At 45.1% G+C, this 105,853-nt stretch overlaps 2 protein-coding genes across 3 annotated transcripts; one reads left to right on the plus strand and one right to left on the minus strand.

The window, feature by feature from the left end:
• Positions 1-11,245: 11,245 nt before the first annotated feature.
• On the minus strand, positions 11,246-102,489 carry LOC122926605. 2 transcript variants are annotated; one of them, XM_044278029.1, is made up of 10 exons: positions 102,449-102,489; positions 90,263-90,395; positions 78,318-78,380; positions 49,678-49,804; positions 41,075-41,115; positions 32,173-32,273; positions 31,281-31,395; positions 29,009-29,058; positions 17,273-17,345; positions 11,246-12,315 (listed from the first exon to the last, which is right to left on the minus strand). In XM_044278029.1, exons 3-10 carry the CDS (start codon positions 78,366-78,368, stop codon positions 12,088-12,090), a joined length of 786 nt encoding a protein of 261 aa, XP_044133964.1. In that variant the 5' UTR covers positions 78,369-78,380; positions 90,263-90,395; positions 102,449-102,489; the 3' UTR covers positions 11,246-12,087. The 2 variants fall into 2 exon arrangements, with proteins under 2 accessions (XP_044133964.1, XP_044133965.1); XM_044278030.1 differs by lacking the exon at positions 17,273-17,345 and having other exon boundaries at positions 12,135-12,315.
• Positions 102,490-103,874: 1,385 nt separating this feature from the next.
• On the plus strand, positions 103,875-105,444 carry LOC122928518 (E3 ubiquitin/ISG15 ligase TRIM25-like). Its single transcript, XM_044281440.1, has one exon. It carries the CDS (start codon positions 103,888-103,890, stop codon positions 105,166-105,168), a length of 1,281 nt encoding a protein of 426 aa, XP_044137375.1. The 5' UTR covers positions 103,875-103,887; the 3' UTR covers positions 105,169-105,444.
• Positions 105,445-105,853: the final 409 nt, after the last annotated feature.

Below are 105,853 nucleotides of genomic sequence, written 5' to 3' on the forward strand. Positions count from 1 at the left end.
CAAGACCTCTCAGGTAGGCACCCCGACCCAGGTGTTTCTTCCCGACCTCTCATCAATGGGGCCCCGTGCGCGTGCTGCAACAGCTTCTGTCCTCTCTGCCAAACAAACCGCCCGACAGTCCTTTGCTACCATTCCATAATACTCACCTTACCTGTCCCCAATTCATAACTCATATTCGCGTTTTACTGACTAATCTGGCAGTAGACCCGTCCTCAATATGCGGGTTCGGAATCGGGTTCCAGCACATATAATCATAAGACTAGGTCGTTGGCGTTCGTCATGTTTCAGCCGCTACATTCCTTGTCCATATACTGAAATGAGTCTTGCTTGTCAGAATTTGGTGTTATGAATAAATGTTTGTAGCGTTCCGATATGATAGGAATTGTTGCTCTTTTTGGCCTCCTTCAGCTATTCCTTCAACGTCGCGGTTCCGGCATAACTCTAACCGCTTTAGCTAGCCAGCAGGTAGGAGTCCTTCTTTCGTGAGTGCCCCGACCACAAGTGTTAAGGCCGATTCATTGGCCTGTATTTGTGGGAGGGGCACGGTTGCCTATATCATGGCACCTCTGCCCCTCCTTCAATGAACGACGTGTCAAACTCTCCCACCCTACCCACCCTCATTCTCAGCTTCACACCAAGGGGATGGCCTCCTTCAGCTATTCCTTCAACGTCGCGGTTCCGGCATAACTCTAACCGCTTTAGCTAGCCAGCAGGTAGGAGTCCTTCTTTCGTGAGTGCCCCGACCACAAATGCAATTCCTCATGCGATTCCCACCCTCACCACTCTGTGATTAAGACACTGTGTTGGCTACTCATGCTGTTGCCACCTCACCACTAGGTCATGGTGGCACTACTTATTTCAGCGTGTAACAGAACAGGTTCTGTGGAAAGTTATGTGGAATCAGCTGACAGTGGTGTAAAATGAGTGTGCTTCTTCTTGACACTAACACTGACCTGTAAGGCTGAGTTCACACTTGTGTTATTTGGTCAGTTTTGGCTCCCTAACTGACCAAATAAGTGAAGTATGAAGTGATTCTAACAGTAACTCCTATCATCTGCGTGTCATACTGATTCACAGTACTGTTTAACTAGCATAATGGGCTCTCTATGCATGTTTCTGCAATGCACAGTGTTTTACACTACTATGCAGGCTCTCAGCATCCAGGAAATAGCTGTTTTTAACAAGATTAGTCACAAATAAATTCAGATCGAGTAGAATCATTTTGGAAAATTTGACGAACCGATCAAATGAAATTTTTGAGAAATTCGCTCATCTCTAATCATCATTAACAAGCGTTCATATATATGCTTGTAACAATGATCTGGCAGTGTAGCATTGCCGCTGATTACTGCCGAACGCTTTCCTCCAAACAATCACCTGCAGAAACCACAGGTGTAATAGGCCCTTACACCAGTAATGACCATTGCTCAGAAACAAAGGAATCAAGATGGGTACTGCAATTGGCATATTGTTATGTGCTATGCATTTTATTGTTTGCTTCTGGCTGGCACTACCAGCAAGGAAAGACTGACAAAGGTTGGCAGGAACAGGGCTAACCACCCTGTCCCTCTTTTCTTGGTAGACGTGGGCTGGTCCTGCTCCCTGCCAAGAGGGCCAGATCCTGTTCAGAGGAGAAGACGCAGCCTGCAGAGCTCCTGCTCCTGTTACAGAGTCTCCAGAGAGAACTACTCCAATTTCCCTCAAGTAATTCCTTAAAGGGGTATTCTTATATTAGACAATGGGGACATGTCACTAGGATATGCCCCCATTGTCTGATAGGTGTGGGTCCCACCTCTGGGTCCTGCATCTACACTGAGAATGGAGCGGGGAAGGTGGTGGCCAGAGGACCCCTGGTTTTCTATGGTCCAGCCACTGCCAAGCCCTCTCCCCATAGGATTGAATGAGAGTGCACGGCCACCGCTCCCATTCATTTCTATGGGGCCAATGGAAATAGCTGAGCCAGAACCCAGCTATTTTCGCCAGCCAAATAGAAATTTATTGAGGGCGGGAATCTTTAGGGGTTCTTTTTCGATGTAGGTGTGGGACTCACACCTATCAGCCAATGGGGGCATATCCTAGCGATAATCCCCCATTGTCTGAGATGGGAATACTCCTTTAAGACTCGAGATTTCAGCATGAACTGCTACCATCAGCAGGGGCTCACTGCACTTGGCCCTTTTTTACTGATGCTGCAGGCGCAGGGCCGGCGTCATAACCCGGCATCCCCGGGCAAGTGCCGGGGCCCAATGCTCCTGGGGAGGCCCACTGAGCTGCTATGAGCACTTCCATCAATACAGATGGGAGCTCTCACTGCTGTCATTTCACTTACGCAGTACCCCTTTGGTGGGCCCTCTGAGCTGCAGAGACTCAGAACACGCCCCCTCTACACAGGACACGCCCCCTCTACACAGGACACATGCTGCCTGAGGAGAGAGACCGCAGGGCTGGAGCAGAGAAGTGTGTAGACAGTCTGTGAGTGAGTCTGCACTGTGACTGTCTCTTATCTGTGGGACAGAAGGGGGGGGGACTCTTCGATCGGCTGCTGCTTCATTCTAACTAGTTGTGTTACTGTTTCATTAAAGGGTTTCTACCTCTTTGATTTCACATAATTAGGTGTCAGACACTAGCGATCCGCTGGTGTCTGCTCTGCCAAACAATCCTGCTATAATAGCTTTTGGGGCAGCCGTTTACCTAAAAAAAGAACTTATATTGATATGCTAATGAGCCTCTAGGTGCTATGGGGGCGTCATTAGCACCTAGAGGATCGGTCTACCTTCACAAGATGCCGCCGCCCAGCGCGTCCCTCCAGCCCGCCCATCTCCTCCGGAATGCGATCAAACGGACACTTCACGCGCATGCGCCGTGCGCAGCTGTATTCGGCGCATGCGCAGTGAATGTCCGACCGCTTCCCTGCTCAGACATCTCCACTACGCCTGCACCGATGGAGCACTATGACGTCATTGGCGCAGGACATTTACTGCGCATGCGCCGAATACAGCCGCGCACGGCGCATGCGCGTGAAGTGTCCGTTTGATCGCATTCCGGAGGAGATGGGCGGGCTGGAGGGACGCGCTGGGCGGCGGCATCTTGTGAAGGTAGACCGATCCTCTAGGTGCTAATGACGCCCCCATAGCACCTAGAGGCTCATTAGCATATCAATATAAGTTCTTTTTTTAGGTAAACGGCTGCCCCAAAAGCTATTATAGCAGGATAGTTTGGCAGAGCAGACACTAGCGGATTGCTAGTGTCTGACACCTAATTATGTGAAACCAAAGTGGTAGAAACCCTTTAAGCAGTTTGTCTCCATGACACCTGCCCCCCCATATCCTGTCCTATCTCATCCTCATGGGGCCCCTGCTGTCTCCTTTCCTCCCTCATGTATCCAGAGCTCCTGTTTCACCCTCCTATCGCCTATTGCTGCCCTGAACAGACCTCCTGCCACTACTTGTTGTATGAATCCCCCTCAGAGCCCCTTCAACCTACTTGCTGTGTCCACCCCTCCTGTCCATCCAGGGCCCCTGTCTCACTCCTCTGCCTCTCATTATGGTGGCATCTGAACAGCATTCACCATAAGGACCTTCTAACGTCACAGGGTCATGTGACTGTGCCCCCACCCTGTACTGTGCCCCCCCACCTCGTACTGTGCCCCTTTATACCCTGCATTGCGCCCTCTTACCACACCCTGTGCAGTGCCCATAGTCATTCCCTGTACTGTGCCCTCTTATACCCTTTTATCCGGTCACTGTATGGTGGTTTTATCATTGTATGGCGGTGTTATCACTATATGGCGGTGGTATCCAATAACTGCATGGCCATAACTGTATCCCCTTCCTGCCCACACCACTTTTTTTAGACCTGGCATGAGCGGGAAAAGATACAGATTGCGGTGCTAAGGACCTTTGCGCCACAATCTGTGTCAGAAATACGCCTAATATAGACGTATTCCTATATAATAAATGACCCCCTAATTGTATTATTATTCGGGGGTAGGGCTAATACATAGGCGTGCGCACGGGGTGTGCCGGGTGTGCCTGGGCACACCCTAATCACACCTCCGTGCTCAGCCTCCTGCACTGCTGCGCTTAAGCCCCGGCTGTCCCGCACAGCCAGAATGACACACATCTTCAGACTGCTCCGCTCCCGTGCTCCCATGCTGCGTGTCACTCACTCTGACGTCACACGCCTGCTCCGCCTTCTTCTTTAGAAAAGTGGGAGGAGTAGGCGCGTGCGGCGTGACGGAGTGAGTGACGTCTCGTTACGCTTCCGCCGGCCTTGTTTGGATGTGTGAGAGCCTGACCAGGACCCAGTGATTGTGGAATACCAGCTGAAGTCTCCCAGTAAGAAGTACAAGTTCACAAGACTTTACATAAGACCCCGGCAGCCTCCACCCCATGTTGGGGGTCACTGTCAGAGACACTGTTATGGGGGGGGGAGAGATCTGTGGATGATGACACATATATAGCACAAGATGCTGCTATATATGTGTCATCCACAGATCCCCCCTGGCCCCACATAACAGTGTCATCCACAGACCACAGATCCCCCTGCATCTGTGTCAGATTCCACAGAGATACCCCCATAACAGTGCAATCCACAGATATCCTCTTAATAGACTGTTAAGGGGATATCTGTGGATGACACTGTTATGGGGGCAACTGTGTGGAATATGATACTGTTATGGGGGATCTGTGTATGACACTGTTATGGGGGGATCTGTGGATGATGCACTGTTAATAACAGTGAGTCATCCACAGATGCCCCCATGACAGTGCCATCCACCAATATCCCCTTAACAGTACGTCATCTACAGATGCCCCCATAACAGTGCATCATCCACAGATGCCCCCATAACCGTGCGTCATCACAGATGCCCCCATAACAGTGCATCATCCACAGATGCCCCCATAACCGTGCGTCATCCACAGATGCCCCCATAACAGTGCGTCATCACAGATGCCCCCATAACAGTGCATCATCCACAGATGCCCCCATAACAGTGCGTCATCCACAGATGCCCCCATAACAGTGTCATCCACAGATCCCCCATAATAGTGTCATCCACTGATGCCTATAATAGTGTCATCCACAGATGCCCCCATAACAGTGTCATCCACAGATCCCCATAACAGAATTATCCACAGATCCCCCATAATAGTGTCATCCACAGATGCCCATAACAGTGCGTCATCCACAGATGCCCATAACAGTGTCACCCACAGATCCCCCATAACAGTGTCATCCACAGATGCCCCTATAACAGTGCGTCATCACAGATGCCCCCATAACAGTGCGTCATCACAGATGCCCCCATAACAGTGCGTCATCCACAGATGCCCCCATAACAGTGCGTCATCCACAGATGCCCCCATAACAGTGTCATCCACAGATCCCCCATAACAGTGTCATCCACTGATGCCTATAATAGTGTCATCCACAGATGCCCATAACAGTGCGTCATCCACAGATGCCCATAACAGTGCATCATCCACAGATGCCCATAACAGTGCGTCATCCACAGATCCCCCCATAACAGTGAGTCATCCACAGATCCCTCAAAACAGTGAGTCATCCACAGATCCCCCATAACAGTGCGCCTGCACACTGAGGAGAGACAGAAAGGAGGGGAAACAATCCGCGGAAGCAAGCAGAGGACGGCACAGCAGACGACTGAATAGCTTCTTTTGTAAGTACATTGTTTTATTTTTTAGTCTTTTATAAAATTCTGGCTTTTGCTTAAAGGGACAGTAAAAAATGTTTGTTTTTTAGCTATGTATTATGCTTTTTGATAATAAGTAAATGTAGTGGTGCTGTAATGTGGACCCCAGGCCTCTCTGATGTCCTGCAGGCTGGGCTGGCGCTGTGGCAGCATACGGTTGGTCAGGCAGCAGAAAGGCTCTGGGGCTGTCATTGTGTGCTCTGGAAATTTTCCCTTCAGAGCCACAGCTATCTCTCTCTCGTACAGTGCAGACTCTGCAAGAGGCATTCCGTTTGCTCTCCGTCCTAATAGAAGTCTATGGGAATCAAAACGGATCCATCTGGTTCCCGTTATGCAAGACAGAAAACAAAGTCCTGTTTTCCGTCTTGCATAAGGGGACCCAGACGGATCGGCTATGCTTTCTCATAAACTTTTATTAGGACAGAGCAAAACAGAATGCCTCTTAAAGGTTTCCGTTTTGCATTCCATCTGGCCATTCCGTTATATTCCGCTTGAAACAGAACCTATAACGAAATGGCATAACGCAGATGTGAACCCACCCTTAGGAATAGATTGTTTCTGAAAACTCAAGCGTACCGAGGAAGAAAGGAAAACTCTTGAAAGCTTGTCTTTTAAGTATTAGTACAATAAAAATTGACACACTGTTATGGAGGATCTGTGGATATAATATATATATATATATATATATATATATATACACACATACATACACACGCGCACGTGCGGCGTGTGTGTTTCTGCTTTAGGGTGCACACACTAATGCAATAGGCTGCGCACGCCTATGGGCTAATATCTTTATAGTATATAGATTCTAGTGTATTATACTGTGCCCTGTATTTCCCAGTAGAAAATGATCCTTGGGAAGCACAGTCCTCACCCCTGACCACCAGGACCAGGTAGCGCTCTGTCAGTACATGCGGCTTCCCCTCTCCACCACGCTGCTCCGCTGTGTACTGGGGCTTATTCTGACACTAGGGCTGGGTTCACATCCCATTTGTGCCATCCATTTAATGTATACCAAAAATGTATGCGTTACAGATGCCTCAGACTGATGCCGTACAGTGGCGTCTGTTCACCATACAGTTCCATGGTAAAAAAACATATACGTTAACGTATGCATTTTTTACTTGACTCTGCAGGATACAAAAACATGGAGTGCTGCACATTTGTATACATCAAACCGATAGGAAAACCGTGATGTGAACACACATTAGGGGGAGGGGGGGCGTACTAAAATTTGCTGTGGGGCCCAATCAATTCTAGCTATATCACTGCACATCTCCTTCTCTCCTCCAGGCCTGGCTCACTGCTGCAGTGGGCCGCCGGAGAGAAGGAGCGCAGGGAGCTGCGGTTAGTGAATGACAGGTATGTGAGGGGGCCACTGGGGGGTCATTCATCACACTGTGAGGGCCCCTTACACAGTATAATGACTCTCCATTTAGCATAATGACCACCAGAGCCCCCATTAAATATAATAACCCCTCGTGCCCCCTCCATACAGTATAACCCCCAGTGTGGGGGCGACTGGGGGTCATTATTCTGAATGGAGGGTCACTGTGGGGTCATTATACTGTAAGGTCTCTTTACATAGTATAATGATCACCAATGACCCTCCATTCAGTATAATGACCCCCAGAGCCCCCTCCATACAGTATTCCCCCAGTGTGGGGGCTACTGGGGGTCATTATTCTGAATGGGGGCGACTGGGGGTTATTATTCTGAATGCAGGGCCACAGGTGGTCATTATACAGTGGGGGGGGGAATTGGGGGTTCATTATACTGTGTGAAGGGCCACTAGTAGTCATTATACTGTGTGAAGGGCCACTAGTAGTCATTATACTTTATAGGGGCCACTGGGGGGTCATTATACCGTGTGGGAGCCACAGGGGGACATGTCAATGTAAAAAAATGCCTCATGGGGGCCCACTGGGATTTATCGCCCAAGGGCCCACATGAACCTGGAGCCGGCCCTGCTGCAGGGTCTACGCAGGTGTTTGGAATTCAATATTTGGTTCCATTCCTTCCATGTCCCTGGTACTGACAATGCAGCCTCTGACGCTCTTTTTCGTTTCCATTAGAAGGAATTCTGGGAAATTTTGCAGGATGTCACACAGATGGGTCATCCATGCCCACCGCACTTTGGGGATTGGTGATGACTGTTTGATATCTCTCGTCAGAGCATCTGTTGCGCTGGATACTTGCACTGGTCACAATTAGGCATGTTCTGAGTGGTGGGCATTAGTAGGCAATATGCAAGTAGACAATTCTGATTCCAACCGTTTGGCTGTAACTCTAAGTTATCTACTGTGGCTCTGTGCATTAGGGATTTCAACGATCTTGGCACTGCACAGACTATCAGGGATTAGTTTTCATTTTTGTTTGCATAGTTGGGTCTATGTTACTGGATGGTTTATTGTCCGCCAAGCCCTTAAAGGTTGGCAAAAAGAGTATACTCGTCCGGGGCGCAGATGTCCAATTTCTTATACCTTTTTGGCGTGTTTAATTCAGACCACTGAGTGTAGTTGCTCTTTTTGCTTTGAAGTGACTCTGTTTCAAGCTGCGTTTTGCTTAGCGTTTTTCAGCATGCTTAGGATAGGTGAACTGGGCCCCCAATGAAGTTTTGCTTTGGCTGCCTGCTACAGTCAGACATGGTGTTAACCAATGGGTTTTCATCCCTAATTCCAAAACAGACACCCTCGTCTAGGGTACTTGGATACTTCTTTATAGCGCGGATGGCCTTGTTACAAATTTTTTGGCTGTGCGTTGGGATGGAGAGTTTTTCTTGTTTCATGCCTCTGATGCAATTTCAGTTCCAGTTGGTTTATAACTGTTAGTCTCGGATTTTGGGTCTTGGGCCAACCACAGAAGCAGCCAGGGTGGATTTGCCAGAATCTGAAGTGCAGTGTATTGGCAGATGGAAATCTGCTTGTTTTGCCACTTATGTCTGTCCTGAACTGTTAATTTGACTACTTTGTTTCCAGAACCTCATCACTCGATGGTTTATTTGTTGGGCCATTCTTATATTGTTTGGGCAGCACAGACAGCAGAATACAGGCCTGGGCTTCCGTAATCTTGATGTGACCGTATGTATTTTGCGGTCCGTGTGCATTTCCGTATCAGCTGGCCCCTAATAGAACAGTACTATTATTGTCCGTAATGCGGATAATAATAGGACATGTTCTATTTTTCTGTGGAACTGAAATATAGCCATACGGAAAGAAAATACGTTTGTGTGCATGAGCCCTTAGCTGGGTGTTTGTGGTCTTCGCTGGTCACAGGTACTGCTGGAGACTGTGGTGTTAGAGCTCATGCACACAAACGTATTTTCTTTCTGTATCCGTTGTGTTTTTTTTTTGCAGACCGCATGCCGAACCATTCATTTAAATGGGTCTGCAAAAAAAATGGAAGTTGCTCCGTGTGCATTCCGTTTCCATATGTCCGTATTTCCGTTACGCAAAAAAATTGAACATGTCCTATTATTATCCTCATTATGGACAAGGATAGTACTATTCTATTAGGGGCAGCTGTTCCGTTCCACAAAATATGGAATGCACACGGACATCATCCGTATTTTTTGAGGATTTGTTTTTTGTGGACCACAAAATACATACAGTCGTGTGCATGAGCCCTTAATGTGTCCAATCCCCAGTAATTCTGTTTATCCACACTGTGGAGTAATGACCTTTGTTTTTTAAAATTGGGTGAGCTTACTACCCTCATCTGGGCTGACCTGGAACAGATACTTAGGTTATTTTCTGAAATTTTAATTGTATGGTCTGCAATAGTACCTTCAGTTGGAGAAGGCATGGAGAATGGTTAACGCACAGATTGCCGATTCGTTCGTTCACACACTGGTGTAGTTGTTCGACACCGGCAGCTGTAAAGTGACAATCGATGACTGATGAGGCCAGGTGGGGTCCATTTAAATGAAATTACACTTGACATATTCTTGTCCGGGTTGCAGGACGGGGTGGAGCAGGCTCTGTTTTTGTTGGCTTGGGTTCGGATCTCCGTGGAGGTTGGTGTGGTAAAAAGTAAAGAATGGAGGGGAAGGCGGACTTGCCCTCTGGAAAACAATGGTTGGCATACTGCTTTATACTCTTCAGCATGTTATTGTTATTTGGTTATCCAGTGAGAGCTTAATAAAGCTGTGACCGACCCTTTAAAGGGGTTTTCGGGGAATTAAGAAAATTAAAATACTTACATATTACTGTATATATTCCCAAATACCTTTCATTAGTTATAATGGCTCGCTTTGTCTAGGGAGCAATCATTGGGAGAAATAAAATGGCCGCCATCCTATAAGTACACACAAAACCTGTCCTAATCACACAGCAGTGCAAGTTACTGTACTTCACAAGACAGAGGTAAAAAGCTGTCATCAACCTCTCAGCTCAACTTGGCAGGGATTGTGATCTTCAGCTGAATCTTTTGTAGGAATGGAGTTCATGAGGAGACATGAAGTACAGAGAGGAGGTAGGGATAATGAGCAGCAGCACTTGTATGCTGTCTCCATTACCACAGCCCTGCATTACTTCAGTCTGTCCTGTCCATCCCCTCTGTACTTCATGTCTCCTCATGGACTCCATTCCTACAGAGATTCAGCTGAAGAGCATATTAAACTGTATTCAGGATAATAATCCCTGAAAAGAAAAGTAGAGAGGAGGATGAGGCAGCTCTCTAGCCCAGTGTTGTGAAGTAACTTGTCTTCCTGTGTGATTTGGACAGGATTTGTGTGTACTAATTGGATGGCGGCCATTTTCTTTCTCCCAATGATTGCTCCCTTGATAAAACAAGCCATTAGAACTAATGAAAGGTATTTGGGAATATATTTATAATAAAGTTATATTTAAGTATTTTCATCTTCTTAATTCCCGGAGAACCCCTTTAATAAGGGAAGCATGTAGTCATTCAAGGTTTTGGAGGGTGTGGTAGTTGTTCTCTGTATGTCAGACACCATAGTGTATAGAGAAGGTATATTTGACTGTATGGGACACTGGTAGGGTGAAAGGGGTTAATTAATTTCTGGCAGCAAGGGTTTTTATGTGATGCAGCCCACAGGGGTGTATGGCTCTCAGTGGTTTATTATGTAATCTTTTAAGGCACAGTGATCAACCCTCATTCCAACAAAAAAGTTAGTTTTCATGCTTCTTCTTTATTGAAGGAAGCAGGAGGACATTCAAGGTTTTGGAGGTTGTGGTAGTTGTTCTCTACAGTCTGTGTTGTCTGAGCTGGATGGAGAAGATGAGGAAAGAGAACATCTACATTAGAGGAGACATTACTGGATGTAATAGGTATGTAGGATGTAATAGGCATTCAACCGTATTTGTGATAGCGTTTTATATAACGGCAATCCAAATATGCCTTTAGTACTGCAGCCAGAGGGTTGAATTGAAAATTAAACATATGCACTAGGGCTTGAGCCCCAAATCTTTTGATACACTAGCAATGGCCATACCTTGACTAGGGTGTAACTACCACTGTATCAGCCACAGCAGTTGCTACAGGACCCGCAGTGTCAGACAGGCCTATTCTGGCACACAAGGAGGAGATATAGGAGTGGAGGATAGATAGCATTACGTGCATTCTCCACTATACACTTCTTTTTAGAAGTGTCAGGCCAGAGTGAATAGGAATGGAAAAACGGAAAAAAAAAAACGGTCGTGTGCAGGAGGCCTAACAGACTTAGGCCCACCCTTTTCTAGATATGTCCCTTGCCTTGACCATGCCTCCATGAGAAGAGTGTGGTAATCTTTGGGGTGGTTCCCCATCTTTTGTTGACACCAATCGAAAGGACAAACGGGATGACATCACCCATGAGGAAGCAGAATGACTCCACTCGTAGGAAGCAGGTCGACTACCCGTGAGAAAAAATGATAATGGGCTCCTTTGTCCGCAAGATCTAGAGTAGCAGTTTTGGGTGTCTCTATGATATGTAGGCCCATTAATGCTATAGTATAAAGTTTTACTATGTCACCCACTGAAGGGATGTTCCAAAATATTTTAATCAGTAACTGAATGGATGCATATGCAAATTAAAGAGGTAATCAAACGTAAAGTGGTTCTCCGCCTAAACCTATATTTAGAAAAATCTATATACTAAAACCAAGTGAGCTGGGGACTTACATGATGTGTTTTTCCCTGAGACCGACTAGTTGTTATGATATGCTCCATAACAACTGGAAATTATTCAAGTCCGAGCTAAGATCTGAAGGGCAGAGTGGGGACAATGAGGCTCAAATTTTTTTCTAGAAATAAATTTAGGTGGAAAACTTCTCAAGCTAGAAAGGTTATATAATGCAACATAAATGACCATATCCCATAATACACATATACACAGTACAATGACACAAAAGAACTTCTCTACAGGGTCATCTTTCAGTAACAGTATTGGACTCTGGTACTACGCTGTCTACAAGGCTCTTATGTTTCTTCACCATCTTTGTACCACGGCCTTGAGATTTTGTGGTAGACCTTTGAGAGTCCATCACTTGAGGTTGATCGCCCTTCTGATAAGAAGGATTCCACAGTATGGCCTCGGCAGCTTTTTCATGGTCTCTCAAGAAGATTGCGTTGTGTCTGGTGTTGGGAATGGTGTTCTGAAAATCACACAGTAACAATATATTATAAATATCATACATAATCATAAAATACAATCAATATAAACAATGATTATACAAATATTCCTTCTGGGATGAGCAGAACATATTTTACTTCAGAGTGAGACTATCCTGAAGTCATTTTCACACTGTGGAAGAATAGCGGCCACTCATGCAATATAGTATTACAGGTCAATCATTCAAGTGGATGGTCGGTCATTTAATCCATGGATGAGCCAGGTCAACGAAAGCTCTTAATGGCTCTTTACTCTGGCGCGTACAGGGTGCACCCGAGCTGAGGACCCACCCATTGATGCCCTAATGAAGAATGTAAAAACAGGCTGTCTCTGTGAGACTCCCATCAGAATTTTGTGTCATAACTATGAAGCAAGTGGTATAATTTTCTCCTGTCAGAGTTTCGATGTCCAGCAGTCTTGTGATATTGAGAGTATAGATGTGATATAATCATGGGATGTTGCTAAATGTGACTATACCTCTGTATCCCATATAATGATGTACTGTAGCAGAGCCAAAAGGAACCGCGATAAGACATGTCAGAGTGTTCTCTTGTGAAAAAAGTCATAGAAAAAGTCAATTAACATTTCTTACCATTGTTTACTTATTATGCTACCCATTCCTTTTAGCTCCGCTACACCTGCAACTATGTACCTGGGGTTCCAATGCATCCATGAAGAAGATGCCCACAGAGGTGTACATAGATATCATAGGATCCGTGTCACGGTGCGGTTCATTGTGACAGTTTTGGCCATGCAGGCTGACTCCTGTGTATGCTGGTTGGTGGGGGCTGCAGGCTGTGTGAACTGTTTCCTGTGTGTCTCCCCATTTCCATATCTTGTGGTTTCTTGTCACCGGTGCCATAAAGGCTGGCTGCATGCACTTTGTGTACTGGCTGTAGGTGTTCCCATCTATGCTGGTTCTGCGATGCGTGCCAGAGGAGGCCAGTCCTGCATCGCTGGATGACCTTTTAAGACTGGGAACGGATGGGCATGTATGATTATACATAGTGTGTGTAATGTATATATGGGGCACAAAGCAAAGCTCCACTGGTAAAAAAATAAAAAGAATATGAGCGCCAGTATACGGCAACACAAAACATTTTTTAAAGAGCTTTTTTTTTTTTTTTTTTTTTTTCTAAAACATTAAAAAAGAACATGTAAACGTGGCCTCTCACGCACTGACCCATATAATAAAGTTAACGTGTTCCTTTTTACTGTACAGTTAACCATATCATGTACCTACTGTATGATGTATGACAAGAGAAGATAACTTTGGTGGAGGATCTCCTTTGGAAATCTTTTTGGTCTTCATCCAGACACAGCTATAAAAGTGCTGGACCACAGAGTCTGAAAAATGGAAATCTCAGTCCTGTGCCCAAGTCCAAGTCAAAGATTCAGTTTGTTTACCCTGCCACTAACTACTGATACCAGATCACAGTGCCCCCAAGGGCTCATTCCCTGTGAGCCCTTCCCCCTTATGGAGCACAGAGAGCCTTTCTGCTGGGAATCGGTAGTTTCCCACTTATGTGTGTATGGGCCAATCTAAAGTTCTATATGCCCTTTAATGTCATCTTGCACTAATCACTGTAATTTCATTTGTCACAGCTGCTAAATTCCTATTACAGGCTGGTAAATGCATTACACACTAACAACAGGCACTACTTGGACTATAGTTCAGATAACCTTTTCAAAGAATAGAGCAGAGAGTTTGCCTGCCATGAGGGAGACAGCCCTTGGGTTCTAAACTATTAGTACCAAAGGATCCATATTATTGAAAGACTGAATAGCCAGAGCAAGATCAGGAACCAAGTAAAGTATCATCATCACACCTGCATAAGTTAACCTGGAACCTACATACATCACCTCACAGAGCCTACTAATTGGGATTTGCAGCTTTATCATCTTTACCAACTTCATGTAGGACAAACTGCTGCTATACTTATTACAAGACTACAATTTACAAGTAAAGTTGCTGTTTGGTTCAACTACTGCATCTCTCATCATTCTACTTCATCTCCTAATTTGCACCTCACGGTGCTGGCGTCACGAACCCAGGGCCAAGCCACCAAAGCACCCTAAGCATACCCGCTACCATCAAGGGCACCTCAACTTCCGTCTGGCTGGTGTTCCCTGCAACAGAGAGTGCCGCAGAGGATTTAGGAAGGTCTTTTCCTCCACTGCACGCCGGCCCAGGGAGCTACAGAAAAGTGAATACAACTACTGCACACATTATCACCACTCTCACCGTGCACTCATTACATCCCTGTGGCCCAGTTGTCGCAAATCTATGAAGGCCCACCTGAGTCACTGACCAGACAATATCAAGACAGTGAGGGAATTTATCAAAGTTTGTAATTTTGTCCTATATTTATAAGTGATGGAGTGGCATCAAGCACTGGAAAGGTTTTCTTTGACTCAAAGGAATCCCCTTTTACCTCTGTGATTGACATAAACTTGAATCTCCTGATGTGCAATTTCAAGTCATCTGCTATCCGCTCTAGGGTACCTGTTCAGTGCCTGACTGGAAACAGCTGCTGACACTACTGGGGGTGACTTACCAGCTGCTTACCCTGCAGTGGAGATAAAACCGACTAGTGTATGTACCATGTCCTCCAGACAGCCCTCGCCAGATCACAGTTATAGCTTTCTTCTGGAATTTATACATACATGTGAGGGGGCAACCTTCATTGCCCTATGGTACTTCTTTGCTTCACCCTTTCTGTTTGTTGCTGCCCCATTAATATTTCCCCACTTGCTGCCCTGCTCTGGTAATTTTCTCTGTATGTCAGTTTTACCCCTTGTGTTGATAATGGCAGGTGGGCTGCTGCACAGGGCAGAACCACTAGACTGTGACCATATGACTGGTTACTAACCGTTACTGGGTCAGCATAGTATACTGGCCGCCAGCTTGCAGGAGGAGAAGTCCTACATGAGCATGGGCCCACCAAGGAGTCAAAGCTGGCATAAGAGCCAATGTTAAGGAGCTGAGTGTTGGGCCATTGGTTGCTGCATAACGAGGGGACAATAAGAGGACATATTAAAAGGAAGAATTGAACGAAGTGCAGGAGTAACCACATCTATTGTCAGAGCGACCTGCTTCAAGTGACAGGACTGTGTATGCAGCACCACAGAGCAGAATCACTGCAAAATGCTAACTGTTATAATATATTGTTGAGTAAGAGCATTCTGATTTACTGTATTTGTACACCTCACAGTATTGTATGGATAAGTCAGGGTTAAGCTCGCACCCCGCATTTAAGTAAATGGGGCCGCACCATGATGCGGGTTACACACAGACAGTAACCGTGTTTTGTGGATCTACTATTCTCAAACCAAATGGTGAATGGACCCTTAATTAACTTCTGCAGATCTAAAGGATAAATATATATCCCTATTTGACAATCACACAACATGATCTGCACCACTGATATACTCGTTATTCATGACTGAAGTCGCTTTATCCTCACATACTCCTATGACCATATGTGTCCTGCCCTAAATACACGCAGGTGTTATGATAATGCATGGTAATAAGTGAGACAAATGATCCAATTAAACATGCTGGGATTACAGCTGATGAGCACAAACCACAAAATGCTGATATCAATTATTTTGTTTATCCTTCCAAATTGGGCCTGGTCAGAGGGACTGAGTGTCTGGGAACCATCCCAAATGTAACCAGCAGAATGTAATAAACATCTTCAGCATCAGAGATTTGTACTATGGACAACATCCCATCACTCCTATTAACCGGATAACATAAGCCTCATTGCCTGGCACCAAACCCCAAATGTTAGTTTGAATTCTTCTGGGGGGCTAAGACTTATGCAGTGAATATGTATAACTTATACCAGCTGTACATATATAATTATATACAGAAGATACCCAGGTTTTACCAGCATGGCCCATATCACTATATACAAGATATATAACTTATACCAGTGTACATATATCATTATATACAGAAGATGCCCAGGTTATACCAGCATGCTCCATATCACTATATACAAGAAGATGTATAACTTATACCAGCTGTACATATATAATTATATACAGAAGATGCCCAGGTTATACCAGCATGCTTCATATCACTATATACAAGAAGATGTATAACTTATAACAGCTGTACATATATAATTATATACAGCAGATGCCCAGGTTATACCAGCATGGCCCATATCACTATATACAAGATATATAACATACCAGCTGTACATATATAATTATATACAGAAGATACCCAGGTTATACCAGCATGCTCCATATCACTATATACAAGATGTATAATGTATACCAGCTGTACATATATAATTATATACAGAAGATACCCAGGTTATACCAGCATGCTCCATATCACTATATACAAGATATATAACTTATACCAGTTGTACATATTTAATTATATACAGAAGATGCCCAGGTTATACCAGCATGCTCCATATCACTATATACAAGAAGATGTATAACTTATACCAGCCGTACATATATTATATACAGAAGATACCCAGGTTATACCAGCATGCTCCATATCACTATATACAAGATGTATAATGTATACCAGCTGTACATATATAATTATATACAGAAGATACCCAGGTTATACCAGCATGCTCCATATCACTATATACAAGATATATAACTTATACCAGTTGTACATATTTAATTATATACAGAAGATGCCCAGGTTATACCAGCATGGCCCATATCACTATATACAAGAAGATGTATAACTTATACCAGCTGTACATATATAATTATTTACAGAAGATGCCAATGTTATACCAGCATACTTTATATCACTATATGGTATCTATACTATATTCACAATACACTATATAATAGGATATATATATATATATATATATATATATATATATATATATATATTAGTTGCTAATTACTAATTTCTTAAAACCTAAAAGACTTGATACTATACTCACTGGCTGATACTGAGACACTGGTCCATCATTTCTTGCAGAGCTTTGTGAAGGTTGTTTGGCTTTTGTTTCATCTCTACATTGTGATAACAATGATAATTTATAATATATATATACACACACACACACACATATAGGGATCTTTTATTGCAAAATAATGGCCATACTAAGGGGAACCACTGCTGATACGAGTGGCTTAAAGGGGTTGTCCATGCTTTATTAAAGCAGTTAAGTCACCTGGGACACTGCTGGCATATTGCTAGGTTATGCCAATCAATGTCAGATAGGTGCAGGTCCCACCTTCTATCTAAAGAATGGGGCCACCAAAAGGGAAAGATAGCACCTCGCATGAATGGCATGCTCTCCATTGCTATGGCTGTTCTTAAAGTAGCTGAGCAAGCACACTCAGCTACCTTTGGAAGTCCCATAGTGGTGAATGAAGTGTGCACCGCACAAGTGTGGCCACCTAACTGTTCACAACTATGGCACTGCCAAAAATAGCTGAGCCAGTGTTCGGCTGTTTTTGGAACTCATAGCAGTTTAAGGGAAACTGTCAGCAGTTTTATACTGCTATGGCCCAACAGCTCCAGTGCATGACAATGAGTCCCCATATTCATGAGCTCATGGCTCTTCCCACCAACCTACCTCTGATTGACAATTTTGTGTTCATATGAATCAGCGGCAGGTAGATGGGTACACCCAGGAGCTCATGAATACAGGGACTTATCTGCATGAGCCCAAGCTGTTTAGCACAAGATTTTAGCAAATTGACTAGGTCAATTTAAGAAAGTGACCCAGTATTTTGCTAAGTATTGTCACTAGTTACTATTGCCTTTAGTTAGGACACCATAAAACTGAAAACAGGTTCCCTTTAATGGAGTGTGGCCATGCACAGCTCCTCTCTGTTCACGTTGGGCTGTCCCTAGAGATAGGAGCAGGTCCCAGCCGTGGGACCCTTACCTATCTGACCCTGGCATCAGAAGCAGACAGCTGTGTCCACTTTGTAATGGATAAAGCTCACCACTACAGGGGTGCTCCTATTAAAGTGAATGGAAGCATCATTGAAGTGACATGCTCAGCCCACTACAATATAGACACAGCTGTCTGCCTTTGGTACTGGAGCTATTGCCGAAGAACGGATCGGCATGGTGCATGGTGTCGGACTCCCACTGGTCAACTACTGATGGCCTATCCTGAGGAAAAGCCTTCAAGTAATAAAAGGTGGACAACCGCTTTAAAAATATAGCATGAAAGGAGTTGTATGTAGGGATGAGCGAACTCGAACTGTATAGTTCGGGTTCGTACCGAATTTTGGGGTGTCCGTGACACGGACCCGAACCCGGACATTTTCGTAAAAGTCCGGGTTCGGGTTCGGTGTTCGTCGCTTTCTTCGCGCTTTTGTGACGCTTTCTTGGCACTTTTTGAAAGGCTGCAAAGCAGCCAATCAACAAGCGTCATACTACTTGCCCCAAGAGGCCATCACAGCCATGCCTACTATTGGCATGGCTGTGATTGGCCAGAGCACCATGTGACCCAGCCTCTATTTAAGCTGGAGTCACATAGCGCCGCCCGTCACTCTGCTCTGATTAGCGTAGGGAGAGGTTGCGGCTGCGACAGTAGGGCGAGATTAGGCAGATTAACTCCTCCAAAGGACTTGATTAACTGATCGATCTGCAGCTGTGGATCATTGAGCTGCTGATCCTCAATTGCTCACTGTTTTTAGGCTGCACAGACCGTTTGTCAGTCACATTTTTCTGGGGTGATCGGCGGCCATTTTGTGTCTTGTGGTGCGCCAGCACAAGCTGCGACCAAGTGCATTTAACCCTCAATGGTGTGGTTGTTTTTTGGCTAAAGCCTACATCAGGGTGAAGCTGTCACACCAAGTGCATTTAACCAGCAATAGTCTGTTCATTTTTTGGCCATATACAAAATCAGGGGCAAGCTGCGCCTGTCACCAAGTGCATTTAACCCTCAATGGTGTGGTTGTTTTTTGGCTAAAGCCTACATCAGGGTGAAGCTGTCACACCAAGTGCATTTAACCAGCAATAGTCTGTTCATTTTTTGGCCATATACTAAATCAGGGGCAAGCTGCGCCTGTCACCAAGTGCATTTAACCCTCAATGGTGTGGTTGTTTTTTGGCTAAAGCCTACATCAGGGTGAAGCTGTCACACCAAGTGCATTTAACCAGCAATAGTCTGTTTATTTTTTGGCCATATCCCAGTCTAATTCTGTCACTAAATCCATACCGGTCACCCAGCGCCTAAATACTAGGCCTCAAATTTATATCCAGCTAAATCTGTCCCTAGTGCTGTAGCTGGGCGAGTTATTTAGTGTCCGTTCAAGCACATTTCTTGTTCTGGGTTGAAATACAATTCCCAATTTAGCAATTTCATAATTTAGTGGTTTCTGCTATATCAGAGCTATTTGAAATCTATCCCTAAAAGGGTATATAATATTCAAGGTGCACATTGGGTCATTCAGAATAACTTCACACACACCCGCTACTGTGTATTTCCAAGTCTAATTCTGTCACTAAACCCATACCTGTCACGCAGCGCCTAAATACTAGGCCTCAAATTTATATCCAGCTAAATCTGTCCCTATTGCTGTAGCTGGGCGAGTTATTTAGTGTCCGTTCAAGCACATTTCTTGTTCTGGGTTGAAATACAATTCCCAATTTAGCAATTTCATAATTTAGTGGTTTCTGCTATATCAGAGCTATTTGAAATCTATCCCTAAAAGGGTATATAATATTCAAGGTGCACATTGGGTCATTCAGAATAACTTCACACACACCCGCTACTGTGTATTTCCAAGTCTAATTCTGGCACTAAACCCATACCTGTCACCCAGCGCCTAAATACTAGGCCTCAAATTTATATCCCGCTAAATCTGTCCTTAGTGCTGTAGCTGGGCGAGTTATTTAGTGTCCGTTCAAGCACATTTCTTGTTCTGGGTTGAAATACAATTCCCAATTTAGCAATTTCATAATTTAGTGGTTTCTGCTATATCAGAGCTATTTGAAATCTATCCCTAAAAGGGTATATAATATTCAAGGTGCACATTGGGTCATTCAGAATAACTTCACACACACCCGCTACTGTGTATTTCCAAGTCTAATTCTGGCACTAAACCCATACCTGTCACCCAGCGCCTAAATACTAGGCCTCAAATTTATATCCCGCTAAATCTGTCCTTAGTGCTGTAGCTGGGCGAGTTATTTAGTGTCCGTTCAAGCACATTTCTTGTTCTGGGTTGAAATACAATTCCCAATTTAGCAATTTCATAATTTAGTGGTTTCTGCTATATCAGAGCTATTTGAAATCTATCCCTAAAAGGGTATATAATATTCAAGGTGCACATTGGGTCATTCAGAATAACTTCACACACACCCGCTACTGTGTATTTCCAAGTCTAATTCTGGCACTAAACCCATACCTGTCACCCAGCGCCTAAATACTAGGCCTCAAATTTATATCCCGCTAAATCTGTCCTTAGTGCTGTAGCTGGGCGAGTTATTTAGTGTCCGTTCAAGCACATTTCTTGTTCTGGGTTGAAATACAATTCCCAATTTAGCAATTTCATAATTTAGTGGTTTCTGCTATATCAGAGCTATTTGAAATCTATCCCTAAAAGGGTATATAATATTCAAGGTGCACATTGGGTCATTCAGAATAACTTCACACACACCCGCTACTGTGTATTTCCAAGTCTAATTCTGGCACTAAACCCATACCTGTCACCCAGCGCCTAAATACTAGGCCTCAAATTTATATCCCGCTAAATCTGTCCTTAGTGCTGTAGCTGGGCGAGTTATTTAGTGTCCGTTCAAGCACATTTCTTGTTCTGGGTTGAAATACAATTCCCAATTTAGCAATTTCATAATTTAGTGGTTTCTGCTATATCAGAGCTATTTGAAATCTATCCCTAAAAGGGTATATAATATTCAAGGTGCACATTGGGTCATTCAGAATAACTTCACACACACCCGCTACTGTGTATTTCCAAGTCTAATTCTGGCACTAAACCCATACCTGTCACCCAGCGCCTAAATACTAGGCCTCAAATTTATATCCCGCTAAATCTGTCCTTAGTGCTGTAGCTGGGCGAGTTATTTAGTGTCCGTTCAAGCACATTTCTTGTTCTGGGTTGAAATACAATTCCCAATTTAGCAATTTCATAATTTAGTGGTTTCTGCTATATCAGAGCTATTTGAAATCTATCCCTAAAAGGGTATATAATATTCAAGGTGCACATAGGGTCATTCAGAATAACTTCACACACACGCTTCTGTGCATTTCCAAGTCTAATTCTGTCACTAAATCCATACCGGTCACCCAGCGCCTAAATACTAGGCCTCAAATTTATATCCAGCTAAATCTGTCCCTAGTGCTGTAGCTGGGCGAGTTATTTAGTGTCCGTTCAAGCACATTTCTTGTTCTGGGTTGAAATACAATTCCCAATTTAGCAATTTCATAATTTAGTGGTTTCTGCTATATCAGAGCTATTTGAAATCTATCCCTAAAAGGGTATATAATATTCAAGGTGCACATAGGGTCATTCAGAATAACTTCACAGACCCGCTACTGTGCATTTCCAAATCTAATTCTGTCACTAAACCCATACCTGTCACCCAGCGCCTAAATACTAGGCCTCAAATTTATATCCCGCTAAATCTCTCGTTACCGCTGTCCTGTTGTGGCTGGGAAAGTTATTTAGTGTCCGTCAAAGCACATTTTTTGTTCTGGGTTGAAATACAATTCCCAATTTAGCAATTTCATAATTTAGTCGTTTCTGCTATATCAGAGCTATTTGAAATCTATCCCTAAAAGGGTAGATCATATTCAAGGTGCACATAGGGTCATTCAGAATAACTTCACACACACGCTTCTGTGCATTTCCAAGTCTAATTCTGTCACTAAATCCATACCGGTCACCCAGCGCCTAAATACTAGGCCTCAAATTTATATCCCGCTGAATTTGAATACAATACATTGGGCCAAATAATATATTTGTTGTTGTGGTGAACCATAACAATGAGAAAAACATCTAGTAAGGGACGCGGACGTGGACATGGTCGTGGTGGTGTTAGTGGACCCTCTGGTGCTGGGAGAGGACGTGGCCGTTCTGCCACATCCACACGTCCTAGTGTACCAACTACCTCAGGTCCCAGTAGCCGCCAGAATTTACAGCGATATATGGTGGGGCCCAATGCCGTTCTAAGGATGGTAAGGCCTGAGCAGGTACAGGCATTAGTCAATTGGGTGGCCGACAGTGGATCCAGCACGTTCACATTATCTCCCACCCAGTCTTCTGCAGAAAGCGCACAGATGGCGCCTGAAAACCAACCCCATCAGTCTGTCACATCACCCCCATGCATACCAGGGAAACTGTCTCAGCCTCAAGTTATGCAGCAGTCTCTTATGCTGTTTGAAGACTCCGCTGGCAGGGTTTCCCAAGGGCATCCACCTAGCCCTTCCCCAGCGGTGAAAGACATAGAATGCACTGACGCACAACCACTTATGTTTCCTGATGATGAGGACATGGGAATACCACCTCAGCATGTCTCTGATGATGACGAAACACAGGTGCCAACTGCTGCGTCTTTCTGCAGTGTGCAGACTGAACAGGAGGTCAGGGATCAAGACTGGGTGGAAGACGATGCAGGGGACGATGAGGTCCTAGACCCCACATGGAATGAAGGTCGTGCCACTGACTTTCACAGTTCGGAGGAAGAGGCAGTGGTGAGACCGAGCCAACAGCGTAGCAAAAGAGGGAGCAGTGGGCAAAAGCAGAACACCCGCCGCCAAGAGACTCCGCCTGCTACTGACCGCCGCCATCTGGGACCGAGCACCCCAAAGGCAGCTTCAAGGAGTTCCCTGGCATGGCACTTCTTCAAACAATGTGCTGACGACAAGACCCGAGTGGTTTGCACGCTGTGCCATCAGAGCCTGAAGCGAGGCATTAACGTTCTGAACCTGAGCACAACCTGCATGACCAGGCACCTGCATGCAAAGCATGAACTGCAGTGGAGTAAACACCTTAAAACCAAGGAAGTCACTCAGGCTCCCCCTGCTACCTCTTCTGCTGCTGCCGCCTCGGCCTATTCTGCTGCTGCCGCCTCGGCCTCTTCCTCCGCCTCTGGAGGAACGTTGGCACCTGCCGCCCAGCAAACAGGGGATGTACCACCAACACCACCACCACCACCTCCGTCACCAAGCGTCTCAACCATGTCACACGCCAGCGTTCAGCTCTCCATCTCACAAACATTTGATAGAAAGCGTAAATTCCCACCTAGCCACCCTCGATCCCTGGCCCTGAATGCCAGCATTTCTAAACTACTGGCCTATGAAATGCTGTCATTTAGGCTGGTGGACACAGACAGCTTCAAACAGCTCATGTCGCTTGCTGTCCCACAGTATGTTGTTCCCAGCCGGCACTACTTCTCCAAGAGAGCCGTGCCTTCCCTGCACAACCAAGTATCCGATAAAATCAAGTGTGCACTGCGCAACGCCATCTGTGGCAAGGTCCACCTAACCACAGATACGTGGACCAGTAAGCACGGCCAGGGACGCTATATCTCCCTAACTGCACACTGGGTAAATGTAGTGGCAGCTGGGCCCCAGGCGGAGAGCTGTTTGGCGCACGTCCTTCCGCCGCCAAGGATCGCAGGGCAACATTCTTTGCCTCCTGTTGCCACCTCCTCCTTCTCGGCTTCCTCCTCCTCTTCTTCCACCTGCTCATCCAGTCAGCCACACACCTTCACCACCAACTTCAGCACAGCCCGGGGTAAACGTCAGCAGGCCATTCTGAAACTCATATGTTTGGGGGACAGGCCCCACACCGCACAGGAGTTGTGGCGGGGTATAGAACAACAGACCGACGAGTGGTTGCTGCCGGTGAGCCTCAAGCCCGGCCTGGTGGTGTGTGATAATGGGCGAAATCTCGTTGCAGCTCTGGGACTAGCCAATTTGACGCACATCCCTTGCTTGGCGCATGTGCTGAATTTGGTGGTGCAGAAGTTCATTCACAACTACCCCGACATGTCAGAGCTGCTGCATAAAGTGCGGGCCGTCTGTTCGCGCTTCCGGCGTTCACATCCTGCTGCTGCTCGCCTGTCTGCGCTACAGCGTAACTTCGGCCTTCCCGCTCACCGCCTCATATGCGACGTGCCCACCAGGTGGAACTCCACCTTGCACATGCTGGACAGACTGTGCGAGCAGCAGCAGGCCATAGTGGAGTTTCAGCTGCAGCACGCACGGGTCAGTCGCACTACAGAACAGCACCACTTCACCACCAATGACTGGGCCTCCATGCGAGACCTGTGTGCCCTGTTGCGCTGTTTCGAGTACTCCACCAACATGGCCAGTGGCGATGACACCGTTATCAGCGTTACAATACCACTTCTATGTCTCCTTGAGAAAACACTTAGGGCGATGATGGAAGAGGAGGTGGCCCAGGAGGAGGAGGAGGAGGAGGAGGAAGAGGGGTCATTTTTAGCACTTTCAGGCCAGTCTCTTCGAAGTGACTCAGAGGGAGGTTTTTGGCAACAGCAGAGGCCAGGTACAAATGTGGCCAGCCAGGGCCCACTACTGGAGGACGAGGAGGACGAGGATGAGGAGGAGGTGGAGGAGGATGAGGATGAAGCATGGTCACAGCGGGGTGGCACCCAACGCAGCTCGGGTCCATCACTGGTGCGTGGCTGGGGGGAAAGGCAGGACGATGACGATACGCCTCCCACAGAGGACAGCTTGTCCTTATCCCTGGGCAGCCTGGCACACATGAGCGACTACATGCTGCAGTGCCTGCGCAACGACAGCAGAGTTGCCCACATTTTAACCTGTGCGGACTACTGGGTTGCCACCCTGCTGGATCCACGCTACAAAGACAATGTGCCCACCTTACTTCCTGCACTGGAGCGTGATAGGAAGATGCGCGAGTACAAGCGCACGTTGGTAGACGCGCTACTGAGAGCATTCCCAAATGTCACAGGGGAACAAGTGGAAGCCCAAGGCCAAGGCAGAGGAGGAGCAAGAGGTCGCCAAGGCAGCTGTGTCACGGCCAGCTCCTCTGAGGGCAGGGTTAGCATGGCAGAGATGTGGAAAACTTTTGTCAACACGCCACAGCTAACTGCACCACCACCTGATACGCAACGTGTTAGCAGGAGGCAACATTTCACTAACATGGTGGAACAGTACGTGTGCACACCCCTCCACGTACTGACTGATGGTTCGGCCCCATTCAACTTCTGGGTCTCTAAATTGTCCACGTGGCCAGAGCTAGCCTTTTATGCCTTGGAGGTGCTGGCCTGCCCGGCAGCCAGCGTTTTGTCTGAACGTGTATTCAGCACGGCAGGGGGCGTCATTACAGACAAACGCAGCCGCCTGTCTACAGCCAATGTGGACAAGCTGACGTTCATAAAAATGAACCAGGCATGGATCCCACAGGACCTGTCCGTCCCTTGTCCAGATTAGACATTAACTACCTCCCCATAACCATATATTATTGGACTCCAGGGCACTTCCTCATTCAATCCTATTTTTATTTTTTTATTTTACCATTATATTGCGATGCTACCCAAAGTTGAATGAACCTCTCCTCTGCCTGTGTGCTAGGCCTAAATATATGCCAATGGACTGTTGCAGTGGTGGCTGACATGAAGCCTGATTCTCTGCTATGACATGCAGACTAATTCTCTGCTGACATGAAGCCAGATTGTCTGTTACGGGACCTCCCTCCTCTGCCTGGGTGCTGGGCCTAAATTTATGACAATGGACTGTTGCAGTGGTGGCTGACGTGAAGCCTCATTCTCTGCTATGACATGCAGACTGATTCTCTGCTGACATGAAGCCAGATTGTCTGTTACGGGACCTCTCTCCTCTGCCTGTGTGCTAGGCCTAAATATATGCCAATGGACTGTTGCAGTGGTGGCTGACGTGAAGCCTGATTCTCTGCTATGACATGCAGACTGATTCTCTGCTGACATGAAGCCAGATCCTCTGTTACGGGACCTCTCTCCTCTGCCTGTGTGTGTGCTGGGCCTAAATATATGCCAATGGACTGTTGCAGTGGTGGCTGACGTGAAGCCTCATTCTCTGCTATGACATGCAGACTAATTCTCTGCTGACATGAAGACAGATTCTCTGTTACGGGACCTCCCTCCTCTGCCTGGGTGCTGGGCCTAAATATATGCCAATGGACTGTTGCAGTGGTGGGTGACGTGAAGCCTCATTCTCTGCTATGACATGCAGACTAATTCTCTGCTGACATGAAGCCAGATTGTCTGTTACGGGACCTCTCTCCTCTGCCTGTGTGTGTGCTGGGCCTAAATATATGCCAATGGACTGTTGCAGTGGTGGCTGACGTGAAGCCTCATTCTCTGCTATGACATGCAGACTAATTCTCTGCTGACATGAAGACAGATTCTCTGTTACGGGACCTCTCTCCTCTGCCTGTGTGTGTGCTGGGCCTAAATATATGCCAATGGACTGTTGCAGTGGTGGCTGACGTGAAGCCTCATTCTCTGCTATGACATGCAGACTAATTCTCTGCTGACATGAAGACAGATTCTCTGTTACGGGACCTCCCTCCTCTGCCTGGGTGCTGGGCCTAAATATATGCCAATGGACTGTTGCAGTGGTGGGTGACGTGAAGCCTGATTCTCTGCTATGACATGCAGACTAATTCTCTGCTGACATGAAGACAGATTCTCTGTTACGGGACCTCTCTCCTCTGCCTGTGTGTGTGCTGGGCCTAAATATATGCCAATGGACTGTTGCAGTGGTGGCTGACGTGAAGCCTCATTCTCTGCTATGACATGCAGACTAATTCTCTGCTGACATGAAGACAGATTCTCTGTTACGGGACCTCCCTCCTCTGCCTGGGTGCTGGGCCTAAATATATGCCAATGGACTGTTGCAGTGGTGGCTGACGTGAAGCCTCATTCTCTGCTATGACATGCAGACTGATTCTCTGCTGACATGAAGCCAGATCGTCTGTTACGGGACCTCTCTGCTCTGCCTGTGTGCTAGGCCTAAATATATGCCAATGGACTGTTGCAGTGGTGGGTGACGTGAAGCCTCATTCTCTGCTATGACATGCAGACTGATTCTCTGCTGTCATGAAGCCAGATTGTCTGTTACGGGACCTCTCTGCTCTGCCTGTGTGCTAGGCCTAAATATATGCCAATGGACTGTTGCAGTGGTGGGTGACGTGAAGCCTCATTCTCTGCTATGACATGCAGACTGATTCTCTGCTGTCATGAAGCCAGATTGTCTGTTACGGGACCTCTCTGCTCTGCCTGTGTGCTAGGCCTAAATATATGCCAATGGACTGTTGCAGTGGTGGGTGACGTGAAGCCTCATTCTCTGCTATGACATGCAGACTGATTCTCTGCTGACATGAAGCCAGATTGTCTGTTACGGGACCTCTCTCCTCTGCCTGTGTGCTAGGCCTAAATATATGCCAATGGACTGTTGCAGTGGTGGCTGACGTGAAGCCTCATTCTCTGCTATGACATGCAGACTAATTCTCTGCTGACATGAAGCCAGATTGTCTGTTACGGGACCTCTCTCCTCTGCCTGGGTGCTGGGCCTAAATTTATGACAATGGACTGTTGCAGTGGTGGCTGACGTGAAGCCTGATTCTCTGCTATGACATGCAGACTGATTCTCTGCTGACATGAAGCCAGATCCTCTGTTACGGGACCTCTCTCCTCTGCCTGTGTGTGTGCTGGGCCTAAATATATGCCAATGGACTGTTGCAGTGGTGGCTGACGTGAAGCCTCATTCTCTGCTATGACATGCAGACTGATTCTCTGCTGACATGAAGCCAGATTCTCTGTTACGGGACCTCTCTCCTCTGCCTGTGTGTGTGCTGGGCCTAAATATATGCCAATGGACTGTTGCAGTGGTGGCTGACGTGAAGCCTCATTCTCTGCTATGACATGCAGACTAATTCTCTGCTGACATGAAGACAGATTCTCTGTTACGGGACCTCCCTCCTCTGCCTGGGTGCTGGGCCTAAATATATGCCAATGGACTGTTGCAGTGGTGGCTGACGTGAAGCCTCATTCTCTGCTATGACATGCAGACTAATTCTCTGCTGACATGAAGACAGATTCTCTGTTACGGGACCTCTCTCCTCTGCCTGGGTGCCGGGGCCTAAATATCTGAGAATGGACTGTTCCAGTGGTGGGTGACGGGAAGCCAGATTCTCTGCTATGGAACCTCTCTCCAATTGATTTTGGTTAATTTTTATTTATTTAATTTTTAATTTAATTCATTTCCCTATCCACATTTGTTTGCAGGGGATTTACCTACATGTTGCTGCCTTTTGCAGCCCTCTAGCTCTTTCCTGGGCTGTTTTACAGCCTTTTTAGTGCCGAAAAGTTCGGGTCCCCATTGACTTCAATGGGGTTCGGGTTCGGGACGAAGTTCGGATCGGGTTCGGATCCCGAACCCGAACATTTCCGGGATGTTCGGCCGAACTTCTCGAACCCGAACATCCAGGTGTTCGCTCAACTCTAGTTGTATGAGATCAGCTATTGTCCATTTGTTGTGTCTGATATGCACTTGAAGGGGACTAAGCTGTAATGAAGTGTGAAGACAAGAGTGTCACTGTTTCTAGGAAAAAGTTAAACAATTGACCTCATACAACCCTAGAGAACCAGTAAAATTAACAAGAAATTTGGGATAATGTATGATATGTATCTTCAATTTGAACACATTTATAATTACCTAAAGGCTATAGCAGCAAAAACTCCAGGAAAATCCAAGAATTCTTCAACCTGCAGCATATAATGAACATATTAATAATGCTATATAGTGCCTTGTAAAAGTATTAACCCCCTTAGTTTTTTTCCATGTTAATTTATATCTTGGAATTAACATGGATTTTAATTTAGAATTTTAAAAATAAATACTGAAATGTTGTAAGATGCATATGTATTCACCCCCTGTTTTTTCATACCACAAATACAGTCTGGTCCAGTCAAGCCAGCTGGACAACTGGGCCACAGACCCTGGGCCATGGTACGAGCCTTCTATGAAAGAGAGGGACACCTAGCTCAGAACCTTCTACTACTAGAAAAGAGACTGGAAAAGCTAGCTCAGTGCATTTCCTGTATTTTTTTGCACTTGAGTTCATCCAGTAAAGAAGGACACTGGTTTACTAAAACCCCTGACTCTCTGGACTTATTTCGCATTGGTGAGCACCACCCTTACAACGTGGCGACACCTCGATGGTGTCCAGGGGACCCAGTGTAGCATTGGGGGCCACCTCAATCCCAGCTACTGCGCAAGCAGCATGTGCCAGACTCCCCAAACACATGGAAGATGGTTCTCTGGTCAGATGAGACAATCATGGTCATCAAGGCTGTGCTTCGCACAAACCTAGCATTTCCCATCACCCTAGGATAACTATTACCACAGTGAAGAATGGTGGTGGCAGGATCATGCTGTGGTACAGACTGGAAAACTGGTCAAGACTGAAGGAATTGTAGATTGAGGTAAATACAGGACAGTTCTCTTTCAGACTGCCAGAGATTCGAGACTGGGCCAGAGGCTCACAATCGAGCAGCACTATGGCTGCTAAAGCTACATTGCAGTGGTTTAAGGGGGAAAATGTAAATGTCTCTAAATGGCCTAGTTAAAGACCAGACTTCAATCCAACTGAGGCATGACTCAAAGACGGCTGTGCTTTGTCTGGAAGAATGGTCAAAAATCCAAGGGGGAGATTTATCAAACTGGTGTAAAGGAAAACTAGCTAATAGGCGCCCATAGTAACCAATCAGATTCCACCTTTCCTAAGGAGTCCTGAAAAATAAAAGATGGAATAAGGTTGCTATGGGCAATTAAGCCAGATTTTCTTTACACCAGTTTTGATACATCCCCTCAGTGTCTAGCTGTGCTAAATAACTTTTGTTAGTTATAATGGCTCATTTTGTCTAGGGAGCAATCATCGGGGGCAATAAAATGGCCGCCCTCCTATTAGTACACACAAAGCCTGTTGTGATCACTCAGCAGGACAAGTTACTTCACAACACTGGGCTAAAGAGCTATTATCTCCAGCTGAATCTCCGTAGGAATGGAGTTCATGAGGAGATGTGAAGTACAGAGAGGAGGTGGGGATGTGGTCGATGGGCAGCAGCACTTGTATGCAGTCTCCATTACTACAGCCCCACATTATTACAGTCTGTCCTGTCAATCCTCTCAGTACTTCATGACTCCTTGTGAAGTTCTTATCAGCTGTATTCAGGATCATAATCCCTGACAAGAAGAGCAGAGAGGAGGATGAGGCAGCTCTTTACCTCAGTGTTATGAAGTAACTCGTCCTGCTCTGTGATTGACAGGTTTTGTGTGTAGTAATAGGATGGTGGCCATTTTATTTCTCCTAATGATTGACCCCTAGACAAAATTTGCCATTATAACTAATGAAAGATAATTAGGAATATATTTATAATAAAGTAATATTTAAGCATTTTAATTTTCTTAGTTCCCAGAGAACTCATTTAAAATGTGGGTGTCCCTAGTACTGCATATCAGCCTTGTTCAGTTTTTCTGCTGATTGGGGACTGCCACAATGTCAAATCCATGCTAACTATACATTGATGACTTATCATAAGGACTGTTTCTGGAAACCACCTTTAAAGGGGGTTCCCCCTTAACAATAAGTAATGACATCTTGCCAAACCTTTGGGATTGCCCACTAGATCTGCTGCATCTCTAGTAAATCACTTTGGGTCTTCCTTTTTTAACACTACCAACACATTCTTAACCAAGTACTGCAACCCAAACCCATTCATATCAGTTGCAATTTTCAGATCAGTGCAAAGCTGGGGGTAGAACTCAGCAAAGAGGTCATTGTGCTTTACCAGCTCTGCAGCTCCTTTGGATGTGCCATCAATAAGTGAAGGCACATCCTAATAAGGTGCCATTACCTATTAAAATGGAAAAGTCCATTTGAAGGGGCAAATTCAAAAAGTTGATTGTATCACACCCTATTTCTAACCTTTCCTTTGGCTTTGGCCCATTCTGCATCGTCATTGTCATCTTTTTGCCCTTGAATTTTGTTTGCATTTTCCTCTCGTTTTTCTCTGCTCTTTCTTTTCTCTTTGGCTGATGAGCTGTGATGTATCAGTATGCAAGGAAGAATAAGAAGCGAGAGTCAGACACAGTTTACAGACTATGGTACAGCTTGACAAGTAGTAAATAGACATGTGGAGGTATTTAATTTTTTTTCCAGTGGAAGCAAAAAAACATAAAAAAAACTGACCTTGTTGTCCATAGCAGTTGAGCTCTGATTGGTTGCTATGGGCAACAAGGCTGGATTTTCTGTTAGGTATGATAAATAAGACCCAATGGAGCAGAGTTACTAAACCTATTGATGACATAATCTTAGACAGGCTGTCTAGAACTGCACCAGATTCATGACAGGGGCCAGTGACGTATTTAGGACTGGACCCCACAGCAATTAGGACTGGACCCCCCCCCCCCCCTCCCTTGGTCCTCTTAAGGCAGACCTCACACTAAACAAAATAGAGAAGAAGATCTGGTTGCGGTGAGTTATACCAGTGCTAGGACTAGGAGAACCATACTCACTGCTCCCTGGGGCCCTGAAAATAAAACCATTTAGTGTACTCCGGTGCCCCTTTCTGACGGAGGGCCCTATAGCAGCTGCTTCCCCTGCTTCCATGGTAAAGACAGAATTATTTAGGCCAGAAATGTTGCACATTAAACTATATCCCATATCCCACAAAGTCACACCCCTTTCCAGATAAGCATCTAGGCATATATGATTTCTCTAAACCTAGATGCACCAAATTGCTTGCTATTTTGGCACAATTTACACCAGAATTTAAGCAATCTGACATTGGTAAATGAAGGCCAATTTCTTTATCTACCAGGAGGTTGTAGAATTTTCTGGTCCGCTTTTGTCTTCTCTGTCATTTAAGCGCATGTCCAGTTTCACTTGTTCTATAAGTTTGGAACAAGAGTCACTTTCCTACAGAAAAATAGAAATCAGAGAATATCTTATTACTATGATGATGCGTGATGTCCATGTGATGCATTATGTTCTTTCATATTATTGAATCAAAGTGACCTGAAAAAAAAACTGTGAAGCATGGAGAGGCATTCGGTTGTATGGCAGATGTGAGGACCATGTACACAAGAGCTATATGCCCTCAAATAAGCAAAGGGTTTATCTAAGGCAGACAGACCCTTTAAGAAGCAGTAGTATTCCAACATCTCCCATAACTAGCCCAGATCTTGCTGATAGGTCCAACAGATCTGTTAACAAAAATGTGTCTTGTTACCTAATATGTTAGACACAGGAGTATATACAGGGAGTGCAGAATTATTAGGCAAGTTGTATTTTTGAGGATTAATTTTATTATTGAACAACAACCATGTTCTCAATGAACCCAAAAAACTCATTAATATCAAAGCTGAATATTTTTGGAAGTAGTTTTTAGTTTGTTTTTAGTTTTAGCTATTTTAGGGGGATATCTGTGTGTGCAGGTGACTATTACTGTACATAATTATTAGGCAACTTAACAAAAAACAAATATATACCCATTTCAATTATTTATTTTTACCAGTGAAACCAATATAACATCTCAACATTCACAAATATACATTTCTGACATTCAAAAACAAAACAAAAACAAATCCAGTGACCAATATAGCCACCTTTCTTTGCAAGGACACTCAAAAGCCTGCCATCCATGGATTCTGTCAGTGTTTTGATCTGTTCACCATCAACATTGCGTGCAGCAGCAACCACAGCCTCCCAGACACTGTTCAGAGAGGTGTACTGTTTTCCCTCCTTGTAAATCTCACATTTGATGATGGACCACAGGTTCTCAATGGGGTTCAGATCAGGTGAACAAGGAGGCCATGTCATTAGATTTTCTTCTTTTATACCCTTTCTTGCCAGCCACGTTGTGGAGTACTTGGACGCGTGTGATGGAGCATTGTCCTGCATGAAAATCATGTTTTTCTTACCTTGCAGACTTCTTCCTGTACCACTGCTTGAAGAAGGTGTCTTCCAGAAACTGGCAGTAGGACTGGGAGTTGAGCTTGACTCCATCCTCAACCCAAAAAGGCCCCACAAGCTCATCTTTGATGATACCAGCCCAAACCAGTACTCCACCTCCACCTTGCTGGCGTCTGAGTCGGACTGGAGCTCTCTGCCCTTTACCAATCCAGCCACGGGCCCATCCATCTGGCCCATCAAGACTCACTCTCATTTCATCAGTCCATAAAACCTTAGAAAAATCAGTCTTGACGTTTCAGCTTGTGTGTCTTGTTCAGTGGTGGTTGTCTTTCAGCCTTTCTTACCTTGGCCATGTCTCTGAGTATTGCACACCTTGTGCTTTTGGGCACTCCAGTGATGTTGCAGCTCTGAAATATGGCCAAACTGGTGGCAAGTGGCATCTTGGCAGCTGCACGCTTGACTTTTCTCAGTTCATGGGCAGTTATTTTGCGCCTTGGTTTTTCCACATGCTTCTTGCGACCCTGTTGACTATTTTGAATGAAACGCTTGATTGTTCGATGATCACGCTTCAGAAGCTTTGCCATTTTAAGAGTGCTGCATCCCTCTGCAAGATATCTCACTATTTTTGACTTTTCTGAGCCTGTCAAGTCCTTCTTTTGACCCATTTTGCCAAAGGAAAGGAAGTTGCCTAATAATTATGCACACCTGATATAGGGTGTTGATGTCATTAGACCACACCCCTTCTCATTACAGAGATGCACATCACCTAATATGCTTAATTGGTAGTAGGCTTTCGAGCCTATACAGCTTGGAGTAAGACAACATGCATAAAGAGGATGATGTGGTCAAAATACTCATTTGCCTAATAATTCTGCACGTAGTGTATGTATACCATAGAGGCAGCCAAGATGACTTCAAGGCCCATGAAGGAAGTTGCCTGAAGTAGTTCCTTTCTTCTTTCCCATGGATATTATAAATTTCCACTCACTTTGCTCTGACCATAGGATCGTTTCCTTTGGTTGATCATCTCTAATAGTACCTGAAACCTTGCTAATGAGGTTGTATGGACTGAAACTGTCTCTGGTTGCTCACCACTGCTTGATCATCTAATTTCATAGTAAGTCTAGACCTTGTTGATGAGTAGAGATGGCCTTGCAGTTCGCCCAGCGGTCATTTTGCAGCAAACTTTGCTCGTTCGCGATTCGCCGAACATGTGAACATATGGCGATTTTCGCCATATTTTTTTGCATAACGCCAAACTTTGACCCATGACACAAGTGGAACAGGACAGCCAATTGAGACGTTTCAGCACATGGACACACCCCCAACCCTATAACAGATCCCGATCTGGTAGCCATTTTACATTATGTGTTTTGCCAGTGTAGAGGGAGAGGTTGCATTTTGGAGCAGGGACAGTTAGGGACACCAAACGCTAGCTAATAGGGCCACAAAAGTGTGATAAGTGTGCTATCGATAGGTGTGATATAGAGGGGTGTGATATACTTATAATATACTTTCTAACATAGAAATTATATTATAATGTATTTGTATTGTGCAGCAGTTGTGTGCGGTTCTGCTGCAATACCGCAGCTAGATAGAGGGACAAACGCTATTGGAGTAACTAATTGCAACAGGTGTGATATACCTGTTGACCCCCCCAAAAAAACTGCTTGAGGACTTGCGATATACCTTCTTTCACAAAATCCTGATTGAGGGGTGCTATATACCTGTTTCTGTCAAATACTGATTGATGAGTGCTATATACCAGTTTACTCCAAATACTGATTGAGGGGTGCTATATGCCTGTTTCCGGCGAATACTGATTGACAAAGTGCCATATACCTTCTTCCACAAAATCCTGATTAAGGGGTGCTATATACCTGTTTCCGCCTAATACTGATTAAGGGGTGCTCTATACCTTTTTCCACAAGTACTGCTCTTCTCTATGGAATTAGGCAGAGGATCATTTAAAAAATAACAGGCAAAGGAAGAAGCAGACCATTCCGCAGGGATGGTAGGGGTCGGGCAGGTGCACCAGGCTGGAGCCTAAGTGTGAAGTTGGAGAAGGCGAGTGCAATAACTTCTAAGGACGCACCAGAGTTGGTTGAGTGGCTCACTCAGCCTTCCGCTACTGTACCCTCCTCATCCTCTGTATTTGCACCCTTCTCACTCTCGGCTGTGTGCACCCTCAAAGACACCACCACCATAGCCCTTCCAATCGAGTCAGAGGAATTATTTTCCCATCCATTCCCAGACCTTACCGATGCACAGCCATTCTTGGCAACGGATGAGGAAGAGGAGGTAGCAACGGCCGCCACCCAGCGGTCTAACGACAGTACCCAGATCAGCCCAAGGAGGGTGGTCCCCGCTGTTGTCGTCTACTCCGAGATCTCTAATGTCAGTGGTGGTGAAGGTGACGATGATGACGTGTCGATGGACGTCACATGAGTGCCCACAAGAGAGGAAGAGGAGGGGAGTTGAGAGGGAGAGATGGAGCAGCAGATAAGGAGCAGGAGGAGAAGCAGGCAGAACTCGCAGTGCACAGGAGGCAAAAAGCAGACTGCAACTGTATCTGGAGCGAGCCATCCACCATACACGGTCGCATTTTGCGCTCCCAGGACGCCGGCACATGACTCCGCAATGTGGGCGTTTTTTAACGTGTCAGCTGCTGACGACCGCCTTAAGGTTGGCACCTGGCCTCCCATCACCGAGCCCAGTGGGAGAAACACCAGTCAGAACCCACAAAGCCACACTCCTGGCGCTCCACGTCCTGCCTCTTCTCCTTCTCATCTCTCCTCCCATTTGTCCTCCACTCCACCTTCCACTGTGCCGTCGTCACGTTCATCTGGCACAGGGCAGGCTTCCGTGGCCCAAATGTTCGAGCATAAAAAAATGATGACGCCGGATAATCCTCTTGCCCAACGGCTGACCGCTGGCTTGTCGGAACTGCTAGACTGCCAACTACTGCCATATAAATTGGTGGACTCGGAGGCCTTTAGAACATTTGTGGACATTGGCACACCGCAGTGGAAGGTCCCCGGAAGGAAATATTTCTCCCAGAAGGGCATCCCTGAACTATATGGCCACGTTCAGCAGCAAGTTAATATATCTCTGGCACACAGTGTCGGTGCCAAAATACATCTGACCACAGACACGTGGTCTAGCAAAGATGGGCATTGAAGGTACATAACTTTTACTGCCCACTGGGTGAACCTTCTGACGGCCGTCAAGCATGTAACCCGTGGCACCCGTGTGGATTTAGTGTTACTGCCACGGATTGCATGCAGGCCTGCCTCTTCTCCTCCTACTCCATCCTCCATACCCTCCTCTGCTGACTCCTCTTTTTCCACTGCTACCACCGCTTCCGCTGCACCCCCAAGCTCCTTAGAACCTATTCGATGTGCCAGGTATGACGCCATGCTGTGCTGCGGCTGTTGTGCCTGGAAGCCAAGAGCCACACCGGTCCTGCACTGCTTTCAGCTCTGCGGTCACAGGCCGATCAGTGGCTAACCCTGCTCAATTTGACAGTTGGTAAAGTGGTGTGCGACAATGGTGGCAATCTGCTGAGCACGCTGAAATGGGGCAAATTGACACACGGGCCGTGCATGGCACACGTCATGAACTTAGTCGTGCAGCGATTCGTTGCCAAATACCCCGGGGTCCAGAACGTCTTGCGGCAGGCCAGGAAAATCTCTGGCCATTTTACAAGAACTTACACGGCCATGGCTCGCCTTGCTGATGTTCAGCAGTGACACCACCTGCTCGTATGACATCTGATTTGTGACTGCCTGATGCAGTCAGCAGAACAGGTTCTGGGGAGCTTGTTGTTTTTTTACCACGCCAGTGGCTGCTCATGAGCGATGCATGCAGACTTCTGCAGCCACTTGATGAGCTCACCGAAATGGTCAATTGCAGTCAGGGCGCCATCAGTGACATCGTTCCTTATGCCTTCCTTCTGGAGCGTGCATTGCATCGTGTCATTGATCAAGCCATCGAGGAGCAGGAGCTGGAAGATGAGAAAGTCGCAATGCTGAATGAATTTCTAGGGGGGGGCTACTTCATCTGAGACAAATCAGCAGTAGTCTGAAGAGGAGTCAGAGGAGGATGGTGCCTGGGGGAAGAAGGAAGAGCAAGAAGAGCAGGCTTTAAAGTTTTCTGGGATCCCTGGTGTTGTCCGTGGATGGGGGGAGGAGACCGAGGGCGACATTCTCCTTGGCGGTGAGCAGGAGCCAGGCAGCTCCACTGCTTCCAATTTAGTGCAAATGGGGGTCTTCATGCTCCAGTGTTTGAAGAGGGACCCCCGTATAAAAATCATAAAGGTGCAAGGACCAGTACTGGGTGGCAACGTACTTAGACCCCCCGGTACAAACACAAAATGGCGGACATGTTACCAGCATAACAGAGGGCTGTCAGAATGCAGCATTTCCAGGCCTTGCTGTGAGAGATGCTGCATTCTGCTGTTGCAGGCGCTGGCAGAGGAATTTCCACCCACAGAGAAACAGTTGCGAGTACCAATCCTACAGCGCATGCAAGAAGAGGACGGTTTGAAGATGTGTTGGTCACTTCGGATATGAGATCATTCTTGCAACCAACTCATCGACAGCCATCCTCCGGAACCAGCCTCAGGGAACGCCTAGACCGACAGGTGTCCAACTACATCGGGTTAACTGCCGATGTGGACACTCTGAGAAACGAGGACCCCTTGACTACTGGGTGTGCAGGCTTGACCTGTGGCCAGAGCTGGCAGAATTTGCCATGGAACTCTTGGCTTGCCCCTCGTCAAGTGTCCTGTTCGAAAGAACCTTCAGCGCAGCAGGGGGGATCGTGACCGATAAGCACACTCGCCTAGCTCACGACAGTGTGGACTACCTCACATTTATAAAAATGTATGAGGCATGGATCTCGGAGAAATTCAACACCTGTGATGACCACGTGTAATTGAATTTCCTCATGCCAGCCTACACACCCATATCCACCACCACCCAGAACAAAGAATGGTCCTTGCCTTATGTATATACAGTCGCATAAAAGGCCTTTTATGTCAGGTAAATGCCTAATTTTTGGGACATGTACTGGCCGACAGTTACATATTTATACTGTGACCGGATAATGTACCTCCAGCCACAGAATCCAAAGTTCTTTGCTGTCAGGTGAATGCCTATTGCCTAATCTTTCGGGCCTGTACTGGCCGACAGTTACATTTTTTATCTCTAGCCACATAATCACACCTCTGTCTCACTCCTCTGCCTCTCATTAGGTGACGTATGAACCGCATTCACCATAAGGGCCTTCTAATGTCACAGGGTCATGTGACTGTGTCCCCCACCCCGTACAGTGCCCCTTACTGTGCCCGTAGTATGCCCCCCACCCCTTACTGTGCCCCTCGCCCCGTACTGTGCCCCCATACTTATACCCTACATTGTGCCCTCTTACCACACCCTGTGCAGTGCCCCTAGTTATTCCCTGTACTGTGCCCTCTTATACCCTTTTATCCCGTCACGGTATGGCGGTGTTATCCGGTCACTGTACAGAGGTGTTATCCGGTGGCATTCAATAACTGGATGGCCATAACTGTATCCCTTGCACTGCCCACGCCATCCCTTTTTAGACCTGGCATGAGCGGGAAAAATATGCAGATTGTGGTGCTAAGGACTTTTGTGCCACAATCTGTGTCTGAAATACTCCTAACAGACGTAATTCTATATAATAAATATATAATAAATTATTGTATTATTATTCGGGGGTAGGGCTAATATCTTTATATTATATAGATTCTAGTGTATTATTCTGTGCCCTGTATTTCCCAGTAGAAAATGATCCTTGGGAAACACAGTCCTCATCCCTGCCCACCAGGACCAGGTTGCGCTCTGTCAGTACATGGCGGCTTCCCCTCTCCGCCACGCTGCTCCGCTGTGTACTAGTGCTTATTCTGACATTAGGGCTGGGTTCACATCTTATTTTTGCCATCTATTTAATGCATACCAAAAATGTATGCGGTAAAAGTATGCCTCAGACTGATGCCGTACAGTGGCGTCCGTTCACCATACAGTTCCATGGTAGAAAAAAAAATTTACGTTAACGTATGCATTTTTTTTATGGACTCTGCAGGATAATAAAAACGTGGAGTGCTGCACATTTGTATACATCAAACCGATAGGAAATACAATTCTTCTAGGCTCCAGCAGGGCACATTTTTTAGAGTTTCTCTTTAAGGGCTCTTTCACATCTGCGTTCTTTTCTTCCGGCATAGAGTTCCGTCGTCGGGGCTCTATGCCGGAAGAATACTGATCAGGATTATCCTAATGCATTCTGAATGGACAGTCCGTCCTTCAGGATGCATCAGGATGTCTTCCGTTCCGGTACGGAACGTTTTTTGGCCGCAGCAAATAGCGCAGCATGCTGCGCTTTTTGCTCCGGCCAAAAATCCGGAACACTTGCCGCAAGGCCGGATCCGGAATGAATGCCCATTGAAAGGCATTCATCCGGATCCGGCCTTAAGCTAAACGTCGTTTCGGCGCATTGCCGGATGCGACGTTTAGCTTTTTCTCAATGGTTACCATGGCTGCCGGACACTAAAGTCCTGGCAGCCAGGGTAAAGTGTAGTGGGGAGCGGGGAGCAGCATACTTACCATCCGTGCGGCTCCCGGGGCGCTCCAGAGTGACGTCAGGGCGCCCCAAGCGCATGGATCACGTGATCGCATGGATCACATGATCCATGCGCATGGGGCGCTCTGACGTCATTCTGGAGCGCCCCGGGAGCCGCACGGACTGTAAGTATACCGCTCCCCCGCTCCCCGCTCCTACTATGGCAACCAGGACTTTAATAGCGTCCTGGGTGCCATAGTAACACTGAAAGCATTTTGAAGACGGATCCGTCTTCAAATGCTTTCAGTACACTTGCGTTATTCCGGATCCGGCGTGTAAATCCGGCAAGTGGAGTACACGCCGGATCCGGACAACGCAAGTGTGAAAGAGGCCTAAGACGCATAAAAATGGCCCCTGATTAAAATACATATTTTTTGTGGGAATTTTTGCCAATGATCCCCCTCTGGTATGTCACTGTCCATGTTGTGGGACTATTTGTGCACTCATAATTTGTATTTTGTGGCTGCAAATATGACCTGAAGGTTTTTCAGGTTCGCCTGCTATTAAAGTCAATGGGCGCAATGCGAACGCGCGGCTCGCGAACATTTGATCGTCAACGAGTGTTCGCGAATCGTTCCGGCCGATGTTCATCCATCACTATTGATGAGCTCCAAAAGATCAAAAGAGATCTAACAACAAGAAGTTGTCTCTGGTTAGCTGATACCTGGGACGCAACAGTGTACATGCCATAGAAAAAGCCAAGGTGACTAGTAAGAAGCCAATAAAGAAAGGGGACAAAAGAAAGCTGTCCTATTCTTCCTCCTAATCTCAACCTGTACAAGGAGCCCTTTACGCAGGGTCTTTCCAAGCAGTCCTCATCATGTTACTGCATTCTTTGTGGGATAAAATATAGAATTTACAAGGAAACAGATTCATACATTTTAGACATTAAAAAGAAACCTCCTCAATTTGTTGATCATATTTGTTTGGTTGTCTGACTTGAACACAGTTTGGCTAATGATCACACTACTTGATTGTGGACAGGGGGACCAATGGAAACTAGCAGAAAGTTCACATGGTCCAAATATAAGCCCATGGTGCAGCTCTTGTAACAAACCCCTGTCCTACATTGTCATTTTTATTCTGCCATAAGTAAATGTGTAACACAAGGAACCCAGAGCAGTAGTACAATTAATCTACATTGTTCTTGCATTACTCACCCGTGTCAGGTCTGATGCCATGGCTTTTTTATCTCTGAGCCCTGAATCAAAGATAGGAAAAAAATAACTGCAGGGGAGGCGATAATTACAGATAAGTCCAAAAACAGAACAAGGCACTTTTACTCATGTTCCTATTAATGAATCACATCCTGGCCACGTAGTAACGTAGCTGGCAAGACTGAAAAGGAACACTCAATATGAGGCTTTTAAGTCACAACCTCATTGCTGAGTTAATACGCTCTCATTGTAGCCTTGAATTAAGGATATTTTTACATCTAATTTCACCCGTAATTGTAGATGTGACTTAGCCAAGAAACAAAAAGTTGTACGTTCTGTTCCAAGCCCTATCATTTAATGATGGGCCAACACTTACATTATCTACAAGGATATAGGGGGAGGGTTAATGACCCAAGTCTTTCTATATATCTTGATGTTCATCGTATATACATTAGATTTTGTTCATTGGTGTCATTTGTGAAAAGCAAGTGTGATATGACTGGTTAAAGATAAAATAATTCACCAGAAGAAAGCAGCCATTTTTTTCTGGACAACCCCTTTATACAAAGCAATATAAAAAAAAATTACTGAATAAAAATAAACTAGCACTCACTGTCTCTTGTAATTGACAGTAGAATAATATGGATTTCGCACCCCGTCGGTAAACAGCATTACCTGCATCTCAGAGGGACAAAAACTGTTAATTGGGTTTCTGAGTCAATGCAGCCAGGTGAGATAAGCTGCCACCATAGGCCTGCTCCCCCCAATCCAAATAATCTTCACTCAGAGCAGAATTTCAAGATTTGTAGTTCAAACAGAAAATATCATGTCACTTACTAATTAATTTTGTTTTGCAAAAATTTGAATCTATTATTATTGTCTCCCAATTAGCGTGGTACAATCAGTCAATGTGGCCATGCTGAGGCAAACATCACTTGTCTTATTTTAATTGCTTGGTTTAATTGGTGGTGCCAAGGTTGATGCTAGAAAAAGCAGAGTGAGCTGAAGGGCATTTGCTCCCCAAAAAAATAAAAAATAAATTAAAGATTTGGAAATCTGCCCTCAAGTCGTCCTCCTCTGTTAAGCCTTATACAGTGAGGAACAGAAGTATTTGAACACCCTGCGATTTTGGTTCTCCGACTTAGAAATCATGGAGGGGTCGGAAATTCACATTGTAGGTGCATTCCCACTCTAAAAGACAGAATAAAAATTTAAAAAATTCAGGAAATCACATTGTATGATTTTTAAAGAATTTATTTGTCTTGCACTGCTGAACATAAAGGGTTTCTACCACTTGCTGTGGACACATTTTGTTTTCAGACACTAGCGATCCGCTAGTGTCTGATGTACCATACAAGCCAAGTATTATATTCCTCCGTTCCGCCGTTTTCTTTAAAAAAGCACTTTTATATTTATGCAAATGAGCCTCTAGGTGCTATGTGGGCATCTTTTCAGCACCTAGAGGCTCCGTCTACCTTCATAAACTGCCGCCCAGCTCCTCGCTCCAGCACGCCCATCTGCTAGTGAAATCGATCCTCCCCCTGCTTCTGGCGTCTGAAATCTCGCGCCTGCGCCGTTCGTCTCTGCATTCGGCGGCATTCGGCGCAGGCGCAGTCAATGTCTGAGCGCTCCCTGCTCAGACATTTCCACTGCGCCTGCGCCGAATGCAGAGACGAACGGCGCAGGCGCGAGATTTCAGACGCCAGAAGCAGGGGGAGGATCGAATTCACTAGGAGATTGGCGTGCTGGAGCGAGGAGCTGGGCGGCAGTTTAGGAAGGTAGACGGAGCCTCTAGGTGCTGGAAAGACGCCCACATAGCACCTAGAGGCTCATTTGCATAAATATAAAAGTGCTTTTTTAAAGAAAACGGCGGAACGGAGGAATATAATACTTGGCTTGTATGGTACATCAGACACTAGCGGATCGCTAGTGTCTGAAAACGAAATGTGTCCACAGCAAGTGGTAGAAACCCTTTAAGTAATTGAACACCTGAGAAAATCGTGATATTCGGGTGCTCGACCGAGCACCCGAGTATAATGGAAGTCAATGGGAGAACCCGAGCATTAAACCAGGTACCCCCTGCTCTGAAGAGGGGAGCGTGCCTGGTTCATAAGAAAATGTCAGAAATTGTTAGTAACACCACCGAAATGGTTCTGTAATCTTGGACTCGCTGGTCGCTGCTGGGAACTATGTTGTCCGAATACTACGCCACTTTTACATAATGACAATAATACGCACAGGTTGGGAATCGGGGCACAAGATCTCAGGTCCCTCTTCAAGCGTGCTTGGCGAGAGGGCCAAATCAATTAATGGCGATAAAAAGAGGTCCTCGGATTATCCGAGTGTGGGATCACTTGTTTGGCCAGACTGTAAATGGTGGGGGGAAGGAGGATCAGGGTGAGGATTGTGTGGACCAGACTCTAGGCTGCTGAGACTGGACTTGGTGGAAGACAGGGTGGTTCTTAACCAACTGGAAACACTATCTGCTGCAATCCAACCAACCTACCTGCTCGCACTGGGCTGACTTCAAGAGTGGTGTCCTGCGCCGCCCTGCAAACTGGGACATGAAGCTAGGTATCTTGGATGATTGTTTTTGTTGTGCTCTGGCAGCAGGCACAGTTTCACCGCGCCCAGGGCCACGGCCTCTGCATGCATCATCAGCATCATGGCCACTTTCCCGTTCCTTAATGCTCGCCTTCTTCATATTAAATGTTATATGCACGCTTGACACACAAAATGTGGCACAGATGTCACAGTTCACAGCAAGCACAGTATATGGAAAAAGTACGTAAAAGTATCGAAGAAGGAAAATAGATTTCACTTATATTTTTACTATCTCTTGTCCTGACACGCTATTGCATCGCAGATGTGACAATTCACTGCAGACACCGTTATAGGCAAAGTGTGGATAAATTATGGAAAAAATATATTTGTTGTAACTAAAATTTTTCCCAATATCTGGCCCTGACACACAGACACTGGCATTAGAGTGGTGGCAGTACTAACCTGCACGTTTATTGGCTGCTTAGCAGCCGCGAAACGTGCAGGGAGAAGACTCGAGCACGGCTCTCGAGCACATGCGGTACTCGGCCGAGTACCGCCATGTGCCGAGCATAGCGATGCTCGAGCCGAACAGGTATTCGGCCGAGCATGCTCATTCAACACTATACAGAAGCCTTGCTTGCAATTACAGAGGTCAAGCGTTTCCTGTAGTTCTTGACCAGGTTTGCACACACTGTAACAGGGATTTTGGCCCACTCCTCCACACAGATCTCCTCTAGATCTGTCAGGTTTCGGGGCTGTCGCTGAGCAACACAGAGTTTCAGCTCCCTCCAAAAATTTTCTATTGGATTTAGGTCTGGAGACTGGCTAGGCCACCCTAAAACCTTGATATGCTTCTTATGGAGCCACTCGTTGGTTATCCTGGCTGTGTGCTTCGGGTCATGTTGGAAGACCCAGTAACGACCCATCTTCAATGCTCTGAATGAGGGAAGGAGGTTGTTGCTCAAAATCTCACAAATAAATGGCCCCATTCTTCCTCTACTTAATACAGTGCAGTCGTCCTGTCCCCTTCGCAGAAAAGCACCCCCAAAGCATGATGTTACCACCCCCATTCTTCACAGTAGGGATGGTGTTCTTAGGATGCAACTCATCCTTCTTTTTCCTCCAAACACGACGAGTAAAGTTTAGACCAAAAAGTTCTACTTTGGTCTCATCTGACCACATGACTTTCTCCCATGCCTCCTCTGGGTCATCCAGATGGTCATTGGCAAACTTCAGATGGGCCTGGACATGTGATGACTTGAGCAGGGGAACTTTCCGTGCAATGCGTGATTTGAAACCATGACGGCGTAGTGTTTTACCGACAGTGACCTTTGAAATTGTGGTCCCAGCTCTCCTCATGTCATTGACCAGCTCCTTCCTTGTAGTTCTGGGCTGATTCCTCACCTTTCTTATCAGTGATACCCCACAAGGTGAGATCTTGCATGGAGCCCCAGTCCGAGGGAGACTGACAGTCGTCTCTCAGAGTGGGAATGCACCTATAATGTGAATTTCAGACCCCTTTATGATTTCTAAGAGGGAGAACTTTCAAAATCGCAGGGTGTTCAAATACTTCTGTTCCTCACTGTATATTATATATCATCTTTTGCACATACTTCCCAACTCTTCTGGAAAAGGACAGGACTTCTGAAGTCCTGGAAGAGTAGGCAAATCTCCTGACAAAGAATATACTCACCTCTGCCCATTCCAGCAGTCCGCTGGCACCCAGGAGCTGCAGTTATGTATTTAAGGCTAGGCTGCTATGAGTCTGCCTTTTTGGGATAATCTGATCCGAGGTCTGTATTTTTTGGATAGTGTGGTCTGGGGTCTGAATTTTGGGGATAATCAGGATTAGGGTCTGTATTTAGAGGGATTGTCCAGTTAAGGTCCTGTATTTTGGGGTTAGTCTAGATTAAGGAAGAATCTGGTCTGGGCCTGTATTAAGGAGTAATGTGGTCTGAGGTCTGTGTTTATTAAGGGAATCTATTCTGGGATCTGTGTCCGTTTACAGGGTCTGTATTCCTTTAAAGTATGATGAAGTGGGTTGTATGCACTTTATGGTATTCAAATGCCATAAGTTTGGGTGTGTCCTATATAAATGTGAGAGACAGAGGTGAGGAAGAATACAGAGATCACTGTCCAGGACCACTGCCAGCAAACGCTTAATCTGTTACCTATCATCTTTCACCACTCCAGATAGCAGGTCCAGGACTACCCTTAGATGTTCACCAGAGCCTGCTGCAAGGCTTGTTTGATTTGGCTGCTAGTCACCCAGGTTAAGCTTGTAGAGTACGGCGGCAACAAATAGGTGCAAGCTCACAGCTGGCAGACCTATCAGAAGCAAAGCCAGAGTCTAAGCCAGGAAAGTCAGTGGGAGCCAAATAAGTAGACAAAGGATTAATCTAGAGACAAGCCAAAGTTCAGTTCACCAGGAGTTCTAAGCACCATTCAAAAGAAGCATAATATATAAACGAAGTAACAGGAGCCAGGGCTCATATGTATCATAGGCAAAGACAAGTTGCAAATGTCAGTCTTAAATTCCCTTCCTAGCTCTGTGATTGGAACCGTATTTGCTCAGCATCCAGGTTCACTTATAAGTCGACAAGCCGTGGCTTGGCTAGTTGACAAGGCAACTCTCCTAGCACAGCTGTGCACTGGATCGTGGCTGGGTAAGTTCCTGAAAGTAAATGGATGGGACATGGCAGAATCTCCCTTATGTTCCTGATCAAAAGTTGGCAAGTATGACAAGAGTTTGACATATACAGGAATTAAGACAGTGGAAACATACTTTCTACTGGTATGTAAATAACTCAAAAAACTTGGCAAGAATTTTTTTTTGTTGCCCAGCAAAGCAAGAAGCAATTGGTTGGTGAGTCCTCTGAATCTCCATGTTATTGTTGAGATATGAAGGTTTCACACACAATAATTGAAAATTCAGGTGGCAAAGGGTGATAACCCTATCTGAGGGAACAAAATGTGTTCAGTCACGAAATTTCAGCATTGAATTAAAATCCAGTCAACTTGACTACTGGTCCAGACTGCATATATTTTGCAGCAGATAATCTTGGAGGACACACACTCCAGGGGCAAACACACTGGGGGAGAGTTATCATAGCCTGGTAAATAGTTTGTGCGCCTTAGCTGAAATCTTTGACACCCCCTGGCATAGAAGATGATAAATGTGGTCGGGCCATCGGCCCTGCTGCCTCCCTGCTCAGCCTCCTTTTTGAGAAAGTGATGAGGCCGGTGGAGAAACGCCACTTGAGTAAAATTCTTTACACAAGTGGTGCTGAAAAAGTCGCAAACAGCAGTCTGCGACTTTTTTCCCACCACAAGTGTGGAGTATCCTAGTGATGAATATGGTCAATAATTTTTAAAGATGCCCACAGTGAAGATTGCAAAATGACCCTACTCCCAAGCAATTTGTTGATAATTGCTAACCCTGGTTAACATCTAACACCCCTGGACACTATAGGGGTCAAAAGCATAATTTATGGAAATTGTAGCTATAATTGAAATCTCTTTCATTTAAATATGTTAAAAATGAAGGGCTCCAAATGCCCTGCTTTCCTTTAGGGCAAGTTCACATGGAGGCATATGTCCACAGAATTTGGCGTGGATTCCACAGCAAAGACTGTGGGGCAGCCGTGTGGAAACCATCTCCCATTATTTTTAATGGGATGCTTCAATGCCATTCATGCGGGCATGGTTTATCTTCCGTAAGCATGAGGAGAAAGGTTGTGTCCCTTCTTGGCATGGTGTTCGCACGGAGAACGCTGGAAACTGTGGCGAGTATCTCCTCACAGTTTAGCCTCATTCAATGACACTAAAACGCTAGCAGGTTACCTGATAACATTCAGTTTGCAGCCACCACTAGGTGGAGCAAAATCCATAGGAATATGATTTCCATTCATCTCTGCAATAGAAGCATAGGCAGTAAGCTCTCCCTAGTGGCACCATAAAGAATTTTATTTTATCATGGTCAGATTGGAGAGGGTGTTTCAAGCACCAGACACCTGCCCTCAGCTGTTGGACCTCTAGGCACGGCCTATAAGCCTGACTGCTCAGTATGCTTTGGGTCTGTGGTCACTTTTAATCAGAGATCTCAGACTTCCATGCCAGGGTTAGTTACTCTATGTGTGATGGTCTATTTGGTGATGTTTCATAAAATAGTTTTCTGATTCATTTTGACTCCCATGTGAGAACGCCTGTGATTAATCATACCGATTTATGCCAAGTGCTTTGTCACAGCCACAGGATTCTTTTATCATTTTTTCTTTAATCATCTGTTGACAAAAACATTTTTCATCTTGAGTTGTTCAACATCCACACAAAGCTGTCCTCGGAGATCTTTATTTGCCACCACATTGCTATTCCACTCAGGGGCTTGGGTTGGCACAGATAATGTTTAAAACATTCATAAATTCTGGTCACAGATAACAATAAAGAAACCAAAGCCAAGCACAAAACAAAAAATTCACCCCCTAAAACACTCAGTTCCTAAAGGGATTGTCTAACCTCAGCAAGTAGCATTTATCATATTATAGAGAAAGTTGAACAAAGCTGTGCTTCCTGTTCCATTCAAAGTCCTAGTTTTAGCATCAAAGGCTTTAGGGAACAGCTGATGTGTCGGAATCAGATATCCAATATTAATAAGCTATTCCGAGCATAGGTCATCAATATTAGCAGCCTGAAAACCCGCTTCAAAGAGCCACAAGAAACAATTTCCTTTCAATTAATAGAGAATGGTGTAAATGGCAAATTTCTAAATAACTTCATATAAAAAAAAAAAAATCTGTCTGCATTCACCTGAAAAAAAGGCGCAGAGAGGAAGTGCAGGTGTGTCAGAGCCAGGTGAGATCCTGAGCCTGATAAAAGAACTGCTTCTACACAGCTTTTGAAGATTATTGGAGCCTCCTGTCTTTCTGTAAGGGCTTATGCACACAAATGTATTTTCTTTCCATGTCCGGTCCGTTTTTTTTTGCGGACCGTATGTGGAACCATTCACTTCAATACTCTGTGTGCATTCCGCTTCCGTATGTCCGTATTTCCGTTCCGCCAAAAAATAGAACATGTCCTATTATTATCTGCATTACAGACAAGGATAGTACTGTTCTATTAAGGGCCAGCTGTTCTGTTCCGCAAAATACGGAATGCACACGGATGTCAACCGTATTTTTTGCGGATCCGTTTTTTGCGGACTGCAAAATACATACGGTCATGTGCATGAGCCCTAAGGGTGATTTATCCCTCCTGATCTATTCTGTGAACTCTGCCACTGAACACAAGCATAGTGGGAAGTAACAGAAAGAACGTTACAGTAGTATAGTGCTGGCAGATTCCACAGAAGGGAAATGTCTCCTGCTTCTCAGAGAAATGCATCTAGCTGTGTAGCTGAAGAGGGGAATAATAGGGCTGAAAAGGGCATAAGGGAAGATCAAAAAAGATCTATTTCTTCAACAGTTATGATTGTACAAAGAAGCACAGCCATTATGTAAACTTTTTTCAAAACTTGCTGCATATGACACACCCACCACTGCTGCATTTGACACACTGAGCATCATTTATTAAGAGCATACTTCCCTTTTGCACTTGCTTTGCTGCCGGAAGACGCGCATAATTTATGATAGGGCCTGCTCTTCGTCATTAGTTAGGTACACCTTTAGTAGTCAGTGCATCTGATGGAAGGACTACTCCCTGACTGGACACCTTTTCAACACCGATATTGCAGGGGCATTTAATAAGTCGCAAAAATGGGGTTGTGCACATTTTTACATCAAAAACTGTTGTAAAAATGTTTGCAAATGACCCCCATTCTGTCTAGCTTTAGCTGACACATTCAGCTCTGCTGTATCCAACACACTTAGCTTTCCTGAATTTGATACAGCTGGCCTTGCTGCATGTGATACGCTAGGTACAGTGTCAGCCAGTAAGTGGCATGTGTAACATGTAGGTAGGTGATAATAGCATGTCTTATGTTAGCAGTGTCTCAAGCTTTTACGCTGGTAGATGATTGAGACGTAAACTGTAACCAACAAAAACATTCCTAAAACTGTTCTCTTTACCTGAGGGATCTGCTTCCTCGGTGGACAGCTTCACAAATGAAATCTTGGCTGGAATTCTGAATATCGGGGACTCACTGTCGAATACATTCATATGTGCAACATGTTCAAAGTGTCCGGCGTGGTGACTCTAAAACAAAAAAAATCAGATTAAAAAAATCCATTAAAAATGACCACCACCCATTAATGGGTCCCTCCTCCTGCACGTAATCATGGCCGCCTGTAGTCATATATGCAGTGTAGCTTATGGTTACTTTCTCCATGACACCTATGTTCCCATGTCAGAAAAAAAAGTCAGGATCGACCACCTTAGGCCTCATGCACACGACCGTTGTGTGCATCCGAGTCCTTTGCGTCATTTTTCACAGTTTAGCGGAGGTCCCATTCATTTCTATGGAGCTGTGGAAAAAAAATGATAGTCCTCCGTTTTTTATCCCCATCCGTGATTCCAGTCCGTCAAAAAAATATAACCTGTCCGATTCTTGTCAGTGGGAAACGAAGGACGGACCCATTCAAGTCAATGGGTCCGTCAAAAAAAACGGATGCACAACTGGTATGACATTCGTGTCCGCGTCCATGTCCGTTTTTTTCTACAAGACCTTGGTGCAATAAAATTACACTTTTCATTAGCTTTCCTTTTTTTTCAGGAAACACAACTGAAGCAAAATCGGACACGGACCACTGAGACCAAATCACTGACAGTGAAAAAATACTGTCGTGTGCATGAGGCCTTATACTGTTTTCTCATCTCTACACAGTAGTCACAGCTAAGATCTGTAATGAGCTCTGCCACTGTTATTCCCATCTCCAGTGTAGGCCCCTTTAAATAAACCTACTGTATATATAAAGGTCATCAATATACTCCAGTCACACCAAGAGATGCGTTATAAATTCTGCTGTTTGCTCCCTAATGTCTATCAGCACTGAATGAATCAGCAGCGTGCTATGCAGCCTTTGGGGGAAATTTTATCAAAACTGGTGTAAGGGAAAACTGGCTTAGTTGCCCATAACAACCAATCAGATTGAACCTTTCAATTTTCTAAGCTCCTTTGGAAAATGAAAGGTGGAATCTGATTGGTTGCTATGGGCAACTAAGCTAGCTTTCTTTTACATAAGTTGATAAATCTCCCCCCAAAATGAGCCAGCAACAGATACTAACAACAAATTTTGAAAGCCGTTTGGATATGACTGGAGACTCAGGCCTCATTCACATTTTCATCTTTCACTGAGCTGTGCTGTCTGCATTTTCTGCGGATAGCACACATACCCATTGATTTTAATGTGTTTTTACACATCAGATTTTTTTTTACTGACCATATGAAAAAAAAAAATCATGGAAGACATGTGCAACTTTGGTCCATGATGCAGATCAAACATACTCTATGGGACCATGAAAATCACAGACACAATACGGATGGCCGTGTTTGGTCCGTTTTTCACTGACCATTGATAGGAGATGCTTTGGAAATTAATTTCCTGCTGAGCTGTGTACTTTGAATACGGATGACACACAGTAGGGCATATTTATCAAGCTTGCCTGTCTTTGGATATAAAATTAGGCGCATTTCATTCTGCTGTTTCTCTTTTGCTGAGTATTTATTAAAAAGTCGCACAGCTGTTTATGAATTAGACAGACGCATTTGCTTTGCCTGTCAGTCTTTTGCCGAGTTTTTCTAAAAAGTCACACAGCACTTCACAAATTAGACGAGGCGCATTGTTATTTGGCCTCATGCACACAACCATTTTTCAGATCCGCATCAGAGCCGCAGTTTTTGCAGCTCGGGTGCAGACCCATTTACTTCAATGGGGCTGCAAAAGATGCGGACAGCACTCCATGCTCTGTTCTGTGGCCCCGCTAAAAAAATAGAACATGTCCTATTCTTGTCCGTTTTGCAGACAAGAATAGGCATTTCTACAATGGGCCACCCGTTCCATTCTGCAAATTGCGGAAAGCACACGGGCGGCTTCCGCTTTTTGCGGATCCACGGTTTGCGGATCGCAAAAAACGGAATGGTCGTGTGCATGAGGCCTTAGTCTGACCTCTGATGGTTGTTTTTCAGGTCGACAGGTTCATATTCACTAAGACTGGTCTATTTAGTATGCATATAAAAAAAAGTTGCAAAATTGCGGAACGGGTGCAGACCCTTTTGCGGACGTGTGAATGGGGCCTTAGACTGTCTTTTTTAGCCGCATTTACTACTGAAATTGCATCTCGTTTGGAGGCTTTTGCGCCTTGTTCAGGGGATTTTCATCTGTTTTCAGTGGTGGACTGGGACTTTTTATTTGTATTAAAAGTCGCATTTTTCATGCGACTTTTCTCCACAAAGATGCAACTTTTTCATACGCACATAAATTAGACCAGTCTAAGTGAATATGAACCTGTCTAACTGAAAAACAACTACCAGAGGTCAGACTAATAACAATATGCCTCGTCTAATTCATCGACGGCTGTGCGAAGAATGAAATACGCCTAATTTTATTGCCAAAAACAGGCGACCTTGATAAATGTGTTTCGTACTGTGTTTTTGACCTGAACCTGGTTTTGGCCTTATAATCACCGATGAAAATCACTCATCAAACACTAACCAAAAACTGACTGAGTGAAAGTAGCCTAATCAGAGTTAATGTAAAGCAAATGTACTTGACATTTCATGCTTTATCCTCTCGAAAGGACCAATTTTCTACAATTCTGTACAGAGCAACCGACGTGAGGCGTTAGGTTTCTTTCATTGCCATCTCGGCTAATTAGGTATTTTGGTCTAAAATAAATGGCCCCTGCCACCCCACCTGGAGAACTAGTTCCATTTGTTAGGACTGCCAAGGACCCCTTCTATTCCATTCACACTGAATTGCCATCAGTCCCAGAAACAGAGCGAAGCATGGCGTTCTCTGAGCTGCCGGTGTCAGGTGACCTTGAAAAGTAATGAAGTTTATTCAGCTTGCTCAAACTCATCCTGCTGACAGCAATTTGTGTACAGATCTTCTGGGGAGCAGCTGAGGCTCTTTTGCCCACAGCGAAGCATCACCTGTGATTTCAGGGTAATGCGGCTAATTGCAGTCGGGCTATAACACGAGTTGATGCACAATAGGTACATCGTGATGCCACTTGCATCTGTGGCACAAGTGTTCCGTCTGATTAGCTGAAGAACATTAACATCATCCTGTGATCCGTCCCTCGGGTGGTAGGAATTGTAGGTTATTTTTTTCTTACAACCTAAAGTTGTTACTGTTTTTACTGCTGTCTATGGGGAGCTACAGCTGCATGAAGTGCTATACATGATAGGTGCAACACTGACATCTAGTGGTCAGAAAGAAAACTGCACTCTAATTTCTAACTAGAACAGACCCATAATATGTACGCCCTGGATATAGAAAATGTATTTTGCTTATGCTAGTGGTTACCTTGAGTTTAGAAAGCAGCACTAAGTTTCATTCAGCAATCGTCATTCTCAGACATCCAGTACTACAGTAGCTCTTAAGCAGGGCAGTAGCTATAGGGGGTGCACGGGTAGCAGTTGCTACCGGGCCCAGGAGCCTGAAGAGGACCAAAAATACCTTGTGACGCATAAGACACCAGTATTATAGAAAGTGAATGCTGGTCAAGTTACAGTTCTGGCTGAAAGGAAGTAGTTAGATCAAGAATTTGGCATGTGGGGGGAGGGGTGCAGTTTAAATTTTTTGCCTCGGGCAGTACGAAGGCAATGTGCTTCCCTGCCCCTGGCCACTAAGCACTGAAGGAAGGGGGCCCCAAGCTGAACTCTTGCACCAGGGCCCATGAGCCATTAGCTACGCCCCTCCTCTCAGGTATCAGCACAGCTTCATCCCTAAACTGTTCCCCCATTCTACAACCCATGAGAGATCTGTTCTCCATTGTGCTGATAATTGTAAGAGGGTTGAAAATAACCCGGGCTCCTCTTACAAAACTATGTGTGTCCTTTATAGTTAACACTGTTACCATGGGTTACCACCATTCAACCCTGGTGCAGCGTAGGGTGGCCACTCAGGCCACCCTCAAAATACAGAGTGTAACCCCCCCCCTGCTCTGCTAAGCCACGCCCTGAACCAGTTAGGCCACGCCCTCCCACTCAGCCGACGGGAATTAAAAAAATTAAGGTATCAACCACAGGTCAGCTGCAGGATAGGGGGAGGGTGACATTCCCCAGCAGCTCATGTAGAGTGGCAAGACCTCCAGTTTTTGGCGGGACAGTCCGGCTTTCAGGGCCTGGACGGATGCAGGGATGTCCATCTTTTCAGTAGCTCATGTTCAGAGCTGTCTGAGCGTGAGCTGCAGCAACCTCACTGAGGCTTCTCTCACTACCAGTGAATCATTAGAGCCAGCGGACATGGCTGACTGAAGGTGAGAGAAGCACCCCGGACTGCCCCCAGCTCACCTTCCCGTCAGAAAGTTGTTCCCTCTCCTCCCCGCATTTTCTTCTGGCCGGTGATAGGGGCGTGGCTTCACTGAGTTGGGGGCTTGGTTTATCCATTTGGGGGCGTGGCCGATGAGGTCCGGCTTTCTGGGGTGAAGCCAGTAGCCGCCCTAAGCTCACGTTCAGACAGCACAGTGTTGCATTTTGAGCATGAGCTGTTCAAAATGAAATCCCTGCGTCCATCCAAGCCCTGCGCTGAGGACAGGGAGTCTGAAAGCCGGACTGTCCAGGGTAAAACCGGACCTCTGGCCACCCTATGCATTGGTCACTCTACCTAGTGTGACTAATATAAGACTAAAGCCTGCATAATAATATCATTGTGTGCAGCTCCACACTGGAAAGTGTCACTTATATTGCATTCATGTATGTCATTAAGGATACGTACAAACCGGATTCCCAAAAAGTTGGGACACTAAACAAATTGTGAATAAAAACTGAATGCAATGATGTGGAGATGGCAAATGTCAATATTTTATTTGTAATAGAACGTAGATGACAGATCAAACGTTTGTTAAAGGAAAAATACGTTGATTCTAATTTTCACGGTGTCAACAGAACCCCAAAAAGTTGGGACAAGTAGCAATAAGAGGCTGGAAAAAGTAAATTTGAGCATAACGAAGAGCTGGAAGACCAATTAACACTAATTAGGTCAATTGGCAACATGATTGGGTATAAAAAGAGCTTCTCAGAGTGGCAGTGCCTCTCAGAAGCCAAGATGGGTAGAGGATCACCAATTCCCACAATGTTGCGCAGAAAGATAGTGGAGCAATATCAGAAAGGTGTTACCCAGCGAAAAATTGCAAAGACTTTGCATCTATCATCATCAACTGTGCATAACATCATCCGAAGATTCAGAGAATCTGGAACAATCTCTGTGCGTAAGGGTCAAGGCCGTAAAACCATACTGGATGCCCGTGATCTCCGGGCCCTTAAACGACACTGCACCACAAACAGGAATGCTACTGTAAAGGAAATCACAGAATGGGCTCAGGAATACTTCCAGAAACCATTGTCAGTGAACACAATCCACCGTGCCATCCGCCGTTGCCAGCTGAAACTCTACAGTGCAAAGAAGAAGCCATTTCTAAGCAAGATCCACAAGCTCAGGCATTTTCACTGGGCCAGGGATCATTTAAAATGGAGTGTGGCAAAATGGAAGACTGTTCTGTGGTCAGACGAGTCACGATTCGAAGTTCTTTTTGGAAATCTGGGACGCCATGTCATCCGGACCAAAGAGGACAAGGACAACCCAAGTTGTTATCAACGCTCAGTTCAGAAGCCTGCATCTCTGATGGTATGGGGTTGCATGAGTGTGTGTGGCATGGGCAGCTTGCATGTCTGGAAAGGCACCATCAATGCAGAAAAATATATTCAGGTTCTAGAACAACATATGCTCCCATCCAGACGTCATCTCTTTCAGGGAAGACCCTGCATTTTTCAACAAGATAATGCCAGACCACATTCTGCATCAATCACAACATCATGGCTGCGTAGGAGAAGGATCCGGGTACTGAAATGGCCAGTCTGCAGTCCAGATCTTTCACCTATAGAGAACATTTGGCGCATCATAAAGAGGAAGGTGCAGCAACGAAGGCCCAAGACGATTGAACAGTTAGAGGCCTGTATTAGACAAGAATGGGAGAGCATTCCTATTTCTAAACTTGAGAAACTGGTCTCCTTGGTCCCCAGACGTCTGCTGAGTGTTGTAAGAAGAAGGGGAGATGCCACACAGTGGTGAAAATGGCCTTGTCCCAACTTTTTGGGGATTTGTTGACACCATGAAATTCTGATTCAACATATTTTTCCCTCAAAATTGTACATTTTCTCAGTTTAAACTTTTGTTCCATGATTTATGTTCTATTCTGAATAAAATATTAGAAGTTGGCACCTCCACATCATTGCATTCAGTTTTTATTCACGATTTGTATAGTGTCCCAACTTTTTTGGAATCCGGTTTGTATATTAGAGGCGTTGATAGATAAGGAGGGACTTTTTATAATATTAGATTGTTTATTAGAGAACAGACCTTGAATTATAGCAAATGTATATATACCCCTGCCTTTTAAAATTGAGGTTCTCAGGAAAATTCATGACTTCTCACCACATCGAGTTAATAGGGCACTTTTAATTGTGGGAGACCTTAATCAGGTCCCAGATGAGAGGATCAATAGATATAGAATGGGTATGAATAAGAGAATAGGCACAGATTGTAGATTTAAAAATATTATATAAGAAACGGACTGGGTAGATATTTGGAGAATCCAGAATGCTAGCACAAAGAAGTTTTCATGTTTTTCAAAAACTCATTGTTTGTCCAAGTATTGTCTCGTATTGATTTGGCATTAGTTAATAAGAAAGCTATACACACAACGTGGGTTATCTGATCACAATCCACTGGTAGTTAAGATTAGGGATGAGAACACGGGGAAAAGTATAAGACCGAATATAAAACTTTGGTGGATAAATATAGTGGGAAGTCATGAAAAGATTCAAGAAGAAATTGCGGAATATTTTTGTAAAAATGAAGGTACGGCAGATGGCAGTATAGTGTGGGATGCCGGTAAGGCCTTCATGAGAGGTATTGTTATGAAATACACTGCTATCTTTGAAAAAAATAAGATCTGCTGGGGAAGCAAGAACAGGAAGTTATTAATCTTGAGAAGGCATATATATAGAAAATCCGACAGAACAAAATTACCAGAAATAGATGGAGTACTTAACTAAGTTTAATGATGATCTGTATCTTTTAGCAGAACAACAAAAACAAAATCATATAAAAGCATATTACATTAAAGGTTATATACCTGGTAAGTATCCTCTATCGTAGCAGCACAAAAAGATACTAACTATATCCAAGGTTTAATAAATAATTCAGGACACATAATTGAGGAACAGGAGGGAAAAAATAACGTATTAAGAGGCTATTATGAAGAATTATTTAAAAGTAGAGTAGAACTGACTAATGAAGAAATAGATAATTTCCTGCAGGGTATAAAGTTGAAAACTATAACACAGCACAAAGAGAAATGTTAGAGGCAGCATATAGGGTACTTATACACTAGTGGCAGGATGGATCCGACAGGCTATTCACCCTGTCGGATCCGTCCTGACGCTATTTCGCCGTGATGCCGGACCGCCGCTCCGTCCCCATTGACTATAATGGGGATGGGGCGGAGCTCCGACGCAGCACGGCAGTTCGCGGTGAGAGGCCGCTGGACTAAAAAGTCGGACATGCAGTACTTTTAGTCCGGCCGCCTTTCGCCGTACACTGCCATGCTGCGCCGGAGCGCCACCCCCATCCCCATTATAGTCAATGGGGACGGAGCGGCGGTCCGGCGGCACGGTGAAATAGCGGCAGGACGGATCCGACAGGGTGAACAGCCTGTCGGATCCGTCATGCCACTAGTATGAAAGTAGCCTTAGTCTGTCAGAAGTTGATAAAATTTGGGTAAACGTAGCTAAAAATAAAGCCCCGGGGTCAGATGGTATTCCCTTCAAGGTATATGACACATATAAAAAAATATTTACCCCAAAATTAATAGATATGTGGTATACATCTTCGGACTCCAAAAAGTTACCAGCTTCTCTTCAGGAAGCGATAATAACTTTAATTTTGAAACCAGGGAAGGACCCCAAATTAATCATACCGCCCGATCTCGCTAATTAACACTGACAACAAAATTTTTGCGAAAATATTAGCTAGCAGACTAAAACCCGTTTTAAATACTCTTATACATGAAGATCAGGTAAAACAACATCTGAAAATAATTTGAGATACTTTCTGAATACCCAGTTAGAACCCCATACAGGAGAGCGCTTAATTTTAACTCTAGACACTTCTAAGGCATTCGATACTATTGAATGGCCTTTACTATTTGCCACACTCAGGGGAATGGGTTTTGGGGACAACTTTATTTGGTGTATCAAACTCTTGTATACAGATATAACTGCAAGAATAATAGTCAATGACGATCTATCTGATACCTTTCAAACTGAAAGAGGGGTTAGACAGGGTTGCCCCCTCTCCCCATTTCTCTTTGCTCTAGCAATGGAACCCCTAGCATCCCTGATAAGATCTAATGATATAATAATTGGATTAGCCTATGGTAATTACAAAGACAAAATCTCACTATACGCAGATGATCTGATGCTCTTTGTATCTCATGCCTCATTACTAGAGTTGAGCGAACACCTGGATGTTCGGGTTCGAGAAGTTCGGCCGAACATCCCGGAAATGTTCGGGTTCGGGATCCGAACCCGATCCGAACTTCGTCCCGAACCCGAACCCCATTGAAGTCAATGGGGACCCGAACTTTTCGGCACTAAAAAGGCTGTAAAACAGCCCAGGAAAGAGCTAGAGGGCTGCAAAAGGCAGCAACATGTAGGTAAATCCCCTGCAAACAAATGTGGATAGGGAAATGAATTAAAATAAAAATTAAATAAATAAAAATTAACCAAAATCAATTGGAGAGAGGTTCCATAGCAGAGAATCTGGCTTCCCGTCACCCACCACTGGAACAGTCCATTCTCAGATATTTAGGCCCCGGCACCCAGGCAGAGGAGAGAGGTCCCGTAACAGAGAATCTGTCTTCATGTCAGCAGAGAATTAGTCTGCATGTCATAGCAGAGAATGAGGCTTCACGTCAGCCACCACTGCAACAGTCCATTGGCATATATTTAGGCCCAGCACACACACAGGCAGAGGAGAGAGGTCCCGTAACAGAGGATCTGGCTTCATGTCAGCAGAGAATCAGTCTGCATGTCATAGCAGAGAATCAGGCTTCACGTCAGCCACCACTGCAACAGTCCATTGTCATAAATTTAGGCCCAGCACCCAGGCAGAGGAGAGAGGTCCCGTAACAGAGAATCTGGCTTCATGTCAGCAGAGAATCAGTCTTCATATCATAGCAGAGAATCAGGCTTCACGTCACCCACCACTGTAAGAGTCAATTTTCATAAATTTAGGCCCAGAACCCAGGCAGAGGAGAAAGGTCCCGTAACAGACAATCTGGCTTCATGTCAGCAGAGAATCAGTCTTCATATCATAGCAGAGAATCAGGCTTCACGTCACCCACCACTGTAAGAGTCAATTTTCATAAATTTAGGCCCAGAACCCAGGCAGAGGAGAAAGGTCCCGTAACAGACAATCTGGCTTCATGTCAGCAGAGAATCAGTCTTCATATCATAGCAGAGAATCAGGCTTCACGTCACCCACCACTGTAAGAGTCAATTTTCATAAATTTAGGCCCAGAACCCAGGCAGAGGAGAAAGGTCCCATAACAGACAATCTGGCTTCATGTCAGCAGAGAATCAGTCTTCATATCATAGCAGAGAATCAGGCTTCACGTCACCCACCACTGTAAGAGTCAATTTTCATAAATTTAGGCCCAGAACCCAGGCAGAGGAGAAAGGTCCCGTAACAGACAATCTGGCTTCATGTCAGCAGAGAATCAGTCTTCATATCATAGCAGAGAATCAGGCTTCACGTCACCCACCACTGTAAGAGTCAATTTTCATAAATTTAGGCCCAGAACCCAGGCAGAGGAGAAAGGTCCCGTAACAGACAATCTGGCTTCATGTCAGCAGAGAATCAGTCTTCATATCATAGCAGAGAATCAGGCTTCACGTCACCCACCACTGCAACAGTCCATTGGCATATATTTAGGCCTAGCACACAGGCAGAGCAGAGAGGTCCCGTAACAGACAATCTGGCTACATGTCAGCAGAGAATGAGTCTGCATGTCATAGCAGAGAATCAGGCTTCACGTCAGCCACCACTGCAACAGTCCATTGTCATAAATTTAGGCCCAGCACCCAGGCAGAGGAGAGAGGTCCCGTAACAGACAATCTGGCTTCATGTCAGCAGAGAATTAGTCTGCATGTCATAGCAGAGAATCAGGCTTCATGTCAGCCACCACTGCAACAGTCCATTGGCATATATTTAGGCCTAGCAAACAGGCAGAGGAGAGGTTCATTCAACTTTGGGTAGCATCGCAATATAATGGTAAAATGAAAATAAAAATAGGATTGAATGAGGAAGTGCCCTGGAGTCCAATAATATATGGTTATGGGGAGGTAGTTAATGTCTAATCTGGACAAGGGACGGACAGGTCCTGTGGGATCCATGCCTGGTTCATTTTTATGAACGTCAGCTTGTCCACATTGGCTGTAGACAGGCGGCTGCGTTTGTCTGTAATGACGCCCCCTGCCGTGCTGAATACACGTTCAGACAAAACGCTGGCTGCCGGGCAGGCCAGCACCTCCAAGGCATAAAAGGCTAGCTCTGGCCACGTGGACAATTTAGAGACCCAGAAGTTGAATGGGGCCGAACCATCAGTCAGTACGTGGAGGGGTGTGCACACGTACTGTTCCACCATGTTAGTGAAATGTTGCCTCCTGCTAACACGTTGCGTATCAGGTGGTGGTGCAGTTAGCTGTGGCGTGTTGACAAAAGTTTTCCACATCTCTGCCATGCTAACCCTGCCCTCAGAGGAGCTGGCCGTGACACAGCTGCCTTGGCGACCTCTTGCTCCTCCTCTGCCTTGGCCTTGGGCTTCCACTTGTTCCCCTGTGACATTTGGGAATGCTCTCAGTAGCGCGTCTACCAACGTGCGCTTGTACTCGCGCATCTTCCTATCACGCTCCAGTGCAGGAAGTAAGGTGGGCACATTGTCTTTGTAGCGTGGATCCAGCAGGGTGGCAACCCAGTAGTCCGCACAGGTTAAAATGTGGGCAACTCTGCTGTCGTTGCGCAGGCACTGCAGCATGTAGTCGCTCATGTGTGCCAGGCTGCCCAGGGATAAGGACAAGCTGTCCTCTGTGGGAGGCGTATCGTCATCGTCCTGCCTTTCCCCCCAGCCACGCACCAGTGATGGACCCGAGCTGCGTTGGGTGCCACCCCGCTGTGACCATGCTTCATCCTCATCCTCCTCCACCTCCTCCTCATCCTCGTCCTCCTCGTCCTCCAGTAGTGGGCCCTGGCTGGCCACATTTGTACCTGGCCTCTGCTGTTGCCAAAAACCTCCCTCTGAGTCACTTCGAAGAGACTGGCCTGAAAGTGCTAAAAATGACCCCTCTTCCTCCTCCTCCTCCTCCTCCTCCTGGGCCACCTCCTCTTCCATCATCGCCCTAAGTGTTTTCTCAAGGAGACATAGAAGTGGTATTGTAACGCTGATAACGGTGTCATCGCCACTGGCCATGTTGGTGGAGTACTCGAAACAGCGCAACAGGGCACACAGGTCTCGCATGGAGGCCCAGTCATTGGTGGTGAAGTGGTGCTGTTCTGTAGTGCGACTGACCCGTGCGTGCTGCAGCTGAAACTCCACTATGGCCTGCTGCTGCTCGCACAGTCTGTCCAGCATGTGCAAGGTGGAGTTCCACCTGGTGGGCACGTCGCATATGAGGCGGTGAGCGGGAAGGCCGAAGTTACGCTGTAGCGCAGACAGGCGAGCAGCAGCAGGATGTGAACGCCGGAAGCGCGAACAGACGGCCCGCACTTTATGCAGCAGCTCTGACATGTCGGGGTAGTTGTGAATGAACTTCTGCACCACCAAATTCAGCACATGCGCCAAGCAAGGGATGTGCGTCAAATTGGCTAGTCCCAGAGCTGCAACGAGATTTCGCCCATTATCACACACCACCAGGCCGGGCTTGAGGCTCACCGGCAGCAACCACTCGTCGGTCTGTTGTTCTATACCCCGCCACAACTCCTGTGCGGTGTGGGGCCTGTCCCCCAAACATATGAGTTTCAGAATGGCCTGCTGACGTTTACCCCGGGCTGTGCTGAAGTTGGTGGTGAAGGTGTGTGGCTGACTGGATGAGCAGGTGGAAGAAGAGGAGGAGGAAGCCGAGAAGGAGGAGGTGGCAACAGGAGGCAAAGAATGTTGCCCTGCGATCCTTGGCGGCGGAAGGACGTGCGCCAAACAGCTCTCCGCCTGGGGCCCAGCTGCCACTACATTTACCCAGTGTGCAGTTAGGGAGATATAGCGTCCCTGGCCGTGCTTACTGGTCCACGTATCTGTGGTTAGGTGGACCTTGCCACAGATGGCGTTGCGCAGTGCACACTTGATTTTATCGGATACTTGGTTGTGCAGGGAAGGCACGGCTCTCTTGGAGAAGTAGTGCCGGCTGGGAACAACATACTGTGGGACAGCAAGCGACATGAGCTGTTTGAAGCTGTCTGTGTCCACCAGCCTAAATGACAGCATTTCATAGGCCAGTAGTTTAGAAATGCTGGCATTCAGGGCCAGGGATCGAGGGTGGCTAGGTGGGAATTTACGCTTTCTATCAAATGTTTGTGAGATGGAGAGCTGAACGCTGGCGTGTGACATGGTTGAGACGCTTGGTGACGGAGGTGGTGGTGGTGGTGTTGGTGGTACATCCCCTGTTTGCTGGGCGGCAGGTGCCAACGTTCCTCCAGAGGCGGAGGAAGAGGCCGAGGCGGCAGCAGCAGAATAGGCCGAGGCGGCAGCAGCAGAAGAGGTAGCAGGGGGAGCCTGAGTGACTTCCTTGGTTTTAAGGTGTTTACTCCACTGCAGTTCATGCTTTGCATGCAGGTGCCTGGTCATGCAGGTTGTGCTCAGGTTCAGAACGTTAATGCCTCGCTTCAGGCTCTGATGGCACAGCGTGCAAACCACTCGGGTCTTGTCGTCAGCACATTGTTTGAAGAAGTGCCATGCCAGGGAACTCCTTGAAGCTGCCTTTGGGGTGCTCGGTCCCAGATGGCGGCGGTCAGTAGCAGGCGGAGTCTCTTGGCGGCGGGTGTTCTGCTTTTGCCCACTGCTCCCTCTTTTGCTACGCTGTTGGCTCGGTCTCACCACTGCCTCTTCCTCCGAACTGTGAAAGTCAGTGGCACGACCTTCATTCCATGTGGGGTCTAGGACCTCATCGTCCCCTGCATCGTCTTCCACCCAGTCTTGATCCCTGACCTCCTGTTCAGTCTGCACACTGCAGAAAGACGCAGCAGTTGGCACCTGTGTTTCGTCATCATCAGAGACATGCTGAGGTGGTATTCCCATGTCCTCATCATCAGGAAACATAAGTGGTTGTGCGTCAGTGCATTCTATGTCTTTCACCGCTGGGGAAGGGCTAGGTGGATGCCCTTGGGAAACCCTGCCAGCGGAGTCTTCAAACAGCATAAGAGACTGCTGCATAACTTGAGGCTGAGACAGTTTCCCTGGTATGCATGGGGGTGATGTGACAGACTGATGGGGTTGGTTTTCAGGCGCCATCTGTGCGCTTTCTGCAGAAGACTGGGTGGGAGATAATGTGAACGTGCTGGATCCACTGTCGGCCACCCAATTGACTAATGCCTGTACCTGCTCAGGCCTTACCATCCTTAGAACGGCATTGGGCCCCACCATATATCGCTGTAAATTCTGGCGGCTACTGGGACCTGAGGTAGTTGGTACACTAGGACGTGTGGATGTGGCAGAACGGCCACGTCCTCTCCCAGCACCAGAGGGTCCACTAACGCCACCACGACCATGTCCACGTCCGCGTCCCTTACTAGATGTTTTTCTCATTGTTATGGTTCACCACAACAACAAATATATTATTTGGCCCAATGTATTGTATTCAAATTCAGCGGGATATAAATTTGAGGCCTAGTATTTAGGCGCTGGGTGACCGGTATGGATTTAGTGACAGAATTAGACTTGGAAATGCACAGAAGCGTGTGTGTGAAGTTATTCTGAATGACCCTATGTGCACCTTCAATATGATCTACCCTTTTAGGGATAGATTTCAAATAGCTCTGATATAGCAGAAACGACTAAATTATGAAATTGCTAAATTGGGAATTGTATTTCAACCCAGAACAAAAAATGTGCTTTGACGGACACTAAATAACTTTCCCAGCCACAACAGGACAGCGGTAACGAGAGATTTAGCGGGATATAAATTTGAGGCCTAGTATTTAGGCGCTGGGTGACAGGTATGGGTTTAGTGACAGAATTAGATTTGGAAATGCACAGTAGCGGGTGTGTGAAGTTATTCTGAATGACCCTATGTGCACCTTGAATATTATATACCCTTTTAGGGATAGATTTCAAATAGCTCTGATATAGCAGAAACCACTAAATTATGAAATTGCTAAATTGGGAATTGTATTTCAACCCAGAACAAGAAATGTGCTTGAACGGACACTAAATAACTCGCCCAGCTACAGCACTAGGGACAGATTTAGCGGGATATAAATTTGAGGCCTAGTATTTAGGCGCTGGGTGACAGGTATGGGTTTAGTGACAGAATTAGACTTGGAAATACACAGTAGCGGGTGTGTGTGAAGTTATTCTGAATGACCCAATGTGCACCTTGAATATTATATACCCTTTTAGGGATAGATTTCAAATAGCTCTGATATAGCAGAAACCACTAAATTATGAAATTGCTAAATTGGGAATTGTATTTCAACCCAGAACAAGAAATGTGCTTGAACGGACACTAAATAACTCGCCCAGCTACAGCACTAGGGACAGATTTAGCGGGATATAAATTTGAGGCCTAGTATTTAGGCGCTGGGTGACAGGTATGGGTTTAGTGACAGAATTAGACTTGGAAATACACAGTAGCGGGTGTGTGTGAAGTTATTCTGAATGACCCAATGTGCACCTTGAATATTATATACCCTTTTAGGGATAGATTTCAAATAGCTCTGATATAGCAGAAACCACTAAATTATGAAATTGCTAAATTGGGAATTGTATTTCAACCCAGAACAAGAAATGTGCTTGAACGGACACTAAATAACTCGCCCAGCTACAGCACTAGGGACAGATTTAGCGGGATATAAATTTGAGGCCTAGTATTTAGGCGCTGGGTGACAGGTATGGGTTTAGTGACAGAATTAGACTTGGAAATACACAGTAGCGGGTGTGTGTGAAGTTATTCTGAATGACCCAATGTGCACCTTGAATATTATATACCCTTTTAGGGATAGATTTCAAATAGCTCTGATATAGCAGAAACCACTAAATTATGAAATTGCTAAATTGGGAATTGTATTTCAACCCAGAACAAGAAATGTGCTTGAACGGACACTAAATAACTCGCCCAGCTACAGCACTAGGGACAGATTTAGCGGGATATAAAATTGAGGCCTAGTATTTAGGCGCTGGGTGACAGGTATGGGTTTAGTGACAGAATTAGACTTGGAAATACACAGTAGCGGGTGTGTGTGAAGTTATTCTGAATGACCCAATGTGCACCTTGAATATTATATACCCTTTTAGGGATAGATTTCAAATAGCTCTGATATAGCAGAAACCACTAAATTATGAAATTGCTAAATTGGGAATTGTATTTCAACCCAGAACAAGAAATGTGCTTGAACGGACACTAAATAACTCGCCCAGCTACAGCACTAGGGACAGATTTAGCGGGATATAAATTTGAGGCCTAGTATTTAGGCGCTGGGTGACAGGTATGGGTTTAGTGACAGAATTAGACTTGGAAATACACAGTAGCGGGTGTGTGTGAAGTTATTCTGAATGACCCAATGTGCACCTTGAATATTATATACCCTTTTAGGGATAGATTTCAAATAGCTCTGATATAGCAGAAACCACTAAATTATGAAATTGCTAAATTGGGAATTGTATTTCAACCCAGAACAAGAAATGTGCTTGAACGGACACTAAATAACTCGCCCAGCTACAGCACTAGGGACAGATTTAGCGGGATATAAATTTGAGGCCTAGTATTTAGGCGCTGGGTGACAGGTATGGGTTTAGTGACAGAATTAGACTTGGAAATACACAGTAGCGGGTGTGTGTGAAGTTATTCTGAATGACCCAATGTGCACCTTGAATATTATATACCCTTTTAGGGATAGATTTCAAATAGCTCTGATATAGCAGAAACCACTAAATTATGAAATTGCTAAATTGGGAATTGTATTTCAACCCAGAACAAGAAATGTGCTTGAACGGACACTAAATAACTCGCCCAGCTACAGCACTAGGGACAGATTTAGCGGGATATAAATTTGAGGCCTAGTATTTAGGCGCTGGGTGACAGGTATGGGTTTAGTGACAGAATTAGACTTGGAAATACACAGTAGCGGGTGTGTGTGAAGTTATTCTGAATGACCCAATGTGCACCTTGAATATTATATACCCTTTTAGGGATAGATTTCAAATAGCTCTGATATAGCAGAAACCACTAAATTATGAAATTGCTAAATTGGGAATTGTATTTCAACCCAGAACAAGAAATGTGCTTGAACGGACACTAAATAACTCGCCCAGCTACAGCACTAGGGACAGATTTAGCGGGATATAAATTTGAGGCCTAGTATTTAGGCGCTGGGTGACAGGTATGGGTTTAGTGACAGAATTAGACTTGGAAATACACAGTAGCGGGTGTGTGTGAAGTTATTCTGAATGACCCAATGTGCACCTTGAATATTATATACCCTTTTAGGGATAGATTTCAAATAGCTCTGATATAGCAGAAACCACTAAATTATGAAATTGCTAAATTGGGAATTGTATTTCAACCCAGAACAAGAAATGTGCTTGAACGGACACTAAATAACTCGCCCAGCTACAGCACTAGGGACAGATTTAGCGGGATATAAATTTGAGGCCTAGTATTTAGGCGCTGGGTGACAGGTATGGGTTTAGTGACAGAATTAGACTTGGAAATACACAGTAGCGGGTGTGTGTGAAGTTATTCTGAATGACCCAATGTGCACCTTGAATATTATATACCCTTTTAGGGATAGATTTCAAATAGCTCTGATATAGCAGAAACCACTAAATTATGAAATTGCTAAATTGGGAATTGTATTTCAACCCAGAACAAGAAATGTGCTTGAACGGACACTAAATAACTCGCCCAGCTACAGCACTAGGGACAGATTTAGCTGGATATAAATTTGAGGCCTAGTATTTAGGCGCTGGGTGACCGGTATGGATTTAGTGACAGAATTAGACTGGGATATGGCCAAAAAATAAACAGACTATTGCTGGTTAAATGCACTTGGTGTGACAGCTTCACCCTGATGTAGGCTTTAGCCAAAAAACAACCACACCATTGAGGGTTAAATGCACTTGGTGACAGGCGCAGCTTGCCCCTGATTTAGTATATGGCCAAAAAATGAACAGACTATTGCTGGTTAAATGCACTTGGTGTGACAGCTTCACCCTGATGTAGGCTTTAGCCAAAAAACAACCACACCATTGAGGGTTAAATGCACTTGGTGACAGGCGCAGCTTGCCCCTGATTTAGTATATGGCCAAAAAATGAACAGACTATTGCTGGTTAAATGCACTTGGTGTGACAGCTTCACCCTGATGTAGGCTTTAGCCAAAAAACAACCACACCATTGAGGGTTAAATGCACTTGGTGACAGGCGCAGCTTGCCCCTGATTTTGTATATGGCCAAAAAATGAACAGACTATTGCTGGTTAAATGCACTTGGTGTGACAGCTTCACCCTGATGTAGGCTTTAGCCAAAAAACAACCACACCATTGAGGGTTAAATGCACTTGGTCGCAGCTTGTGCTGGCGCACCACAAGACACAAAATGGCCGCCGATCACCCCAGAAAAATGTGACTGACAAACGGTCTGTGCAGCCTAAAAACAGTGAGCAATTGAGGATCAGCAGCTCAATGATCCACAGCTGCAGATCGATCAGTTAATCAAGTCCTTTGGAGGAGTTAATCTGCCTAATCTCGCCCTACTGTCGCAGCCGCAACCTCTCCCTACGCTAATCAGAGCAGAGTGACGGGCGGCGCTATGTGACTCCAGCTTAAATAGAGGCTGGGTCACATGGTGCTCTGGCCAATCACAGCCATGCCAATAGTAGGCATGGCTGTGATGGCCTCTTGGGGCAAGTAGTATGACGCTTGTTGATTGGCTGCTTTGCAGCCTTTCAAAAAGCGCCAAGAAAGCGTCACAAAAGCGCGAAGAAAGCGACGAACACCGAACCCGAACCCGGACTTTTACGAAAATGTCCGGGTTCGGGTCCGTGTCACGGACACCCCAAAATTCGGTACGAACCCGAACTATACAGTTCGAGTTCGCTCATCCCTACTCATTACCAATCATTTTCAAAACATTCGAGGATTATGGGAAATTAACTGGATAAAGTCAGCGTGTATCCCTTTAGATCAATTAGGTAATTTTATTCCCGCTCCTTTACAGATTAAAAAAGACAGAGAAAGTGCCAAATACTTAGGGATCCATATAACCTCTAACCCACAGGACTACATACGGCTCATTGTAACTCCTTTAATACAGAAAATTAAAAACAAGGTAAAGATTTGGAAAAAAAGCTACATATCTCTATGATGGGTAGAATTTCTCTAGTCAAAATGTATATATTACCAATGTTAAATTATATTTTTTGGAATTATCATAGAGTCTCTTCTAAGCGAATTAATAAGGAGGGGGTCGTAGACCCAGAATTAAGTTGAAATATCTACAATATCCGGAAAAGGTGGGTGGTTTGTCAGTACCTGATTTAAAACTACCTTATATTTCTTAGCCGGACAGGTAAAGAATCTACTCACCAGGGGTATGACTCAAAATTACTATTCTGTGCTAACCCTGTTTGATAAAATATAAAAAAATTGTAATATATGTTACGTAATGGAGATGGGTATTTATTTGCAACAGCAATTCAAGAAAGTCCTAACTTTTAAACTGTGGTTTAAAGGCTTTCTACCACCAGAAATACTGTTATGGTAGCGATTCGCTAATGTCAGCACTACATAACAGTATGTTTCTAACAGTAGTTCCTGCAGCCGTTTTTGTTAAAAACATACTTTTATAGATATGCTAATGAGCCTCTAGGTGCTATGTGGGCGTCATTAGCACCTAGAGGGCTCCGTTCACTAACCATTTCAGCCGCCCATCGCGTCCCCTCCAGCCCGCCCCGCTCCTGTTGATTGACGTGAAACTTCTCAGTATCGAGTACCAATTCCCGCGCCTGCGCCGTGCGCTTCTGTATTCGGTGCAGTGAGTGAATGCCGCGCTCCTGGTGCTGGCTTCCTCATTGTAATGTAGTTGGCGCAGGCGCAGTGAGGAAGCCGGCGCCGGGAGAATACAGAAGCGCACGGCGCAGGCGCGGGAATTGGTACTCGATACTGAGAAGTTTCCCCTCAATCAACAGGAGCGGGGCGGGCTGGAGAGACGCGATGGGCGGCTGAAATGGTTAGTGGACGGAGCCCTCTAGGTGCTAATGACGCCCACATAGCACCTAGAGGCTCATTAGCATATCTATAAAAGTACGTTTTTAACAAAAACGGCTGCAGGAACTACTGTTAGAAACATACTGTTATGTAGTGCTGACATTAGCGCATCGCTACCATAACAGTATTTCTGGTGGTAGAAACCCTTTAATATTTGGAAAGAGGTAAAAGTCTTATGGCACTTGGAAAACATACATGAAGATACCCTACTGTGGAACAATTCCAAGAGTTAAGAAATAGCGATCGGGAGATTTGGTGGACCCATGGGATTAAGAGCATTGGGAAGATATGGAAAATGGGGATATAATAGACTTTGAAGAAATGCAGAATAAATATGGCATTTCGGATAAGGCTTTTTTTTGCTATTTTCAACTAAAGCATGCAAAAAGAGCTAATATAGGGGAAGGGGACGAATATAATGCCTCTTCCATTAGTAAAAGTTGCAATGTAGACAAAAGTACAATGTATAAAAAATGGGTGGCATAAATGATTGGGAATATTAGATCCTATTAAGAGGGAAGGGGGTATTGGATGCTTCAGGCTATGAGAAAAGTCTCCAGGAATCCATCCCATAGACTGATTCAATTTTATGTAATACATCGTCTATACTACTCCCCGAAAAAGTTGAGATTTTATCGCAATACAGTTTTTAAATGTTTAAAATGCGGGGGAGATAGGAGTGAACGATGTACACATACTTTTGCATTGTCCCCCTCATCTAAGACTATTGGAAGAATGTGATTCTGAAAATAGAAAAATGCTATTCCATGAACATACCCATGAATATTGAAACCTGCATCTTGGGTGATGTGGAGAGAGGCGGGGATACGCGACATCAGGAGATCGCGGCTTTTATACTACCAGGCAAGGAGATGCATAGCTAAAAATTGGTTGAAAAGGAATCCGCCCTCAATTATGATGTGGGTTAATTGTGTAAGGTGTTCTATTGTTTTTTTAATTTCTTTTGGGGTGGGGTTTGGGGTAGGGAAGGAGAAGATAAGAGAAAGGGAAGGAGAAGATAAAACGTTGTATTGTTGTTTGATATATGATGTAGACTATGTGATTTTGAAAAAAAAAAAAACTGTTACTGTTTTTACTGCTGTCTATGGGGAGCTTCAGCTGCATGAAGTGCTATACATGATAGGTGCAACACTGACATCTAGTGGTCAGAAGGAAAACGGCACTCTAATTTCTAACTAGAACAGACCCATAATATGTACGCCCTGGATATAGAAAATGTATTTTGCTTATGTTAGTGGTTACCCTAAGTTTCATTCAGCAATCGTCATTCTCGGACATCCAGTACTACAGTAGCTCTCAGGCAGGGGTGTAGCTATAGGGAGTGCACGGGTAGCAGTTGCTACCGGGCCCAGGAGCCTGAAGAGGACCAAAAATACCTTGTGATGCATAAGACACCAGTATTATAGAAAGTGAATGCTGGTCAAGTTACACTTCTGGCTGGAGGAAAGGGGTTAGGTCAAGAATTTGGCATGTGGGGGGAGGGGTGCAGTTTTAATTATTTGCCTCAGGCAGCACGAAGGCAATGTGCTTTCCTGCCACTTGCCACTAAGCACTGAAGGAAGGGGGCTCCAAGCTGAACTCTTGCACCAGGGCCCATGAGCCTTTAGCGCCTACGCCCCTCCTCTCAGGTATCAGCACAGCTTCATGAGCTGGGGGCTTGGCTTATCCATTTGGGGGCGTGGCCGATGAGGTCCGGCTTTCTGGGATGAAGCCAGTAGCCGCCCTAAGCTCACGTTCAGACAGCACAGTGCTGCTGTCTGAGCATGAACTGTTCAAAAGGACAACCCTGCGTCCATCCACACCCTGCGTGGAGGACAGGGAGTCTGAAAGCCGGACTATCCAGGCTAAAACCGGACCTCTGGCCACCCTATGCAGTAGTCGCTCTACCTAGTGTGACTAATATACGGTAAGACTAAAGCCTGCATAATAATATCATTGTGTGCCGCTCCACACTGGAAAGTGTCACTTATATTGCATTTATGTATGTCAAGATGAATATGTAATATGTGATGTGTATGTGTTACATATGTGCCATGTGAGTTTTACATCGCTGAGAAAATGCCAACAGGGGTGCCAGAAAAGAAAGGACTTTGTGGGTGAAATGCCTTGTGTGCGCAGGCTCTGGACAAAGCTGTCAAAAGGTGAGAAATGTCCTATAAATATACTAAACTGTGATTTAATATATTATATTTTAAATGTGTGAGTTGCAAGCAATGCTGAGGTTATGCTGCCACATACTCGCATGCTGGCCAATTGTTTTGTCTCTGTTGGATAAAGTGTTGTGTGTATGCCCAATGACTGCACGTAATTTTATCAGGTCCTTAAGCTGTACTGAGCTAATTTGTCTGGGAGATGATAAACAGGAGTGCTCTGCAGACCTCATGTGAGTAGTGGGCATGCAGATTGATGAATGATCTGGTAAGCTGCTGCTGGAAGCAAAGCCAGCAGCATTCCTTTGTGTAGCTAGGTAGCAGTGGAATTATAAATAATAGTTATAATGGTACGAAACCTCAGGGCATCGATAGGGCCATAAAACAGGCGAGCTTTCCAGGACATTTGAGGCTGGATTCCTAGCCTCTGCATACTGGAAGCAGACAAGTCCTATATAAGAGACAGGCCTGTGCCAAGACCAGCCAGTCGGCAGCCCGTAAGCAGATCTTTGTGTAAGGCTAGGTCTACACGACGACATTTGTCGCGCGACATTTTGTTGCACTAATGTCGCGCGACAATTTTTATAATGGCAGTCTATGGTGTCGCACTGCAACATGCGACATGCTGCGACTGCGACGCGACAGTCGCAGAAAATCCATTCGAGATGGATTTTTCTGCGACTGTCGCGTCGCAGTCGCAGCATGTCGCATGTTGCAGTGCGACACCATAGACTGCCATTATAAAAATTGTTGCGCGACATTAGTGCAACAAAATGTCGCGCGACAAATGTTGAGCCCTATCTGTCGCGCAACTTTTTGTCGCGCAACAAATGTCTTCGTGTAGACCTAGCCTAATACTGTGTGTTACAAAAAAGGCAAGCAGAGATTAATCTGCACTGTGCACACTGTGCGACACTACATGTGAGACAATAACTAGGGATTAGCGAACTTGTGTTTTCAAGTTCAGCGTACAAGGTTCGGGTTATCTAAGCATTCCGTTATGGATTTTGCTACCACAGACCATAAGTTATGGTCCGTGGTAGCGGAATCCATAACAGAATTCTTAGATAACCCGAAACCTTGTACACTGAACTTGAAAACACAAGATCGCCCAACTCTAACGCTGGGTTCACACCTGAGCGTTCTGAAAGGAGCGCTCTGTATGCGCGATTGTACCAGCGTTTGCAATCGCGCATACAGAGACAAGCGAACGCCCATTGTCACGCGTTCCCGAAAGTCTATGTACGGGAACGCGTGACAAGACGCCCCAAAGAAGCTCATGTACTTCTTGGGGCGTCGGGCGTTTTACAGCGCGATCATACGCGCTGTAAAACGCCCAGGTGAAAACCATTCACATAGGGAAGCATTGGTTTCTCCTTGTTGGTGTGAACCCAGCCTAACAGTAACCACTAAGCCAGTTGCCTTTTGTGGGAACTCTGTAACTGCCCAGCTTGTTGACTCAAGTGAGAACAGTAGTGCCCTTGTTTTCCTGTTACAACTAATTCCTGATTCCTTCTGGGGAGCCAAACATAATGGCCAAAAAGATGCTTCTGTAAGATCTGACCCCTTTACATGCTGAAGCTAAAGGGAGTGAGTGATTTACCCCTCGCTCTCTTGAACAATCTGACTGTGTTTTCCCTACACATTCACAGACTGTGTGACTTCCCCATTCCTCCTTCAGACTTCAGTGTGTGTGCTACATTCTGTGTGATTGACCTGGACACCAGTTTATACATGCCTATGTGAACGCTTAAAACAGGTATAGAAAATGATAAATGAGTGTATGCTGGGCATTTCCTAACAGTGCAGTAAATGTTCACCAACCCCTCCCCTCCTTGATAGATGCTAGAGCTGTCACTCAAGGGCAAATTGGAGGGAGTAGGGAAATATTTACTCCAGAAAGACTACAATATCTCGCTGTTAGGCTCCATTCACACGTCCGTGTGTGTTTTGCAGATCCACGGATCTGCAAAACACAGACACCAGCAATGTGCGTTCCGCATTTTGCAGACCGCACATCGCCGGCACTTAATAGAAAATGCCTTATCTTGTCCGCAATTGCGGACAAGAATAGGACATGTTCTATTTTTTCGGGAATGGAATTGCGGACACAGAAGTGCAGGTCCACAATTCCGGATCTGGGCAGCACATAGTGCGGCTCCATAGAAACGAATGGGTCCGCAATTCCGTTCCGCAAAATGCGGAACAGAATTGCGGACCTGTGAATGGAGCCTTAGGCAATGCCTGGCATGGAGGCAAATGACAGATTAAAGCACATTTTCTGCAGTCAGGCTCCAGCTAAGAACATCCACATACTGTAGATATATTTAAACTAATTTTGTGGTTACTTGACTGGCATTGTCAGTGGGTTTGCCTTGAATGCTTTCCACCCTCTCCACACTTTGATCTGCCATGTGCAAACTTATAACATTTCTGTTGGTAAATTTTGGCCATTTAACCTCTGCCCCCTGACATGCCCAAACCTGGCCGGCAAAACCCACTTGTGGGTGGGGTATCTATAAGTCTCAACTATTCTCAGTCCAGGACAAGCCAAATTTACTGGGATTTCTTGGAAAACATAGGACAAATTTTGGAAATTCAGGACTGTTGGCAACTAAGATGTTCAACTTCCTCCAGCTTGCTGCTGATATTACACTCAGAGAAGGGAGGTGGAGAGCAGAGAGCCAACTGGACCAACATTCATAGAAATGAATAATGAAAGTCAGGGGCATCGCCAGATCAAAACATTAGTGTCTTGTGCTTCTGCTGGCTGCTGGGTATACAGCTGTATCACTGTCCTGAAGACAGCAATACAGCTGATATACTATCGGCGCTGATTCATAGAACAGCGCATGTGGTCGCTAAGGAGGTCTCAGGTGGCATGATGATGTCATAGCGCATGCCTGCCGCATGTATAATTACAGTGGGAGCTTTGTTAGTGCTGGGGGCACTAAAATAGGCATTACACCTACTGGAGGCACTTTGTTGGGGGAGGGGTTTATAAATACAAGGGGACTCTGCATTAGCATTGGAGTCTATGAGGATTATACTGTGTTCCTATGGAGCCATGCCACAGGCAGAGTAGCTTACCCCTGGCAACGGGAAGCAGCAGGCCCTCGTCCCTGCTGGACGAGCCTGCAGAAGTTAGTCTCAGAGCACCCCCTGCAAGGGGAAGGCTGTGTTCCAGCCAGCAGAGCCTGTCTGCTCTGAATGCCTCCAGAGCCAGGAGAAAGATTCCCTGGATAAAGAGAAAGATACAGATCAAGAGAAAGACAGTCAGACTACAGAAAGCTATGTTGCAGCCTACAGCAGAAAGGAAAAGTTTCTATTTAATCCTGATAGAACAGCAGAGCTAGAGAAAGTGACAGATATAGCAGACCCGAATGTGTTTGCCTGCCAGAATTAATGCCAAAACCTGCTGATAAAGATAAAGTCGGAAGATTGTTCCCTAATTAAAGTTTATGCCAAGTAAAGCTGTTTCAACTTCAATACAAGTCTGGACTCAATTTATTCTACCAATCCCTCAACTGCTAACTATTTGCACTGCTTCAGACGACTACGCCTGGGGTTCTGGGATATACAGGTAGGAGCACCGTGACAAGTGCACAGCCACACCTAGAGGGCCATTTTAGGCCACCCTCATACCACTCTGGCATTCCTACACCTGGGTTCTACCATCACCTTGTACACATGGGTACTTAGTCCCTCGTTGCTGAAATGCAACTGGCGTTAAGACAAAAACTCTAAAAACCATCTCTCACATCTTAAAGGGACCCTTGTCTCATTCAGAAAGTGGGCGAGTCCTACTTCCTGCAGAAAGGGTGGGTCCTAGTTTTTAGTCAGTTCTAGCTTACCCCCCTGCTTAGGGAAGGTGTGCAGGGCACGTCTCTGCTGGACGCGCCCACGCCAGCCAGAGCACCCAAAGCTCTGCTGGCCATGTAGGCCAAAGCTGAAGGCCTCAGAAGCCAGGAGCAGTTCCCTGGTATAACTTAAGAGTCAGACTATAGAGAGAAGGTGCATCAGACAGAGGAAGCAAAGTCATACAGTCAGCCTGTAAGTACAGCAGAGCCAGAGAGAGAAACAGATGTAGTAGAGACGAGTTGGTCTGCCAGTTTTAGTACTAAAGCCTGCTGTGACCAAGACAACGTCTGTAAACCGTGTTTGAGAATGTTTATTCAAGTAAAGCTGCTGTTCAACTTCATCTCAAGGTCTGGACTACATTTTTCTTCCAATTCCTCAATTATTCCCCCTAAATTCATTGCTTTGGAGCCAAAGCTTGGGGTCCAGCCGTATCCAGGTAGGAGCATCGTGACACACATAAAGAGACATTTTAGGCTGCACTACACAACTCGGCATTCCTACACCTGGGATGGGTTATGCATAGAGGGCCCTAGGGGTATGCGCCCATTGCACTTAGTGTCACGGTATTAACTTTGATGTTTTGCACAACTGCGGACGATGTGCCCAGCCACCAGCCGCCCTGCTATTTGATGCCTGGGAAGGGCTCTGCCAAAGCCCCCTTTCCTGTTGGAGGCGGGTGAAGAGTAGTGATGAGCGGCAGGGGTCATATTCGAATTCACGATATTTCGCGAATATTTTTTAGAATATTCATCGAATATTCGAACATTCGGAAATTCACGATTTTTTTTCTTGAAAAAAATCGGCAAGGTAATGATTGTGTAATATGCGAATTTTCGGATCCGAATTTTTATTGCGAATTTTTTAACTTACAACTATTAGACAAAGAAGATTATAGCACTATATTAGCTAAATTGCTCTATATTCGAATTTTTGAATATTCGCTATATTGCTATAACAGTTTTTCGAATATTCGTAATTATAGCAATATGGGAATATTCGAAAAAAAACGAATATAGAGCAATTTAGCTAATATAGTGCTATAATCTTCTTTGTGTAAAAGTTGAAAAATTCGCAATAAAAATTCGAATCCGAAAATTCGAATTACGAAAATTCGCATATTACACAATAATTACCTTGCCGATTTTTTCAAGAAAAAAAAATCGTGCATTTTCGAATATGACCCCTGCCGCTCATCACTACTCCTAAAGTCAAGTATATTGCAGCCTTCTTATTGGCCCACAAGCTAGAAGCAGGAAGGGATCATGTGTACTGATAAAAAAAAAAAAAGAAATCGGAAAAAAAATCGAATATTCGAAATTACGAATATATATAACTATTCGAAATATTCGCGAATTTTCGAAGTACCTATATTCGCAATAAAAATTCGAAATTCGAATATTCGTGATCAACACTAGTGAAGAGTACCCCGGCCCTCAGAGTGTGATGGCTTGAGCAAAGTGTGTCTGGTACGCCGCGTTTGCTGGCCGACAGTTTGGCTTTATCATTAAATTAGCATTATACTATAGTGGCAAAATTGTGGATGCGTGTGGTCACCATAAGGGGGAGCTCTGCTTACAAATGTATACATCTCCCAATGAACTTAAAAGGGTTGTCCTAGAGTTTAAAAACATTAAATAGCCATAGGAAGTGTTATAAAATAAAAATAATGAAACATTACTTTTTTTTTTTTCCTGGAGTGATATGCCATACATCCATGTGACTTCAGCAGTGATACTTGCATGTGCGAGACATAAGGACGGACACCTGTGATCGGCTGCAGCATTCATATGTAATTCCAAAAGAAAAAACAAAGAGCAGCGGAGCAGAGATCCTGGAGTGGCGGGGCATTTAACAGGTGAGTAATATTATTATTTTTATTTTGAAACATTTCCTGTAGCCAGTTTAATTTCTTGAACACTTGAAAAAAAACATTTAAAGGGAACCTGTCATCAACTTTATGCTGATCTCACTGAGGACAGCATAAAGTAGTGACAGAAATGCTGATTTCAGCGATGTGTCATTTATAAGCTACAAGTAAGTGGTTGCTGAGAACCAGCATCATAATCATTGCAGCCCGGGCCTTGAAAAGAGTCAAATCTACCTGAGAAGAGTCATGGTTATTCATAATCTCCTGCTCTCCTGCCCATCTGCTGATGATTAGCAGTTCTCTCCTAGAGAGAAAGGGAGAAAACTAGGTAGAAGCCTGCTCAAAAAAGTAAGTCCAGCTCAACTTTCTTCTACCCTTAGTGCACGGACAAATGCAGGTTCACCTTGGATTTCATAGCAGATAAAACATTCTTTCAAGTCGCTTTGGTCTTCATTCGTGTTCCTTAAAAATACATCCAGTGAATAAAATCTCCACTTCCCCGTCTTGTTAACACGTTTCGAACATTACAGTTCTTATTCGTAACTCTTATTTACTGGATGTATTTTTAAGGAACACGAATGAAGACCAAAGCGACTTGAAAGAATCAGTTTGTGCTGGACGTTGTGTTATCTGCTAGGTATAAGACTGTCAGTCATCAGCAGGTGGGCAGGGAGAGCAGTGATTCATGAATAGCCATGACTCTTCTGAGGTGTCCGTGACTCTTTTCCAGGGCCAGTCTGCAATGGTTGTGATGTTGGTTCTCAGCAACCACTTACTTTTAACTTTTAAATAACAGACCGCTGAAATCAACTCACCTGTCTCTACTTTAAGCTGCCGTTAGTACGGGCTGCATAAAGTTGATGACAGGTTCCCTTTAAACCTTTAACAAAACATGTATACGCAGTAAGCTCCTAACCTCCCTCTAGTGGTGACCGCAGGCAGACAGTATTAGAGCACGACTCTGCATCTGTACAAGATATTTGGAGCTCTTTGTGTCAGAACTTCGACCACTATAAAGATATATTAATAAATGATTTAGCACATAAATTTGGACCTATAAGCCTAGTCAGCGATTATTATGTGACAGAGTTCAGTTTGTTGTTATTTTCTTACCTTTGGCAAATTTTGAGCCTCTGGAGAAAATTCAGTAGGTGGAGGCAGCATTCCTGCATCAATCTAGTGGACAATAGAAGAAATTGCAGTTACAGCTTTCTATTTTTAAGTTTGAGAAGTAACATCAGGAAGAAGTGATTTTGCTAAGCAACATTTTTTTTTTTTAATGTATATTTATTCTTTTTTATATATATAAAAAGAAGTATGTACAAAAGAAAAAAATTTAGATGAGTAGTGTTAAGCTAATAAACAACAGCATAGTATAGCAGCTGTGCTTGGTATGGTACTCACTGGCATTGGAAAAGTTGTGAGAAGGCAGCGACACTACTGCGAGATCTGCTGCCTTCTCAAACAGGTGATCATGGGGTCCCTGGTGTCAGACCCCTACCAATCATATAGCGATGAATAGGTCATCACTTCTAAAGTCTTGGAAACCCCCATTTAAATCTCAAGTGGTACATATGACCCACTTCATTACACCCCTTAATAAATAGACCCTAGATCCCCCAAACAGACCTGCAAAATGAAAACTTAAAGGGGTATTACCAACTGAAATGCTATTTTTATGGCATATTGAACATATAGTAGATATCATAAATGTCTAGTTACACTTCTAATACTCCCATCTAATGGGAGAATACATGAAAGATACATGTGAGCAGCCAGAAGACATAGACATACATGTCTGTTACCAGATGGTTGGGGGCCACACAGAATGGTATCATGTGGCCCCCTGGCCACAGGTTATGCACACCTGTTGTAAATGCTTTTTGTAGCAAGCCAAGAGTCTTCCAGCTCTTACTTGAGGGCTTTTCAGCCATTCCTCCTTGCAAAATTCTTCCAGTTCTGGGAGATTTCAGGACCATCTTGCATGCACTACTCTTTTGAGATGTATCCACAGATTTTCAATGATGTTCAGTTCAGAGGACTGTAAGGGCCAGGGGACTGTAGGCTTGCGCCTTTTGAGGTTGTCTATTGTGGATTTTGAGGTGTGTTTAGCATCATTATCCATTTGTAGACTTTTTTACAGTTGGTGTTATATTTACTTCCAGAATTTTCTGGAATTTCATTGAATCCATCATTTCCTCTACCTGTGAAATGTTCCCCTTGCTGTTCTATTGCAAACTTCTAACACTGAATTCAAAGAGAGGTTTTTATTCTTATGACTCTTCCATGAAGGCAACTTTTGTGCAGGTGTTGCTAAAAAGTAGAGCAATGTAACACAACGGCAAAGTCTGCTAAATCTTCCTGAAGGTCTTTTTCAGTCAAGCAATGATTTTGATTTACCTTTCTAGCAATCCTACGAGCAGCTGTCTCTGAAATTTTAATTGGTCTTCCAGACCTTCTCTTGACCTGAACTGTTCATGTTATCTATCATTTCTTAAGTACATTTCGAAATGAGGAGATGGCAACCTGAAAACACGTTGCTATCTTCTTATAGCCTTCTCCTGCTTTGTGGGCCTCTACCATTTTCAGATTGTTAGGCAGCTGCTTAGAAGAACCCATGGCTACTGTTTTTTTGGGACAAGGTTAGAGGAGTCTGGGCTATTTATAAAGCTTAAAAATTTGCATCACCTGGTCTTTCCTAAAGATGATTGTTAACAAGCCTGGACCTTAAGGCCCCTTTCAGACGAGCATGACGGATTAGGTCTGGATGAGTTCAGTAAAAAATTTGCGATTTCGCAAGCAAATTCAGTTCGTTTTGTCTGCGATTGCATTCAGTTGTTCAGCTTTTTTAGCGTGGGTGCAATGTGCATTGATGTGTTTTTCACGCGCATGATAAAAAACGGAAGGTTTACACACCATCTCCTAGCAACCATCAGTAAAAAGAAACGCACTTGCTTGCGGATGCGATGTGATTTTCACGCAGCCCCATTCACTTCTATGGGGCCAGGGCTACGTGAAAAACGCAGAATATAGGACATGCTGCGATTTTCACGCAACATACAAGTGATGCGTGAAAAACTCTCATGTACACAGACACATTGAAATTAATGGGTCCGGATTCATTGCGGGCGCAATGCGTTTTCCTCGCGGGTGCAATGCGTGATGCGAACTCGCTTGTGTAAAAGGGGCCTAAGGGTGCTGGCACACAGTGCAGTTCTGATATGCATTCAGGATGCGGTTTCCAATTTAGCCAGTTTAACAGCCTCATTAACCCTTAAGATGCCGGAGGTTTTTTCGTTTTAATTTTTCTTCCCTATCTTCCTTGAGCCATAACTTTTTTTTATTTTTCCGTTCACATAGCTGTATGAGGGCTTATTTTTTGCAGAACAAGTTGTACTTTCTAATGCCACCATTTATTATGACATACAATGTAGTGGGAAGTGGGAAAAATTCCGAATGGGGTGAAATTGGAAAAAAAAGCAATTCCTCCACCGTTTTACGGTTTTGGTTCACACTGTGTTCTGTTTGCGGCAAAACTAACCCATGCCCTTCATTCTCTGGATCAGTATGATTACAATGATACCACATATGTATAGGTTTTTTATGTCTCAATAAACGTAAACTTTGAAAAAAATATTGGCCGTATTGGAAAAATATTTTTATATTTTAATAGTACTGGGTTTTCAGTCCCGGTGATACCCATGATGTTTATATTTTTTGTTATTTATTTATGTATTTATTTTTTTATTTTATAGAAAGGGGGTGATTTAAAAATGTTTTTTTATATATACAGCCAGGTCCATAAATATTGGGACATCGACACAATTCTAACATTTTTGGCTGTATACACCACCACACTGGATTTGAAATTAAACAAACAAGATGTCCTTTAACTGCAGACTGTCAGCTTTAATTTGAGGATATTTACATCCAAATCAGGTGAACGGTGTAGGAATTACAACAGTTTGCATATGTGCCTGGCTTCTCAGCTGTTCAATTGCCAGGTGTGTGTTATTCCCTCATTATCCCAATTACAATGAGCAGATAAAAGGTCCAGAGTTCATTTCAAGTGTGCTATTTGCCTTTGGAATCTGTTGCTGTCAACTCTCAAGATGAGATCCAAAGAGCTGTCACTATCAGTGAAGCAAGCCATCATTAGGATGAAAAAACAATACAAACCCATCAGAGAGATAGCAAAAACATTAGGCGTGACCAAAACAAGTGTTTGGAACATTCTTAAAAAGATGGAACACACCGGTGAGCTCAGCAACACCAAAAGACTCGGAAGACCACGGAAAACAACTGTGGTGGATGACCGAAGAATTCTTTCCCTGGTGAAGAAAACACCCTTCACAACAGTTGGCCAGATCAAGAATACTCTCCAGGAGGTAGGTGTATGCGTGTCAAAGTCAACAATCAAGAGAAGACTTCACCAGAGTGAATACAGAGGGTTCACCACAAGATGTAAACCATTGGTGAGCCTCAAAAACAGGAAGGCCAGATTAGAGTTTGCCAAACGACATCTAAAAAAGCCTTCACAGTTCTGGAACAACATCCTATGGACAGTGGACAGTTGAGACCAAGATTAACTTGTACCAGAGTGATGGGAAGAGAAGAGTATGGAGAAGGAAAGGAACTGCTCATGATCATGACCCTAAGCAGTGAAGCATGGTGGTGGTAGTGTCATGGCGAAGGCATGTATGGCTGCCAATGGAACTGATTTTGTATTTATTGATGATGTGACTGCTGACAAAAGCAGCAGGGTGATTTCTGAAGTGTTTCGGGCAATATTATCTGCTCATATTAAGCCAAATGCTTCAAAACTCATTTGACAGCGCTTTGCAGTGCAGATGGACAATGACCCAAAACATACTGCAAAAGCAACCAAAGAGTTTTTTAAGGGAAAGAAGTGGAATGTTATGCAATGGCCAAGTCAATCACCTGACCTGAATCCGATTGAGCATGCATTTCACTTTCTGAAGACGAAACTGAAGGGAAAATGCCCCAAGAACAAGCAGGAACTGAAGACAGTTGCAGTAGAGGCCTGGCAGAGCATCACCAGGGATGAAACCCAGCGTCTGGTGATGTCTATGCGTTCCAGACTTCAGGCTGTAATTGACTGCAAAGGATTTGCAGCCAAGTATTAAAAAGTGAAAGTTTAATTTATGATCATTATTATGTCCCATTACTTTTGGTCCCTTAACAAGTGGGAGGCACATATGAAAACTGTTGTAATACCTACACCTTTCACCTGATTTGGATGTAAATACCCTCAAATTAAAGCTGACAGTCTGCAGTTAAATCACATCTTGTTTGTTTCATTTCAAAACCATTGTGGTGGTGTATAGAGACAAAAATGTTAGAATTGTGTCGATGTCCCAATATTTATGGACCTGCCTGTATTTTTAAACAGTTTTTGTTTTTACTTTTTTGTTATGATTTTGAAGCTCACATTTGAGCCTACAAAATCCAATTATTATTTTTGTTAATCATCTTTATTCCGGCCATAAATTATACATACAAATTTTATAAAACGTACATAAACATCTTTGACAAAACGTAGTAAATCGTACATGCAGATTTTATGTTTAAATCCCCCAGAAAAACCCGCCACCCACCCTCGAGAGCAAGAAGAAAAGAAAAAAAAAAAAAGATTACATTCACTTCTTCCCTCTTTCTCTCCCTCTCCCACCCAGTCCTTCTACTTATCTATAAAAGTCTTACATTTACTCCATAATCTACTATGAATATGCATTTTGTTTAATTTAATATAGCCTGCTTTCCCTAATGGATCTATGTAAATTCATCGTGTTTATCCACTCATTTACTATAGGTACTTCAGTTCTCATCCATCTTCTGGCCACCAGCAGATGAGCCAAAAAGAAGGATTATATTTGTTTTTAATTCTGAACATTCATGGATTTTTTTTTACGTCCATTTAAATATCTGAATTGCTCATTTCTTATGTTGGCCTGCCACCTGCTGGCCAAAATAATAATTGCACCTTAAAATGCCTAAGGTCTCTTCAGCAAGACCTAGCGCATTATTGCCGATCGTGGTAATTAGCCACGGCTCTCTGCCGTTTGAAACCTGCTGGAGACCCGCCAGCCATGAGGCCCGCTGCACAGCAAGCAGGCGCCAATTTTGCCCATCGCTCCAGCGCCATACATGTACAGCGCTGGTAGCGAAAACGTTAAACCCTGGTGTTCTGCATGGTGGGAATGATTTAATTAGTTTTAGCTAGCTACAATAAAAAACTGCATCCTGAATGCATGTCAGAACTGCACTGTGTGCCAGCACCCTAACAGGCTATTTAAGGTCTGAGACCTTGGTTAAAGTTATCTGCGCGCTCAAATCTCCTTGGGTTCCAACATTTTTACAAGGTACTCCTTTCCTTTATTCACGCCATAATTATGCATAACCAAAATAATACACTGATATTGCTTAAAATGTGGAAAAGTGTCATCTTTAACGTTATGCCTTTTGGAGATCATTTCATCTTCAACTTGCTTAACTGTTCACAGTAACAGTAATTTTGGGCCAGAGGTCCCCAAACTTTTTCATGCACATGTATAGTATAGAACAGCGCTAACAAGTGGCTTTGGCTCCAACTGTCGCTAGGCAACCAGACACTTCCTCCTCTGCTGCTTCTTCTATCTTCTACCAAGGCGCAGCTTGATTGGACTGCATCTCTCCTCTGGCTGCAAAGCAGTTTCAGGTTGTCAGGTCAACCAGCGCCAGTCGAGGATGTCTTGCCTGGCGGTCTTTTTAACCACCTCAGCCCCCCTAGCTTAAAGCAGGGCTTTGTGTCCTGTGTCTCTTTTTTTTTTTTTTTTTTTAAGATTTTCTTTTTTCTCTTGAAAATCACAGTTAATTTTACAAACATGATTAATCCTTAAAAAGTAAACACAGTATAGTATATATACATAATTTACAACTAAATATTATCTACTCACCAATAAAATACATCCGTGCAGATAAAAAACAAAATTATTACAATTATTATTTATTAACCGATTACCGGTACCCCTTTTCTTTTTTTCCCCCCTTCTTTCCCTTGCGATGCGTCTCAAAAAAATAAAAATTAAAAGAGGAGGGAGGGGGGAGAGATGGAAAGTGGCCATGGCAATCACACCAAGATAACTAATCTCCCTAAAACTTCCATATTACCCATACCTTAGTACATTTTTCCCCTAATATTTATTTCCCTATAAAGAATATTTTCATACCTTTTCACCTTATTCACCAGGTTTAGCCAGGAGTCAAAACATGGAGTAATTCATGAAAACCAAAGTCATATAATTAATAGTCTAGCCAGAAACATTATTCTAGTCAACAATATCTTTTTAGGATTGAGACAGTTGACCTTAGACAAGTCATTCAAAATCAAACACTGTGCTGTGAACGGAATCGGCAACTTCAGTTTTTGGGTGATATGGTTATAAATTAAGTCCCAATATTCTTTTAAGGACTCATGCACATGACAGTATTTTTTCACGGTCCGCAAAACGGGGTTCCGTTGTTCCGTGATCCGTGTCCGTTTTTTCTTCCGTGTGTCCTCCTTGATTTTTGGAGGATCACCAGACCAGAAAAGTGAAAAAAAAAATCTAAGTCAAGTTTCACAGATCACGGACGCGGATGACAATCTTGTGTGCCTCTGTGTTTTTTCACGCACCCATTGACTTGAATGGGTCTGCGAACCGTTGTCCGTCAAAAAAATAGGACGGGTCATATTTTTTGGACGGGCAGGAAACACGGATCAAGGACGCGGATGACAAACAGTGCATCTTCCGAGTTTTCAACAGACCCATTGAAAGACAATGGGTCCGCAGAAAATCAAGGAAAATGGAACAACGGACACGGATGCACACAACGGTCGTGTGCATGAGGCCTAACTCTGGACAAGACCAGAGCATATGTAGACAATCTTCCCTTGGAAAGTCACATTGTGGACAATTAGAAGTCTCTGTTAAATCACATTTATTCAACCAAAGAGGGGTGATACATAACCTGTGCAAAATATTAAACTGTGCTAATATGTGAATAAAATTATGTGAAACATGTCTAAAACTCTCAACTACTTTTCCAATCAATTTGATCAATCATCGGGAAATCACCTCCCCATGCCCTTTGGCTCTGAGAGCTAAGCTTCTTTAAACGGGTCCTGATTAGTGATTGATATAGTTGGGAGACCTTGGCCTTCACCAGCACATGATTCAGGACCGTGCAGTTATCTATTTCTAAGCACTCGTTCTCTTTTGTGCTAAGGAGTGCTGAACGTAACTGAGAATACCTAAACCAACCTATGTTACCTTAATGTGTCTTTTCTAATCGCTCTTTTTAACAATTGTTTGTGCCATTCTGGGTAATAGGAGATCAGACCTGTCCCAATACTGTTCTGCCCTTACACACAGCAACATAGTCTAATGACAGATCTGCTTCAAAGAGGAATCATCTGACCGCACCTTACCTGCTGATGTAGGTTCTTACCCTTTCCTGGATCTGGGTCCTGGTGCTTCTGATCCTAATTAACCCTGACCCTTGGTTTTGTTCACCTGGTTCCTGTTGTTCTACTCCTAGTTCTGACTATTCTGGGGACAAAGACCTGGGGATCTTACTGCAGCATTTTCCACTTCTTGTGGGGGTTAAAGAGGACCTGCTACTTCTCCTGACATGTATGCTTTAGTAACTACCTGCATTCCCCATGCAGTAACAATTCAATTATTCCTACATGAAGTTTATGAATGTATTGGCAACTAGGTTTTAACAGTTTTAGGGTCCATTCACACGTCCGTTTTTTCTTTCCTGATCTGTTCCGTTTTTTCAGGAACAGATCAGGACCAGATCTGGACCCATTCATTTTCAATGGGTCCTGGAAAAAATCGGACAGCACAATGTGTGCTGTCCGTTTCCGTTGTTCCGTTCCGCATGTCCGTTTAAATATAAAACATGTCCTATTCTTGTCCTGAAAAATCGGATCCTGGTACAATACAAAGTCAATGGATCCGCAAAAAACGGATGACATTCGGATGTCATTCCGTATGTCATCCGTTTTTTGCGGATTCCGTTCCTGGAAACACATAACCAATTATTTTTTTTTATTTTATTTTATTTTTTTTTCAATTTTTTTTCAAAGAAATCCAAACAACTTTATTTGATTATTGAAATGTATACATGTTTCCGTTTTTTGCGGATCAGCAAAAAACGGATGACATACGGATGACATACGGAAACATTTTCAGGAACAACGGATCCGCAAAAAACGGACCGTTTTTCAGGATGAAAAAAAACAGGACGTGTGAATGGACCCTAACATTGTGTCCTGGCACAGTCTGCCACTAGCAGCAATAATTGGACAGTGTCAAACTGTGCAGGAATGTCCCATTCACTTCCCCCCTCCCCCCCACACACACCCCAACTGGCAACACCCAATTAGCAATTGATTCCTAAACTTCTAGTTGGAATAAAGGAAGAATTGCACAACATTGAGTCTTAAGACTACATACTACAGAATGGTCATTAAATGTGGAAGACAATTGGTTACTAAAAAGATATGCCAGGAGTGGTGAAAGGCCCCCTTTGATGAAGATGAAGACTTGACACCATAGTCTACATCTACAGCAATAAACACACCTCCATTAGTACCATTACATGACTGTAAGAGGATCAGCAGGCCATGGATTTTATTTCTGTATGAACTGGCAGAATAGGTGGCCAGCAAGGATTCTACCAGAAAGAAATAATATGGGATCTCCAGGGAATCTCTAGTTATCTGCAACCCTTGAAACCGTCTGCTCCCACTCCAATCCCTCCTCCTCTGGTACAGAAGACTATTTTGACCACCCAACCCATCCTCTTTATCTCCCAGTACCTCTGTGGTTTGATGGAGATCCTAAGGCCTATCAAGAATGAATTCCACTCTAAGCCAGGCCTACAGGATTTCCGAGGTCAGAGGATAAGCCATGCCCTTGGCATCATCACTTTGAAGCAAATTGACCTAGTTTTTTTTATCCTTGAACTTCCTGGTAACTTTCTGGAGAGTCTTTAAGGAACTTGGCTGTGCCCCCTCCACAGCTTGTGCTCTGTTACACCTGAGGCAACGGGTCTCCATGGCTGATCAGTATGCCATTAAGTTTCATACCCTGGCATGACCATTTTTACTGAGTGCTGTGCATCTAAAGTCCTGTGTAAAGCTATATGTACCTGTGTGTCACCGTATGTCTTGTGAGGATTAAACCATGTCACTTCTCAGGATGTTACATAACTGGCTGTGTCCTCCCTTTATCTCCTTTCTGTACCAGGTTGTAAATATGCAGTTGGCTGCTGGAGTACAGTAGGTGCGCTGAGGTGCTCTGTAGGCCCTGCTAATCTATGTATTGTATCTGATCTTTCTCCATGCAAAGCAATTTATTTATTTTAATATTTAAAGGGGTTCTGCAGTTTGTTTAAACTGATGATCTATCCTCTGGATAGATCATCAGCATCTGATCAGCAGGTGTCCGACACCCGGGACCCCCGCTGATCAGCTGTTTGAGAAGGCAGCGGCGCTGACAGTAGCGCCGCGGCCTTCTCACTGTTTACCACTGGCCCAGTGACGTCACGACTAGTATCAACTGGCCTGGGCGGGGCTAAGCTCTGACTTGAATGGAGCTTAGCCCCGCCCAGGCCAGTGATACTAGTCGTGACGTCACTGGACCTGCGGTAAACAGTGAGAAGGCCGCGGTGCTGCTGGAGTGCCACTGCCTTCTCAAACAGCTGATCGGCGGGGGTCCCGGGTGTCGGACCCCCGCCGATCAGATGCTGATGATCTATCCACAGGATAGATCATCAGTTTAAACAAACTGCAGAACCCCTTTCTGATTCCCTTGTGTGCGTTTGCAGGTTTCTCAGCCCAGGAGTGGAGATGTGTGCTGCAGCTCTACCTGTCAACAAGCTGGCTGTCATGGTGACGGGGGCGTGCCCTGCCCGACTATAGTGAAGAATGTCCTGCTAAACAATCAGGAATTTTGTGACTGGCTGAGGTACAGATGGTACTATCAGCTGAGATGTGTATCTAACCCTACAAGGTGTGGGCCATGTACATAACATCTGCATGGAGTTTGTATGTTCTCCCAGTGATTGCGTTTCCTCTCACACTCCAAAGACATACTGATAGAGAACTTAGATTTTGAGCTTCACTGGGGTCAGTGAGTGATGACAATGGAGCACACTTATTCAAAACTGTTGCAAAGGAAAACTGGCTTAATTGCCCACAGCAACCAATCAGATTCCACCTTTCATTTTTCAGAGCTCCTTTGGAAAATGAAAGGTGGAATCTGATTGGTTGCGATGAGAACCTAAGCCATTTTTCATTTACAACAGTTTTGATAAATCTCTCCAAATGTATCTAAAGTGCTGCACAATATGTTGACACTATATAAATAAATACGTTTTATATATTAAACCTCTATATGGTGAAAGAAGTGTGTCCTTTATTCACCCATGCAACGTTTCAGACCTCTTAGGGTCCATTCACATGTCCGTAGTGTATTGCAGATTAGCAAATTGCGGATCCGCAATACACCCGTCCGGCACCCCCATAGAACTGCCTATCCTTGTCCGCAATTGTGGACAAGAATAGAACATGTTCTATTTTTTTTTGGGACCGTGGACCGGAAGATCGGGCCCGCGCTTCGGAAATGCAGATGCGGACAGCACACATCTCTTCCAGCCCCATAGAGAATGAATGGGTCCGGATTCATTCCGCAACGTTGCGGAACGGATCCGGACCCATTCTACGGACGTGTGAATGGATCCTTACTGGTACTTTTTTCAAGCAATACAAAAAGTGCCAATGTGCCAACAATATATACTGATATCAATTACAATAAGTACATAATTGATAAGTTATTGCACAAGTGTACAAATAATACAAAAGTGACTTTACTAGAAATCGGACACCACATTCCAGCCAAAAACCGTTCATATGAATGACAGTATTCTTAAAGGGGTTGTCAGATGAAACCTATTAAAGCTCAGTGATATACTTTAACTATGTAATCTTTATGAATGGATCTGACAGAGAAGGGGGCTTGCTTAGTTGGCGAATTGAGTCGGCCTGCCACCCCCTTCATCTTTTCACTGACAAATATTTAGAAGGTGCAAGATTTTCAGAAACAAATTTCTTAAGCAGTGGCAAATGGTTTCAGTCAATCTAAATTATCCTTACCAACTCTCCTGGAAGAGGAGACCGCCTGGACCCCCAAAACACCCAACAGGTCACCCAAGTGCCATGTCCTGACTAAATAGTTACGTCTCCTTGTTCCTGCGGGGCCACTTATGCCCAAGCGCTGCTGCAGACAACATCTAGGACATAGTTTGCAGGGGCACCTGAGGGGGGAAAGGACTGCAAGCTGCAGCAAGTAGGAGAGGCGAACATCTGCAGAGTCTGGTCTGGGGTCTGTATTTTGGGGATCTGCATTTATTTTGGGGGGGGGGGGGGGTACATATTTGTATAGGGATCTAAGGTCTGTTATTATTAATTGTGGGATCTGTATATATTTAGGGGGTCTGGAGTCTGTATTTAGAAGATCTGGGGGTTGTATATATTTAGGGGGTCTGAGGTCTACATTTATTTAGGGTCTGATCTGGGTCTGTATTTAGTTAGGCAGACTGGTCTGGGGTCTGAATTTATTTAGGGGGTCTGGTCTGTGGTCTGTATTATTTTGGGAGTCTGGTCTCAGTCTGAACTTATTGTGGTGTGAGACAGAGTCTATAGGGTCTTAATTCTGGAAATCAGTCCGAAAACAAAAAGGTTGCAATGGTTATCTTCTCTCCTTTGTCTATGACATGTCTAAAAGTGATTTCACTGTGTTTCCCCTTTAAGGACAACTGTCTCACCATATAGCTCAGATTTAGGTGTTTTACTATTCTTTGTTAAATAAAAAATAAAAAAACAAGCATCAACCACGACATGGAGAACATTACAGAAACAACAATGAGATAACCACTTGACTCAATATTGCGGTATCGCTAATCTATGTATCATGTGCCAAATAATTATTTATTTCAATATTTACCTGCTTCCCTTGTGTGCGTTTGCAGGTTTCTCAGCCGGGGAGTGGAGATGTGTGCTGCAGCTCTGCCTGTCTACAAGCTGGTTGTCATGGTGACGGGGGCGTGCCCTGCCCCACTACAGTGAACAATGTCCTGCTAAACAATCAGAAACTTGTGAATGGCTGAGGTACAGATTGCGGCAACTTAACACATTAGTGCCCAAAACATATTACATGTACTGTATTTCACACTGGCGTTTTGGCTTTCCGTTCGTGAGATCCGTTCAAGGCTCTCACAAGCGGTCCAAAACGGATCAGTTTTGCCCTAGTGCATTCTGAATGGAAAAGGATCCGCTCAGAATTCATCCGTTTGCCTCCGAATTCACCAAAACGCTGCTTGCTCCGTTTTGTTGTCTGCTTGACGAAACTGAGCCAAACGACACAATAGAAAATGGATCTGTCCTCCGTTGACTTTCAATGGTGTTCAGGACGGATCCGTCTTGGCTATGTTGAATATAATACAAACAGATCCCTTCTGAACAGATGCAGACGTTTGTATTATCTAAACCGATCCGTCTGCGCAGATCCATGACGGATCTGCACCAAACGCGAGTGTGAAAATAGCTGTACCCTGTCAGGTGTGATACTGTCTGCTGCACCGTGGATCTATCATCTGTCATTGGCTCAGCTTATACTTGAGGTCTGTTTGAGGTAAATCACCAGTTTAGGCCTCTTTCACACGTTTTCCGTTTTGCGGGCCATTTTTTTGCGTTCCGTATACAGTCTGTATACGGAACCATTCATTTCAATGGTTCCACAAAAAAAAACGGAATGTACTTCGTATGCATTCCGTATTTCGGTTTTTCCGTTCCATTGAAAGATAGAACATGTCCTATTATTGCACGCAAATCACGTTCCGTGGCTCCATTCAAGTCAATGGGTCCGCAAAAAAAAATGGAACACATACGGAAATGCATCCGTATGTCTTCCGTATCCGTTCCGTTTTTGCGGAACCATCTATTGAAAATGTTATGCCCAGCCCAATTTTTTCTATGTAATTACTGTATACTGTATATGCCATACGGAAAAACAGAACGGAAAAACGGAAAGGAAACGGAAACACAGCGGAAAACAAAAAATGAAACAACGGATCCTTGAAGAACGGACCGCAAAACACTGAAATAGCCATACGGTAGTGTGAAAGAGGCCTTAGGCTGTAACCAGTACACTAGGTGCCCTCAAAAACAGACTGTAACCCATATGCAGTGTGCCCACTGCCCTAAAACTGTAACCAACATAATTTGAGGCCTCAAAGAAAAGACTGTAACCCATACACTCAGGGCCGGCTCTATCATAAGGCAGCCCAAGCGGCTGCTTGAGGGCGCAGAGAAGGGGGGCGGTGCCGGGGCGGAAAACAATTAACTTGCTAACTTACATTTACCTCGCTGAGCCTGTGTGCCGACAGAATTGTGAAATGATGGGGGGGGGGGGCAAGAAATGGATATGAATCATGAGGGGCAGAAATGTGAAATGATGGGGGGGCGCCAAAATGTAGATTCGCTTGTGTTGACAAAAATCCTTGCACTGGCCCTGCATACGCTGTTCTGTTGCCACCAGTAATGACCAAATGTTGGGCCTTTAATAAACCAACTACCAAGGTCTCCTCTTGTAATGAGTGTTAGACTGGCCCAACAGAGCACCGGAGGAACCTTCAGTGGGCCCCAGCGAGGGAAAGACTGGCCATAGCCCTTGCAGTGAAGCTTCCCGTGGGTCAATGTCTAGGGGACCTAGCGAGCCCTCTTCATGGCCTCCAGCCAGGTAAGTAATGATCTGACGCTCACAGAGTAAATTAATGCTGGGAGCATCAAGTACTTCTGTACCTGGCTGGTAACCTCAGATGCCCTCCTGATTCATGCATACAACTGTATTGCCATCCTAAGGCAACTAGAAGAGAAGGACAGAACATGGCAGTTGGCAGTGGCCACCACAGAGGGGGGCTTCAGGGGGTGGGTATTTTGTACTGCTGGTGCATTATTTATTGATGCTTGTGTGGTAGTTGGTTCTGCAGGGGTCAGTACATTTTGCAGCATTGTGGTATTTCACTCTGCTGGAGCAGTTTTTTGTTCAGAAATATGGTACTATTGGCACCAGCTACTTATGTTGGCCCTTCCTTCTGCCAGTTTGGACTCGCCTGCAACATTGGACCACTTTGATTTTTATTCCATGGCCACTTAAAGTTCCGAGTTCCCTTCTGACCCCACTTGCACTACCATGCAGCTGAACTGGAAAAGAAGGGCAACATATCCAGTTGGGGCCAGCCTGTGCAAGTGTGGCGAAGACTGCTGTTCTGACCCAGAGTTGCCTGTCCTGACCATATACTATTTATCGTATCATATGAACTCTGTCTGCCCTACCTTACTATGGTTTTGCCTGACCCCTCGGTGTTCCGCACCAGTGTCTCTTCACCCCTACGGGTAAGCAATGACTTGAACAGAGGCTTTTCTATATGGTAGCTGCCTGGAACGGACTCCAGATCCCTGTACAGGGGTTAAAGGGTGAAGATGAGTGGTGCCGCTTAGATAATGCCCTTAGGGGTAGCCCCAAATCAAATCTGTTTAAGTGACACAGCAGATTAATATCCACTTCGTAATAATCTGGAGGACTTTTCCCATTTTTTTATACAAAGTTGGCATTTGACCAAGATATTTATCTCACCCAGCATGGGTATATGTAAAATGACACCTCAAAACACATTCCCCAACATCTCCTGAGTACGGCGATACCACATGTGTGACACTTTTTTGCAGCCTAGATGCGCAAGGGGGCCTAAATTCCTTTTAGGAGGGCATTTTTAGACATTTGGATCCCAGACTTCTTCTCACGCTTTAGGGCCCCTAAAATGCCAGGGCAGTATAAATACCCCACATCTGACCCCATTTTGGAAAGAAGACACCCCAAGGTATTCAATGAGGGGAATGGCGAGTTAATCTCAAAAAAAAATTTGGGGCACAAGTTAGCGGAAATTGATTATTTTTTTGTTTTTTCTCACAAAGTCTCCCTTTCCACTAACTTGGGACAAAAATTTCAATCTTTCATGGACTCAATATGCCCCTCAGCGAATACCTTGGGGTGTCTTCTTTCCAAAATGGGGTCATTTGTGGGGTGTTTATACTGCCCTGGCATTTGAAGGTCTCCGCAATCATTACATGTATGGCCAGCATTAGGAGTTTCTGCTATTCTCCTTATATTGAGCATACAGGTAATGAGATTTTTTTTTTCCGTTCAGCCTCTGGGCTGAAAGAAAAGATGAATGGCACAGATTTCTTCATTCGCATTGATCAATGTGGATGAAAAAATCTTTGCTAAAAAAAAAAAGGGAGGGGAAAGGCGTCTGCCAGGACACCAGGACATAGGAGCTCCGCCCAACATCCATACCCACTTAGCTCGTATGCCCTGGCAAACTCAATTTCTCCGTTCACATCAATCGATGTGGATGAATAAATCATTGCCGGGATTTTTAATTTTTTTTATATACAAAGTGTTTGCCAAAGCATATGAACACCGCCGCCCCCTCAGCTCATATGCCTCGGCAAACGTATCTTTTACTGCAGAGGAGAAATCTCGTCTTGCAGCGCCGCATACACCGACTTTTGTGTAATCTGACAGCAGCGCAATGCTTCTGTCAGAATGCACATCAGTGCTGCAGCTAGTCGATCGGTTGGTCCACCTGGAAGGTAAAAAGACAAAAAAAAAAAAAACCAGGCAGCAACGCAATAAATTTATTAACTTTATAATAACATTTGAACGGAACATATAAACTGTATTTAACTTTTTGAACAGAACGTTAACTTTTTTGCTTACTGGTAATTTTTTTTTTATTACCTTTTATAGGACAAACCTCTCCTTCCCCATGGGACAATGTGCAAAGTCCAAATCACCCAAAGATGTGGCGAAGTACATTATGCATTTTGTCCCAGGTGAAAGGAGAGGTTTGCAGCAGCTCTGTGTGAATGGGCCCTAATAGCCCTGTGTGCCTGTCCTGTGAGATGCAATCCCTATGCTAAGTGTACCTGTGTGTGGTACTTCCGGAAACACTCCCCTAAGCATAGGGCAGGGTGGTCAGGGCAGTCAGGACAGAAATAGCGAGTGTCACACCTTATTCCACTCCTGCTACAGACACGACATCTTTTTCGGGGTGACGATTGGGTTGAGGTACCGGCAACGACACTGGGGAAATGTCGCTCGTGTAGACGGCTCACTACACTGGTGGATGGGGCCACGGAACCTCCTTGATACAGGAGGTTCTCGATGATCTCTTCCTGAAATTTGAGGAAGGATCCTGTTCTCCCAGCCTTACTGTAGAGAACAAAACTATTATATGCAGCCAATTGAATCAAATATACAGACACCTTCTTATACCAGCGTCTGGTGCGTCGGGAAACTAAATAAGGAGCCAACATCTGGTCATTGAAGTCCACCCCTCCCATGAGCGAATTATAGTCGTGGACACAGAGGGGCTTTTCAATGACACTGGTTGCTCGTTCAATTTGGATTGTCGTGTCTGCGTGAATGGAGGAGATCATGTAAACGTCACGCTCGTCTCTCCATTTCACCGCGAGCAGTTCTTCATTACACAAGGCAGCCCTCTCCCCCCTTGCAAGACGGGTGGTAACGAGCCGTTGGGGGAAGCCCGTGCGACTAGTTCGCGCGGTGCCACAGCAGCCAATCTGTTCTAGGAACAAATGCCTGAAGAGGGGCACACTTGTGTAGAAATTGTCCACATAAAGATGGTACCCCTTGCCAAAAAAGGGTGACACCAAGTCCCAGACTGTCTTCCCACTGCTCCCCAGGTAGTCAGGGCAACCGACCGGCTCCAGGGTCTGATCTTTACCCTCATAGATCCGAAATTTGTGGGTATAGCCTGTGGCCCTTTCACAGTGCTTATACAATTTGACCCCATACCGGGCACGCTTGCTTGGAATGTATTGTTTGAAGCCAAGGCGCCCGGTAAAATGTATAAGGGACTCGTCTACACAGATGTTTTGCTCAGGGGTATACAAATCTGCAAATTTCTGGTTGAAGTGGTCTATGAGGGGCCGAATTTTTTGTGGAGCCGGTCAAAAGCTGGGTGGCCTCTGGGACGAGAGGTGCTATTGTCACTAAAGTGCAGGAAACGCAGGGTGGCCTCAAATCGTGCCCTGGACATGGCAGCAGAGAACATGGGAGCAGATGAATTGGGTTCGTGGACCAATATGACCGCAATTCATGCTTTTTGGTTAGACCCATGTTGAGGAGAAGGCCCAGAATTTTTTTTATTCGGAAACTTGGACGGGTTTCCACCGGAAAGGCTGGGCATAATAGCTTCCCGGGTTGGCGGATATAAATTGAGTGGCATACCGGTTTGTTTCTGCCACGACTATGTCCAAGAGCTCCGCAGTCAAGAACAGCTCAAAAAATCCCAGGGCCGAACCGATCTGAGCTGTCTCAACCCGAACTCCAGACTGGGCGGTGAAAGGGGGAACTAATGGTGCGACTGAAGTTGGGGACTGCCAATCAGGGTTTGCCAGCACCTCAGGGACTCTAGAGGGTCTACGGGCCTGTCTGTGCAGTGGCTGCGACGGGGTAACTATTGCACGTGCCACCGTGCCAGCTTCAACTGCCCTTCTGGTGCTCGCCACTTCACCATGTTGTACGGCAGTGGTGGTACTAGGTCCAGGGAGGGCTGCGCTGCTGGTGTATGCCACACCACGTAATCCGACAGCCCCACTCTGCTGCCCTTGAAGCGGATCCTGCGCAACCTGTGGTCTAGCAACACGGGGCCGGGTACGCCTGGTGCTATCAGGGACCTCAACCTCCTCGTCCGTACTTTGGGTCAGACTGCCACTGCTTTCTACAGGTTCATATTCTGACCCTCTAGATTCGTCAGATGAGGGTTCCCATTCCTCATCCAACTGGGTCAGAAGCCTGTAGGCCTCTTCAGAAGAATACCCCTTGTTTGACATTTGGACTACTAAATTTAGGGGTATTCCCTGAGACTACCCAAGAAAAAAAGCAAGCCTGTCTTACAAATGGGAGGCTAGCGAAGTACCGGAGGCCGCTGCGATTGATAAAAAATATCAAAACAGATTTTTTTATTGCCGCAGCGCTTGTAAAGTGATTGTGCAGTGATCAAAAAAAAAAAATTTTTTTGTCACTGCGGCGGGGCGGGTGTGGGTGAACGCACGTGTGGGCAACCGATCAGGCCTGATCGGGCAAACACTGCGTTTTGGGAGGAGGGCGAGCTAAGGTGACACTAATACTATTATAGATCTGACAGTGATCAGTTTTGATCACTTACAGATACTATAAAAGTACAAATGCAGATTAGCGATATGCTAATCAGCGAATCAGTGACTGCGGTGTAGTGGGCTGGGCGCTAACCGATTGCTAACTACCTAACCAAGGGGCCTAACCCTAACCTGACAGTTTACACTGATCACTTTTTTCCCTTTCACTAGGTGATTGACAGGGGCGATCAAGGGGTGATCAAGGGGTTAATGGGGGGTGATCTGGGGGCTAAGTGTTGTGTCTTGTGTACTCACTGTGAACTGTGCTCCTCTGCTGAGACCAACCGACGAAAATGACCAGCAGAGGAGCACAGCAGCCATTTAACACATTATATTTATAAATATGATGTGTTAACTGGCTTCTGATTCGTTTTTTTAAAACTCATCAGCTTGCCAGCCACGATCATTGGCTGGCAACAGGGCCGTTTGAAGGAATTTGGGGGCCCCAAGCAAAATAGACATGGAGGCCCCCCCCCCCTCCACACCTTACGCACGCAAAGCCTACAGGAACCACAGTATAGCCATACAGTTTAAGTTCACCCACACTTTATATAAATAAAAAAGGAGGTTTACAGTGCAAATACTGCTGTTGCATTTAATGTGCATGAAATTTGAACAGTGCCATCCACAGATCCCCCTCCCCTAAACAGTGCCATCCACAGATCCCCCCTAAACAGTGCCATCCACAGATCCCCCTAACAGTGCCTCCCATCCCCCCCTAAACAGTGCCATCCACAGATCCCCCTCCCCTAAACAGTGCCATCCACAGATCCCCCTCCCCTAAACAGTGCCATCCACAGATCCCCCCTAAACAGTGCCATCCACAGATCCCCCCCTCCCCTAAACAGTGCCATCCACAGATCCCCCCCTAAACAGTGCCATCCACAGATCCCCCCTCCCCTAAACAGTGCCATCCACAGATCTCCCCCCTAAAAAGTGCCATCCACAGATCCCTCCTCCCCTAAACAGTGCCATCCACAGATCTCCCCCCTAAAAAGTGCCATCCACAGATCCCTCCTCCCCTAAACAGTGCCATCCACAGATCCCCCCTCCCCTAAACAGTGCCATCCACAGATCCCTCCTCCCCTAAACAGTGCCATCCACAGATCCCCCTCCCCTAAACAGTGCCATCCACAGATCTCCCCCCTAAATAGTGCCATCCACAGATCCCCCCTAAACAATGCCATCCACAGATCCCCCCTAAACAATGCCATACACAGATCCCCCCTAAACAGTGCCTTCCACAGATCCCCCCTCCCCTAAACAGTGCCATCCACAGATCCCCCCTCCCCTAAACAGTGCCATCCACAGATCCCTCCTCCCCTAAACAGTGCCATCCACAGATCCCTCCTCCCCTAAACAGTGCCATCCACAGATCCCTCCTCCCCTAAACAGTGCCATCCACAGATCCCCCCTCCCCTAAACAGTGCCATCCACAGATCCCCCCTCCCCTAAACAGTGCCATCCACAGATCCCCCCCTAAACAGTGCCATCCACAGATCCCCCCCTAAACAGTGCCATCCACAGATCCCCCCCTAAACAGTGATGGCACTGTTTAGGGGAGGGGGGATCTGTGGATGGCACTGTTTAGGGGGGATCTGTGGATGGCACTGTTTAGGGGGGGATCTGTGGATGGCACTGTTTAGGGGAGGGGGGATCTGTGGATGGCACTGTTTAGGGGGGATCTGTGGATGGCACTGTTTAGGGGGGATCTGTGGATGGCACTGTTTAGGGGAGGGGGATCTGTGGGTGGCACTGTTTAGGGGGGATCTGTGGATGGCACTGTTTAGGGGGGATCTGTGGATGGCACTGTTTAGGGGAGGGGGGATCTGTGGATGGCACTGTAGGGGGATCTGTGGATGGCACTGTTTAGGGGAGGGGGGATCTGTGGATGGCACTGTAGGGGGATCTGTGGATAGCACTGCCATCCACAGATCCCCCTACAGTGCCATCCACAGATCCCCCTCCCCGACGCTCACAGCAGTATATTTATTAACTAATCAGTAACTACTTTAACTTTAATCATTGCTCATTGCTGAGCTCTTTACTTGGATTATTTGGATATCTTACTTTGTCTTAGCTCCGGTAACAGCAGGCAGTGCAGGCGACGCTCACTCACTGACGTCACGCGTCTGCGCCGCCTAGTGGGAGGAGCAGGCGTGTGACGTCGGTCAGTGAGTGAGCGCTGCCCCCCGCACTGCCTGCTATTACCGGAGCTAGGACAAAGTAAGATATCCAAATAATCCAAATAAAGAGCTCAGCAATGAGCAATGATTAAAGTTAAAGTAGTTACTGATTAGTTTATAAATATACTGCTGTGAGCGGCGTGGCCCTGTATATTCTAACCCCCAGGCAAGCGTCCCCGTCACCATGGGAACGCCTGGGGGTTAGAATATACCATCGGATTTGAGTTTTTACGATCTCACTGAGCTCGTAAAACTCAGATCCGATGGTATATTCTAACCTGCAGGCAAGCGTCCCCGTCACCATGGGAACGCCTGGGGGTTAGAATATACCATCGGATCTTCTGAGTTACTCAGCTCTGCTTGGCCCCGGGCCAGCTCGGGGCCCCAACCAGCTCGGGGCCCCAAGCAATTGCTTGTTTTGCCTGTTGGGTAGCGACGGGCCTGGCTGGCAAGCTGATGAAGTGACCCCCCTCTAACTTTTGCCGGCCCGCGATGCACATGCGCGGGCCGGCTGAGCGCGTCATCTCGCGTCTCGCGAGATGACGCATATATGCGTGACTGTGCCTCAGACTGCCGCCTCCGGACCACAATCCTGTGTTAGGCAGTCCGGAGGCGGTTAAGTTAATTTTCATGCCAAAGAAGGACTATGCAATTCATCTGATCACTCTTCATAACATTCTGGAGTATATGCAAATTGCTATTATAAAAACTTTAGCAGCAACTTTTCCAATTTCCAATATTTATCTAATTCTGAAAACTTTTGGCCACGAATGTACACTTCTCGTCTCCATGGTCACAACTAGTGTTGAGCGAATAGAGCTTTGGATTATAGATCCGAAATTGATTAGTTCAAACACTTTGTTTTAATGTTGTCCAGAGACCTGTCTCAGTACAGCATTAAAATGTATTGCCTCCATATACGCAAAATTGGTTTCAGCAGAAGTCGCGCGAGACTTTCGTGAATGAATTTGGTAATCAATTCTACATCTTAAAATTAGCAATCCGAAGTCGGGTTTAGTGCTGGCTGGTACTTCAGTACCAAACCCGACTGCGGATAGTTACGACCACCCTGCAATCCATCAGTGGTGGTCATGATTGCACACTATAGAAAAAAGCATCAGCATATATGAGTTCCCACAGTCCCGGCCACCAGAGTGTCCGGTACATTTACCTATAGTGTGCAATCACGGCCTACGCTGCTGGACTGCAGGGTGGTCATAACCATGGAAATCAGCAGTGCATAATGTGATGGAAAAATGGATCCAGCCAGCAAAGGAAGCATTATGAATAGTGTGAGGGATACCACCCTACGATAACTACGTCGAGCTCAGGAGACACTATATGGTCCCTGGTTACCAAGGCGTGACGTTACGCCCTCCCAGAGGAGCATGTAAGGTCAGCTTGGTACAGTTTACACAGACACCTCCTGTCCACACGGGCACAGAGCGGCAACAAGCTGAGAGAGCCTTTTCACTGCCACAGTGAAAACCGCGCTGTCTTAGCCCAGGTAATCTGCCACCAGCTTCTAGTTTGATATAAGCCCGGTCCGCTAACGGGATTATATAGGGTGAGAAACCAACCTGCGGTAGCTTATAACTAGGGTAAAACACTGACATGGGGATTCGTGATCGAGATACAAGACAGCACAAGATTACATTATACAGTCATGTGAAAAAATTAGGACACCCTTTGAAAGCATGTGGTTTTTTGTAACATTTTTAATAAAAGGTTATTTCATCTCCGTTTCAACAATACAGAGAGATTAAAGTAATCCAACTAAACAAAGAAAACTGAAGAAAAGTCTTTTCAAGATCTTCTGTAAATGTCATTCTACAAAAATGCCTATTCTAACTGAGGAAAAAGATAGGACACCCTCACATGTATTCCCTCTTAAATTGGCTCAGATCTCACACAGGTATATCACACCAGGTGCACATAATTAGTAGATCGTTACTCTGCATGTTGAATGAGGCTTGCCCTATTTAAACCTCAGACATTTAGTTTGGTGTGCTCCTGACTGTTGAAGTGAGAGTGAGCACCATGGTGAGAGCAAAAGAGCTGTCAGAGGACTTCAGAAAAAAGATTGTAGCAGCCTATGAGTCTGGGAAGGGATTTAAAAAGATCTCAAAAGATTTTGAAATCAGCCATTCCACTTTCCGGAAGATAGTCTACAAGTGGAGGGCTTTCAAAACAACTGCCAACATGCCCAGGACTGGTCGCCCCAGCAAGTTCACCCCAAGAGCAGACTGCAAGATGCTAAAAGAGGTCTCCAAAAACCCTAAAGTGTCATCTCGAGAACTACAGCAGGCTCTGGCTACTGTTGATGTAGAAGTACATGCCTCTACAATCAGAAAGAGACTGTACAAGTTTAACTTGCATGGGAGGTGTGCAAGGAGGAAACCTTTGCTTTCCAAGAGAAACATCGAGGCCAGACTGACATTTGCCAGAGATAAAGTTGACAAAGACCAGGACTTCTGGAATAATGTTCTTTGGACAGATGAGTCCAAAATTGAATTATTTGGACACAACAGCAGAGGACATGTTTGGCGTAAACCAAACACAGCATTCCAAGAAAAGAACCTCATACCAACTGTGAAGCATGGAGGTGGAAGTGTCATGGTTTGGGGCTGCTTTGCTGCAGCAGGACCTGGTCAGCTCACCATCATAGAATCCACGATGAATTCTACTGTGTATCAGAAGGTGCTTGAAGAACATGTGAGACCATCAGTTAGAAAATTAAAGCTGAAGCGGAACTGGACCATGCAACATGACAATGACCCAAAACATACTAGTAAATCAACCAAAGATTGGCTGAAAAAGAAGAAATGGAGAGTCCTGGAATGGCCAAGTCAAAGTCCAGATTTGAATCCCATTGAGATGCTGTGGGGTGACTTGAAAAGGGCTGTACGTGCAAGAAACCCCTCAAACATCTCACAGCTGAAAAAGTTCTGCATTGAGGAGTGGGGTAAAATTTCCTCAGACCGATGTCGAAGACTGGTAGATGGCTACAAGAACCGTCTCACTGCAGTTATTTCAGCCAAAGGAGGTAACACTCGCTATTAGGGGCAAGGGTGTCCTATCTTTTTCCTCAGTTAGAATAGGCATTTTTGTAGAATGACATTTACAGAAGATCTTGAAAAGACTTTTCTTCAGTTTTCTTTGTTTAGTTGGATTACTTTAATCTCTCTGTATTGTTGAAACGGAGATGAAATAACCTTTTATTAAAAATGTTACAAAAAACCACATGCTTTCAAAGGGTGTCCTAATTTTTTCACATGACTGTATATTTAATCACCTTAAAGAGGACCTTTCATCAGAAAAAAGTGTGTAAACTGACTATACCAACGTGTAGAGCGGCGCCCAGGGATTCCCCTGCACTTACTGTTATCCCCGGGCGCCGCTCCGTTCTCCGGTTATAGCCTCCGGTATGTTCCTACTTAGGCTCCACCCGGGGGAACTTAGGCTCCACCCAGGGGAACCTGCCGCGGTCTCTTTCTCCTATGCTGTAGCGCTGGCCAATCGCAGCGCTCAGCTCATAGCCTGGGTATAGTCAGTTTACATACTTTTTCCTGGTGAAAGGTCCTCTTTAAGGGCACACTAGATATGACACTATACACACAGAATATATACAGTGGTCTGAGGTTACAAATACAGGTAAAATGGTACATACAGTATTACACAGAGTACAAGACAGTTACCGGGTAGATGAGTGTTCCTTTGGGTTAGGATGGTGTAATAGTCCTTGGCTGCGGTCACGTGGGGGGCAGTGATGTCAGCTGTTTACAGGTCTCTCCAAACACATGGCATGATGTGACCCCCTTTCAGAAAAAGACACGCCCACTTGCTGGCACAAGCCTTTTAACCTGTAGCCGGCCCCTCCTGGCCTCTGGGAGTGGTCCCCCCTCCCTGCTGATCCTGGCAGCTCCATGACCCACAAAACCCTTTAGGGTTCATAGCTCCAGAACGTCACAGGGGGATGGTTCTGGGACCGACAGATCCACCTGGGTTCCGGCTACAAGTAGAGTCCAAACATGCTACCAATAGTTGGTTTCTGTGGGGAGATATGTATATCTTCCTTTCCTGGCATCCCACCATCAAACTAAGACCATGGGCATGTTCATCGTGGCCGCCGGGACACAAATATGTATCCGGTTTGCGCCTGTGATGGCCGGGCAATTCATAATTCCTTATAAATCGCCGGTTCCATGCTGTCTGCTAGATTTGATAGAACTGGGCAATGGCTTAGACTCCCTGTAGGGAGTTTTTCCTGCAGGATCCGTGCTGTCTGAATGGAGGTGTGAAATGTAACCAAATGTGGCCTGCTATGAGTTTTCTTCTATCTGGCTGCGGCTTTGAAGCAGGGCCCTCCTGTGAAGTTCACTACCTCTGCTATCTTTCAGCAAATGGTGGGTGTGAGGACATGGCTGAGAGTAAATATTAATCCATATAGACAGATAGTAACAATACATTACTAAGTGCCTTGTATTAACTTTCTCTACATGCAGTTCAATACAATGAGATATCTTGTCATTGTAATAATTACATAACATGATTCAAAGCTCGATTCGCTCAAGCCTAGTTACGACCACCCTGCAATCCATCAGTGGTGGTCATGCTTGCACACTATAGAAAAAAGCACCAGCATATATGAGCTCCCATAGTAGAGGTCACCAAAGTGTCCGGTACATTTACTTATAGTGTGCAATCACGGCCACCGATGCTGGATTGCAGGGTGGCCATAACCATGGAAATGAGCAGTACATAATGTGATGGAAAAATTGATCTAGCCAGCAAAGGAAGCATTATGGATAGTAACAATACATTAGTAAGTGCCTTGTGTTAACTTTCTCTACATGCAGCTCAATACAATGAGATATCTTGTCATTGTAATAATTACATAACATAGCTGTCTACTGGCATGTATATATAGCAGCCAGTGTTCAGTCAGAACAAGGGTCAACCTTATCTTGTAGAAACATGACGTAACTGGGAATAGTTTGTGAAAGAATATGTATTTTTCCTGTTAGAAGGGCGAGGGTGTTAACATCCCTTGTAGCCCTTTCTGATAAATGAAGATCACTCCCACTGGGTGTTCACTGGAGAATTTTACTTTCATTTCTTCCTTCTGCTGTCTGCTATGGCGACTGCTGGTCTAAGAAAGGAGCTTGAATGTTCCATCTGTCTGAACCTTTATACAAATCCTGTAACCCTGAGATGTGGACACAACTTCTGCCAGGTCTGTATAGATCAGGTCCTAAATACACAGGAGGAGCCTGGGGTTTATTTCTGTCCTGAATGCAGAGCAGAGTTTCCGGAGCGGCCTGCACTGCAGAGGAACATAACTTTATGTAACATAGTAGAGAATTTCCTGTCTACTCAGCCGCATCAGGAGGAGGTCACCGGGATCTGCTGTACTTACTGTATTCACTCTCCTGTATCTGCTGTTAAATCCTGTCTACACTGTGAGGCTTCTCTGTGTGATAATCACCTGAGAGTTCACAGCAAGTCAGCAGAACACGTCCTAACTGAGCCCAGCACTTCTCTGGAGAGCAGGAAATGTTCTGTCCATAAGAAGATCCTGGAATATTACTGCACTGAGGATGCGGCTTGTATCTGTGTGTCTTGCAGTTTGGCTGGAGAACACCGGGGACACCGGGTGGAGATGCTGGGTGAGGCCTCTCAGAAGAAGAAGGAGAAATTGAGAAATCTTCTACAGAAACTCATCACAGACAGAATGAAAACTGATGAAACAGTTAAAAGTCTGGAGGAGCACAGGGGAAAAGCCCTAGCAAAAGCAGCTGGAGAAGAAAAAAGAGTCATGGCCCTGTTTAAAGGTATCAGGGGACAGCTGGATGACCTGGAGAAGAAGGTCCTGAGTGACATTTCCAGGCAGGAAGAACAGGTCTCACTGTCACTGTCTGATATGATCGAGAAGCTGGGAATAAAGAAGGACGAGCTGTCCAGGAAGATGAGACACATTGAGGAGCTGTGTAACATGACTGATCCACTGACTGTCTTACAGGAACCAGACACAGATGACTTGTGTGATCCTGATGAGAACATAGGGGGAAATAAGACACATGATGTAGATGTGGCTGTAATTACAGATATTTTACATGCAGGGATATCTGATATAATCACATATCTGCAGACCATCTCACCTAAAAATCCAAAAGAAATGAGTCCACAACCCCACATGTTCCAATCTCTGCCCAAACATGCAGAAACTGCAGCTCCAAAGCCGATTCAGCAAGTAATGCTCCAAAAGCCTTACACTTTAAACCAAGCTCTTCGCAGACACCATTTACAAAGCCCTAACTCCCCTTCAGGGCGGTGGGGGGGGAGTTCTGTCATACTGTCACGGACGTCCCCTTGGCAGGTACCAGGCGATCAGAGAGATTGGCAACATGTGGGTTAAATTGACAAGTTCCTTGTGGATCTTATTGTGTCTGTGTTTTGGTGAATGCCACATCCCTTGCTTCAGGTGTTGCTTGTTGGTAATTTACCTTCCCCATAAGTAGCCGCCTCTCACTCTTGGAGGTACGGTTTATAGGTTTTCTTCCTATCTTCTTACTAGCTGGTCAGTTGTACTCTGTGGTGCTTCTGGAGTTGCCAGTTTTCTACTTTAAGCTAAGTCTTGTCTTTTCTTATTGTATTGTGTTTGTTATATTCCCTGTTTGTATCTGGGCCTGAGACAGAGACTTCCATTCGTCCATCTGGGGAGGAATGGGTTGTTTCTGGTCCTAACCTTACTTCAGGGCCTTATAGGGAAATCAGGGCCTAGGTATCCTGCATATGAATATTCCTACCTTCAATGTCTATTCATATTGATAGGTAGTTAGGGCCCGGATTAGTGTTGTTTAGGAGGTGACCTGTTCCTTCCCTAGTTTCCAGGCTCAGTTACTGTTCCCCTTCCCTCCTGTGTTCAGTGTGGAGTTTTCCCCCCACACTGATTGTGACATCAGGGCTGACAGAGTTCATGCAAATCTGTGAAAAAGCCCAAAAGTCAGGGCAGTGGCACAGGATCAGTATAGTCAACAGGCACAAGTCAGATCAGGAGGCAGAGGATCAGAATCCAGGATCAGACAGAGGTCCAGGATCCA

The sequence above is a fragment of the Bufo gargarizans genome, chromosome 2, assembly GCF_014858855.1.
Source record: "Bufo gargarizans isolate SCDJY-AF-19 chromosome 2, ASM1485885v1, whole genome shotgun sequence".
Taxonomy (NCBI): domain Eukaryota; kingdom Metazoa; phylum Chordata; class Amphibia; order Anura; family Bufonidae; genus Bufo; species Bufo gargarizans.

Excerpts from the sequence above, each read along its gene's own strand:
- LOC122926605 (XM_044278029.1), bottom strand. The coding sequence starts at position 78,368 with ATGCTGCCTCCACCTACTGAATTTTCTCCAGAGGCTCAAAATTTGCCA. Across the intron at positions 29,059-31,280 it reads GGGCCAAAGCCAAAGGAAAG|GTTGAAGAATTCTTGGATTT; the intron begins GTTAGAAATAGG and ends TATATGCTGCAG. Across the intron at positions 17,346-29,008 it reads TTTGCTGCTATAGCCTTTAG|AGATGAAACAAAAGCCAAAC; the intron begins GTAATTATAAAT and ends ATCACAATGTAG.
- LOC122928518 (XM_044281440.1), top strand. The coding sequence starts at position 103,888 with ATGGCGACTGCTGGTCTAAGAAAGGAGCTTGAATGTTCCATCTGTCTG.